Consider the following 132,706-nt stretch of genomic DNA (forward strand, 5'->3'; position numbering starts at 1 on the left):
CAAAGTTAGGAAAATTAACTTCTAGAAAGTCATTTGCTTCTAAAAACAATGAGACTACTTTAAGTAGTGAGTAACAATGAGACTATTTTAAGAAGTAAGTTAGAAGCTGTTCGTTTCTGCTTTAAAAAGGAGTTTTTGATTAGACTGCTGAATGGGAGATAAAGTTTAATGTATTTACTTTGTGGATATTCACACTTTTAAATTAAAAAAAACAGCTTTACGACATTGGCAACATTATTGAAAATAAGCGTTTGAACCCCAGCCATTAGTGATCCTTGTACCATGCAAATAAAAAGAACCAAGACAATGTATCCTGTTCCCACCCACCTGACTCCCTGCCTGCAAGCCAGTTCCCTCCTTCCCATGGCCTTCCCAGTTTGATTCTTCCTTTCCAACTTTGTCTTTCATTACTGTCTCTGGCTTGGAAACTGTAGTCTCCTCACCCAACACTGTCCCTTGTAGTTCTGTATCTGCTCCCTAAATTCTGCACCCACTCAACGCCATCTGGACCTCGTGTTTGCACCTGGCCTGCAGTTTGGCATTCTGCTCTCTGTGTGCGTTTTGATCTGGACTCTCTCATTACAAGGCCATGGCTTAGTTGTGCTAACACAAGTGGTAAAACTGCCACCTCCAGTTTGCTTGCAGAGTACTGAACTGGAATGGTGTTGCTTGGGAGAGAGATTTGAATGTAGAAGGTCATTTCAAAGAGGTGTTGCCAAGCAGATCAACGGCCAAGTTGGCTGCTCAGTGTGTCTCCAGTCTGTGGGACACAGGGCAGCTCCACATCCTGCAGCTTAGGACTCTTTCAGGCCTTCCCCTCTACGCTTTATTGACTCGCTGTTTTTCTTATTGATGTGTGGTTAGCCAGTTAAGCCCTCTGCTTGGATCTATGAGGCAGATCTCTGCAGGCGTCCTATCTCTTCTATAATGTGTTGATTTTATTATTGTAATTGGGAGTATTTCCAAGCTCTCAAAGCTTTTTTTTTTAATTAGGTATTTTCCTCATTTACATTTCCCAATGCTATCCCAAAAGTCCCTCATACCCACCCCCCCCACTCCTCTACCCCCCCCCCACTCCCCCTTTTTGGCCCTGGCGATCCCCTGTACTGGGGCATATAAAGTTTGCAAGTCCAATGGGCCTCTCTTTCCAGTGATGGCCGACTAGGCCATCTTTTGATACATATGCAGCTAGAGACAAGAGCTCCGGGGTACTGGTTAGTTCATATTGTTGTTCCACCTATAGGGTTGCAGTTCCCTTTAGCTCCTTGGGTGCTTTCTCTAGCTCCTCCATTGGGGGCCCTGTGATCCATCTCTCCAAGCTTTTGAATGTCACCCTTGTCTAGGACAGTGCCAAAGTTGGTCTAAGATGTGGATTCTATCTGAAACTGTACTCTGACTCTGTACTGCAGCTCTGCTCCTGCCAATCATGTCTTAATTAAAAAAAAAAAAACTACACAGCTATGCCTTTTTTTTATCTGTATGACAAAACACCAATGCAAGTTCTATATAAATTAGATTTTCTTGGCCCATGGTTTTGAAAGCTAAAGGTCTAGCATAGTGCTGGCATTAGCTTAGCTCTGGTGAGAACCCTTCTCAAGTATCACTCATGATGGATGGCAAAATTTGGAGAGAAGGGGTCAGCAAGATAGCTCAGTGGGTAAGGGTGCTTGCAGCCCAAACTGACAACCTGAGTTTCATTGCCAGAGCCCACACAGTGGAGGGAGAGAACCAACTCCCATGGGGTGTCCTCTGACCACACATGTGCCATGGCATGCATGCCAAAACATATAGGTGTATTCGCACATGCATGTGTGTGTGCAAGTGACACATCACCAGACTGGTAGTGACACACCTGTGTGGGGCAGGTTTGGAGTTTATAACAATTTTTGGAAAAGTATCAAGGAGTTATGAGAAACACTTTAATCCTTTTGAGGTCATGTCGCAAGCTACCCAAGAACTTCTTACTAGGCCCTACCTCCTAAAGTTTCTTTACCATCTCCCACCACCTGAGGACCTAGACCCAGAAAGGCAAACTGCATCTGAAAGTGGTGATGTTCGCTCAATTCTTTGTTTGTTTGTTTGTTTGTTTTTAAACAGGGTTTCTCTGTGAGCTCCAATTGTCCAGAAGCTCTCTCTGTAGACCAGTCTGGCCCGGAACTCACAGAGATTTGACTGCCTCTGCCTCCCAAGTGCTGGGGTTCAGCCTCAGATTCTCATGTAGCACACACCCTTGACTCTGAGGTTCAGTCAGATCACACGAATCACTAAAGAATGCCAGAACTGCCGGGCAGTGGTGGCGCACGCCTTTAACCCCAGCACTTGGGAGGCAGAGGCAGGCGGATTTCTGAGTTCGAGGCCAGCCTGGTCTACAAAGTGAGTGCCAGGACAGCCAGGGCTACACAGAGAAACCCTGTCTCGAAAAAAAGAAAAAAAAGAAAAAAAAAGAAAAAGAAAAAGAAAAGAAAAAAAGAATGCCAGAACTGACAGGAAATGCATCGACTGAAACAGCTAAAAAGGTCAAGGATTGTATGTAGGTCAGGCCTCAGCTACATTCCAGGGATCAAAATATATGATCAGGAATTGGCCAGGGCTGATAGCCCACTCAGTCAAATGCTTGCATTGTGAATATTAGGGCTCCAACTTAGTCCTCAGAGTCCATGTAAGGGTAGCAAACATGGCGCAAACATTTAATCCTTGAGCTGGGGAAGCTGAGGCAGGAAGAGCCCTGGGGTTTGTTGACAAGTCTGGCTAGCTTAATTGGCAAGCTCCAGCCAGAGGAGAGATTCTGCCTCAAAGGAGGTGGATACCATTCCAGAGGATGATATCCCTAAGATTCATGTCTGTGCATGTGCGCACACGCGCACACGGATTAAAAAAAAAAAGAAACTGGTTTCTCATCTTTCTTTCTCTTGCTTCACTGTGTTTGGCTCCATTACCCATGAAGGCTGTTTTGAATACCAGAATCCCCTGGTCCATGATTCTAACTGTCAAACACGTCTAGCAAAAAGCAAAAAAGTCCCTTTCTCTGTAAATCTAGAAAATAACCCAACATTAAGTCTTTTGCAGCCTGGCTTCGATGTCTACCTGATCTTAGGGCTAGGAATTAGGATGAAGAGCTGGATGTGAGGAATCAAATCCCGAAACAATCCAGGACCAAGAGCAGCAGAGGGACTACAGAGGATAAAGGGCTTCCTGTCAATCAGGGAATGTGAATACTGAAAAGTAAGAGGAGAGAGAGAGGAAAAGACAGAGGCACATTACACATACATAATACCAGAGGAATTTATCTAGAGAAAAAAGCTTAAGCCACTTTAAAATTACATAGTATTTAATCTAATATCCTCTCTCTCTCCCTCCCTCCCCCACTTTTTAAAAAAGATTTATTTATTTTATATATATATGAGTACACTGTAGCTGTACAGATGATTGTGATCCATTGTGCGGTTGCTGGGAATTGAAACTCAGGACCTCTGCTCGCTCTGGCCTCGCTCAATCCTGCCCAAAGATTTATTTATTGTTATATGTAAGTACACTGTAGCTGTCTTCAGACACACCAGAAGAGGGCGTCAGATCTCATTACGGATGGTTGTGAGCCACCATGTGGTTGCTGGAATTTGAACTCAGGACCTTTGGAAAAGCAGTCAGTGCTCTTAACCTCTGAGCCCTCCCTCCCTCTTTTGAGTCAGGACTCATTATGCAGCCCAGACTGGCCTTGGGCCCCCAGTTCTGTTCCCACAGCCCGTGTGCTGGAATGAACAGGTGTGTGTGTGTGTGTGTGTGTTCCGCAGTATGGCTGACCCTTGCTTTTCAGGTCACCTCTGCACAAGGCTGCTCATCTACCTGTCATTCTCCTCAAGCCCCAGCTGGCAGCATCTTTGAGAGAATGGATAATTGAAGGCGATCATTCTGACTTTGAGCCCCACCCAGAGTTCATGCCTCATTTGCTTTCTCCCCAGAGTGGAAACCGGTCCTCCGAAGCCCCTCCCTCCTTCGCAACCCCTCCCACCTCCTCAGCCCCTCCCTTCTCTCCAGTCCCTCCCTCCTCCCCAGCTCCTCTTTTCTCTCTAGCAGCCCCCCCCCACACACACACACACTTCCCCAGCTCTTCCCTCCTCCCCAGCCTTCTCAGGTCCAGCCCCGTATCCTCATGGCTCAGCGCTTTTGTTCTAATCAAATAAGGCGAATTTCTGTAACATTCCACAGAGCGGTTACCTGCTAACAGCTTATTCCATTTGCAGTAGTTTGGGAGCTTTGTTAAAATATTCTATTTTCTAAAACAGGCGGTATCAAGCCTTGGCTGAGAACAGCCTCCATCTCCACATAAAGAGAAAACTAGTTCTGTTAGAACAAGCAAGGAGTATCATGACGTAGATGATATGTATGCCTCTCTAGGTGTGTAAGAGAATCAGGAAATGGGTACTCCAGGACTGGCTTCCGGCTCTAGGGTCATCAAGAACCATGCATCTTCTTCATCTTCTTGCTTCTCTTGCCAGATGACCAATGGCTGGCCACAGGATGTGAAGTAGCAAGAAAAAAAAGACATGCCACAGACTTTCCAGAGGTCCTAGCCTGTCTTGTGTGGCTATTACCCTGGCTAAATAAGCCTAGCTTCCGGAGAGGCCAAGAACTGCGGGCTTATGAGGAGCTCCTGGGAAAAGGGAAACCTCTCCAGGGAGTCTTTGCCAAATGTTAGAGATGTGCAGGGACCAAAGCCAGCCAGTGGCTGCCCTTGAGTGTTCCCATGATACTTCAGCCTCTAAATTCCAAAGTCTAGAACATCTCTCTTTCTCCCCCTGCCTCTTCCTCCTCCTTCCTCCTTGTCCTCTCAAATTCACAATCCTCCTGCCTCAGCCTTCCAAGTGCTGAGATACATGGGCATGCGCTACTACATCCATATCTATGAGCCATTCTTAGCCACCACCCTCCTTTTTGAGTTGATTTACCTATGGTTTCTGAAACTAGACAATTTTAGGGACAGATTAAGTAGTGTGTTTGACAGTTCTGAAAGACAGATTTAGGGATGAGTGCTAATATGATAAAACCCTAGGTCATAAGCATTGGGCCTTAACGAATCAGATTTCAGTGTGTGTGTATGTGTGTGTGTGTGTGTGTGTGTGTGTGTGTGTGTTCGTGTTCTTGTGGGTACATATGTGTGTGAGAGAGAACATGAAATGAGTGTGACAGTGCTTGTGGAGGCCAGAGGACAACCTCAAGCATGAGTCCTCAGGAACCATCTATCTTGTTTGTTAAGACAGAGTCTCCATTGGCCTGGAGCTCACAGCAGGCTATGCTGATTGGCCATTGGACCACAGGGACCTACTTTCTCAGTGCTGAGCTTATGAGTGTGTGCCACCTCCCTCCCTGTCCTCCCCCCACCCCCCAGCTTTTGTCTTGCGTTCTGAGAATCAAACTCAGATCCTGACACTCGTGTTGCAAGCTCTAGATGTCCTAACTTGGTTTCTCTTGTGATATGACAGCAACCAAAATCAAATTAGAAAGTCAGGGGCTTCTCCCATCCTCCAGCTCCCAACATGCTCTATCAGGAAGATCAGGCTGGGAGCATCGTGGTGCACACCGGGCGCACACTGAGCCAGAGACCACGGAGCAATCCTGCTTACCCAGCTTGCCCCTGGCTTCTGTTCAGCTTGCTTCTTTGTACAACCTAGGGCCATCTGCCCAGGGGTAGCACTGCCCACAGTAGGGTAGGCTGTTCTCCAACAATTAGCAATCAGTAAAATGGCCCACAGGCATGCCCACAGGCCAACTCAGTGAAGTAGATTCCTCAAAGGAGAATCCTGCTTCTCAACTGTATGAAGTTAACAATTAAGATCAAACATCACACTTGATTTGAACTATGTGCCAGTCCTCTTTCTTTCCTTTCTTACTTTCTTTTCTTTTCTTTTTCCTTTTCTTTTGAATAGCCTTTGAATGTGCTTTGTAACCAAGAACAACTTGAACCACTGACCCTTCTGCTCCACATTCCAAGCACTGGAATTACAGAAGTGAATCACCACACCTGGCTCATCCATTGTTTTAATATTGTTATTTGAGATTTCGTTAGGAAAACATAGGTGATCTCTGCAGGGAATTTTGGCGTTTATAACTGTGTTGAAGTTCTCCTTCAGCAAGTAGGATGGTCTAGACTCCAGCCTGAGGGGCTCTTTCCCTCTCTTGTCCCTTCAATAGCCAATGTCTTTTTTGGGGGTAAGGGGGAGATGCCCTGTTTCATTTAAAATAAGGAAAAACCTCTGATACTATGTGATGCTGACAGAAGAGAAGTGATGGAATTGAGATGCAGCATGCTGACAGAAGAAGGCAGAAAACACACACAACTTATAATGTCAAAAGACTGAGCCAGTCAACAAGCCTTTAAGAAAACAATTAAATTCTGTGGTACAATCATACAACCATAGCATAAAACAAAAGTGGTCACTTCTGCTTAATGGGAAATCTCCAACATGTCCCTTAAACAACACAGGCAGGTCATGTAAATATAGTTGCTAGAAAAGGTGTTTATGATATGTGATGGTTATTTTTGGTTGTTGACAACATCTGGAGTTAACTAAAAAACCCAAGTCGATGGGCACAGCTGTGAGGTATTTTTAGTTAATTGGACCATTTAAAGTCCAAAGACCCACCTTAAATCGGGGCCACACCTTCTCCGGGCTGCGGCGGTCCTTGCTCTCACTTCCCTGGTATCTGATCCTACAGCTTTGGGATTCTGACATACTGTAGAGCAAATGAGACATCCAGCCTAGTCGACTGAACAACTGCTGATTCTTGGACGTTGGGAGACAGCCATTGTTGAAATAGCTGGACCACAGCCTGTAAGTCACTCTAAAATATTCCTTTATATATTATTAGATCAATTCTATTCCCAGTGTTCCCCTGGAGACCACTAATGCACGATGTATACTTTACATTTCTCCATTTTGTTCTAAAGTGTCACCTTCTCACGCCCCACCTCCTGATCACGTTACATCTCATTGCAGGGTGTTAAATTTTTAATTTACAACCTGCCAGATCATATCATGCATAAACAAAACCACATTTGGGCCTCTAGGTATGGACACGTTTTTTAAATTCACACGTGGATGTATTTAATAAGTGAATTGTGAGAACACTGAAGATTTGGAGCTGGAACTCAGTGGGTTTGGTTTTTGAGGCCGGGACTCCACATATAGACCAATGTTGTCCTCTAAATCCGGACCCTCTCGGTGTTCATTTCCTAGAGGCTCATATGACAAAATTGGATAACCATGACCATCAACGTTTTGTGTGTGTGTGTGTGTGTGCGCGCGCGCGCGCGCGAGCGCTAACTTGGTTCCTTTATTAAATCAACAATAAGACAAAAGGGAGGGCTGACACGTTTTTTGGCCACTCATGTTAATACTGCAGGTGGTGACAATTTTCTTTTTACATCCAGAAAAATGAGCTATAAATAAACCTCCAGCTGCGCAACTCTCAGGAGGTGAAGCGCGAGCCTTGGCGGTGCCCTATCTGCGCAGGCGCACACAGGGCAAGCGCAGTTGCTCCGTTAGCACTCTGAGGCACTACTGCGCAGGCGCGGGGCCGGGGCTAGGGCAGAACGGGCATAGTGGAACGGACCGTGTGGTATGCTCCGCGATGTCTGAGGCGACTTGGTGGTACCGAGGAGGTGAGGGTGGGTACGCTTAAAGGATAGGTAACCCAGGGCCCATTGGCAACTCCAGGTACCCAGGAAGGAGCTCTGACCCCATACCTGCACTCCTGTGATGGTTGCCAGCGCTGCCACCGAAGCGAAGTTCAGAGGAGGAGAGAGGCTGTCACCTCCGTGGGTGTGGGTCGCTTGAGGGAGTCGCGCCCTTGACCGCTAGCTACATCTGGAGCCAGAAGTCACTAAAACTAGTTGTTTTTCCCATCTTAGTTACTTATATACGTTATAGTTACCCAGTAATATGAAGAAAATTTCTTGTTTTACATCTCACAGGGACTTCAAAACATGACCTGCATTACAGAAGGGAAGCGGAGGTTAACACCACACTCGAGGAGTTGTTACTCTATTTTATTTTCTTAATAAATCTATGCATATGTAAGTACACAGGAGTAGGTAAAAAAAAAATGCTGGGTGAACTAGTAGTTAAAACCTCAAACTGACAAATTTTAGAGATCGTCATGACAAATTTCGGAGATCATTATCTTATGATTGACTCAATTTCCAGTTTTTAAGGGGCAAAACCACAGATGTAATGGACAGCTTCCAACGTCAGCACTGGCTGGATATGATCATCATTAGTTTAGTTGGGAGACTCTATTTAAAACATAACCCCCTGGGTTGACAGTTGGGTTAAATTTGTTTCCGAGCCATCGAGATATATTGGTTTGGTTCCAGAAATAAAAAGTACAGATGGGAGCCAACATGAAGTTTGAGATATGGCCCCAAGCGTCACGTGTTTCAGTAAACTGCTGCACAGTCAGTAATAAAGTACATTTGTGCTAAGAAAAGAAACGCAAATGTTTGAAGGCAGGGAGACCTGCTCAGTCTATGCTCCCCACCCCTCTCTGTGAGGTCCACGGCATCGACCTAGCATGTAAAAAGTGTGTTAACGTTTTCTGTCTTAACTGCCCGACGCGTGTAGCTAGAAGCTGACACACAGGATTTCTCTCCTCCCCGAAGTGCAGCTGTATAGCAATTATGGTCGATTGGTATTGCAGGGGTAGGTGTCTGAGATAAAAGACAGCTGTAGCCAGCTTGATAAGGTATCCTTGGCTGGTTATAAAAAGCTTAGTTCTAGAGATAACACTAACACGTGCTCGTTACCAACCATTTTAGGTAGGAGAAAATGTGAGCCAAAAGATTATAATTCCACTGGAGATTTCTGAATACTTAAAACAACTTATGTCTACAGTAAGGGGACTCATTAACCATTGTAAAATATGCAGGGAAGGTGCTGGAGAGATGGCTCAGCGCTTAAGAACACAAGCTGCTCTCCCACAGGACCCAGGTTCAATTCCCTTCCCCCAAAGGGCAGCTCACACCTGTTTTTGTAACTCCAGTTCCGGGGCTTCTGACACGCTCACAGGCAGACAGGCAGGCCACCAGTGCACATGAAATAATTTTTTTAAAAAAAAAATGCAGTGACATAAACACAACTGTTAAAGAATGACTCAGACATTTGCGTGTGCATGCGCCACGCAGATGGTGGCAATCAGAGGACAACTTGGTTCCCACCATCAACATGTCGCTGGTTGTCAGGCTTGACAATTTGAGTCTTTTCCCTCTGATCGACCTTGCTGGCCCCACAATAGGTTTTGGTTTTTAATGGGGAGTTCTGGGAAAAAAACAAAACACAATAGTTTATAAAAAGGAGAGAAAGGGAGCTGGTGAGATGGCTTAGTGGGTAAGAGCACCCGACTGCTCTTCCAAAGGTTCAAAGTTCAAATCCCAGCAACCACGTGGTGGCTCACAATCACCCATAATGAGATCTGACTCCCTCTTCTGAAGTGTCTAAAGACAGCTACATTGTACTGTAAATGTAATAAATAAGTAAATGTTTAAAAAAAAGGAGAGAAAGAAATACTACTGATTAATTTTTAAAAACAATTCTACTGTGTTCCAAAGCATGGGTTTAAATGTGATACATGTTTGGCTGAAAAAAAATCACTCAGTCTGTAAAGTGGGTTCTTGGGGTTTTTTTTGTTTTGGTTTTGGTTTTTTTTTTTGTTTGTTTTTTGTGTTTTGGTTTTCGAGACAGGGTTTCTATGTCTAGCCCTGGCTGTCCTGGAACTCACTTTGTAAACCAGGCTGGCCTCGAACTCAGAAATCCACCTGCCTCTGCCTCCCAAGTGCTGGGATTAAAGGTGTGCACCACCACCGCCTATATATTATGTGTGTATTTGTATGACAGAGGAAGCCACACACATGACACATGCATGGTTGGAGAACAAGCTTGTGTGCTTCTCTCCCCTTTTTCCTTGTTGCTGCTGCATGCCAAGTTAATTGCTGAGCCATCTCACCAGTCCTGATTTGACTTTAGCTTTTTAAAAAGAGAATATTATCTATGTACACATCCATACATACAACCTGGAGAATTCATGTCTAGCTTTAGTACAAGGACTGGAGGAAACTTCTACATAATTTGTATGTTTCTGGCTTTAATGATTAGATGCAACAGGGCTGCCGAGAGGGCTCAGCAGATAAAGGTGCTTGCGGCCAAGTCTGATGGTCTCGGTTTGATCCCTAGAATCCACATGTACTGGCTAGTTTTGTGTCAACTTGACACAGCTGGAGTTATCACAGAGAAAGGAGCTTCAGTTGAGGAAATGCCTCCATGAGATCCAACTGTAAGGCATTTTCTCAATTAGTGATCAAGGAGGAAAGGCCCCTTGTGGGTGGGACCATCTCTGGGCTGGTAGTCTTGGTTCTATAAGAGAGCAGGCTGAGCAAGCCAGGGGAAGCAAGCCAGTAAGTAACATCCCTCCATGGCTTCTGCATCCGCTCCTGCTTCCTGACCTGCTTGAATTCCAGTCCTGACTTCCTTGGTGATGAACAGCAGTATGGAAGTATAAGCCTCCCCAACTTGCTTCTTGGTCATGATGTTTGTGCAGGAATAGAAACCCTAAGACACCACACAAGGGGAGAACAAGCTCCCACAAATTGTCCTTTGACCTCCATATTTGTGACATGACTTGTGTGCATGCATACATGGGTGCGCGTGCGCGCGTGCAAACACCCACACACAGATAAATGTAAAAAAATATACTTTGGCAATGCTGTTTTTTTTAAGCTTGGGAAATTAATATTTTTGAACACTGCTGATGTGGGATTTTAAGTTACAGATGTTAAACTTGTTCTCCTTAGTGACTTTTGGGATGGTCAATCCACATATGTACTATTTAAACAAAGTTATGTCGTCTCTGTTTGTGGACACTTCTCTACCTGATGATGAAAGAAGCAGCTTTAGGTCCATTCGGAGCATAACTGAGTTTTGGAAGGTAAGATGTGTACCTGATGAAGTAGCCTAAGATAGCTCGTTGGGCTAGCTTGTGCTACAATGCTTGCCTAGTAAGTGAAGGCCCTGGGGTATAAAAAGAGAAATTCACAGACAGCCCATAATCCTTGCTACACACAGAAAATGCTCAGGAAAGATTTATTAAAGGAGTTAGTGAAATTGAGTGCCATTTTTACTAGAAAGTCAACTAATAGTGTCTGCCCTGGAGCTTCATGTTCACATGTGATGCTGTTTGTTATAACTTCAATTTTTTGATACTTTTCCAAATATTCCCATTTCCCTTAGAAAACACAAGACTTGTTATGTGTACTGAAGCCAACCAACCTTGATTGTGTAAATAAAGTCCACATGAGGATCAGTCTTACAAATTGTTCATTTCCCAGAACAGATATTTACAAATTATGTATGCAACCCTATACTGTGTGTTACAGTAATATGCAGTATATACTTTTTAAAAAAAGCAAAGTGTAATATAATTTAATTCCATAAGAGAGGTTTCTTCAGCACTGGAATAGACAGGCTTTCTGTTACATACAGCACAAGTCACCTGGAAGGAAGAGTAAGCGGCTGGTGGCCACTAACATTTGCATGAGGCAGTGGGAGCTGGATGAGGCAGTAGGGGAAGGCTCTCCAGAAGTGATGGCAGTGTGGATCCATTTTAAAGGGTCAATAAAGAAAATGTATCCACCAGTCAGTGATGGTGCAGACCTTCAATCCTAGCACTGGACAGGCAGAGGCAGGCAGATCCCTGAATGTGAGGCCAGCCTGGTCTACAGATCGAGTTCCAGGACAGCCAGGGCTACACAGAGAAACCTGCCTAGAAAAAAGAAAAACAAACGTATTCTAAGAATAGGGGGCAATACATGCTGTGTGCATTCATGTGGAACTAAATGGGGTGTGACGATAGAGGAGACAGAGTAGAAATGAATGGACAGAGATCTTGGCACGACTGTCACACTGCGAAGTTGAAATTTAGTAATGAGACAGTTGTCTTTGGGGTATGGGCCAAGATGGTGGCTAAATTAGGTACACAGAGAAGCAGTTAGATTGGCAGAGCAGACCTTAGCTGTGCCTGTGACCATGTTTGAGAGGGTTCACCATCAGTGAAGACCTACCCTGGATGTGGGGCACCATCTCCAGACTCTGGTGGATGGAATAAGGGAGAAAGCACCAAGCACGTTCGCCCTACTGTGAGCCACGGCTCTCCGAGCCTCCCTGTTGGGCTGCACCTTCCGAAGGCAGACTGGAACTTAACCAAAATCTCTCCTCCCTTAAGGTGTTTCTGTTGGTATTCTTCCACAGTGACTAGAAAGGTTTAGTAAGAAAGAGGTCAAATGTAAGATAAGGTCCAAGTGGTCCTAAGTCATTGACCTCATAGGAAATGAGGGATACAAGTTGTCCTTTCTCCTTTAATTGTGCTATGTGGCTGGTGGCAAAGACAAGAGATGGGGGCATGGAGTCCTGGGCTTGGGATCACGTAGAATACGACAGGGACATAGTGAGGAGCAGCAGCCACCGGGGGCTTTGTCTGGGTCAGAACTTAGACTCAGGATCACATGTGTGAATTCAGTTTCTGTTGTCAGGGAGGTTTTTCTCCCCCCCCCCCCCATGACCCTTGTCTTTTTCTGAAGTTCATGGAAGGACCCCTCATCGACGGCTTGTACTGGGACTCGTGGTATGGCAACAAACAGCTGTACAGTGTGAAGAACAGCAGCCGCATCTACTACGAGAACGTTCTTCTCGGCATCCCCAGAGTGCGGCAACTGCGAGTCCGAAACAACACTTGCAAGGTCTACCCAGCTTTCCAGTCCCTGGTCAGCGACTGCTACAGCAAGTACACAGTGGAAAACGAAGACTTCTCTGATTTTGGCCTCAAACGCAATCCAGAGTGAGCAATATGAAATTAGTAGCTTTTTCTAGCAACTACCGTTGAATCGTTACAAAATTATTTTTTTAAATAAATGTCTGTCTTCAGCTATAATAGTTGAGAACTGCAGTTGAGTGGTTCTTCCTGTAAATAGTATGGGAAGAAGCCCTGACGATGGCAGCACTTACAATGTAAGAGCGGCCCTGTTTGATGGAGGAGTGGGTGTCAATGTGGTATGCGAAATGAATAGTTATAGTGGAAGCCGGGTCGGGGGACATCAGTTGGTGTGCATGCATGCATGCATGTGTGTGTGTGTGCGTGCATGTGTGCACATGCAAGGGAAGCCAGACATCAGGCATCTTTCTAAATCATGGTCCACCTTCCCTTTCTGAGACAGGGTCTCTCATTGATTCTGCCCATCTGTTCCAGGGAGCTCCAATCCTGTCCACCCCCAGCTCTGGGATTATTGATTCATGACCCAGCAGCTGGCTTTAACGCAGGTTCTAGGGACCTGATCTCTGGGCCTTATGCTTGCTCTGCTCTAGGCATCTCCCTAGCCCCCAAAACAGCACACTTTTCTCTTTTGATAGCTTTTCTAGCTGTGGCCCAAAGCTTTGTAGGATCCTTAGGGAGCATCTGAGAACTCTTCGCCGTTCTCTTCCCTCACTGCACTCACCTTAAGTAAAGCCCCTGGCTTCAGGACCAAAAGGGGCCATTCTGCTCTTCGGCCTCATTTGATGATTGCCTACTGAAGGTGCTATCTTAGTTACTATTTATTTCTGTGCCAAGATACCCAAACAACTTACAGAAGTTTGTTGAGGGCTTACAGTTGTAGAAGGTTAGAGACCATGACTCTCATGGCTGGGTGTTGCAGACCCACCACCTTACACTGAAATGTGAAAGGCCAACACCACTGGCACCCCCACCCCCACAGACAGACAATGATGGCTGTGTCAGCACTGTTTACACTTCAGCGTCAGGTGTCCGATGAAAATCATGGCCAAGCTGGGCATGGTGGCGCACGCCTTTAATCTCAGCACTTGGGAGGCAGAGGCAGGCAGATTTCTGAGTTCGAGGCCAGCCTGGTCTACAGAGTTCCAGGACAGCCAGGGCTACACAGAGAAGCCCTGTCTCGAAAAAAAACAAACAAAAAAAACAAACAAACAAACAAAAAAGAAAGTAAATAAATCATGGCCATAGAGTAAGGTCAACCTTTTTGTATGTCCTATTTATTACAGTTATTTTTACTTTTCGTTTTCCTATTCACCGTGCTCCCTAGCCATGCTCTGCTCTTTTGGTGCCGACTTCTGTGGCCAGGTGCTTCCTGGTTCTAAGTACTCGCCTCCTAGTGCTGTGGCTCTACAATCGTGTCTATTTCCTGTTCTGGCCAGGGAACGGTTAATGTAGCTCTCTTCTGCCACCTCCTGCACGTTTAACCTTCCGTCCTTAGCCTCTCAGCTATATCTGATTGCTTTTCATCATTAGTCTAGAATTCCCTTTCTTAAACAGTCTCCCCCAACCTCCAGGATTACTGTTTTATGTGTGCTGTCTCGTTCTCTGTGTGAGTTGGGGGTTTATTTTTACTATTCAGGTTATTGCCATAGACAGCTCCAGCTGTCTGAGTTTGGGGCATTTGTGAGGCCTTACATCATTTTTATAAAGGTTATGAATTCATAAATGTAATGATATACCTTTCAGATATGTTTGGAGGAAACTGAATGGGAGACTAAAGGTATTCTTCTTTTTGCTTTCTTGTAATTATTAGAAGTTAAAAGCCAGAAAGATGGAGAAATAAAATTTTAAACATTTTTTGGCAAAAAATTAAATAAGATGTGTGTGCATGTGTGTATGTGTGTCTGTGCATGTCTACCTATCTATCTCTGTGTGTGTGTGTGTGTGTCTGTGTCTGTGTGAATGCAGACACACCTGTACTACAAGAGTACCACAAAGCCATTGGATGCGCCCATTGTCCGGGACAAGTTAAAACCTGCTGAGTGTTGGCCCTTGTAACAAATTAACTCAATGTCTAGGCTACTTTTGAACTTTCTATTTCAACTGTTTTAAATCAAAGATTCCCTTAAATTCTTGGGATGCTTTCTCACCTCCCTTTTTTCTTTGATGCTCCACAGATGGACGCACACACCTTCTTCCCGCACTGCCCCATGGCACTGGGGGTTTGTTGGCGTATACCGAGATGGAGGATATATAGTCACGTTATCAAAATCAAAATCTGAAACCAAAGCCAAATTTGTTGACCTTCGACTGAACAACTGGATTAGCAGAGGCACCAGGGCTGTTTTTATTGATTTCTCCCTGTACAATGCTAATGTCAACCTGTTTTGCATCATCAGGTGAGTGGCTCGGGAGCCTTATCTTAGGAAACGGAATTTTTAAAGGATCCAAAGCCTTTCCCAGTGTGTACAGGCCCCGCATACCTGTGCAGAGGTTAACATCATAGCTTTAAGATAAATATGATGTTCTGACAATAATGCAGAAGAGAATGAAGCAACACCAACCCCACACTCGTGTTCTTATGTCAGGGCATGTTTGGAGACATGAAGAGCTATATGATATGATATGCTGTGTTTTATGGTCTCTGGGTGTGTGTGCATGCCTATGCTTGGGTTGCACCATAGTGCCAGGTGTGCAGGTCAGAGGACAGTGTTGGGGAGTCCATTTTCCCCTCACTGTGGGTTCCAGGAATCAAATTCAGGGAGTCAAGTTTGTCTAATGAATGCTTTCACCCAACTTAAAATGTTTTAAATAGCAACAACAAAAATTATTTTGCCGTGTAGGAGCAATTTCAGAATCAGGACAAGTAATTTTCATGGTAAGTACAAAAGTCTAGCTCTTTGTGTGTGTGTGTGTGAATTCTGTTTCACTATTCCCAGAGTCATCCTTATCTTAGGCTTCCCCAGGATGCCTGTGGACCAAAAGCAGCTGTGGGAAGATGTCCTATGTTCAGAAGAGCAGCAAGCAGTTCTGTCCATTACTGATTTGCCTCTAAACCCAGGCCACGGCAATTGATAGAGCTGAAGAGGTTCTAGATCACACACTAGGAAGCAAACAGCAGAGCATGACCGTAGCTGGGAGTCAATCTGCATTCCCTGAGGGACAGATGGCTGAGTAACTGAACACAGTCAATGTCCTGTTTGGAGGGAGGCCTGGGAAATGGCTACCAGAGAGACAGACAACAGGGTCGTGGAAAGGCTGTGAGCCTCCCTTTTTCTCATAGATCTTACCTTTTTTTCCTTCTCAGAATGGAATATGGAGTTGGAGTTTACACAGGCTAGGAGATTTTGCCCTTGTGCAGTAGTGAAAAAAAAAAAACAGGCCATGCCCTTTAAAGTCTGTAAATATACTAACAGACTAATAACACAGCCAATGAGCACTTAACAGACTAATAACACAGCCAATGAGCACTTAACAGACTAATAACACAGCCAATGAGCACTTAACAGACTAGTAACACAGCCAGTGAGCACATATCGTCTACATTGTCATTCTTGCTTTTCCCTCAGGAGATGGGAACTTTGCCTAATATTCACCCCTTCCAATGTTCCTGATCATGATAAAGTAGAACAGACCATTTCTGTGTCCTAAATACGCTGGAAACACTGGGACATTCCTTAAGTCATAGGAAGAGCTCTTAATGGCATTAAGTCCAAGTTTGTCTCAAATTTTTATGCTTATGCCATTAAACATTGAGAAATCAGATTTTTCACACACACATGCACACACACACTCCCAAGCACTTACACACATTCCACATGCACACACTTCTACAATCACACACACACACATATACACACACACACTCCCTCATGTGTTTGAGGACCCACACATGCACACACACATACAAGTGTGCATACACACAAGCACATATACACACACTCCCATGTGCTCAAGCACACACACATGCACAAACACACTCACACTTGCTCTCACAGTACGCTGCTTCTGCCTTCACTAGATTCCTCCCCTTAAATTTAGACTCCAGAATCACAATCAAAACACTACTTTTAGTTATAACAAATAACAAACCCAGCAGACTGTGAACCAGTTAACTCCCATGTCGGTCGTTACTGTCTCCCACACAACTTTCTTAACACTTTTTCTTTTGGACCACTTTTTGCCCAGGATATTTTGCCTGACCCCAGGTACATACAAGTCAAACATTGCCGGTACTAAATTATAAAGTATGTTGTCCAACACTTTTAGACCTATAATTTGACGTATAATTAATGATTAATACCTTAGGATGCTGAGCGCTTACAGCGAGCTCAGAGTTGACCGATGATTGTCAGTGCCGAGAAGACCACTTCGCGTAAATAGTACCAGATGACAGAAGTACGTTCAGAGCCACAGAGCTGTAACAGAAATTGTTGAAAATTCTGTCCTAATCCCAAGCCAAAAGTCATTGTTATTTTTAAATGACTCAAGTCCATAATTCAGACAGCATTTTTTTTCATTTATTCTCCCTTTCTTCTCTTTCATTTTTCCCCATTTGAGACAGGGTCTCACTATGTAGACCAGGCTGGCCTTGAACTCACAGATACCCCCTACCTCTGCCCTTCAGGAGTTCAAATTAAGTGTGCACCACCACATCTGGCTGCAAACAGCAGTTTTTAAACCAAGTGTTCTCCCACAGTATAATTCAGAGATACCTAGTGCTTACTTACACGCTCAGAAACAACGGGAGGATAATGCTGAGTCTTTGTCCCCCATTATCAAATCATTCCATCTCTCTAGGAGCAGAAAATGCTGCGTGTATAGTAGGAACACTAATTCATACTGTAGTCAGGCCTGTGGCCCAGGGGCTTGGGGCAGTCTGCATTGGTGTTGTGGGCTGGGAAGCAGTGCCCAGTGCCTTGCTGTGTATTCAGAACACAGGCTGCAGGGAAGCTGTGCACTGCTGCTTGGCACAAGCAGAAACAGGTCTGATTCGTCGCACGTTTGATTGGAATTAAGTTTTAGTCATTCTGCACTTGGAAATGTTCACTGTTGACATGTGTGTGTGTCCTGAATTTGGTTTAAGAAGAGATGGTTAAACTGATCATGGTTAGATATGCCTTTAATCCCAGCTTTCCAGAGGCAGAGACAGGTCTATCTCCTTGAGTATGAGGCTAGCCTGGTCTACATAATAAGTTCCAGGACAGCCAGTGCTATGAAGAGAGGCCATGTCTCCAAAACAAAAAAAAAAAAAGTCATGTTGGGTATTGCTTTTTATCTGTTTCCCCCCTTCTGTGAGCATCCACTGTGCACACAAGAGGGAACAGTTCTGTTGCTGGGCTGCGTCTGTTAGGGAGCACTTCATTTCAATGACGATAGAGTTTCCTCATGTCTTTAAGTAGGAACACAGCTGCACAGACAGTTGGATTACACTGTAATACTGTGGTAGAAACGCTGCCTCCGTGAATTACTGCCTGTTCTTAATTACCAAAAAATCGTGGAGAAACTGAAACAGCAGTGAACAACCTCAAAATCTTTATATTTTTTTTTTTTAAGAAAGGGTTAGACCTCTGTCTGTACAGCTCTTTCTGTCCAATACCCAATGCCTAAACAAATATTTGTCTTACCAGATTTCGTGATCTTGACTTTTAAAGGCCAGAGAGGTCTCTGAGAAACCAGCCAAGGAGAACAACCAATTTCCTCCCTCTGACATTAAGAGCTGTGGTTTCTGAGAGAAGCCCTCGCTAGCTGCAGTCGCCATAGCACAGTGGCTTCTGGGTAGAGACATTACTACCCAGGCTTTTCAGTTTTCTCTGAGTTGTGTGACTTGTCAGTGGATAGAAAAGGGAGCACCAATAAATAAGCTAGCCTATAAATATCTTACTTATTTCAAAATGTTGTCAGCATTTGAAGAAAGAAAATTATATTATATAGCCCTGGATTAAAAGTGTCCTTTCTGATTGCACCTATTCTGTGTGTAAGATTCCAAATGAGACTCAGTCAGCCAATGACTAAAGTAAGTCACTATGTGAACCATGACTGTCAGGGGTGAGTTTGTGCATGGTTAGTAAGTCACTTTGCTGTCATGTGAATTGCATTTATTTATTTATTTATTTATTTATTTATTATTTATTTCAAGTTCATGCTCCCCCCCACAGCATGGCCTGTGTGACAGGGCAGAGGACACTGTGGGAGCTGGCTCTCTTCCCATGTGTAGGCCCGGGGTGAACTGGTTGTCAGGCTTGGAAGCAGGCCTGAGCTATCCTGCCAACTGTCCATCTCTTAACCATCTCTTCTTAAGCTGAATTTTATTTAACCTTTGTGTACACATTGATTTTATTGTAACAAAGCAACTTGTACAGTTCAACTTTTAAAATGAGCATCTTTTTCCTTCCAGTGAAAACCAAAAGGAAAAAATTAAAAATAAAATTACAACAGAGAATGCCAGCTCCAAATAGAACCCTCAGGTTCTGCTGATTCTCCCGTCGCGGGGCAGGGCTCGAGTCATCATCAGGAGAGAATTCTATTTTAAAAGTGTCCCCTAAACCTGCAAGGATGTCTGTTACACATCACAGTTAAATATGCCAAAGGATAAGCCATGTTGTCAGATGCCCACCTATCCCCCCAAAACACTCAAAACTACCCCTGTTCACCATCTATTTCCCCCTTTTTTCTTTTTCTTTTTATTAAAAGAAAATAGATACATGTTGGTAAATGCTAACCATCTCTGTTCACAGAGAGCGTAGCCTCTGAGCCCAATATCCAGAGAAAAGAGAAAAGCTAGAGTTACTGTGCACAGCTGCACCAGGGCCCGGCAGCCTCCAGCCTCCAGCAGAGCCAAGGGGACTGGAGGCTTCTCACTTCCCCCACAGAGCTCCGTGTGCTCCATGGTAGCGGTGAATGCAGTTTTTGAGACAAGGAATAAGAATGAATGTAGAGCAGCAATGTGGAGATTCTTTTCCTGTTGTATTTTATTCAAGATATTTTCCCCCAAATTAGTTGAGAACCATGATGTTGAGACCTCAAAACAGGGCAACTGAGCACAGAGGGACAGGGAGGAAAGGACTGCAACTTGCTTCCAGGGACTGGAGGAATTAAAAAAGAAAAATTTAAAAAGGGTTGGAATCCATCAATCTTCTGTGCCTTCATCCTCTCCTTCCTCCCCTTCATCATCTTTACCTTCATCCTTATCTCCTTCATCTATCTTCCAAACCTTCCTCCTCCTCCTCTTCATCATCATCATCTTCCTCTCCTTCATCCCATATTGGGAACCAAATAGTACTGCAAGGGATTTGGCCAAATACCATCTTTGATGACCTCTGCTAGCTCGTCAGCACCTGCGTCAGGATGGTCAGTAGACCAGGTAAAGAAGCTCTCTGGCTCTCCGTGCTGCATCTTCCTGCTGGCCTTATTCTGCGTTTGACTTGAGCGCTTTGTCAAATCCTTTCCAGACTACCATTTGATTTCGGTGGACTTTAAAGGCGGGTCACCACTCTCATTCAGATGAAATTCTTTGGAGAGAACTTTATTTTCAAAGTAAGGATTTCCATCAAAATAAAAATCTATTCTGTAACCTGATTTAATGTCTTCAAATTCTGTCACTTCAACTCTGGTCAAAGTGTAGAGCCTCCTCGTCCTCCATATGCACTGCAGACACTTGTGGATGCTTGACAAATGTTGTTAGCCAAAATTTGGCATTTTGGAGATCAATTCTGACCCCTTCTGGTTGGTGGAGTTTGTTATATTTTTGTTCTTTGAAAATGTCCTCACTGGCTTGTTGGTTAATTCTATTTCATTTTATAGTTCGTCAGTATGCTCAGCTGCGTCTTGTTTTCTCTGAGGTCTCGTCAGCCCGTTGTGATTGGAGTTGAGCTCCTTTTACCAGCTTTGGCCCTGGGCATAGACCTTGGTGCTCTCCGGGGTCAGGGTGGAGAGTGGGAGCGAGAGGACGGCCAAGGGAGCAGTCAGTGGCTCACTTGCTTACCCTCCTCCTGGCTGCCTGGCACTGAAGAGGCAAGCTGGGGTGCATTGTGGTGAACCCCTAGCCAGGGCTCACACTGAAGGCGGGAGGCTGCAGAGGCGGCAGAGGCTGGGCTTGGCTCCTTGACTCCTGCTGCTCTCCAGCTTACCCTGAGCTGCCTCTGCCTCCGTCCCCTCATCCTCCCACCCTCCACTCCCCCACAACCCCACCCCCATCACTCACCCAACAACAACCACCCTCCACCTCTTCTTCCTCCTCCTCTTCCTCGTTGTAGCCCCCCACCATGATTTTAAAAGCGTGGTTCATATACATTCCAGCATATATACTGTCTTAGGGTTTCTATTGCTGATTAAAAGCTGTGACTTGTGGAGGAAAGGGTTTATTTCAGTGTATATGTCCCAACCACAGCTCATCATGAAGAGAGACAGAGCGGGGCTGGTTCAGAGCTTCCTGCTGATTTGCACTTAGTGGCTTGCTCAACCCACTTTCTCATAAACCCAGGGGTGACTCGCCCACAGCGGCCTGGGCCCTTCCCCATCAATCACCAAATGCCCTACAGCCTGATCTCAGGGAGGCATTTTCTCAACTGAGCTTCCTCCTCTCTGATGACTCTAGCTTGTGTCAAGTTGACATCAAAACCAGCCAGCGTATGTACAGTTGGAGCATTAACTCAGACTAATGATGCTCATGTCACAAAACTATGGCTTCTAAGTTAAAGGAAAATTCAGCTTAGTATAAAGAAATGCAAAAAGAAATTTCAGGACTGATAAATGCTCTGTGTATGTGCTACTGTGGTGTAGACCAAGTCTCAAGTATGGCTAACAAAAGGGCTTCCTTTACCTTCCGAAGAGAAATGGAGGCTAGGAGCTCTGTTGGAAGTTGCCATCAAGATGCCCCTAGTAAGAACACCTACCTACACTAGCACTAGCCACCTTGAACAAGCCTCTGGAGGTGTTCTAACAACAGCACGGAGCCAGCAGGATCACCCACTGAGTCACCAAGGCTGACAACCGAGCTCTGTCCCTGAGGCCCACATGATGGAGAGGGGAGTCTGGCAAGTTGTCCTCCGACCTCCATTTACACCAAGATGTGCACATGCACCCACGCGCACACACACACACACACACACGTAAAACAAAAAAAAAATGTAGAGCAGTATTTATAAAAGTGAGAATGGTTGGGTTTTGCCGTCTATACATGGTCCTTGATGCACTAGAAGGGCTCTTACTGATACCCCTCTTTGGGGTGAATAGCTGTAGATGTCTATGGCATGGAAGACCCTGCTGGTGGACCGTTTTGAAGGTCTTGCCTTGGTCTCAGGACTCTGGTGTCAGTTTGCCAGGTAGATCTGGGTCTCCACACATTGGACAGCCATCACCGAAAAAGGGTCTCTTCCACATGGTGACCCACTTGGTTCCTGTTGGCTCTCAGATGCTGGATGACGTCACTGGTTCCTCAAGAGACCTGTGACTGTAAGACCGGAATCTCACAACAGCACACCATCATCCCGGGGTATTTGCCTATTTACATCTGACAAGCCCGTGTTCATGGGGCCTGAAGAGTCGCTTTTCCTTGGCAAATTGATCCAAACCAAGACAGATGGGAATCCAGTAAACTGGCAGCCACTTCACAGACCACAAGAAATCTGCTGGCTCTGCCACCCAGAGCAATGACAAAGGGTAGAGGACACTAAGCACTTACCCTTCCATTTGGCAGGGGCTCAGCTCAGCTATTTGAACATGCCCTCAGAGCAGGATACACGTCAGTACTGCTGGATCTGAGCTGAGGAACTGGCGCTAAAGGCAAGTTCTGCTTGAACAGAGCTGGAGCAACAGGCCCAAGAGCAGCAGAGACAGGCCTGGGAGATGGCACTCACCCACTGAGCCGTCCCTGTGGCTGCAGTGCACGGGAGTACCATCCCAAATGGAAGGTTTTAATGGAACTCTCAAACCCAAGGAGACACTTTAAAATGAAAAATGGCTCTCACCATATAGCCAGACTGACTGACTGTTGTCTCACTTCAGCATCTGAGTTTCTGAGGCTTCTTCCTTTTTGAAAGGAAAATTTAAAATCGTATATGTATTGGTGTTTGCCTGCATGTGTGTTCCCTGTGTAGATATATGGTGCCTGCAGAGGCCAGAGGAGGATGTCAGGTCTCCTGAAGTCAGGGTTTGCAAGGCCACATGTAAATGTGGGGAGCTGAACTCCGGTCCTCTGGAAGAGCAGGAAGTGCTCTTAACTGCTGAGCCATCTCCCCAGCCCCTCGTGGAAACACATTTGTACAAAATCAGTGATTAGCATTGAGTTACATGGCATCATTGATTTAGAAATTTTACAGCAACTTGAATACTCAAGCATAAACACTCACAACCTCCATTTTCTAGGCTGCTGGCAGAGTTCCCTGCGACGGGTGGGCTCCTCACCTCCTGGCAGTTCTACTCTGTGAAGCTCCTCAGATACGTCTCCTACTACGACTACTTCATTGCCTCCTGTGAAGTCATATTTTGTATTTTTCTCTTTGTCTTCATAATACAAGAACTGAGGAAAGTGAACGAGTTTAAGTCTGCCTATTTCAGAAGTGTCTGGAACTGGCTGGAGATGCTGCTCCTGCTGGTGAGTGTGTAGCCAGAGGCACGATTTAGGGGGATCCCTTCTGAACCTACAGCGACTTTCTATTCATCCAAGACTTACTTCGAAAGCTACAAGTACCAAATATAAAATGAGCTGTTAGAGGACAGTCTAATCCTAGGCTCCTAGAAGAGAGAAATCTGTTTTCTCTGATTTAGTTCCGAGAGGGCCAGCAAAAGCCTTGGGGATTCCACGAGTAATGATTTTTTTTTCTCTCCCCTCTCTCATCCCCACTTCCTCTCCCCTTCTTCCTCTCTTCATTCCCCCCACTCCTCTCATCACTCCTTCTGACCAAATGTACTATGTAGACTAAGGCTGGCCTTTAATCCTCCGAGATCTGCCCTGCCTCTGCCTTCTGGGTGTTGGGATTTAAAGTGTGTGCCAGTGTTATGATTTAATGCACATGAGAGGTCTTGATAGCCACACTCCCAAAATGTATTTGCATGAGGCTTAGCACAGAGCGCTTATAGCCCCGTCTACTTGGGAGCGTGAGGCTGGAGACTCCAGAAGGTCAAGGCCAACTAGGGCAACATAGTGAGACCTGAGCTAAAATTAAAAATAAGGGGGGAAGAGGCTTAGGAAGATAGCTCAGTGGGTAGAGCAAATGGGTTGAGCCTGAGTCAAACTCCCCAGCACCCATCTAAAGAAGCTGGTAACCCAGCACTGTGTGGGGCAGATGCTGTCAGCTTGGCTCCCGATTCAGGGGAAAACCCAATTTTCAGGAATAAGGAAGAGAGTGGCAGAGTGGAACACCAGATGGATGAACGTCCTCTGTTGGCCTCTGCTTGCGCTCACAGGTGTGTGCATATGCACACACATGCATACATCACACACCAAAAAGAAAAAGGGAAGCAGAACGTCCCATCTATCTCTCTAGTTTCCCCAACAGTGTCCAACAGAGAGCAGAACAGCAAATGTTACTTATTGTACGAATTCTGTCAAAGAAAAGTCAAAGGAAAATTTCAAGCAGTTCTAAATCTCCAGTACCAGCAATAACTTGGATCTGAAGTCCTCTTTCAAAAGGCTCGCTACAGCATTCTAAGGAGGTCAGCTCGTGCAGGTGGCAAGGGTCGTCGTCGTCGTCGTTGTTGTATTACACAGTAGGAAAGACTAAGCTTTTAGGGGTGGTGGCACAGAAGCCCTTAGACAATAGAGTACCAGCCGGGCGTGGTGGCGCATGCCTTTAATCCCAGCACTTGGGAGGCAGAGGCAGGCGGATTTCTGAGTTCGAGGCCAGCCTGGTCTACAGAGTGAGTTCCAGGACAGCCAGGGATATACAGAGAAACCCTGTCTCAAAAAAACAAAAGCAAACAAACAAAAGACAATAGAGTACCAGGCTGGCACTCTAGGATGGCCAGTAAACAGTGTCTCTTCATGAGACACAGTGACTCTTAAGTGTCAGTTGAGCTATTTCCCTTCTATAACATCTCTGTTGTGCCTGGGCTGTCATCCTGCCAAGCAGAGAGAGTCAGCCAAGACCACAGCTGGAAGGCAAAGCTACACAGGAGAGCGGGGAGGCCGAGGCAAGGCACTGCCTGGGCGGCAGCATCCTGGGGGCTGCATCCATGGAAGAGGTGGGCTCTCCTGTTAGCCTCTATAGCTGGAGATGGTGTGACGACCTCACACCCACAAGGCTTGTAGAAGGAAACCGGCCATGGGGCTGTTAGGCAGGCCTCCCATTTCCTTCATTGTTTTGTAGTTAGTACTGGAGACAACGGAGATGCGTGGAGTTGTGAACACAGTTCAGAGTAAAAGCAAAATCATTGCAATAGACTTAACAAAAGAGACATTTGTATGCTCTCAGCCCCAGAGCTTGACCAATCTCCTCAGAGGAGCCGAAGGCCTGTGTTCATGGCAGGCGGCTCCCTTGTGTTTGGTATGAAAACAGACTGGATAAGCTGCTTTTAACAGAGCTATTTTAAAAGCCTACATCCCATCTTTCCCCTTCCTTTTTATTCAGCATTTAATGGACTGACTTTGTGTGTTTCTTCAGAGGCTGAGAGACATTTTGAGACAGAAATGGTCTTCAGTTTAACCTTTCTTCTTCTCCCTTTCAGCTCTGTTTTCTCGCCGTGTCTTTCTATGCATACTGTAACATGCAGAGCTTTCTCTTGCTTGGACAGCTGCTGAAAAACACTGACAGCTATCCCGACTTTTACTTCCTTGCATACTGGCACATTTACTATAACAACGTAATTGCTATCACTATCTTCTTTGCATGGATAAAGGTATTTAATAATTCGCTCTACTACGTAATCCAGTAGCACGTGTGTATTAGCAAGACTACCATGGTGTATGGAGGGGAAGCATTTCCCCCACTAGGAAGTGAAAAATTTTTAAAGATTTATTTATTTATTTTATGTATATGAGTACACTGTAGCTGTACAGATGGTTGTGAGCCATCACGTGGTTGCTGGGAATTGGACTCAGGACCTCCAGAAGAGCAGTCAGTGCTCTTAACTGCTGAGCCATCTCACCAGCCCCAGGAAGTGATTTTTTTAAAAAAGCAATTTGGCACACTGGATAAGGTTTTTGCCCAAATCTGGTGACCCAGGCTTGATCCTTGAAAAAGAGAGAACCGGTTCCCCCAAGTTGTCCTCTGACATCTACATGTGCTGTGGTATCCTGTCCCACAAACCCCCATCACCTATGCAAATCCCCCAAAAAGTAATTTAAATGAACTTGACCTTTAAATGAGTGCTTATTGATCGTCAAACGCCCATGCACATCATTGTCTTCTTATTTGGCAAGTTCTTCTGAAATTAATTTACTGGACTCTAAACAGCCCCACTGGAACGCACTGACTCTTGCTCCCTGTTGCTTTCAGATATTCAAGTTCATAAGCTTCAATGAGACAATGTCGCAGCTGTCATCAACACTCTCCCGCTGCATGAAGGACATCGTGGGGTTCGCCATCATGTTCTTCATCATCTTCTCTGCTTATGCCCAGTTGGGATTTCTGGTTTTTGGGTCACAGGTTGATGATTTTTCAACTTTTCAAAATTCCATGTAAGTCCTGTAATACAAATTGCGATACAAATGTTTTCTAACTGGAAAAAAAAATCACAGAAAGTCGTATGATAAGTAGCTCACTTAAAGCTTGGTTCTATATTTCACCTAAGACTACATGCCATGCAAACGACGTCTGCCACCTGAGAACTAAACTAAGCGGTAGTATCTATTTTTTAGTCATTGGTAGGTCAAGTCAGAAAAATAATTTTTAACTTGAAGTGCGAATATTACCCAAAATAACATAAGTGGGCCCCAGGTTTGGGTAGCGTTTACTCTTGGCAGAGAGTGGATCAGCGTTTGCTACAGAGGCATCGTCTCTAGAATCTTTGCTTCCCCTGTTATCTCTGTTGCCCCTTGCTTGTGTGCCAGACTTACACTCTAAAGAAACCTCCTGAACCAAGACGTGGTGGCGCGTGTCCAAAACTCAGCAGTCAGGAGGCGAGGTGGAAGGAGCTCAGCTGAGGCCATGCTGGGCTATGTATTTTGAGACTTTGTGTCTCAAAAATAAAAAAACATCTAAAATTTTTTTAATATGTAAAAACAGCTTTATAGAAGGAAGGTGTACGACACACGTCTATATTCACAGAACTCAAGAGACTGAGGAAGGAGAATCACAAGTTCAAGACCAGCCTGACTAGGTCCACCCAGTTTAAAAGAAAAAAACAAGAAAGATTTCGGTTTACAAAGCAATCAGTAACTGCAAATGAACCTATACAAGTGAATAGTTATGTGCCTTACAAAAATGTTCAAGCTTTTCTTCAAACGTGAAATATTTCCTAGAATTTACTTATTTTTTGGCTGGGGATACAGCTCAGGTGATAGAGTCCTTGCTGCTCAAAGGAGAGTAAGGTGGCTTGTCACTGTAACATTCTGTCGGTGGTCCCCCTCACTCCCATCCCGCAGATGACAGGATGTCACTTTCCCTCATGGCTTATTAATACTCCATTGTATGTGTAGGAACAGGGAAAGGACCAGGACAGTTACCATTGCCTAAACTACTTGATCAGCTGTTGAAGTACCGCTAATCATGCCTTGGGGGACTTTTTTCCTTGTATGTGTGTATGATACATGTGTGCTGTTTGCATGTATTCGTGTGGCCTCGTGTGTGTGTGTGTGTGTGTGTGTGTGTGTGTGTGTGTGTGTGCGTGCAGGTGAATGTATAGGAGGCGGCCAGAGGTTGATAGGAGGTTTCCTTGACTTTACACTGTGTCTTTAATTGTTGGGGGGGGGGGGCGGGGGAGGAGGAGGGCTTATGCATAAGCATGTAAGGTCAGAGGACAGTGTGTGGGAGTCAATTCTTTCCTTGGTCTTAGTGGCAAGCCCTTTACCTGCTAAGTCACCTCCTTCACCCTTCAGTTTTATTTCAGGGCCTGTCACTGAACCTGGAGCTCACTGGTTGGAGGCCAGCGAGCTCCTGGACTCCATACATTTCTGTCCAGCCCCAAGACCTCCATGCTCAGCTTTGGCACAGGTGGGCGCTTGAGACCCAAACTCAGGTTCTCATGCCTGTACATCAGGCCCTTTCCCCAATGAGCCAGCTATATAGCCCCACCTTGGGGACAGCTTGCTAGTGGCTTTAGAGAAATTTTTACTTTTTTAGAGGGTGCCATGTAGCCTACAAAGCCCTTAAATTTGCAATGTTAGGGAGGCCACCACTGAATTCCTGGTCTTCTGCCTCAGCCTCTGGGGTGCTGAGATCATAGGCATGTTCTATTATGCCCAGTCCATTTTTAGGATGCTGCCACAGCATAGTAGAAGCCAGAGAGGAAGAGCTGGGTTGTGACTCAGTGGTAGAGCACTTACCTAGCACGCATGAGGTCTTGGCTTTAGTCCCCAACACTGAGGAAAGGGAAATGCATGTGTCTTATGCAGCCAGAGTCATTAGCAATGCCAAGCTGTCATGTATGTGAATGAAGAGAGGGAACATTTTCTAATGCTTTTCTTCTCACCAAAGATTTGCACAATTTCGAATTGTCCTCGGGGACTTTAATTTTGCTGGCATCCAGCAGGCCAACTGGATCTTGGGGCCCATCTACTTCATCACGTTCATCTTCTTCGTGTTCTTTGTGCTCCTGGTAAGAACGACTCCCACTCTTTTTTCTTCATTGTAGGCCATAAAGTTGTGGCATTGCATACTTAGTCCCCACCTAGTGGTGCTGTTTGGAGAGGTTTAGGTGGCGTGGCCTTGATTAAAGAAGGCTCAAGTGACTCTTGCTCAACTTCCCAAGTAGCCGAACTATAGGCACTTGAGCCACCCAGCTTTAAAAGTGTGTGTGTGTGTGTGTGTGTGTTGGGATGCTGGGGAATCAAACTCAGGACCTTTAACATTCTACATAGACACTCTAACACTGAGCTGTATGTCTACCCCATGTACATTTTATTGACATACTTATTTGAATATTTCTCCCCAGAACATGTTCTTGGCAATAATTAATGACACCTATTCTGAAGTTAAGGCTGATTATTCAATAGGCAGAAGACCAGATTTTGAACTTGGTAAAATAATTCAAAAGGTAAGTTAAAGCATTTTCCTAAATATAATTCACCTTTAGATCACTGAAATCCTCCAGTGAGATATGTGCCCTTTGGGTCTTTTCATTGTTTGAGAAAGGGTTTCAGGTCTACAAGTTGGCCTCAAACTCACTTTGCTGCTGAGAATGTTCTTAACAATCCTCCTGCCTGTGCCTCCTGGGCGCTAGTGTTATAGACAAGCTCCACCAGGTTCAGTTATGCGGTGCGTGGGCTGGAAGCCAGTGCTTCGTGTGTGCTAGGTAAGTAATGTCGACTGAGCTACATCCCAGCCCCTCGGGCTCTGACAATTTAGCCAAAATGATTTCAGAGTTTCACATACTAAATACTAACTACAGAGCACTGTCAGATGATAAATGGAAAGTGTTCCATTGCTCCTAAATCCTAGCAAACCTCCGCCATCAGACTTCACATGTGCCCACCATCAGATTCCACGTGTGCCCACCTCGTCTGCCTTGTGTGCCCTGTATGCCTTGCTCTCCTGTTATGTTTATGGCAGCAACATCCAGGTTCTCCTGGTTCAAACATCATCTGTCCTCAAGGCTTACAGCCTCTCTCTGCAGACAGAGGTCTTACACCTGTGGAATCGCAAGGACCCTCCAAGTTCTCACTGCCTTTCATTTCCCATGATAACACCGTTACTGTTCTAACCTGCCCCCAGGCCTTCCTATTTTGAATCTAGCAGATTCCCAGGGCAGTCATATTAAGCTCAATTTCTTCTCCCAACTATCCCAAGCCCCAAGCTGCTTCAATTATCGTGAGCTAGAGTTCTCCCTTTCCAGCCTTGGTCTCACTGCGCAGCTCTGGCTGGGCCTTGCTGTGTGGACCAGGTTGGTCTTGAATTAACAGCAGTCTCCAGAGTGCTGCTGAACTGAGTACTGTCTGCGTAACACACATTCTCACTCTGCCTTCTCCTCACGCCATTTTCTACCCACGAACCATTCTCATAGCTCTTCTCTCTCTTGGCAACTTTCTGTTCTTGACAGAGTGGAATCTGCTGTCTTTTTGACATCTGGCTCGTTCTGAGTGACGTACCCACCTTACCTCCTCAGTTATGCTGTGATAAAACACAGCGGCTAAAATAATCTCAGAGAGGAATGTGTTTATTTCAGTTTACAACTTGTAGTCTGTAATCAAGGGAACTTGGGGCAGGAACTTGAGGGTAGGAATGTGGAGGCAGGAACTGAAGCAGAGGCTGTGGAGGAGTGCTGCTTTTACTGGCTCACACAGCCTTTCTTATGCCAGCCAGGACAATGGGTCCAGGGTGGCACTGCACCCAGCGAGCTAGGTCCTCCCTCCTCAATCATTAATCAGGAAAAATAGCACACAGACTCCAATATGGTATGGGCATTTTCTTGGATTAGGTTCTCTCTTTTCAAACACTTCTAGTTGGTGCCAAGTTGAATAAAACCAGCCAGCATGCCTCTCTACCCTGACTTGTACTTCACAGAAGTGTCAGTAGCTATGGACCTGTGGGGCTTAGAGCTCTGTCTTGAAACTTGCCTGTAAGAGAATACTGTTAACATAAGAGTGTTAATATACTTAAATCAATCCATGTTAGCACTTAAAATCTTTTAAGATTTTTAATTGTGTATGGATATGTGTGACCCTCTGCCCTTGGGGATGGAAGGCCTGTATGGGCCCATGAGGGCAAAGGGAGCTCAGAGGATGGACTGGGGGTTGGGCAGCCCCACAGAGAAGACAACACACGTGACCACCTGCAGGGAGGCGCATTACCTTTACTTGGGGTGATTCAAGGCTTAGTTTTGGGGGATGGGGTGAGGTAAAAACATCCAGGATGTGTTGGCTTAGGTACTAGTACCGAAAGGCCTCATTAGCAAGGGGCAGCATTTCAGGAATGTCAGGGGCTAGCTGAAAGGGTTCTTGGAAAGGAAGATGAATCTGTAGTCTTAAGGCTACATGACACTCTGCAGGTAGAGTTGTGGGCGTGGGTGTGAGGGGTTGTTGAACCCTCAGACAAGGTCAGAGACGGGGAAACCCTACCAATGATGGGATTCCTCCATTATGTACTGAGCTCAGGTTATCCGGTCAATGGCAGACTTCAACCTTAATTAGCAGGGCAATAGGTGTGTCTGGGTATGTGCTTGTGAGTACAGGCGCTCATGGAGGCCAGAGGCACTGAGTCCTCCCGAGGCTGGAGTTACAGGTGGCTGGGAACTGCCTGACAGGTGGTGGCAACAGAACTTGGGTCCCTCGAAGTATACCATGTCCCTTTTACCTGCTGATCCATCTTTCCAGCTCACATGTTAAATGCTAAAGTGACCTTTGCCCACGTTCCAGTGATGCCCCTGACAAAGTTCCTGCTCCTTCATAAAGGCACAGTGAGAGGATCACAGTGCTGTGCCAGAGGCCTCATTAGGCAGGAGTCCTTACAGAAAACCTGTCATAGTTCATGCATCTTGATTGAATATGAAGAATACAGGAAACAATGTTTGATGAATTCTCAAACTCTTTTTAATCAAACCAGAGTTGCTTTAATGTTCTCGAGAAACTCAGACTCAAGAAAGCTCAAGCTAAAGAAGAAAAGAAAATGTAAGATACTAAAATTTTTTTTTTATCATTTGCAAATTCTGTAAAGAACATCTTAGTTTCTTTTATATTGTTGACTAAGGTAACTTTTAGAAGAAAGACTTTGAGGCTTTCCGTTCCAGAGGGTTCCAGATGGCCATCAAGGCAGGAAGCATGGCAACAGGCAGGCAAGGCAGGCAAGGCAGACAGGCAAGGCAGACAGGCAAGGCAGGCAAGGCAAGGCAGGCAAGGCAAGGCAGGCAAGGCAAGGCAAGGCAGGCAAGGCAAGGCAGGCAAGGCAAGGCAAGGCAAGGCAAGGCAAGGCAAGGCAAAGCAGGCAGGCAGGCAGGCAGGCAGGCAGGCAAGGCAAAGCAGGCAGGCATGGCGCTGGAGCAGCAGCCAAGAGCTGACATCTGATCCACAAACAGGAGGCAGAGACCTAACTATTGAAGGCACCGACTTTTAAAACCTTAAAGCCTACCCCTAAGTGACATCACCTCCAACAAGGCTGTACTGCCTAACTCCTAAAATAGTTCCATCGCCTGGAGATCAAGCATTCAAATGTAGGAGCCGGTGGTGACATTCACATTAAACCACCACACAGACATTCAACTTAGGACAGGGTTAGCAGACTCCTCCTTGTTATGTGATGATTATCGTGTAATTTATTGGCTTTGTATATCTAAAATCCACTAGCAACACTGCCAACTGTAGTGGTGACTAGTCTCATGACCACATACACGATGACAGGGAGGTCTGCTACCTGCTACTGTGCCGCATACTAAGAGTCTTACCACGTTTTCCCAACCTGGAAAAAGATTAAAATTCGTATTTTAAAGTATGATTTCTGTATCAGGTGGTGTACACTTTTACAGTTTTTTAATCCCAGGACTTGGGAGGCAGAGGTAGGTGGCAGATCTCTGTGAGTTGGAGGCCAGCCTGGTCTAGAGTGAGTTCCACGACAGCCAGGGAAGGCTACACAGAGAAGCCCTGTCTTTAAAAAAAAAAAAAAAAAGAAGAGTATGGTTTTTGCTTCTGTATCATTATAAAGTCAAGAAATCATAAATTAGACTGATACGAAAATGGTAACATCTACCAGTATTACGGGAGAAACGATGAAAGTTGAGGTTGACCGTGAGTCTAAGCACACCATCTTCATATAATATCTGGTAAGCTTTGAGGCCACTGTGGAACTCTCATTTAACCCTGGCATGGAGCTGATGCGTAGTCCAGTGGTAGAGAACATGACCCCAACGGGCATGCCAGAGGCAGTGGGTCTCGCAGAACCACTAAAAAGACAGCACAGCACATGTTTTGCCACTCAGGAAAGGCTCTGGCAGGAAGGTAGGAGAGCAACGTCCCGTGCACAAGTATAAGTCAAATCATCTACATGCAGTACACAACTTACTCAATTATGGAAATAAAAACACTTTACAATAATTTATGAATAGGACTTGTGTTTAACGTAATGCTTGCACTTGTTAATGACAACAAAAGTGATTTTTTTTTATGGCTAATATCCTATTAATTACATTTTCTTTTTTTTCTTTTTTCTTTCTTTTTTTTTTTTTTTTTGGTTTGGTTTTTCGAGACAGGGTTTCTTTGTATAGCCCCGGCTGTCCTGGAACTCACTCTGTAGACCAGGCTGGCCTGGAACTCAGAAATCCACCTGCCTCTGCCTCCCAAGTGCTGGGATTAAAGGCGTGCGCCACCACTGCTCGGCTAATTACATTTTCTTAATGAGCAACATTTGTCATCAGAAAGAAGACACAGCCCAGCTCACTGTGGGTATAAGTGTTCCTGGTTGGACACAGCCCAGCCCTTGCTGTAGGTCTGAGCAATCCTGGTTGGACACAGCCTACCTAGTCCCTCACTGTAGGTCTAAGTGTTCCTGAGTGGACACAGCCTAGTCCCTTAGTGTAGGTCTGAGCAATCCTGGTTGCAAGCCCTTTTTACTCACATATATTTATTTTGCATTTCTCATAGGCAAACCACTGACTTGGCCCAGAGAGCCAGAAGAGACGGCTTTGATGAAAGTGTAAGGTTTTAATTCATTTTTATAAACCAAGTGATCGCTTTATTAGAAGTTGATTAATAGAAATAATTTATAGCAAGTTATCACTTCCAATATATCTCTCATAATCTGTGGCCTTTCCCATTTGCCACAGTAAGCAGTTTAAAGAACAATGGAGAGATCTATTTATAGGACTTAATATATATAAATAGATCATTTCTATTAAAAGGACCCATGTTAATTTTCACAAATCTGGGTATTGTTTTATGCATGTATGTGTGGGTACATTGTGTATAGGTGGGTATGTACACAGACCAAAGGTATTATCTCAGGAAGACCATCCACCCCTTTAAAACGGGCTCTCTCATTGGCCTGAAGCTCACCAATTAGACTAGACTGGATTGCCAGTGAACTCCAAAGGTCCTTCTGTCTGGCTCCCCGGCCCTGAGGTTACAAGAGTAGACTACCACAGTCAGCATGTTAAAAAGATTTACTTGTGTATTTGTCTATATGAGTATATGTACACATACATGTGTATATAGGTGCACATACCTCTGTATGGACTTTGAGTCCTGGAGAAAATTTGGGCATCCTTTTGTAACATTTTCCACAGTTCAAGACTTTTAAAAATATAAGTCCATAATTCAATAACTCACTCCTGAGATAAAAGATGTGAGAATTAAGAGTGTATGTATGAGAAACTTTACCTAGCGCTATAAACATGAGGCTCATCCAAATGAAATTTGGATGTACTAAAAGGAAAAAATAATCAAGTTAGCATGAAAATATTCAACATCATAAACCAACAGGATAATAGCTAGAATATCTTCACAGAATGATGTTAGACTTCTTATAACCAACAAAACTATGCTTCAAATACAAAGGTCAAATCTACATGAACTTAACCGAATGCTATAGCTTTCTGCAGATTCTTCTAAAGGATGAGTATAAGCCAACCAAAGATGGTGGAAAAACACTAGAGAGGGGGAATGGGGCAGGAAGTTACAAAAGTTAGAGGAGGCTCACACACCTGCAGTCCCAGCATTTGGGAGATGGAGGCAGAGAGATCAGGAGTTCAAGGCTAGCTTCAGCTGCATAGTAAGTGGGAGATGGTCCAACTTGCTTCCCATGCATGAAGGCCTGAGTTCAAATCCCAGCACCCATATGAAAAGCAGGGCATATGATGCTGTAGCCTGTGCATTGGACAGATGGGCAGGCAGATCCTGAGAGCTTACGAACTGGGAAATAAGGCAGAATGTAACGAAGACACCCGAGGTCCTGGTGTGGCCTCTGCATGTGTTCATGCACTGTATGCACCAAACACATGCACAAAAACTTTTCTAAAAATGAGTTAAGCCCAGGTACTAATGTACCTACAGTATATCAGCCTGATCATTTAGTAGTAAACAGTCTTACTGCAAAGACTGAGAGCTACAGCTAGCAAGGTACCTGCCAGCAGTGGCGCTTCCCAGACCACGGGGCTGAGGGACCATCACACCAGGCAGGGATCTCCTTAGCTGTCTTGCATCCTTTGCACAATCTCTGGATCTTCATATGAAGCTGCCCTAGTCCAAAGCGTGTTTGCTTTCTAAATTAGCCTTGTGATTTGATTGTACATGTTCATGTGTGTGGATGGAGGGCAAAGTCAGCACTGGGCATCTTACTCTATTGAGACAAGGTTTCACTGAACCTGGAGCCATCCACGACTAGACTAGGTACCCGATGTCACAACTTGGCTTTTGGTCTGGCTGCGAAGATCTGAACTCAGGCTCCTATGGTTCCCTAGCAAGTGCTTTATGGAGCAACTCTAGCACCTTTTGAGACAGATTTGTGTGATGTAGCCCAGAGCGGCCTCAAATTCTCACCGTCCTTCTTTAGCCTCTTGTAATACCAGCATGCACATGCTACCAGAGCTGGCTTACTGAAACACTTGGATCATACCTGAGGACACTCCCTTCTCCTTTCCTGGGTTGTTTCTCATTTTCACAAGTCTGTTTTATCCACCCTAAATTTGAGAAAAATGAGGCAGGCAAGATGGCTGAGCAGGTAAAGGCACCTGCTATCAAGCCTGACAACCTAAGTTTGAACTCCAGAACCCACATGACCTTGCAAGTTATCCTAACACATGTACACACACACAGAGACACACACACACACACACACACACACGCACGCACGCACGCACACACGCAAAAACCACTGAAATGTAATAATGTACTTAGACACAAGACAAGTCAATGGTGGTAAGGAAGGGTCACAGGAGGACTCCACATCAGGAAGGGACAGTAATACTTGTTTTCTAGTATAAGAGACTTGGGTAAACAACACTGGTGCACGCAGACCATTAACCAAGTAGGGAGTATTTACAATGGACTGAGTCACTTCTGTGCAAGTCTGGCAGAAAACCTGCAGGGAGGGCAAAGAATGGCCACAGACACATTCTGAAGGATACTTGCTGGGGTAGGACTCATGGCAAGCAGAGAACCTACACAGCACATAGGAGACTCTGGCATCAAAACTCAGCATTGAAAAAGAGGGACAAGAGAGTATTAGTCCTGATTTATCAGGGAAGAGATGTGGTGATGCAGAAGAAAAAGGTGAGGCGTGAGGTTAGTGAACAAGATGAAGATGCACGCCCTTGCCTAACTGTGCTGCGCAGCTCCCAGCCCAGGCTGTGGGGAGCCTGGGGTCCTCAGTAGGCTACTTGGGAGTCTTTGGTATACAGACAGCAGCCTGTGCTTGTTTACTAAATTGATAGGAGATCCAAGAGGCAGAGCAGATGAAAAGATGGAAGGAAAGGCTTGAAAAAAAGTATTATTCTACAGAAATTCAAGACGATTATCAGCCTGTCACTCAGCAAGAATTCCGAGAGTAAGTATTTGTAACATATACCAACTAGGGTATGTGCAACCCAAGGATATGCAGAGGGCACAAGTTATATACCTTATTTTCTTGAGCCAGAGTCCTATGTGCTATACCTAATTCTTCATTTTCTGCAGTTTCAAAATTAAAGCACACAACTCCATTTTCTTAGAAAGTAAGACCAGGGGGCTGGAGAGATGATTCGGTGATTGACAGCACTGGCTGCCCTTCCTGAGGACCCATGTTTGAATCCCAGCATCCATAGGATAGCTCACATTCTAATTCCAGTCCCAGGAGATCAATGTCCTCTTCTGACCTCTCTAGCACCAGGCATGCCTGTGGTGCAGACATCCACGTTAGGAAGTGGAACGTGGTGTTGTCCCTCTCCATGACAGGGGGCACAGCAGACTGTCCTCACAACTTCCTGTAGACTGCCCCAACTACCCTGTGGGCTGGGCTTCAGGGGCTTGTCCCCCCATCTCCCTTACAAGACAGTGATAAGTCTACTTCTAAACTCTCCCCTAGGCTCTTTTTATACGCGGTGGAGCTTGAGAAGGAATTACACTATGTCAGTTTAAAACTGAACCAACTGATGAGAAAGCTGCACTAGCAGGCTGACAAGTGGAGGTAAGACTGCATGGGAAGGTGCACTGTAGTAAATCCTCGGGGCATTTACTATATTGTCCCCTAAACATGCCACCCTCACCAGCACACATCATTGTTGTCACACAGTGCAGGGGACTGAGTGTAGCAGCCTGCAAATGCTAAGCGCTGAGCTATGTCTGCATAGTACTGCATATGTACTGAAGCAGCTATCACTTATAATAGGATGAGTTCTGTGAATCAAGCGCTTTCTGTCATCTGTACACGGGCACACTAAGATTCTTTTTTTTTTGGGGGGGGGGGGAGGCGTTGAAGACAGGGTTTCTCTGTGTAGCCCTGGCTGTCCTGGAATTCACTCTGTAGACCAGGCCGGCCTCAAACTCAGAAATCCGCCTGCCACTGCCTCCCAAGTGCTGGGATTAAAGGCACGAGCCACCACGCCCAGCTCACACTAGGATTCTTATCACCACTATTAAATTCTGGGAGTATAAAAAGGCAAGTCCAAGTTAATGCTTCTCGCTCCGGGTGGCCGATCTCTAGGTTGGATGAGACGGAGATGGTTCTCTCTGGGTACAGAGAACAAGAACTGTGTGGAAGTTTCAACCATATCATATCCCAGGGCCTCACTTGCTTTGGACAGATGTAAGTCAAGTCATAAGATTCAAAAAAGGCATTATATCAATATAAAATAATCTCCACTCTTCAAAATCCAAAACTCCTAGAAAAAGTCAAACACAGAACAAACTGCAGCTAAAACCAGAAATCTAGAAGAGCATTTCAAGTTTCCTAAAGTGGAACAGAGGGCGGCACATTAGCAGAGGAGGTGCTCTGAGAGCCGCCCTGTTGGAAAGTGTGGGGCTGGTATTTTAGAGACTGAAGGGGAACGGTTACTTTCTACAAGTCCCTCAATAGCCAGGCTCTGTCCTGTGGGTCTGAGCTCCACCACACTCAATTACAGCACTTAATTTACACATTAATGCTCAAGGTGTATATTTAAAGCATGAATAAGGCAAACATTTAAAAAATTAAAAAAACTGAAGCAAATATATAAAGAAAAGAAAAGAAAAGAAAAGAAAAGAAAAGAAAAGAAAATGTTGCCCAGACTTGCCTTGAAGCCCTGGGCGCAGAAGATCCTTCTGCCGTGGCCAGAGTAGCTGGGACTAGAGGTGTGCATATCACACTGTGCCTAGTAAATAAAGGAACTTGAAAATTACTACCACCTCCCTCAAAGCAAGGAACTTCCAGGTGGGTTTTTTTTGTTTTGTTTTTAAAGATTTATTTATTTTATGTATACGAGCATACCATTGCTGCTTTCTTCAGACACACCATAAGAAGGCATCTGATCCCATTACAGATGGTTGTGAGCCACCATGTGGGTGCTGGGAACTGAACTCAGGACCTCTGGAAGAGCAATCGGTGCTCTTAACCTCTGAGCCATCTACCCAGCCCCTTCTGTTTTTCAAGGCAGTAATTCACTGCAACAAGAAATGACTAACTCTGGCACTGGGAGGCAGGGAGGAGCAAGAGTTCAAGAACAACATAATGAAACTGTCTGGAAAGAAAGGAAGGTAGTTTGGGTGTTTCGCTGCAGCTTCTCTAAATGGCGCTAAGAAGCGGTAGGCACGTGGACTTCTCCCCCATAACCCCGCTGGCCAAACTGCTGAGCAACCTGGCTGTGTCCCCTGACATCATCACTGGGTAACTTAAATAAGCCTAGAACAATTAATACCGCCTAGAAAAACAAACATACATTTACAATGACTTAGAACAGTAAAGTTCTTTTATTATAAAAGTCTGTACAATGAAGTGCCAAACAAACACAGCAATGTAATTATAAGGTGGACACATATATATCTATATCTATATAGTATTTATATATAGATATAATTTTTATTTGTACCAAAGTAAACCTCTTGCAAGCTGCCTAACTATCCCCACTGCTAACCATGAGTTCAGTGCAAGCCCATGGAAGCGTGCGAGCCACTTCACTACTCTATTCAGCCCAAACTAACAACTCAACGACCAAATTATGAAGCAGCTGTAACTCAACGAAACCAGTCAGGCTACAGACTTATAAAAATATTGTACTCAAATAGATTTAGCGTTATACAGAAGGAATATATTATTTAAAACATTTAAATAGTGCACATGAACATTTTTGCATGTGGTATACAAAATAAAACATTCATAAAAATATACAGTGCACATAAAATTACATGTAGCAATCCTGTCTGGGAAAAAAAACTAAAAAGTACACCACATGATGGGTTCAAATCAAATGATACAGGGTTTTTTTGGCATTCTTAATTACTTTTCTAAAAATACATTATGAATGACCTAGTATTATCAAAAGGAAACCACACAAACAAGGCTGGGTGATTCAGTACTTAACAAAAAAAAACCCTCCAACTACACACTCACTACTGCTGGATTTTCCCTCTCCCCCAGAAAGGCATTGCACACACAAGTGAAATGTGAAGTACGTAGACACACTATTCCTTATCAAACTACTTCCTGCTCTTACTGGGTAATAATAGTGGCAGCGTTCAAGGTTCATGCTTTCCTCACCTTATTAAAGATGTTGTGAAATTCCATTTATTTGTATGAAACAAACTATTAAGAAGAAAATCATGCATGAGTCATTACATGCAAAGCATGGGCAAAGTGAGACATTTATCAATTCAAATAAGCACCGGGGTGGGGGTGGGGTATGAGGGACAACCCACTTAGATGAAGCCTGACCCACATCTGTCATATTAACACAAGTTACTATCCCGTAAGAAATGATTAGCAGATTATCTGAAAAGCCATGCAAAGCCAAACGAAAAAAAGATGCTAAGAGTCTACGACAAGAAGCATACCACTACACATCCTGTGAGCGGCTGCTCTGAACAGCAAGCAACTGGGCGGGCGAGCGAGCGGTGGTCATCTGGAGATGAAGCCCCCTGAATAAACCTGGAAAGCTGCAGTGGTCTAGCCCTTGGAGAACACACTGAGGTGTGCTCATTCTTTTGAGGCCCATCTGATGACACACAGATCTGAGCACCACCCAAGTCCCTCCACACTGGCATGGCTATTTTCTCACATTATCTGGAGGTGGGTTGGGGACAGCACAGGGATTGATCCAGACAAGTCAGCATTGCCAGCTGGTGACAGTAACTGAAGTCCTGTAGGCAGCATGTGATGTGATTCAGCTCTGTGAGTGATGTGTGTAATGTTGCAATGACTAAGCAAGGTTGCTTTGTGGTCTACTCGAGCTTCTCTCCGTTCAGGAGTTGTGACCACTGAATTGCAAATCCTGGCTAAGTGCTATCTGTGCAGGTGTCACTTTGGGAACGACACAGAAAGGTGTTCCAATGTAGGATTTGAAAATCCAGTTTGGTTTTCTAGAAAAAAACAATACCGTTCCATATGTCACACTTATAGGCTATTCTTTTACATTTTCAGTCATTTTATAAGAAAAGGCAACCGAAGAATTTCATTCAGTATGAAGATTTTTTCCTCTCAATTTTCTTCAGTAATGCAAAAGAAAAAACAAAAAGTAAACAGAAGAGCTTTTTATTTCAAAGTTCTTGAAGTAAAAGAGTAAAACTCTTGTCCTTTGCTAACAGCCGTGTCTGCAGTAAAACAATGAAGGAGCCTGCGTGTTTCCTAAGTGTGGAGAGGATCTGCGGGAATGTGGAACAGCTTTCCTTGCCTACTGGAACCACAAACAAGCACACAATGGGACTCTCTGAGTGCCTGACAAAGTGAACGCAAGTACAGCCAAGCACACATGGTGAACTGTCAGGGAACACAAGCACTTTATGGCGTCAACTTTCAAGGAACATATTTTATATGGATTTTGAAGAGTCTTGTTTGCTGATAAGAACTTCAAGAAGTCTAAGCTTGGCTTTGATTCTCTTGTATTCCTTATATTCCTCAAGCACCGGAACACGATCCTCCTTCTGGGCATTCCTAGGGAAGATAAAACTCTGTAAAACACTCAAAGTGTGTTCTTCACTATGGAGTATAATGTTACAAATTTAAGCTGAAATTCAAAGCTGCTCTGTGGGCAAGAGGCTATTGGACTAAGTCACACAGGAAGAACATTAGTAGCTATGTCTACTAACTGCTTAAATAACGGTACATACTTACCAGTAAGCGGGATGACTTGTAAGTGCTAGAACATTACCATGAGTCATGCCTTTATATTTTATAGTCATATCTTCTTACACCTTTTCATGAGTACACATGCTATACACATATACATGCTTAAGAGAAAGCCAGCCAGGCAGTGGTGGCGCACGCCTTTAGTCCCAGCACTCGGGAGGCAGAGGCAGGCGGATTTCTGAGTTCGAGGCCAGCCTGGTCTAGAGAGTGAGTTCCAGGACAGCCAGGGCTACACAGAGAAACCCTGTCTCAAAACAACAACAAAAAAGACAAACAGAAAGCCAGAGGTAAACCTTGGGTGTCTTGTCCACTTTTTGAGGCAGGGTTCCCTGAAGCTTACGGAGTAGCTGCTAAGCTAGCTGGCTCTTAAGCCGAGTGATACACAACTTGGATACCACCACATCTTGCTTTGGCTCTGAGGACCGAACTTAGATCCACATCTTAGTACCCAGCAGGTACTCACTGACTAAGCCATTTCCCTGGTATTTTTTTTTTAAATCATGTAAGTGTGAAACTCTAAAAAAGCAGCAGGGGCCAGGAGATAATTTGTTATAGCCCCTGGTTTTGTAGGGTCATCTAGTTACTCAGAAAACTTTGAGACTTAAACAGAGGTAGTGGCAGAATTGAGGTAAATTAAGTGTGTGTGCACAGGTACCTGCACCTGCAGAAGCCACAGGAAGACATTTGGTATTCTCTATCATTTTTCACTGAGGAGCCTCAAGCTGCTTGTTTTTAGTTGGACTGGCTGTTCATAGGGATGTACCAATCTGTACCTCTCCCCAACTGTCAACTCTGCACACCAGTTAAAGACACATAGCACACTGGTCTATAGGAGCCACACACCTACACTTCTAAGAGTGTTTCTGTGTACTCCACTATATTAACATACATCTCATGAGTTGAAGGACAAAGATGTCAGTATCGCCAATGCTTAACAAACCTTCCATTTTGTTGATAGAACGCTTCTTCAAACTCCCGTAGCATCTTACGTAGTTTCTTTTTCTCAGCTCTGGCTTTCCAAAGTTGTTCCAGTAATTCAGGCCTAGAGTTAAAACAGTAACAAAACATTACTAAATGCTACAGGTTCTTCATTATATTAACAGTGGTTGTAGCCCTGGCTACAGCTTTTAGAAACATACAAATAAATCAAAATTACTGAGATTAAGGTTCCAGTCTCACTATGTAAACTTCTTCCTGTGCCTGGAGGATTGCTCAGTTGGTAAAGTGGTTCTTGCACAACCCTGAGGAACCTGAACTCAAAAAAAAAAAAAACCCAAAAAACTCTTGAGTACAGTGTTGTGCACCTATAATCCCAACTCTTCAAAAATCTCTGGCCAGCCAGTAATCAACAAGCCCCCATTGTCAATAAGAGGTGCTGCTTAAAAACGGGGGTGGGAGAAGGGGCTGCGCGGGGAGAGGTGGAGAGAAAACTCAGTGGTTGAAAGCACTCACTGGCTGCTCTTCCGGAGGACCCTGGTTCAGTTTCTAGCACCCACACGGTGGCTCACAGCTCTCTATAACTTCAGTCCCAGAGGCCTGACCCTCAAGGAGCACCAGGCACAGACACAGTGCAAAGACAAATACAGGCAAAGCAGCCATACGCATAAAAGTAAAAATGAATGGGTGCTGGAGAAATAGCTCAGTAGTTAGAAACACATACTACTCTTGCAGAAGACCCGAGTTTGGTTTCCAGCACCTATGTGTCAGGCAGCTCATGACTACACATCAAAGGGATCACAATGCAGTCTTCTGACCTCCAGAAGCCCTCAACACATGTAAATATCCACACAAACATACACATAATTAAATCCATCTAAAGATAAGCAGGCCAATAAAGAATAGACAAATCCTCAGTTGGTTCTTATAACTTTGTTATAAATTGAATACAACTTTTGATTGAAATACTTAATAAAGAAATAGGAACCACAACTGAGAATGTGGGCTTATTAGCAAGTCAGAGTGCTTGATATACAAGCCCAACACCTGAAACCCATATAAAATGACAAACATGTTAAATGTCTAATTCCAGCACTCTATGGCAATGCCATGTGAGGTGAAAACAACACAAAAACACAGGAGATCACGGCTTAAGCAAGGTAGAGGGTAAGAACAACACGTAAGGTTGCCCTCTGACCTCTACACACACAATTTTAAGATGGAAAATGAGAAAGTGGAGTCTGGGATGTAGTGCTTGTCTCCCCTACACAAGGCCCCGGGTTCCATCCACAGCACCAGGGGAAAAAGGAAGGAACGGAACTCAATCCATCCGCACGCATCCCTCTTGTCAGAGAAGCTAAGTACAAGCTGAGTACATACACAGAAGCTGCCCGGGTACTTGATAAGCAGAGATCCCGAGCCAGTTTTTCTTGATTTTCTTCAGCATCAGATTCTAAGTTTTCCAAGGACGACTGTGTGTGCACGCTTGTGCTCAAGATGTCACCTAACTCAGAGGAGAGGCTGACACCATCTTCTTCTTCTTCCTAAAATGACAACCAAGCAGAGCCACACAGGCCATGACTTTCCATGCCCGTTAGGAACGTAGTAAGAGAGTAACTTTTCTACATTAAGTACCTTGATTTCTTCAAAAAAGTGTGCCGTTTCTCCTTCTATGATTGGCTGTAACATCTGACCCCGGCGCTTCGTGGAAGGAGAACCCTGTAACAACAGCAACACCCAGTTTTATATCCCACACATTTACATTAGTGCAACTTCACATTCCTATCATATAATGGTACTTCCACCTAATAGGGCGCTTAGTCCCCAGCAGCTAAAAACACAAGCAAACAAAACTCAAAACAGACAAACTAAAAAGAAAATCAGTAAGATAAACACCTAAGCAAAACTAAAGGTACAACAACAACAACAACAAAAAAAAAAAACAGTTGAGTGTGTTTTGTGTTGGCCAACTACTATTTTGGGTTTTCTTTTTCTTTTTTAAAAGGTGAGAGTTTAGGAAGGTAGGGAGGTTCTGGGAAGTTTGGGGGATGGAAGAATATAATCAAAATATACTGTATGGCCAGGCAGTGGTGCGCATGCCTTTAGTCCCAGCAATTGGGAGGCAGAGGCAGGTGAATTTCTGAGATCACCAGCTTCATCTACAGAGTGAATTCCAGGACAGCCAGGGCTACACAGAGAAACCCTGCCTCAAGCAAACAATATATATATATATATAGATATATAGATATATAGATATATAGATATAGATAGATAGATATAGTATGAAAACGTTTTCAATAAAAATAAAAAAAATATCAAATTTTTCAAAACCTTAAAGCAGTCTTTTAAATTCATATTGAGTTCCTTAATAAAATCTTTTTTTTTTTTAATAACATAGCAAAGTCTTACAGGAGCTCACTCTGTGCCGCCCACCTTTCACATTCAATGGATCAGGGGTGTGATGTAGAGACAATGGGGTGAAGACCTCTGAAAAAGGGCTTGTTTCACTATGTAGCACAGGCTAGTGCATGAGATCCTCCTGCCTCGGCTCTCTCAGACTCTATGATTGTAGGCAAATGCTATCACACCCAGCCCAAGTATCTTTATTCTGAGGTCTGAGAACCCCATAAATTTCTTTAGAAACAAAACTAAACCAAACAAAAACTAGGATGTACTCTTCATCCTAGCATGCTAGGTTATCATCACACGGCATAAGTATATCCCAGGACAGGGTCATGCTAAGTTTCACTAGCTGGCCCTGTGATGTGTGTCTGAGTACTACAGATTTCAGTTTCCTTCATGTTGGCATGCTCACTGGTCTAGCTCCTCAGAAGGCTGAGGCTGGAAAATCACATGACCTCACAGGTCGAAACCACCTTGGACAAACACCGCAAGACCCCACTTTAAAATAAGTTTTTTTAAGTGTACACAAATACAGGTAAGCATTATTTAAAATATTTTATTACATTTCTTTGGTGTGTGGTTGGGGGTGGGGAGATGGTGTGTATGTGCCAAGCATGTGTGTGAAGGTCAGAGGTCATCATACTTGATGCAAGCTCCTTTACCTGCTAAGCTCTCTCTCTCTCTGGCCCTGTGAATTAACACTGTTTAATTTTACTTAGTTTATTATTTGTTTGTATGTTTGTTGAGACAGGGTTTCTCTGTGTAGTCTTGGCTGTCCTGAAACTCACTCTGTAGACCAGGCTGTCCTTGAACTCAAGAGAGCCACCTGTCTCTGCCAGGATTAAAGGTGAGACAGGGTCAGTCTCTCCTCTCTTCTCTCTGTCCTCCCTCTCCTCTCCTTCTCCTCTTCCTCTCCTCTCCCTCCCCTCCATCCCCCCTCCCTCCCCCCCACCCCAACCCCCTACCTTATGTAGACTATGCTGGCCTTGAACTCACTGAGATAATCTGTCTCTGGTGCTAGGATTAAAGGTATATACCAGACACTTCATAATCGGTGTTATCTTAATGGGTTCTTTCTTTAAAACCAATTTTTAGGGTTGCCAAGCTTGACAACCTTGAGTTCTATCCCCAAGAACCTACATAGTAGGAGAGAACTGACCCACCCCCCACTCTTCCCTCTGACCTCCAACGCTCTTACCATTGGCACACACACAGCCCTTTAAATAAATACATGTTTAAGATTCATGTATGCTATAATGCGATCGGAGGTAATGATGACAAATCTATGCAGACAAGAACTGAAATAGAGACTAGATGAGGTATCACATACAAGTGCTACGCTGCCATCTATGCAGGTAAATCTGCATCCAGCACTGCCTAGATCTCAGCATCAGTCCTAGCTCGTGTGTGGTCTGTAAAGACTTGGTGCCACGTGCATGTAAGTGCTCACAAGTTACCTAATCCACAATCTCAACTGAAAACTTCTCATACTTGGCTACTTAGGTCTCTAATGTACTAAAATGTGCCGTTGTTTCTTCTGTCTTCTTTCTTAAATATACGTTGGCAAAATGAACTGAAGAAATACTTGTTCCAGACATGGTAATGCATCCCTATAACTACAGAACGTACGAGTTTTGCTTGTTTGGGCTAGTGAGTTCCAAGCCAGTTTTAGCTACAAAGTGAGGCCCTGTCTTTAAAAACAAAATCAAGCATTTGTTTTACTTACAAGGACAGGAGTAATGCTAGCTCTTGTCAGCATCTGTTTTACAAGCCTGTATCTATCATAGAGAGGCTTAACAATGTGCCTTTCTTCCCTGGTCACCTGAAGCCAAAACAAAAAACAAAAAACAAAACAAAACAAAAAGTGAAGCAGAGTAGCCTTACTATCAGGAATCTAGTTATCAGAGACATAAGCAGTGTGACTCCCTCACCCCAAATTTAATTAAGTATGCAATCTCCCACCTACTGGAAACAACGCTTGATACAAATGGCGCTAAAGAACACAGACCACAGAAGTTATTCATGCTCTTCTGAAGAAATCAAATTGTCTTATCAAGAAAAAAATTACCGGCCTTCCGTGTTGACTTTCATAGTAAAGCAGACTTTTCTGCAGAGACGTTTTCTCTTCTATCAAATGATCTTTTGTCATTTTCTAGAATGGGGGAAAAGCACTCGTGTTAGTATTCTCCTCACGCCCGCCATGTAATCAGTTAGGTGAAAGGGTAAACGGTCAGCAATATAGACTAGGCAAATGCATTCTTTTTTCTGGATTTGCAGCAACATTTTTCAGTCTGCTATACAATCTAAACTTCCTAGAATGTCAATGTATAGCTTTTTATGGCTTAATTTATATTTTGTGTGATTTATGAATGTTAGTTTGGGCACCTTAGCCATCTTGTGCTCAATATTCCAATCTATAAGTAGTACTCCACTCTTGCTCAAAGGCCTGTACTCACTGATGTAAGAGCCCTGGTAACAGTGCTTCTGCAGCACACAGGGGCTTCCACACCTGCCCGACATTTGATAAAGTTGTGAAGTCTTTCCTTACGACAACCTCAAATATGGACAGCTAGCAGACTCAGCAGGTTTCAAAGTGCCTGACCCACAAACCTAAAGACCTTAGCACAATCCAAGTTCAATCTGCAGAGCCAATGGGAAAGGAGAGCTAACTCCTTAAACACCCATATATATCTCCATCCCCCGCCCACATACACACACACACACACACACCCCGGGGGGAGGGGGGGGGGAAGGACGACCAGAGACAGACAGACAAGTAAATACAGGCTAGGCAGAGGCCTATAATCCCAGCATTCCAGAGGCAGAAGCAGGAAGAATCTTGAATTTAAAGTCAATGTGGCCTTCATGATATGAGTCTTTCTCAAAAAATCAAAGACTGCTAATGTAATTCAGTGGTACATGTGCTTAGCTTTGGGCAAGAGCCCCTGGATTCAATTGGTTCCACAAATAAATATAAATGATAGATAGGTGGGTGGGTGGATGGATAGGCAGACACTAGAGGGGGGGGGGGTGAGGGGAGAATAATAATAATAATAATAATAATAATAATAATAATAATGTAGATGCAGACACACATTTCAGTAGACAAACAGATTTTATGAGTCCATGTCTCTACTCTACTAAGGAAACCCAAAGCAGTATAGTGTACAGATCCAAGAGAAAGCTCAAAATGTCAATTTGCAACCTTAGACCTCTATGACCACATTTCCCTTTGCATGGATGGGCATACTCTCTACAGTGTAACACACTTCTCTTTTAATACTCTGAATGGTAGAGAGGACAGAAATCCCTGGGTATATTTGTATATAAAATTTTCCTTCTCCTCCACAGGCTCAGCCATTATCTTAATGAACCAATTCCACAAGATACCCTTCAACTAGACCAAATAAATTCTACATATTTCCAAGAATGGCTAACAGTTCTTAGTCTCTCACTAGAGGAAATTAGAGATTACAAACAATTCATCTGAGAGTTGCCCTGTATAACAAAATCATTTCAGATTATATTCATGTACTAGGCAATAACAGAGTGCAGACCTTATAAAATACTGTCATTTTATTTTCAAGTTTGAACCTTAAATCTAATAAAGCTAATGCAATCAAAAAGCAAGAGGACAAAAAAAAAAAAAAGATGATGCAGAGGAAAGTGATGAGAATGAGTAACTTAGCCCTGTTCAAGGGAGACAAACAGACCAGTATTGACATCATGAGGGAGGGAGGGAGATATATTCTGAAATGTGTCTGGTTCACCACTTCCTAGACTAAGATTCAGCTGAGACCTTTCCCCAGCAACCCCATCTCTCACATGACTTGGTTACCAAGTGCTCTGCCCGGATGCCTCAGAGGGCTTTCTGGAATAGAGGGGCTTGTTTCAGGTGCAGTGAAGTCTTCAGAAAGTACGGCAGAGACCAACAGAACAGAGCACGAGACAGCTGTCTTTGGCCTCCATGCATATGGAGGTGCATGAACCCACACGTGCATACTCCATACATTAAGAGTAACAGTTCCTGAAAAATGTAACTCATGTACTCCTGATACCAATAGATCAACTGGTTTTGTTGTTTGCTTTTTTTCTTTTTGAAGAAAAGGTTTCTCCATGTAGTTCTGGTTGTCCTTGGACTCCCTAGAGATCCACCTGCCTCTGTCTTCCAAGTGCTGGAATTAATAGTGTGCACCTCTATTGCCAAGCTTGTTTTCTTATTTTAAGATTTATTTATATATATATGAGTGCTCTATTTCCATGTATGCCTGCATGGCAGAAAAAGGCATCAGATCCCATTATAGATGGTCGTGAGCTATCATGTGAGGGCAAGAAATTGAACTCAGGACCTCTGGAAGAGTAACCAGTGCTCATAACTTCTGAGCCATCTCTCCACATACATACACACACCCTTTTCTCCTTTTCTTTTTCTTTTCATCAGGGTGTCACGTGGCCCAGGCTGGATTCAACCTCATTAAGTAGCTGAACTCCCAATCTCCTGCCAATTCTCCAGTATTTGCATTACAAATATGTGTCACTATGCCAGTCTTTCAAGACAGTATTTTTTCCATTGGCTAATATCACATCTATATTGCTGGGAAAGGAGAAAAACAAAACAAAACAAAAACCAAGTGACAGATTCCTCGTGGTTTATGCCAGATACCAAGAACTCAATACACACAGCTATTGCTCAAACTTGGCCATTTTCTACTCTACACATCCGTCTCGCTGACAGTCTGCAACATGCATTAACATACAGTAAGTACTCTAGGTTTAAAAGCATATTTTGGAGTTGCAGATCTGCAGGGTAGAAGAGTCAGGATACCTAGCTCTCACCCTGCTATGCTGGCCAGTTTGTTTCCAGTGTTCTAAAGGCCGCCCCAGGCAGAGCCTACAGCTCAGAATTACCTTGATATCCTCAGGAAGGTGCCGCTCGGCACGGTTCTCCTTCAACCGTTTGGTAATCAGCTCAAGAGTTGCTTCTTTCGATGGCGTCTTCTCTTTCTGAATGACTCTGGGCTCACCTTCACTCTCGCCGTCCTCATGGTCTAGAGAAGAGCCAAAACTTTTTGGCAGAGTGTTACTCCGAGGACGTGTCTGAGGCGCAAATTCTCCATCAGAGTTTTTGTGTTTTGCATCTAAATTTCAGAAATGAGAGGCTTGATAACCCAAGGCTCACACATTTAGCATGCAGTATACTTGTCCTTTCAAACAATGCCCACAAGGAGCCCAAGGTAAAGCACAACCCTGATGGAAAAGAAGTGAACGCCGGGTTCATAAAAGAGCGGAGCATGGGCAGGGTGTGGTGGCACAAAGCTTAATCCCAGCACTAGGGAGGCAAAGGCAGGGGAATTTCTGTGAGTTCAAGACCAGTCTTGTCTACACAGCAACTTCCAGGACAGCCAGGGCTATATAGTAAGACCCTGTCTTAAAAAAAAAAAAAAAAACCTTGAATTTTATTTTTGATGATTGAGGAAGATTCACACTGAACTCTGGTCTGCCCACAAACACAACAAAAAAATAAAATAAAATAAAATAAAATAAAAATGGAGGAGTCAGAGTTGTAAAGAGAGCATGCTTTGGGGCAGGAGCAATACTAGATGAAGTTAACAAAGGCAGTCTCTCTGAACGGTGTGTTCTGGTTAACATGGAGCTAAACCTAGCATACAAGACTGAGGGGAAAAGCACTAGTGCCCAATTGAGGCAATAGCCTAGACAAATTCCTCCAAATCTGAGAACAAAAAAAAAGAGACATTAACATGATAAAAACCTACCAAGGGCAGTCTGTGCAAGCCCTTAAGAGCCAGAGTCTGGAGTCTAGATTTACAATAATTCTACGTAGAGGATTTTAAATCCCACTTAGAGGATTTTAAAAAGAGTAATTATTTTTTAAAGATATTTCTGGTGGCTGTGCAAATGACGGACTGCAAGACAGTAAGAGTGGACGAGAACTGGGACAGTACACTATCTAGGCAATTTAATGGTAACAGCAGCTACAAAGTGGTTTAAATAAGGAAATGCTTAATAGAATAAGGAGAAATAATCCTTTTAAAATAAGATTGCAAAGTCCACAAGAGAAACAGTGTCTGAACACTTAATACTTGAAAGATATCAAAATTTCTACACTGAGTAAAGCTCAAAAGAATGAATCAGAAAAATGATACAAACTGTTAATGGCTGTCTTTAAAAGTAGCTGTGATTATTAAAGGATACTCAGAATAAATAGAATTTCACAATAGCAACACTATACTAACATCCAAAAACACATAGCATACTTTATGGTTTAGAAAGAGTTCCCAGGGGCTGGAGGGACGGCTCAATGGTTAGAGCACGGGCTGCCCTTCTAGGGGACCCAGGTCCAGTTCCCAGCACCGACACGGCAGCTCACAACTGTCTGCAATTACAGTTCCAAGGGATCTGACAACATAGGGCCTCCCACATGGCAGGCAAATATTCTACCATTGAGCAATCCTCCTAGCTCCTAATTATATCATCTTAAGATAAAATTTTACTCCCTGCCCATGCATAAAGACCTTAATGAAATACCTACCAAAACCCAAATCATCTCAGTATTTGGACTATATTTCAGATAACTATATAGGATCAGTTCATCTATGAACACAATCTAGATTATCTTTCAATAACTCACACTCATGCAAATAAAGAGACACTGGGAAGAACACAGCACAGAGATTCCCATATCTCTGTCACGGGATACTTGATCACACTTTGAACCCCAAGATTGTGGTATTTACTGAAAAGCCCTGTTTCTAGTTGTGTGGCTCATCCCTTAGCCACGCAACTTTAATCCCTCTGGCTGGAATATAGACATACCCTTAGTACCTTTAATTCCAAATGATGAAGGTAAAATTAGTTGGCAGAAGAAATCACCCATCTTTGAAAATGATGTCTAATTAAGTGGCAGACAGACAAAGTGACAAATTAGAGAACGCTTTGATAGACTATGCTATGCCGAACTCTTATAAGAAGAGTTGGGAAGGGGAAAGAAGGAAAGGGCAGCTACTTAAGAGAGGGGGGGGCAGTTTTACTGGGATAGTTACAGGGAGGCAGGTTACAGAGAGAACAAGCTAGACACAGTGAAGACAGAGCAAGTCAGGGAATGAGAAGGAGCCAAAAGATGAGAACAGATTGCCAAAGTTGGGATGAGGCCACACAGAGCTATTCCGGAGAAACAAAGAGGAGCCAGATTGAATCAGTCAGCTTGGAGAGGAGTGTGAGCCAGAACAGCTGAGTTGAATCAGCCAGCTAGAGTTCAGAAAAGAACTAGAAAGGATGAGTTTATTCAGTGTCAAAGGCTGAAAACATTCTAGGCCTAGATAAGACTGTATGGAAGTTAAGAGCCTCCAGGACTAGGCCTAGGTTAGGAGATGAGGCGGTAAGCCTTAGCGACGACAATTACCTCAGGGAATAAAAGTTACATTTATATTTCTTAATATACACTACTGGTGTTAATAGAACAAAAGAAAACTTATCTTTTTCAAAAATGTTCCAAGATAGAGTTATTATTATTATTTATCTTGGTTTTTTTTTTTTAAAGACAGGATTTCTCTATGGAGACCAGACTGACCTCAAACTCAAGAGATCTGCCTGCCTCTGCCTCCTTAGTGCTGGGATTAGAAGGGTGTGCCACCATAACTCAAAAATTATAGCTATATTTTGCACAGAATTATAAATGTTTTAAAGATGCAGATTTTCCACAAAATGCACTTATACCTTTAATTTGCTTCCGCAATTTCGTAAGCTCTGTCATCCATTTTAATACCTTCGGATTGGCTGCAATGTCGCTGTAGGAGGGCTGCAAAGTTACGGAATAGGATCACTGACATTTGTAATGCCCAATAGTTATGTTAATTTATTCCTCATGGTGTTTACAGTTCCCATAGCATAAAATTTCATTCAATTCTCACTTTATTTTAATTTGATATCAAGCTCTTCTAAAGCAGGTCATACAACTGGAAGGGGCCAAGTCTGAAGGCGGGTCTTTCCTCTCTGGGATGAGACGTTACACACAGGGTCTAATCATTACAGACACACACTGTCCTCATTTCCTCCTCCCCTTTTGTTAGTGTGGTTTGTGTCAGAAAAGAACATTAATTTGTTAAAGAATTTGGTTTACAAATTCCAAAAACTTTGCAAATGGAAACACAGAAACACGTTGGTACAGTACTAAGAGCACTGTCACAGAAATCAACAACTAAGGGCCCATTGGCTCTCCGGCCTGTGTGATCACCACTTTCCCCAGCATCTCACATGTGCTCTCTTCAGGAAAGAACTGCAGCATGCTCTCTTAAGACATGAATTCAAGTTTGTTCTAGGCAGCACTACAAACTTACCTTGCTATTTCTTTCCCTTTCAAATTGCTCCTCGAATTGTCTGATTTTTTTCTGAAGTTTCTTGACCAACTGATATGGTGTTCTGTCTTCTCTTTTCTCATCTTTTGAACTGAAGGATGACCTTCGAATTCTGAGTTAAAACAACAGACCAACACAGCACATTAAGTTTTCAAGTGTCAACACAGCATTACTTATTGTCCTGCTGTGTTCCTATTTCCAGTAAGGACATTTTACAAGTGAAGGGAGAAGCCAGCATGAAGGCATGAGCAAGTAACACAATAATAATGGTAACAACCATCTTAAGTAAAATTAAAATTCTATTACTAAAGGACAGTCAATAAATAACTTGGCTACACACATGGTTTATCAGGCTGGAGAGATGACTCTGGCTGCTCTTGTCAGAGGACCCAGGTTCAGTTCTTAGTACCCACTGGCATCTGTAATTACAATCCCAAGGGATCTGACACTTCCTCCGGGCCTCTGGAGGCACGTCACTCACATACACAAACCCACACACAGAAAAACACATACAAACATAATTAAAATGGGAGGTGTACTGGTTAGTTTTGTGTACACTGGTTAGTTTTGTAGACACGAGTTGGAGTTATCACAAAGAAAGGAGCCTCCCTTGAGGAAATGCCTCCATGAGATCCAACTGTAAGACATTTTCTCAACTAATGATCAAGGGCTGGTAGTCCTGGGTTCTATAAGAGAGCAAGCTGACCAAGTAAGGAGAAGCAAGCCAGTAAGTAACATCCCTCCATGGCCTCTGCTTCAGCTCCTGTTTCTTGACCTGTTTGAATTCCAGTCCTGACTTCCTTTGGTGATCAACAGCAATGTGGAAGAGTAAGCAGAATAAATCCTTTCCTCCCCAACTTGCTTCTTGGTCATGATGTTTGTGCAGGAGTAAAAACCCTGACTAAGACAGGAGGGCAATATAAAATGTATTTAAATGACTAAGATTTCTTATTGACCCCCTGATCATCATTTAGGCAAAATAACCCAGCCTATAGGAAGGTGGTGTGCTGTGTTATTGTAACCCTGTCAGAAGTTTTGTATTGTTTATTATTTCTGTTGTTGCAGTTGCTACTATTTTATGTGTATGGGTATTTTGCCTATATTGTGTGCCCAGCATCTTCAGAGGCCAGAAAAGGGCATTACGCCTCCAGAACCGGAGTTACAGATTGTTATAAGCTACCATGTGGGTGCTGGGAACTGAGCCTGCGGGTCCTCTGCAAGAGCAGCAAGAACTCTTAACCACTGAGCCATCTTCCCAACCCCAAAGAATTATAGAAGAGAATGCTACCTGGATGTTAGGAAGTGACATTGCATACATGTTCTCCTACTGAGGTTAAAACCCTGCGTTTACATTCAATGCTGAGAATAAAAACCCAACAAAAACAGACACAACAGTAATAGAAAAAGCCACACAAATCATGCAGCTCACAGTAAAGGCTTCAAATGGTATCTTGCATTCTGAACTTTACCAATAATAGGTTCACTATCTCATTCCAGATATCTCCACACTAAAGCTGTAAATAACTTGTAAAAAATCTACACAGGAACTAGGCAAGTGAGGCATGTTGCCTAGCTCCTGTGTAGAATTTTACATTTAACATCTGTCCCAGTTCTTCAACATTCCTTAGGAAAGTATGCCTCCAGATGAGCCACCTGGGGGAGCTCCTACCTCAGAATGGAGGCAGACCCAGAAGCACTGGGGTGCCTCCAATGAGCCTTTCTATTTATGAGCTATAGATAACAGGCTCCAAAGTCTCATGACGCAACTTGTTCCCATCCCAAAGAAGTCTTTCTAAGCCTTTTAAGACAATGTTTGTGTTATGGACTGACTATGTAAGTTTCCCTTTCACTGTAAGTCTGCAGACTAGCAGGAAAAGGAGTATTAAAGCACAACCTATGGCTACTCAAATTTTCTAAAGATATAGCAGCAACCCTGAAGCTTGCCTCCCTTCATTTGGAGGCATTCTTTGGAAGAGGTTAATAGTCATTAGTGTCTGCTCTTCATGTGCACCATCAAGGGTCTATCTTCTCTGACCATCAAAAAGGTTTCCCAGAATGATAGGATGCTTGACAGACAAAGACGTTTGCTGTGCAAGCCTGATGACCTGAGTTTGATAGGCAGACCCCAGGTCATGGTGGAAGGGAAGGAGCTGACTCTACTATGTTGTCCTCTTCCTTTCACATGTCTGTCACAGCATGAGAGCTCCTGTCCCCAACACAACATCATAAAGACAGTAATAGTAACACATTTTAAACTTATCTGAATAAAAATAATCAGAGATTCCATTTTCAATAGCAAAATTAATTTGTTAAACATGAATGACAAGCTGTGGTGTTGGTTCTTAGCAAACTCTGGTTTCTTGATACTGTTCCAACTCCATAAGCTGAAAAAAGCATGCCAGTTTGAATCTAGAAGACAGACAATGCTGTCTTGGCACTGCTGAGCCAAATGAATGCCAAATGACTGAAGGCACGGGACTCTACAGGAGAGACAACAGTCCCTTTTCCACGGAAGTTCTCTTGCCTCTGCCAGCTTGGACAGTTCATCAATTTTTCTTGTTGTTTTTCTTTTTTGCATTTTCTTTTTGTATTCCCCCCCCATAACCCCCACCCCACCAAGAACGTAAAGGTCAGAGATCCATTTGGCAGTAGACACTCAGGCCCACTCAGTGGTGTGGCAGCTCCTCTAGGATGTATGTGCATTCTATGATGCTACAAGATGCCAGAACCACTATATCTCAAAATTAAGATTCAATTAGAGCAGTACAAACTAGTCAGCTTCTCACTTTCAGAGTTCTGCACTCCAATTATTAGTGAATACATGAGGACTAAACCACAGGAACCACCTACAGTCTAACAGTAAACCCCAAGTACTACGTAGCTTCAATAAATTCAAAATACAACAGCAGTCGAATAGACAGACAGATTTACAGGCCTGGAAGGATTTGTGTAGAGAATAAGAACTGCTTTTCAAATACAAGAGATCCCATACCTAGTGAAGGAAAGTGCCTTTGACGAGAAATCCAACGCTTCTGGATCATGTAGGAAACGTTGGCTTTGCCCAAAATCTAAACTACGATGAGATAATACTGGAGGGCAGTCCTCTCCCAGGGGGTGGTGAGTCATCCTGGCAGCCTGTGGAGACAGCTGAGCTTCTCCAGACTCACAGTCTTCCTGCCAAGACTTAAATGCAGGAAACGGCTCTGTGAAACAAACACAAGGATAACACTAAGGGTGACTTGAGCCTATATAATTGTATAGTGGGTTCATTTTATACATAGCAGGGGAAAACATCAGAGCAAGAAATACTAGCATATTTATACTGCCGCCTGCTGCTTCTACATTCTTCATATTCGTTCACTAAGAGATACTGCTTATACGCCTAAACCCACTAACAAAAGCAAGAAAGAGCACTTAAAGTTTTATAAATGTAATTCTAAAGATGTTATATAACATAATCCTAACTCAGTATTCTAAAGATGATATACAGAAAAACATTTTTTCAAATACAAGTCTTTCCTTAGAAAAAGTGAACAGTCTCTCACTATCAGATGGTGACAGGCTATGTTAATATATGAAAAATTTCCCCACACTACACAGAATACTAAGAAATGGAACTAATGCCATAAGAATTCTAATATTCCAAATAAGGAGGTAACTTTAGCCTGTCTACAATATGTTAAATAATAAGAAATAATGTTAACTGTTAACATTAAAGTAATGTTAGTTATTTCCTGTTATTAGGTTCCTATGAATAACACACACACACACACACACACACACACACACACACACACACACACACACACACACATTTTAGTCCCACAACAGTATTTAAGTGAAAATGAAACAGCTCTGGTGCTCCCTGAGCACACGGATCGTATTACAGTGATTCTGTGCACTCTCCACTGAATCCATGTTAATAGCTTACATCTCTTCTCAAATACACCATCTATAAATATATGCCAAATACAACATTATTTTTAAGCATCACTGGAGTATGGGGGGGAGAAAGAACTTCTAGATATATCTTAGAACTAAAAATTTAAATCTCATTGAAATAGCTATTGCAAAAGCAAAAACAAATAGAACAATGTATTAACAGTATTAAAAATTTTTAAGTTGTATTTTTCTTTAGAGAATAATCAAGATAGCCAGCCATTTCAGCAATTTAGTTTAATGCTATGTAGTAGTCACTTAAGTATTATCTTTTTGTTTTGTTTTTTCAAGACAGGGTTTCTGTGTTTAGCCCTGGCTGTCCTGGAACTCACTCTGTAGACCAGGCTGGCCTCGAACTCAGAAATCCCAAGTGCTGGGATTAAAGGCATGCGCCACCACTCCCTAGCTATGCATTATCTTTTAATAGTTTTTAGAAAATAATTTACCTTGCCTTTGAGGCCTAGACCATTTTGGTTGACTAAAACTTGGGTAACAAGTATGTAATCCCACAATAAACTCAACAATACAGTGATTTCAAAGCAACCCTTGTACCTGTGTCCCAGCAGATATACTAATAATGAACATTTTAGGAGAAATTTTAATGTTTTAAGAAAAGAATTACAAAACCCTTTTTCTGAGTTTTCAACATAGAAGTTTCATGTGGGAACAGCAGGAGAAGGGCTGAAACAAGACAAACCAGTGAGCCACAGAGGAAAGCAAAGCTGAGCTGTGCGAGCCATACTTACCCTCCCCAGCTCTCTGCAGATGCATTGTTTTGAAATCAATGAGGGGGAAAGTGATAAGGCATAACGCTAATAAAATGGAAAAAAATGGCAAAAAATACTAAAGTGAACACACAGACCAGGCAGAACAAACCATACACATAACACAACGCCAAGGGCACAATAGCATTTCCCCAGGACCAGGCAGGAATTTGGCTCAAAAACCTGCTTTAAAGAAATGACTACTAACAAACTTTAAGCAAACATATATTTCTATTTCACAAGTAAGGAAACTCAAAACTGTTATTAAATTTCAGACACAAGGCCAATGAACCAAAACATCTTAACCACATGTGTTTGAAGCCTTCTAGTATGGTTGACAGACAGAAGAGAGGCAACTCCCTTAGAAGGAAGGCTGAGGATGGTACTGCTAAATGGTGGAGAACTCCTTGGCATCCTGAAGGCTCTAGGTTCAACCCCAGGACCAAAACGAGAAAAGAAACAAAGAAAAGCCTCCCTTTTGCTCATGTCTCATAAAAATACTGCTATTGTATGTCATTCCAAAGTCGTCAGCAGAAAAACTGAGGGAAAGATGCTGTCCACCTTCATTATGGCTCTTTGAACAGTGACTACAAATTCATACTGGCTGTGGTAGGGATACACAACCTGCTTGCAGATTGTGTTCTGCTAACTACCCTTTGAGAAAAAACTAAAGCCTCACTTACTAGGGAATAGTAAAGAGGGCCAGAACTCGTGGCATCACCCCTTTCTCTACTAGAGAACAAACAAACAAAATATGTCTGCAGATTTCAAAGAACATAAAATCTAAAGAAAGCTATTATCTTGAGATTTAACAAAAATATTCTAACACATAATTGTAAAAAAAATCATTTTTTACATTTGTGGCAAAGTTAGAACAACATTAATGACATTAATGACAACCCTTCTCTCTCAGGGCTGGGAAGTTCACGCATCTGTCCTAGCACTGAGGTTCTGGTGAAGGTCACTGACCCCACCCTCTTCTGGAAAGAGACCTACATGGACTTATTGAGACTGATGAGTGGGGGGTGTGTGGTGGGGGCACTGAAGAGCAGGGTCTCTCCTTTCCTCTGACAAGGGGGATCCTGACAGGGGTGGGGAGAGTCCAGCATCAGGTTCTCCTCTGAAAGTTCAAGCTATAGAGACCAGTCTCTCCAAACCATGGAAACTGTTCATCTCTTTTGTGTTAACACAGGGTCAGAGATCCTAAGTGGTTATTTATTTGCGTCTCCCGCTAGAAGAGACAAAAGTATCCTAATCCTCATGTTCAGAGACTCCGTTCTTAACCAAGGTTCCCAGGGATGCTCTTTCAGCCACTGTGCCTTTCCAATGTTTCCTTTCCTTTCCACATCTAGGACATGCCATCTTCACTGTCACCAGTATGCTAACATCTCCTAACTCAAGGGACTTTCTGCATTCATTCTAAGAGTTCTAAATAAGTCAAACAGAACCAACTTCATTTAGCTGAAGTTAGGCTCACAGGAAAGATTGGCACAGACAAGGGTTTGCTAAAAACTTTTAAAGCAGGGCTGGACTTTAGGTTAAAAAATCAAGAACAAGAAGAAGAAGAAAACCCTACATATTAAAACTATGGTCATATAGCAAAGGAACTCAGAGCACTGGTACTCCAATTCCTCCAGTTATTGCCACTGTGTGTTTGTCATCAAATAACTCTCAAAGGCACAATCCCAGGGGTCTCTAGCCACTTGACCAGAAACTGGGCTTAGGATTCCTGCGTGGTCTCATTTTCTCTTATTAGGAAGATTGATAGCTCACGGATTCAGGGATCTAACCTGGTTGTTAGTTTTCCCTTCTACAAGGTCTTGCTTTACAGTTGATAACAATACAGCACGCAGTGCTGACAGAGGTTCTAACCACTCACACTGTACTGTCCCACATTTGTTACAGTGCTTATCCATTTCGTCAGCCATCTTCTTCTTATGGACTGCTAAGGAAATAATAGATTCTTGGGTGTTTTTCCCAAGTAAATACTTTAGCATGTAAATAATTCACTTAAATCCCACATTTGTTTATAATTTATGGTATTTTTACTGTAAAACATTTACCAAAAATTTTCAGTGTAAAGTTTTAAGAAATTTTAGCGTCTCCTCAAAATACTTTTGCAATCTATATAATACAAACTTTGCTCAGAAGTACCAGTGAAGAATTAAAAACATAAAAACCTGTTCTCGATGATTATAAGGTAGCTAAATACCCTGTTCTAAACTGGTAAAAATCATCAAAACTTTAATATGCTCAACTTTCAAAAACCAAGAGATAGCATGTGATTTAACAATAAATCTATTGTAGTTTAATCTAGGGCACTTTTTATTTTTAACAAATTTTGGTCTTTCTTTGAGGGAGGTGCATTAGGGAGGGGTGCTGAGACGGTCTGGTCTAGAAACTCAGGATCATCTTTCTCTCCCACATGCTGAGGTCACAGGCATGCATCACTGCACCCTTTGGCAGCAGCAAAGCTAATAATTCAGTTACGTTCTACCCACGAGAGAGCTGCCCTACTAGTGTACTTGGGAAAAAAAACAAACAATAAACTTCTCCCCCCCCCCCCCCCAGAACAGATCAGGATGGCAAGCACTGTCCAGAGGAGGGCAGGAGTCTTGTCATGCTTTGGGTTATTTCAGTTACAAATAACAGTATTTAGGGAATTAACATGCTTGGGTAAAATTACCTTCCCATTTATCACCATCAGAAACGTTCTTCAGATCTAACTGCGCAATCTGTATACACGCTGCTTCTCCTTGAACACCAACACTCTGACCTTCCGTTACTTCCAATTCAGTGTTGGCATTCAAATCACGTATCTTGCTACTAGAATCCTGTATTTTAAAATAAAGAATGCATTTCATAACCATGACTCTTTTCACAACTGTCTCAGAGACAATCTGCACACACATATATCCCTATGCATTTTTCATTACTGTCCCAACAAAACCAACTGTCCCAATAAAGCCAGCTGTCCCAACAAAACCAACTGTCCCATTTCTACTTATCTGTACACAGTGGAGGGGCTTTTGCGTGCACATACATTATGTGCACCACATGCCTGCCTAATTCTCAAGGAGGCCAAAGGAGGGCCTCAGATCCTCTGAGACTGGTTATAGACGGCATAAGACACCACATGGGTGCTAATAATCAAGCCCAGGTCCTCTGGAAAGGTTTATTTATGCATTTTATGTTTATGAGTGCTTTGTTTGCTTGTGCACACAGAAGATGGCATTGAATCCTATGAATAGACAGTTATAAGTCATGTAGTTGCTGGGGATTGAACTCAGGACCACTAAAAAAGCAGAGTACCCAGTGCTCTTCATGGTTAAAGCCATCTCTCTAGCCCCAAGAAAACTACATTCAATTGTAAATTTGCACTTTATAATGTCTTACTAGAAAACAAAATTTAGGTCTCAAATATAGGAAAGAACTTTCATAACCCATAATTTTGTTACATTAATTACTGCTTAACTTTTACATTTGACTCCTTTCTACTTATCCAATATAAGAACTAAAGGCCAGCTATAATAACTGGCACATTAAGCAACATTTTTAAGAACTATAATATAAAGATAGTTCTTACCAGAATCAAGTGCGGCAATTTATCACTGTCACATAATAAATATTCCTTCCTAAAAACAGAAATATAGTTATTAGCATATAAAGAATAGAAAGGTTACTTCTATTACTTCTTCTTAACCTAGATTCTTTCTTTTCTTTCCCAATGTAGTTAGCATTTAAAATTTGAAAGGGAAAAGTTATCAACAGGGCATATGCCCATTCTTTGGAGCCCTATATCTGAAAAATCACACAATACTAAAAAGATCCACAGACTCACTTCAGATTTAAAAAATTAAGTAATAGTCTCTACCACTCCCTCCCCACATAAACTACCCCCAAAAGAAAAATCTATATAAAAGGAAAATTAAAAAACAATTACAGCAGTCAGTGAGAACTGATGCATATTAGAAAAAGAATCCATAAAATAAATATTAGTTTTAACCAACAGGTTTATTCTATCTATGCAAAGACTTTTAAAGAAGTTTTGGTCTGTCCTTTAAGGCGGAGCACTATCACAAGTGTATACTGTAATCTAAGGTTACATCAAAAAAATAAAGGGGGGGATTTAATTCACCTTGTAGTTCCCCCCCAAAAAATGAACCTCTATTTAAAAATCATGTTGTACATTGTCACAAACAATCTCTACCTCTTTGGCCAGTAAACAAAGCAAATTTTACTAATGCCCACAATGGGAAATTCTCCTCTAACAGACCTGTGTTAATTTAATACATATACCCAAGTGCCTCCTTAAGTGGTCATTAATGTGGTGGGCACTTGGAAGACAAGCCTTGATTTAAACACAAGAAGTTATCTCTTTATATGGCAGTATCTTACCCTCGGTGGCCTGAGAAATAAACTAAAGTCCCTGAAAGGCTCAAGGCCTTCTTTTGGGGGGGGATGGGGTGGGAGGATCAAGGCAGGGTTTCTCTGCATAGCCCCTGGCTGTTCTGAAACGAGCTCTGTAAACCAGGCTGCTGCACTCTTCTTTCCCACCTACCCCTGCCTCACAAGTGCTAGGACTAAACGAGTACACCACCAACCGCCAGGTTTCTTCAACATCTTTTACTCAGGCTAGGAGCAAATGGTAGTAGGATAAGTTAGATTCACTCTCACAGACTTACTCTGAAAGACATAACTATCTAAATCTGAAAAACTTGATTATTAACCATGCAAAATGCAATCCACCTAGACAAAGTACTCTGGATCTACAACAAGTTTGCTAACCTACACACAAGTTGAAGAGCAAAGAGTTTTCCAAAAAAGACTGGGTCCTCACTAAATAGATACTTATTGCTCTACCATATCCCGATGTCATCTTTCTGGGGATGCCTGTTAATCTTATATCTTCAGCCCATAGCTCCAAAACTCCCTGGGCTGGAAGAGGATCAGTCCTGCCTCCTGAAAGGAAGCACAAGGAACTGCTGTAAGCAGGAAGACTGTGGATCTTCAGAGTATGAGGACACTCCAGAGACAGGGCTCCAAAGAATTTACTTACCCTCCAACAACAGGTTTCTACTCAAAAGACAACAGCATTAAAACATTACCTAACCAACAGGCTATCAGCAACCAGAAATGTAGTGGCCTCATTACTGAGTATATGAAGATATACATCTTGGCGTCTTCTGAAAGAATGATGCAAAGGGGTAACAAGACCAAAGTGACTGGAAAAAACTTCTATCCACTGAGTAAAACACCTTTTCCTCAAAGGGACTGTATCTGAGGAGACACCACATTTGGTGGGTCTCACTGTCTCAGACACGTTAACATGGATGGGGTGAACAAACACCAAATACAAAGATTATCCCTAGACACAGTGAGGAGGAGTAGCAGGAACCAAAAATATCCCACACTTACCCATCGAAGCAAGTATTAAGTTTTGAGTGGCTGGCCACAGTTCCTAGACAATCAATTAACTCACCAATGGGTCTGTTTACAGTATCAAATTCTAATTGTTCTATAAATCAAAGTTTTTGTTATCTCTAAAAAAAGCTGTGCTCTCTCTGAATATGTTCATAACTAATGTGGCTTGTAAGCTCTAAATATTTGTGGCTATTAATATATCTATATCTACCATTAAAATTTAAAAAGCCCGATTTTCTTTTTACCAAACTATGTCTTATAATGTATAGATGAACCCAAAATTTTCAACCAAAAATCTGTGAAGAGGTTGTTCCAATTCTCAAAACAATTTATCAGCAACAACAAAGAAAGGCTTACCTCTCAGGACAGCCATCTTCACTATCCCCGTGGTCACTACAAGGCTCTAACAGTATACCTACAGACTGACAAAAGAATACCACCACTGTTTATCAGCTCCCAACACTCGTGCGTCAGAGAAAGATGCCAATCTAGATTAGGGCATTAGAGCAGTTCTTCTACACAAGGTTTACCCTCCCTCAAGATCTGAAACATACTAAGTACTTGTGGGGACGCTGGTTTTCTCTCTCCTTCTAAGTAATAATCACTAGTATCCTCTTTCCTTAGAATTCTCTTTTGGCCAGGCAGTGGTAGTACACATCTTTAATCACAGCACATGGGAGGCGGAGGCAGGCAGAATTCTGTGAGTTCAAGGCCAGCCTGGTCTACAGGGTGAGTTCCAGAACAGCTAAGACTACAACAGAAAAACCTTGTCTTGGGAAAAAAAAATTCTCTTCTTTAAAATTCACAGTTCTGAACTATGGGTATGGTAGCATAGGAAAGGCTCTGGCCTGTGTACATTTAAAATAACTTCTTTCCTGGAGTGGCCTGGGGAGGGCGCGTGAGCCTCAGAAGCACAGAACAATCTACTTTTCAATGAGTTTATTAATACTACCTCTGATAAGAAAACTTATGTGGTGGCACATGCCTGTAATCTCAGCATTCAAGAGTCAGATGCAGTTAGACTCAAAGTCTGAGCTCATCCTAAGCTACAGACCAGCCTAAGCTATATGAATGAACAAAATAAAAACCTCCCAAATATAATACAAATCCCTTCAAAATTTCACAAAGTGTATAAACATTTTCACATTTTTATAACCTTTAAAATCAACAAAAACTTATATTTTTACTTTTTAATTCATTATTAGTATGTGTTTGCATGTGTATAGATCAGAGGATAAGTTTCAGGAATTGGTTCTCTCCCTCCTGTGTGGGTTCCAGGGACTACCAAGCATGTGTGGCATGCACTTCTACCCACTGATCCCTCCTGCCACCCTTCTTAGGCTCTGTCTCCATGAGGCTGAACTGTTTGCTACTCTCCATCCAATCAAACCCACAGCAGTGGACTGAATACAAAAGGCAAATATGAGACCCCTCCACCTGCTCCTCCACCTGTCCTGTCTGCTAAGCAGGCAGTAATTATATTTACAAACATAAATTGACGCGAACCCCAAATTAAAACCTTTTATGAGAACAGCTATTTTAAACAAGAAAGAAAGAAAGAGAGAAAGAAAGAGAGAAAGAAAGAGAGAGAGAGAAAGAAAGAAAGAAAGAAAGAAAGAAAGAAAGAAAGAAAGAAAGAAAGAGAAAAGGAGGTTTCTAAAAGTGCTCAGCCAACAGAGTGCATCTATGCAAGCATGAAGACCCGAGCACCTAGGTAACAAGCCAGCCCCAGTAGTGCAAGCCTGCAATCCCAGCACTGGGGAGGCTGAGACGAGAGGATCCAAGGGACTTACTGGCTTCTAAATCTACCAAAGTGCCAAGCTTCAGGTTCAGCAAGAACCTCTGTCTCAAAACCTAAGGCAGAGAGTAATGAGGAGGAGAGTTGGTATCAACCTTTGACCTCCATCCACATGCATATGCACAGATGAAACTCACACAAACTTGGATGGAAGGCTCCAGCCAAACATGATGGAACCCGTAATCACGAATAGGGGGCTAAAGAGGTGGCTCAGTGGTTAGGAGCTCTTATGCTCTTGCAAAGGAAGGGCCAGGGCTCAATGCCCATCATCCACATGGCACATCTGTAACCCCAGTCCCAGGGGATTTGACATCCTCTTCTGGCCTCCAAAAAAAGAACTTCACACATGTGGTGCATATACATTCAGGCAGGCAGGGGCACAAAACACCCATACACATAAAACAAAAATAAGTGAAAAAAATAATTACGAATGAATTTATGTAGTAAATTATTTTTAAATTAATTTTACTTCTATGATGATAAATACTGATATACCCATATAAACAAAAAAATCTAAGATTTTCAATGTTTTATTGTTAAAAGATAAAAACCTCAGTGTAAGAGAACCAACAATCTAAAAATCAAAAGTTATTAGGAATGTAGATATACATTCTCAGAGTTTCTATGTATTAGGTCAAAGCCTGAAGAACCAGGACAAACTAGGATGCTACTTAGAGCTGACAGGTTCCTGCTGAGTGAGAATCAGCAGGGTGGAAAGCAAATCCAAAAGAGCAATAGCCATGGTGAGCCTCAGAAACCTAGGTTCCACAGCACACACATGGGATGACCGCCGATAAACCCCACCCACAACCAGACAGCACATGGTAACCAGCCCGCATTGTATACCAGCATCCAGCCCAGAAGGAAAAAAGCTCCAGGCTTTCCTTTTGTTACCAGAGTGATTCCACTGCACACCCTACAGGCGTATCCATGCAAATAAAAGTCCGGTTCCTTCCACCTGAGGCCTGCCCCACACCTCTCAAGCTAGTTAGCTCCTTGCTCTCCCACAACTAGGCACATGAAAACAAAAGTCCAGTATTTCATATGCCTTAGTTTTTAAGACAGAATTTAAAAATGAGATTGGGCTGGGCATAGTGGCATATTATTTCAATACTGGTGAGGTAGAAGCAGGCAGATCTCTGTGAGTTCCAGACTAGCCTGGTCTACAGAATGAATTCCAGAACAGCCTGAGAAACCCTGACTTGCGGGGGAGAAGTATGATTATCAGAAAAATCTAGAAACCTGTATTACAAAAACAAGCTATCCTGTCACCCATTCTCATTTAATCTATACTTTTACTTTGAAATGACTGAAACAATGCCTGTCTCTTTCTTTGAAACAAAGCCTAACCTACATTAGCCTCCAGTGCTAGAATGACAGGCGTGTACCACTATGCCAAGCTCTGTGCAACTGTTTTGATTGTGTGGAGGTGAGGGGAGGAGTGCTGGAGAACCCAATCCAGGACCCTCTGAAGTTAGATAGTACTCTGCCAATACCATACCCCAGCTGTCTTAATTCCTTTTCTACTGCTATGACACAACACCATGAGCAAGGCAACTTGGAGTCCATGACCATCAGGGTGGGGAACATGACAGCAGGCAAGTAGGCATGGTGCTGTAGCAGCAGCTGAGAGCATAACATCAGATCCACAAGTAGGAAGCAGAGAGCTATGGTGTGGGCTATCTACATCTAGCTCAGTAATACATCCTCCAACAACCTCCTAATCCTTCCTAAATGGTTAGTTCTACCAATTGAGGCCCAAAGTATTCAAACATATGGGTCTATGAGGGCCATTCTCATTCAAATCACCACACAAACCCTAAGTTTGATTATATTCCCCCAAACTGTAATCAATCTTGCTTTGTAGCCTAGGCCAACCTAGTTGTGATCTTCCTGCCTCAGCACCATCTTCTATGCCCAACTTTTAAATATGCTTTTCAACTACTGAAGTAATAAATAAAAAAGCAACTGGAAGCAATATAAAAGAAAAATAAGGGCTGGAAAGAGCAGTCAGTAAAGTGCTTGCCTTGCAAGCATGAAGACCTGAGCTTTGATCTCTAAAACCCTCACTTCAACAACAACAAGCACCACCCAGCACTTGGGAAGCAGAGACAAGTGTATGCTCACTAGCCTGCTAGCCTAGTCGGTGAGATATGCTGTCTCAAAACAAATAGACCAACTCTATAGGAACACTAAAAGTTGTCCCCTGGCATGCACACATGCACATACAGAGAAAAATGACATGAAAACCATTCTCATGCTCAGAACCATCTGTAGAGGCACACACATATAATGTTAGTATTTGAGAACTATAAGATCTGTCTCAAAAAAAAAAAACAAACAAAACCCAAATAACAAAATAACAAAAATGAAGAGAAAAGAAGAAATGACACATAGACAAGAAGCGCTTGCTCCTTCTCTGTGAAGGAAGTTCCTGTCTTCCTCCCTCCCCACGTGCCTTCTCATCAGTTCTCCACAGGGAACTTACAGCACCCTGAGTCTCAAATCACCCTTAAGCTAGACAAGGGGAAATCATCAGGATAAGTGCCTTCAGCAGAAAGGCCTTCCTGTCTCTCCAATCATGAACCAACTTTCTCCTCTTTAAGAAAACATTCATAGGGATGGCAAGGTGGCCAGTAAGGCACGTGTAGCCAAGCCTGACTACCTAAGTTGGAAGAGAAAATCAAGTTCTGCCTCCCCAGTGCTGGGAAAATTTTGATTTTAATATTTGGGTTTTGGAGATCAAAACTCAGATCTCCATGCTTGTGCCATGACCTCCACAAGCACGCTGTGGCATGTACACACACACTCATAGTCTTTCCTCTCAAGCTGCTCTTGCAGTCAGTCCCCACAGATATGTACTGAACATCTTTTAGTTGGCCTAATAGCAAAATTGATTCACTTGTGTAATTATCTCCAACTCTCCATTGAGCTTCCAGAATATCTCACTGTTGATATTCCTTTCTTTAGTCAAACTATGCCAAGCCTCTTTGCTGTTCATTTTTTGGATCTTTGGAATTTGAGCAGTCCAGGGCTCTGTTACTAGATTTCTTGTTTCATTTACTTCCTTGATGGTCTCATTTTCTCTAGTACCTTTGATATCATGTGTTGTGTGTTATTGATTCCCAGATTGGAATCGTCACTCTGTTAGATTTAGACATGTGGCATAGTTTTAAAAAATTATGTATTTGGGGTAGAGAAATGGCAGAAGATGTAGGTTTGGTTCCCAGTACTTCCATGATGGCTCACAACTGTTTGTTCCAGGGCCGCCTTCTAATCCAAGGAATCTGATACCCTTTGGCCTCTACAGACCTGACATGTATGTGGGTGAACATATACACATACAGGCAAACACTCATACACATAAAGTGATTAAGACCTTTTTAAATGTTTAGTCATTTACATATATGAGTATATGCCAAAGTGTGTATTAGGAGGTCAGAAGTTGCCTCCTGACTGTGTGAGTTTTGGGGATTGAACTCAGGCTGTCGGGCTGGGTGGCGAGTGTGTCTACACACTGAGCCATCTCAGCTGGCTTGCACTCAAGTTTAATAGTGTCCAACATAGCCAGTGCTGTTAAAAGCAGAAGTGAGTACTGTCATCTTATAGGAGAGGGAAGAATTTCAGTCCAAGGGAGAAGATGGTTTTGAACTCACCTTCTGTGGGGTTAAAGTTTGCTAGGGATTTCTGAAAAATACAGAATGAATAGAGACTGAGGGCTGTAGGGAAATGGTGGTTGTTAATGAACATACCTAGCTGAGAAATTTAAGACAATTGTGAGAGAATACTTTTAGAAGGTAGGCCTAAAATACTATCTAAACAGTTCTAGGGTTGTTTTTTTTTTGTTTTGTTTTTGTTTTTTTCAGTAGAAGAAAAAATATAGAAAACTTTGAAGAAAAGGTAATGAATGGAGCCAAATCTGTATTTCAGGAAGAAAGCTGTTACAGTAGGTCCCCAGAACCTAGATGGGAAGGTAGGGAAAGGACAGTAATCAGGGATTTTTGTACCACATTTGAAAGAATAGCACTAGGGCTGGGAGGGAGAGAAAGGAGAATTTCGAACCTGAGAATGACTAAGACACAGCTTAGGTAAGTCTGGGGACTACTTACTTAGGAAAAGAAGGGAAAAAGACAAGCAACTGTGCCAACTCTAAGGTGCTTGTTATTACACCTACTTTTCTTTTTCTTTTTTTTTTTTTTTTAAAGATTTGTTTGTTTGGGGCTGGTGAGATGGCTCAGTGGTTAAGAGCACCGACTGTTCTTCCGAAGGTCCTGAGTTCAAATCCCAGCAACCACATGGTGGCTTACAACCATCTGTAACAAGATCTGACACCCTCTTCTGGAGTGTCTGAAGACAGCTACAGTGTATTCACATATAATAAAATAAATAAATCTTTAAAAAAAAAAAAGATTTGTTTGTTTATGTATTATATGTAAGTACACTGTAGCTGTCTTCAGACACTCCAGAAGAGGGCATCAGATCTTGTTACAGATGGTTGTGAGCCACCATGTGGTTGCTGGGATTTGAACTTCAGACCTTCGGAAGAGCAGTCAGGTGCTCTTACCCACTGAGCCATCTCACCAGCCCCACACCTACTTTTCAATATGGTTTACACGACTACATACTAAAGAAAAATTTCTTATTTAAAAGTGTGAAAAATGCCAGGTATGGTGTTATGCATCTTCTATTCCAGCACTCAGAAGGCAGAGACAGACTTCAATTCATCCTGGTTTAGATAGCAAGTTACAGGCCAGTTGTGGAGAGCCTTGGGGCTAATTATATTTGATGTTAATTCTGTTCTCCAGTGAGGTGTTGAGTCAGCACTCAGGTGATTTCCTGTAAACCTGCTTCCTACCTTAATTTGTAAAATAAAGGAGAGCTGATGATTGGGCAGATAAAAGGGAAGGTGGAGCAGAAGGTAGAGAGAAGGAGAAAATGGAAGAGGGAGAGGATGCAGAGGAGGAGGAAGAAGAAAAGCAGAGCAGAAGCACACGGCCTGGAGAAACCACAAGTTCTAAGGGGTCTCATAGCTGTTGAAGGTGATAGTATAGCGGTAGATCTGCCCAGTCTAGGTGCATAGCATGTATTCATATTAACTGAGTTGTGTTTTCATTGCCGGGGCATATTTGGGAGATTTACCGCAACACAGGTCAGCCAGAGCTACAGAGTAAGACCCCGTCTCAAAAAGGCTGGCTAAATAAATAAATAGATAAATGTGTTGGGAAGCATGTCTTTAGAATGTCCTCGATACTACTTTTGTATTTGTTTCTCTCTCAGTTCTAGGAATCAAACCCAGGAACTCTGCCATTCAGGCACTGACATACAATCCCAGCTTCTATGTTTGAACTTCTTTTTCTTTTTTTAAAAGCATTATGCCAAGAGCTTAAGCAGTACTACTGAGAGCTCAGCTCAGGTTTGCTGTCAGAGCAAATGAGCTGTAATGTAGCATTCTGAACATGCCATGCCAGCATACTTCTCTTGTACATTACTTTGAGCTGATTATTTCAGAAAATAGCAAACACATCACTCTTTTTGTATCAGAACATTAAATCCATAAAATCTCCTCAGTTCAAATATCTCCCCCATCAGGAAGAGAGAGATGGCTATGTCACTAGGATTTCTATCACTCTGCTCTAACAGAACTAAATATTTTATTTTGACTCAAACACTTTTCCTAATCATTTCCTACATACCTAACCTTCATTTCTGGATATTGGTGGAAGTTAAGCCACCCTTTAGAGATTTACTGTTTATCCAATTCCCACCTGTACTTGAGATATTGTTTATTAAGCTTGTTTTTCTCCTCTTTAATGTGTCTTCTGTTGCCAGGCCTGGTGGCCCACTCCTTTAACCCCAGCATTCAGAAGAGAAAGACAAGATGGTCACTATTAGTTCCAGGTCAGACAGAGTTATGTAGTGGGGTTTCTGTCTTTAAAAATAAAGACAGAAGAGGGGAGGGCTAGGAGTGGTTTAACAGTTAAGAATACTGGCTACTCTCTCAGAGGGCCAAGGCTCAGTCCCCAGATCCCATGTGGCAACTCACAATTGTTAACTCCAGTCCCAAGGGATACAATGCCTCCCCTTTTTGCCTCTGGGACTCCACTAAGCATGCATGTGGTACATGCAAAACACTCACACACATAAGAAGGTAACAAAACCATTACTTAAACCTGTCTTCTGTTACAGGGGTCTATTTCAACTAAGAACTGTAAAGGAAGAAGAGGGGGGTATTATGCTCTTCAGAAGTATGAAGAAATACAAAAAGCTTTGAAACTAATAAAAGCTCAACCTCTACCACGAACTACTTCAGCCACCATCATTAACTTCCTGCCCTAGAAATACTTTTAAAATATGTTTGATGCTGTGCATGGTGGCACACACCTTTAATCCCTGTACTTGGGAAACAGAAGAAGGCAGCCTTGTCTATATAGAGACTCCACAAAAGCCAAGGCTATACAGTAAGACCCTGTCTAAAACAGAAACAGAAAACTTGCACTTGGGTACAAGTGCTTGCCACACAAGCTAAATCCTGAACCCACATAAAGTACAGCAGTAAAACCTGCAGTCCCAGTGCCTACAGCAACATGTGGAGGGCAGGCAGGTCCTCGGAAGCTCCTGGGCCAGACAGCCTGGTGTACGCAGCAGCCAAACAATCCATCCTATCTCAGACAAGGCTGAGGGCAATGACTTCTACCAAAGGCTTTCCTCTGACCTCCACACATGTACCATGACATGCATACGCTCACACTGTCACACAAACACACATGAAGATTAAAAATAATAAAAATACTGTAAGGTGCTTTAAACTTACCTTTCTACCTAGCATGGCTCCTAAATTCTACAGAGAATGTATATTCTTAGCGATTGATAACCGAGACAAGTATGTCAGCAAAATCACTCAACTGTAACTTTAACTTCTGCACAATGAGAATGATCCTTCTAGAATTTCTTACCTCATTATTTTTCTGATCCTCAAATACAAAATCTTGCTGCATGACTTCATTATCTGCAGTAGTACCAGCCACAGGTTTTGAACACTTAATGTTACCATCACTGGCATTAGTAGTAGTAGCAGCAGCAGCATCAATCCTAATAAGATTTTTAAAAAAAAATCAGATCAGGCCTTTGAAACAACTGAATAGCAATCATGACATAGGTTTGGCGTGGCAGCACAAGTCTGTAATCCTGGCACATAGGGGATGAAAACAGAAGTTCAAGAGTTCAAGATAATCCCAAGCTATGCAAGAGTATGGGGTCAGCCTGGACTACATGAGTCCACATTTCAAAGCAAATGATTCAGCTATCTTTACTTATTTGAGGTTGGGGGTAAGGTCATTATTTGTTTGCCCTGAGATAGAAGCCTGTCATGTAGTCCAGCTGACCTCAGACTGGCAATCTGCCTGTCTGCCTCTATTTCCTGGATACTGGCAGCTCCTCTCTGCTGTCATCAGAGCCAGTGTATATCATCATGAACTCCACCTGACAGAGACAGTACAGAAGCTGACTCTGTATGAGCAGCCTGCAGTTGCTGTGACCACGCTCTCCCCTGAGTACTAGAGAACACTTCCAGTTCAGCCTATATACCTCAATGTCATCAATGACATGTTAGTTATTAAAGAAAAGACATCCTCATAAAAATGTCCTTTTTTTCCTCTTGCTAAGTTAGATTAAATCTGCAACATTTTTATTCTTCTTTGAATATTAACAGACCCTGTAAGAATTCTCATAAGATAAAACTCTTGTGTTTAAACAATTTCCTTTACAAACACACACTCCTACACTCCTAGCTAAATAGAAACTCAGTACTGGACACCATCACATATACCTTATCAGGTACAACAGCAGTAGCTTTGCATGGTAAACTTTCCAACTTACATAGTTCTACACACTATAGTCTTTGGTGATAAAGAGATCGCTAACAATGATGGGACACAATTATTTCCACTGGTGAATGAGAGCAGCATCTGAACAAGACACAGGTTTCAGGATCAAATGCTATAGAATTTGGCTGAGTTATATCTCTGTCACATTTCTCCCATACCTCCTTCCTTCCTCTTCCAATATCACTTGTTCTCTTCCTACTTGGTTTAGGGCATGGTTCTACAAGCCCTTCTCACTGCTGTTAACGGACACACATGGGACCAGTCCCCTGTGAACAGCAGGCGAGCACTCCACTACACAGCCACCCTCAGTCCCAGCCAGTTACATTCAAATCATGGCATCAAACCATACAAGCCAGGACTACCATCACACAGAGCTTCAGAGTCTGGCAATTCATACATGGTACATTTACAGTTGGATAGCATGGTACCTGAAAATAAGCATTCCTGCCACCAGTTTTCATGTCTACCAATAGTTTTCACTCCGTATTTAAGTCTTCTTCGGGGGCTAGAGATGTAGCTTGGTGGTTAAAAGCAAGAACTGCTCTTGCATAGGCCCCGAATTCAGTTCCCAGCACCCACACTGGGTGATTCACAACCTTTAACTCCAGGGGATCCAATGCCCTCTGATCCCCACATGGTGCACATAAACTCATACATACACGTAATTTTTTTAAATCTTCAAAATAAACCTATACACCAATCAATTGTCATGATTCAAATAAAATATGGGTGTATCTTTCACATGTCTCCAAAATGCAAACTTATATATGAACATGAAAACCACTTTATTGTGGTCTCTGAGAGAAATACATACATATCATAAATGCAGGGCTGTGGTAACAGGAAAGGAAGCAAGTGTTTCCTCAACTGCAGTTAAAGATAACAGATCAGAGCAATACTAGACTAACAACACTCAAGTACTAATCTAACAACATCCTGTGGAAGAGGACAGCAGTCCGTATAAAGAATAACAACTTAGAGGGAACAAAATACCCATGGAAGGAGTTACAGAGACAAAGTTTGGAGCTAAGACGAAAGGATAGACCATCCAGAGACTGCCCTACCCGGGGATCCATCCCATAATCAGCCACCAAACAGAGACACTATTGCATATGCCAGCAAGATTTTGCTGAAGGACCCTGATATAGCTGTCTCTTGTGAGGCTATGCCAGTGCCTAGCAAATACAGAAGTGGATGCTCACAGTCATCTATAGGATAGAACACAGGGCCCCCAATGGAGAAGCTAGAGAAAGCACCCAAGGAGCTAAAGGGGTCTGCAACCCTATAGGTGGAACAACAATATGAACTAACCAGACCCCCAGAGCTTGTATTGCTAGCTGCATATGTAGCAGAGGATGGCCTAGTTGGCCATCACTGGGAAGAAAGGCCCCTTGGTCTTGCAAACTTTATATGCCCCAGTACAGGGGAACACCAGGGCCAAGAAGTAGGAGTGGGTGGGTAGGGGAGCAGGGAGCGGGGAGGGTATGGGGGACTTTTGGGATAGCATTTGAAATGTAAATGAAGAAATTATCTAAAAAAAAATTTTTTTTAAAAAAAGCACTAACTTAATCAAAAAAAAAAAAAAAAAAAAAAATAACAACTTAGCCAGCAGTGGTGGCACATACCTCTAACCTACCACCATGCAGTAGTGGTTCTTACCTTATCCTATCACTCAGGGGACAGAGGCAGGTGAAGCTTTGAGTTCAAGGCCAGCCTGGTCTACAGATTGAGTTCCAGGACAGCCAGGGCTACACAGAGAAACCCTGTCTGGAAAAACACAAGAGTAACAGGTGTGTAAGTATATTGTTTCATTCAAATGACATACACTAGAGTTATGTCAATGTGCTATTAATATTCCTGTCTTAATCACGGCACTTTAGTAAATAACAGTACAAGTTTTTTGCTGGGGGCTGGAGAGATGGCTCAGAGGTTAAGAGCACTGACTGCTCTTCTGAAGGTCCTGAGTTCAAATCCCAGCAACCACATGGTGGCTCACAACCATCCGTAATGACATCTGATGCCCTCTTCTGGTGTGTCTGAAGACAGCCACAGTGTACTTAGGTATAATAATAAATAAATCTTTAAAAAAAAAGTTTCTTGCTGGCTATTATTCTGTGCTACAGCTGATCTGGCTGTTCATTCCAAAATGCTACAAACAGAACACTCACCCTAACTGGGTATCTGGACATATTAATATAAAGCCTAATTATAAGCAAATAAACTATTATAGCATGTAAACAGGTGAACCAGGATGCAAAAATAAATATATGAAAGAAAAATATATACAGTGACTTAAATTTTCAAGAGGAATCTATCAATCAATGATCTAATATAAAGTATCCATACTGCCACTATTGTTACTAGGGTGGAAAGAATTACTAAATAATTCCTCACTACATAGAAAACCATTTAAAAACATATTTTCATCATGTAATGGCACATGGCTTTAATCCTAGCACTGGAAAAGCGGAACAGACAAATCTCTGTGGATTCACAGCTAGCCTGGTAAGCATGCTAAGACCTATCTCAAAAAATAAATATTTCTCTAAGCTAAGTGTATAAAACACATCATGTCTAAATCCTCAAATAAAACAAACTATAAACACATATATATATACATATATATATATGTATATGTGTGTGTGTGTGTGTGTGTGTGTGTATATCCATCCATCCTTAGGGTTTCTATCGCTGTGATGACATGCCATGACCAAAGCAAGTTGAAGAGGAAAGGATTATACTTCCACATCACAGACCACCATTAAAGGAAGTTAGGAAAGGAACTCTAGGAGCCATTGGATGGGGGGGAATGCTGCTTACAGGCTTGCTCTTCACGGTTTTGTCTTGGAAAAATATGTAAATATATATGCTGGTTAGTTTATGTCAATTTGACACAAGGAGGAAACCTCAATTGAGAAAATGCCTCCATAAGATCTAGCTATGGGGCAGTTTCTTGATTACTGACTAATGGTGGAGGGCCTAGTCCATTGTCTGCTCTCTCCTTTCTTAAAAGGTTGCAGAGTTGGCTTTGCATCTGGAAAAAATGCAGGTGAAAGGGGAACTGCTTGAGAGGCAAGAAGTGCAGAAAAAAGGCGAACAAAGGGGCTCTCAGTCCTGGTGACTGAGCAAGAGAGCATGAGTGTCCTGCAAGAGGAAAGCGAAAAGAAACTGTGGCAGCGAGTCAGAGATAAGCTGAAAAGGCTGGAGGACAACCTAATGATACAGCCCACATCCAAAGAAGAGTTACCTTCAAACCAAGCCACCAGAGTGGGAGGAAGGGTAGCCCAGGGTTACAAGACTACCACCATCAGCCAGGGTTACAAGACTACCACCATCAGCCTTCCCAATACCCATACAGCATATGCCTGCTAATGGTGTGGAACAGGTTAAGAGATAGGATGGCATCCTATAGAAATGATAAATCTAAGGCATTTTAAAGAGGCCATGATTTCATATGGGATGTACTCACCTTATGTGAAACAGATTCTAAATAACTGAAACACTCAAAATTTTTCCTCAAGACTGGAAGAAACTGATGACAGCTGTTCTAGGCCCACTCAACAGCTGTGATGGCTAACATGATGGAGGGAAGAAGTCAGGAATATGGAACAGCGAAATAGACCAAGGGAAATGAACAGTCAAAGACCAGTTGCTGGGTGAAGGGTGGTACTATGATATATAAGAACAAATTCAACTTGATGACACTACTATAGAACAATGCCACTTAGTGGCTTTAAGAGCTTGGGGCTAAATTAAGGAGCCCAGAAAAAAGGTCCACCTTGTTTACAAAGACTATACAAGGCTCTGGAGAAAACTTCACTGATTTTTTTTTAATAAAGATTAGTCTTGGGCTGGTGAGATGGCTCAAAGGGTAAAAGCACCGACTGCTCTTCTGAAGGTCATGAGTTCAAATCCCAGCAACCACATGGTGGCTCACAACCACCCGTGACAAGATCTGACGCCCTCTTCTGGTGTGTCTGAAGACATCCACAGTGTATTTACATATAATAAATAAATAAATCTTTTAAAAAAAACTATTAAAAAAAATTAGTCTCAGTTGTGAACAAAACCATATCAGATCCTGACACAACACAGGTGCTGATAGAGACCATGGCATTCAAAAAATGTTAAAAAGTGACTAGAGTCAATTAAAGACAGAGGAAGCACCTTTGGACAAGTGAATAAGAGATACAACCGATATTGGTTCCAGCATGTACTATGATAATATTATATGTCAAGCTAAACGCCCAGTGCTTCAATTGCAGGCATCTCTAAGAGCATGTTTCCTAAAATATAGACCAGAAAGAAGGCCTGGACTTCCAGGGGTGTACAAGTGATGTGGCAAGGGTTGTCACTGGTCCAAGAGAGATATCCAACGCAATTTCATACAGTAGGGAAACGGAAAATGGAAGTCCTGACTCAAGGCTCTACAGCAAAAAGTACGAGCTGTTTGCCTCTTTTTTTTTTTTTTTTTTTTTTTTTGGTTTTTCAAGACAGGGTTTCTCTGTGCAGTCCTGGCTGTCCTGGAACTCACTCTGTAGACCAGGCTGGCCTCGAACTCAGAAATCCGCCTGCCTCTGCCTCCCAAGTGCTGGGATTAAAGGCGTGCACCACCACGCCCGGCACCTCTTTCTTTTCTTTTTTTTTTTTTTTTAAAGATTTATTTATTATTATATGTAAGTACACTGTAGCTGTCCTCAGACACACCAGAAGAGGGAGTCAGATCTTGTTATGGATGGTTGTGAGCCACCATGTGGTTGCTGGGATTCGAACTCTGGACCTTTGGAAGAGCAGTCGGGTACTTCTACCCACTGAGCCATCTCACCAGCCCCCCGGCACCTCTTTCTTGTTAGCCAAGGAGTAACATACAGATTGAAATTTTTCACGGAAGTATTGCAGATCTAATGCATGCTACTTCAAGCAGTGTGGCTCTAGGTTTGGACAGAGGTAAACATTTTATTCTATCCCCAAAGCTTGATGCTATAAAATAACTACTGGAGTTTAAGGTCCTTTACTTCCAGGGAGAGGAGAAGGGATAATCTTGGGAAGGGGTAGATTGACTTCCCAAGGATTCATCGTGCATCCAGAAATTCAAAGGGGAAATTAAATTTATGGCCTGTGTAAAAAGACAGATGCAATTTAATGCAGGTGAAAGGATTGCTCAGGTCAAAATTGAAATTGCAAGTAAATGGTATTGAAACAGATGATGTGGTAGATACAAGGGCAGATATAACTATCATTTCACAAAAATGTTGGAATTCAGAATGACCTTCTGTTACTGGGAAATGCTCTAAAGGGCTTCTCCTCCCACAGGCCCCAAAATCAATTCAATCATCATCTGTCAGCATCAGAGACACTCAGCCACAGAGCAACTACAACATTTATTGCCTGTTGTTAAAAACAACACTGCTCTGAATGTAATCAAGAACAGAATAGCTTCCACAGATAAAGTAAAAAACTCAGGAGAGACCAGAAAATAAGTATTTTGGCAAACTGCTACAAATAATCAAAGACCAAAGCTAAAAATACAGAAAAATGGCATTGAAATCAAAGGTTCAGTGACACAGGAGCAGGTGTAGCAATAATATCACCAAAACCTTTGCATCCAGATTGGCCTCTTCAGGAGGTAAATATTCAGATTCTAGGGATTAGAACATTATCTCAAGTAAAACAAAGTGCAAGGTAGGTTAAATATACAGGGACAGGAGGATAAGTAGGGAAATTCAAGCCGTATGCTGCTAATACAGCCATGAATTAATGGGGAAGTAATTGTTACAGCAATGGAAACACAGAGGTAACATTTCTCCAATCTTAGAAACAAACCATAAAGACTGCTTGTAAGAAAAATATTAAAAGGTACTAAGAACATTCACAGACTGTCCAGGTTGTCCGTAAACAGGACTCGGCAGGTGTTGGTCTTTCAAAAGGTACCAACTGCCCTACCATTAAAATTAATTTGCCAAAGTCATACTTGCCTTACTGGCATGAAAAGAGTCTTGGATTTTCTTAAACGACTTTTCTTAATTCCACGTTAGAATATTAGACTGTAGACTGCCACATGGCCCACACCATCTTGGACATCAGCTTTTAAGTTTTCTTCTTCAATAAAAAGGATATTCTTATTGTTTGGTATAAAAAAAAAGTTAAGAGATTTAAAATATCTTAAATAAATTCAAAGGGTTAACACAATTTAAACTTGTTTTCTAAATCTCTAAGAATTGGAGTGATAGCCAGGCAGTGGTGGCACACACCTTTAATGCCAGCACTTGGGAGACAGAGGCAGTCGGATTTCTGAGTTCGAGGCCAGCCTGATCTACAGAGTGAGTTCCAGGACAGCCAGGGCTATACAGAGAAACCCTGTCTTGAAAAAAACAAAACAAAACAAAACAAAACAAAAAACAAACAAACAAAAAAAAAACACAAAAGAATTGGAGTGATTTGGAGCCAAGATAAACTATTTGAGAAGGCAAGTAGTCCATGCCTTTAATCCAGCAGAGACAGACAGATCTCTATAAAATAGTTCTTTTCTACAGTTAACAATGGATGGAGTGATGATGGTTCACACCTTTAATCCCAGCACTTGGGAGGCACACATCTTTGATCTCAATACTTGGGAAGTAGAAGCAGGCATATAAGAATTACAATGATTTAAATCTAAAAGCTGCTTGCAAAAAACAAGCTGAAATTTAAAGTGAATGTCCTTTGTGATCTGAAAATAATCTTTAATTTATGCATGTTAATTATAGACAGACAGACAGACAGACAGAAGCGGGGAGGGAAGGAAGGAGGGAGAGATGGAGGGAGAGAGAGGGAAGGAGGAAATAGGTATAATTATCCACAAAGGTATATTTGATTTCAAATATTCAAGAGAATTTTTTTAGTATCAATTGAAAGATATTCTTTATTGCCAAAAAACATCTTGCCCTAGAAAATGTATAACTGGCCAAAAACAGGAACCCTACCCCCACCCCCGAATTAGGGTTGGGGCAGGGTTTTATCTTCCCAGAATAAAAGCATACAACTAAGGATTCTGGAGACCACTGGACAAATGAAACATGGTAAGAAAAAGAGCTAAAAATGTCCCACAAAAAATAATAAAAACTGCCCAATGGTTTCCAAGATGATAATGGGGTCCCATAATAATGAACCACTTGGACTGTAATCACAATACTGTTGTACAAGGGAAATGTTAGTGATCCCCAAAAACACACACAGGAGCAGATCTGATGCAACTCACAGCAGGGTCTTTATTCTTTTCAAACTAGCTTGCCTCCCTCCCCACCCCGCAATGCACCACCATCACGCATGGCAGTTTTGGTGGTGAGGGAGCCACAAATGTCTATATAGTCTTACTATAATGTCTATAATGTCTTACTATGTAGCAAGACTTATAGTAAGCAGCAAATGGGAGTATATGTGCAAGCATCTAACTGGAAAGCTGCTGTGGCCTTTAACATAATTGGCTGATGCTGGGAGTCATATCATAAACTTAACTTTTGTTTCCCTCTACATGGTAGGGGGTAGGCTTGTAACCTGGGGTGCAGGTCTGTTGGGGGAATAACCTGGAGACAATTGTCTTGTTGAGGGTGTAACCTGGAAACTCTGATCTTGTTGGGTATTAGTCTTAGAGACTGGAGCTAGGCTCAGGTTTTATTGGGGGCAACTTGGAAACTAATGCTACATACCAGCCTGTTAGTTTACCTGAGTTCAAACTTAGGTCAGGTTATCTAAAATGAAGTCTGAATTTAAAAGATTTGGCCTCTCAATACCACTGGGCAAAACTGCTCCATGCCTCTTCCACTACCAAGTTCTGTGCAAACAGTGGACACCTGTTCTAGTTCATTTGAAAGCTACCATTAGGGGCTGGAGAGATGGCTCAGCAGTTAAGAGCACTGACTGTTCTTCCGGAGGTCCTGAGTTCAATTTCCAACAACCACATGGTAGCTCACAACCATCTGTAATGGGAACGGATGCCCTCTTCTGGTGTGTCTGAAGACAACTACAGTGTACTCGTGTAAATAAAATTAAAAAAAAAAAAAAGAAAAGAAAAAAGAAAGAAAGCTACCATTACAAATTGTTTAGGATAATTAAGAAATTCAAGTTAGGGGCTGGAGAGATGGCTCAGCAGTTAAGAGAACTGATTGTTCTTCCAAAGGTCCAGAGTTCAAATCCCAACAACCACATGGTGGCTCACAACCATCTGTAATGAGATCTGATGCCCTCTTCTGGGGTGTCTGAAGACAGCTACAGTGTATTTACATATAAAGAATAAATCAAAAAAAAAAAAGAAATGCTAGTTAATAATCAACCAAATATATGGTTTTGTTAGGTTCGGTTAATCACAGATGTTTTCTATGTTAATCAGGTAGGGAGTAGCTAGAGACGAGCATCATTTGCCTATTTAAATATACTGATAGGTGATCTGCAAAAACCTCAAACATCTACCTAATAATGTGGCATTTAAAGATGTAAGACTTCTTTGACCAATGAAACCTGTCAGGCTCCTGGTAGCACCACCATACTACTTCAAAGAAGATAATGAGCACTGAAGAGCCTCCTTATAGAGTTTGCTTCAAATGTGGTTAAGTTGCTACTGGGCAAGAATCTGCCCTTGCTTTAACTGCTGACAGTTTGCTAAGTAGTGGAAAAGCAGGACACAAAGAAAGTCCAATGTTGAACTCTGCCAGGACAAGGTATGTAAGTCCTTCATATAATTCTTGTTTCACATAAAATTCTGTCAGATATTATGGGTCAGTGGGCCAAAGAGATAGGTGCTCCAACACTGAAGAGAAATCTTGGGTAACTGTCCAGATGGCCAGCAGTCTCTGTCATTTCTATACTTTTGGAAGTTGCTTGTTCTACATTTCCTATTTATTGAGATAATATTAATCCTTCTCAGGTCTCTGATGAGGCTGAAGACTAAAAGAATTAGTCTCACAGTTAAGCTTAAAGTTATTTAGGATTTAAGAAAATGTGCTAGGGTCTAAAATGATGTTTTTAGGTTGGTAAGTTCAAGTTATGATAGGGAGTGATGTAGATGCAGAACTTTGGAGTCACCATGATAGGATAGAGTAGAGTACTTTCTCCAAGGCTGCCAAATACAAATGAACTAGACATTGTATAATGAACCAGACAGTATAGAGTTTATTGATGTTAGAGAAAGAGTCTTTTATTTAAACGAAAAAGAGAAATGCTGCAGGATATTTGATCACACTGTGAACCCTGAGAGCGTGTTATTTACTGAGAAAATTTGTTTCTAGCTGTGGTGTGGCTCAGCTTTACCATATAACTTTAACCTTTCTGGCTAGAATACAGATATGCCCTTAGTACACACCTTTGATCACAAACATTGAAGGGAAAGTTAGCTTTAGAAGGAAGCACCCATGTTTGAAAGTGACTTCTAATTGAGTAGCAGACAAAGGAAAGATTTAACAGAATACACTATGCTCAACTCTCACAAGAAGAAAGAGAATAGGCAGTACAGAAAGAGGAGGCATTGTACTGGGATAGCTGTACAAAGACAGGTTGCAGAGAACAAGCTAGAAACAGATGAAGACAGGATGAGCCAGAGAATGAGAAGGAGCCAGAAGATCAGAACAGAATGATAAAGTTATGAGATCAAGCAGCACAACTCAGGAGAAGCAGAGAGAGAAGCCAACTGAATCAGTCAGTTTGGAGAGGAGTTTGAGCTGAACTGAAAGAGCCAGTCAGAGCTCAGACCAAGAACAGGTGAGCTTACTCAACAGTAAGTTTCAGAGGCTGAAAAATTCTAAGTCTAAATTAGATTGGACAGTGGCTAGAAGCGTCCAGGACTAGGCCTAGGTTACCAGTATGCCTCCAGACAACATTTACATCAGGTGAATAAAAAATATGTTTACATTGGAAAAGTAAAGTTTGTACATCATGCCACTGATACAGTCAGCATTTTGATGGGCAATTAGTGCTACAAATATCAATATAAAGTAGGATAGGGAAGATGGCTCACTGGTAAAATATTTGCTGTGCAAAAATGAAGGGCTGAGATTGCAGTACACATACAAAAGTTGGCATGGTATACATCTACAACCCTAACACTGGGGAAAAAGGAGAAAACCAGGCAGATTCTTAAGATTTTAGCCAGTTTAGCCTAAGCAGGATCTATGCTCAGTGAGCGGTTCACAGCTGAACACAACTACACAAAGGTGCGCACGCATGCATGTGACTCCTGTAAGTAAAAAGGATGTAAGTAAACAAGTGTGTCATGTTCTGTGTGCCAGTGCTGGAAGACAATAGTAATTAACACATATCACTCATCAGGCAGCTTTCTGTCTATCACTGTAACAAAGTACTGGAGATAACTTTAAAAGAGATGCTTATTTCACTTCCTTGTTTTGAAAGCTTTAATCCATGAGTGGCTGGTGATATTGTTTTCTGTCCAGTGGTAAAGTAGCATATCAGAGTGAAACTGAGCAAAGACCGTTGTCAGCCTTATGGCCAAGAAGTAAAAGAAAAAGAAGAGAAAGGGAGCCCAAAATCTCACTCAGGAGCTCTTACTGACCTAAAGAAAACCACTAGATCTTACCTCTTAAAGGTTTAATCACTTCCCAACACTCTGGAGAACACAACTTTAACAAAGGCCTCAGATGAGCATTAAAGATCCAAAATATAACGATTACATGGCCACAACCATTATAGACAATATAGAAAAGAATTTTTAAAAAAATGGGGAGTCATTACTGAAAAGTAACATTTACAAAGAATTTTAAAGAAGTAAGCAAATATCTAGGTGGACACATATCCAAATAAAAAGAAACTGCAAAGGCTCAAGGGGAGAATATAACTTAGCACATTTGAGAAATTCTGCTATAGCCAGAAGAGAATGACCAAAGGCATATTATCCAAAAGTCAAAGTAAAAAAAGGTGGGACAGAGATTAGTTACATGACTCTATAGTTCATTTGAGAATTCTGTTTATTATTACAAATAAAATAGAATGTGAAGAGAGCTAATAAAATGATCTGTGGGGTTTTGTTTTTAAGATTTATTTTCAGGGGCCAGAGAGATGGCTCAGTGGTTAAGAGCACTGACTGCTCTTCCGAAGGTCCTGAGTTAAAATCCTAGCAACCACATGGTGGCTCACAACCATCCGTAATGAGATCTGATGTCCTCTTCTGGTGCATCTGAAGTCAGCTACAGTGTGCTTAGATATAGTAATAAATAAATCTTTAAAAAAAAAAAAAGATTTTCAGGGCGTGAAAGCTGCCTTAGTAGTTAAAAGCACTGGTTGCTCTTCCAGAAGAACTGGGTTCATTCCCAGCACACACATGGTAGCTCACAACCATCTGTTCCTAGCACTCAGGTCAGGAAGTTGGCAAAAGCCTGGAATTCCTGCTAGCCTCTTCTGTCCTCCACGGACACTGCCCTCATGTATACATATCCCACACATACACACATAATTGAAAACAAAATATTTTAAAAGTCAATGTGGTAATTTGGATGAGAATAGTCCTTATAAGTTCCTATGTTTAAATACTTGATCCCCAACTGGTGAACTGTTTGAAAAGAACAGGAAAGTGCGAAAGCGAAAGGGGTATGTCAAGCTGGAGAGATGGCTCAGTGGTTAAGAGCACCGGCTGCTCTTCCAGAGGTCCTGAGTTCAATTCCCAGCAACCACATGGTGGCTCACAACAATCTGTAATGAGATCTGATGCCCTCTCTGATGTGTCTGAAGACAGTTACCATATACTCATACATTAATAAATCTTTTTTTAAAAAAAGAAAAAGAAAAAGAAAAAGGCATGTCACTGCAGCCGGCTTCAAAAGACTAGAGCCACTCCCAACTCCCAACGTGTTCATGCTGTCTTGCTTTCATCCCACCCCCCACCTCCCAAACCCCATCCCCACCCCACCTCCTGCTTCTGGATCAAGATGTGAGCTGTTCTCAGCTGTTCCTGACACGATTTGCTCCATCATCATGAACTCTACCTCCCTCAACCATAAGCCCAGTTAGAGGATTTCTTTCCAAAGCAAAGCTATCTTGGTCATGGTGTTCTGTCACAGCATAGAAATTCTATTTCAGAGGTTATAAAATCTTACCCAACCCAAAAAACTAGCTAATATGAAAACAAATTTTAAGAAAAGTATACACAAGGCTTTATTTCTGAAGAAAAGTGTGACAGCAGCAAATAAAAGATCCTTAATGGATTTTAGTTTTCTTTTTGCTCTTTTTTATACTCAAGTCTTTTGTTTTTCTGAGACAAGGTCTTAGTGTACACGGCCTGCATGACCTGGCCTCCTGCTTAAAGAAATCCTCTTACCTCTGCCTCCCAAACGCTGGGATTACAGGAACATGCCACCAGATACAGCCAAAATCATTACCTTTTCTTTCTTCTTTTCAGTACCCAGGGTCCTACACATGCTAGGCAAACTCTCCAATACTAGCTACACCCACAGCTCAGCGACACAAGCTCGTCTCTTGTGCTTGAGTCTACAGTGAAAGTTGACTCAACTGAAATGTTTACCTTGTTGATGCTGTAACACTGTCTGAGTCCAGAAGGTTTTCAGTCATCCTTAACTGCAGCACCTCTGGCATGCCAGCTGACTTTTCTACACCTTCTTCTGGAAGTTCTTCTATATGCTCCAGCTTTTCATCTTCCTCTTCTTCCTCAGAAAGTTCATTAACCTACACACAAAGGAATTTCAGGATTAAATTTAATAAAGACTATTGAAATACACTATTCTAAAAAAAAAAGTATAAAGGCAAATAACTCATTTTTAAATTTCCTAATCCAGTCTCTCCTATAAAGTGCCAAGTTTCTTATATCAAAGTAAAATTCTAGAGCAGGGAAAACATTTCCCTAACATGCTCAAGGCCCCAGATTCAATCCCAAACACTGCAAAGCTAAATAAATAACAACAAAATAAACAAGTAAAAAACAAGACAAATATAACTCTTTAATTTTAATTTTGTTTATGACAAACAGCATTTTGATGCAGGACAAATATGAATAATATTACAATCTAAACAAAAGCTTGCATGTAGCAGTAACAATGTTTCGTTTTTTGCTAGACATGGCAGCACAGGCAATTCCAACACTGGGGAAGCCAGGGCAGGAGATCACTTAAAGTTCCAACTGGCCAGGACTATACATTAAAACCTGCCTCAAAAAAATTTTTAAAGCTTCATTTTCTAACTACTTTTATAAATTTAATATGAAAGATATATAATTCCTTTCTCCATTTTCTAGGTACATTAAATAGCCATTTAATATTAAGTGTAAAAAAGAAGGCACAAAAATACTGACTTGGAACGTATCTGTAAACCCAGTAATTGGGAGACAGACAGAGGCAGAATTATTAAAAGTTCAAAGTCGCCGGGCGTGGTGGCTCACGCCTTTAATCCCAGCACTCTGGAGGCAGAGGCAGGCGGATTTCTGAGTTCGAGGCCAGCCTGGTCTACAGAGTGAGTTCCAGGACAGCCAGGGCTATACAGAGAAACCCTGTTTCGGGGGAAAAAAAAAAAAAGTTCAAAGTCATCTTACACAGCAAGTTAAGAGGTAGCTCAGGACTTATGGGGGGGGAGGTAAGTGATGATTTCAGCTGAGTTGGCACACTTGTCTTTAGTCATAGTACTCAGGAGGCAGAGGCGGGCAGATTTCTCTAAGTTCCAGGCCAGAATATTCTGGTCTGCACAGAATATTCTAGGCAAGCCAAAGACACAGTGAAACCCTACCAAGGAGAAAAAGAGGAGTGAAATGCTTTAGGTATTAGCTATGTTTCAGAAAAGGTCAGCTAACTTCTGATCACATTTTTTTCATGAAGAAATGGAACTCTAACTAGTGACGTAGCTCTGTGATAGAACACTTGTCTAGCATTTACAATGATGAGTTCAGTCTCCATCATTGTCCAAAAATAAATAAATAAATAATTAAAACAAAATAAAATTCTGAAACAAAGAACTTAGATTTTAACTATTTTTTAATTAATTTACTTTTATTTTATGTGCACTGATGTCTTGCCTGCATGTATATCTGTATTAAGGGTAGCAGATGCTGGAGTTACAGACAGTTTGTGAGCTGCCATGTGAGTTCGGGGAAGTGAACCCAGGTTCTCTGGAAAAGCAGTCAGTGCTCTTAATCACTGAGCCATTTCTCCAGCCCCACATTTTAACTAATAAGCACAAAGTTGTAATTATATTTTTCTAGTAGGATGTATAAAATGTCTCCATCATCAAACCAACTATATTAAGTAGTCACTAACAAAAACAAATAACAAAGACCATTAAAATACTAAAGAAAAGTTAATAGACCATTTTTAAGTGAAATATATTTTAAGGTTGTCTAAAAGCAGCAGTTAGGTGTGGTGGCACAAACCTACCTGGGCTCCAAGTGACTTTTAGGCCAACATGAGCCCCTCAGCAAGATCCTGTCTCAAAAATAAATTATCCCAAAGAAACTATAAATACCTAATAGCTCTTATAAGCTAATACCAGTCATTAAAATACTGAGCAGCACATCTTATGCCAGAGCCTAGTCAAACTAGCCAGACAACCACAACTGATCAGAACGCACAGAACAAGCTGATTGTGGGTGCCAGCCCCAGCTGACAGATTTAACAGGAGCTCCTGCACCTAAAGCTCAGGGACCACGGACGGAGAGGGCATGGAGGCTGTAAAAGCCAGCGGGACAAGCTGGAGAGATGGCTCAGTGGTTAGAGCACCAACTGCTCTTCCAGAGGTCCTGAGTTCAAATCCCAGCAACACGGTGGCTCACAACCATTTGTAATGTGATCTGACATCTTCTTCTGGTGTGTCTGAAGACAGCTACAGTGTACTTACATATAATAATAAATAAATCTTTAAAAAAGTAAAAAAAAAAAAAAAAAAAAGCAAGCCAGAGGGACAGAAAATTTGCTGTGAGACTGGGTCTCCTAGAAATGTCAAACACTACACCCATGAAGTCTTATCAACATGGCTCATGGCTGCCTACACAGAACTCCAGTGGGAGCTTCTCAACAATAGCTGGTATCATCTGTCAGATGAAAATTCAACAGTCAGTGGCTGGAGGACATGGCTCAGTGATTCGCTGCTTGCAAAGCATACCCAAGACTATGGGTATAACCTATGGTCCCTCAAAACAACAACAACAACAATGAAAGCCAATGGCTTCAATTTGTAAATACATGACAGACTCCATTTAATATGTTGTGCTTATAAATGTAACGCCTCATCTACTGCATGAAACAGTGATGAAAAAAACTTCAAAGGGGGCAGTGAGCTGGCGAGACAGCTCAGCAGATAAAGGCACTTGCCATCAAGCCTGACTAGATGTCCTTAAGATTGTTCCCCAGAACTTATATACCAAGGAAAAGGAAACAAATTCCCCAAGATATCCTCTAACCTCCACAAGGAACCATGACACCCACATCACCCACATACACAATAGATTTAGAACTAATTTTTACTTAAACAGAATAAATACTAATTCAGTCCACCTATTTTTGGTTAAAAGGCACTATTTTAACATGTATCACTTTTACACATCATTTTGGGGACTAAGGAGATGGCTCAGAAGGTAAAGTATATAACATGCAAGTATGAGATTAGAGCTCAGATTCCCAGAACCATATATAAAGCCAGGTAAGAATGATGGCCAGCTAGACTAGCCAAGTCAGTGAAGTCTGGGTATACGCGAGACCTACCACAATAAACAGAGTGAAAAGGAATCAAGGAACACACCAATGTTAACCTCTGGCCTCCACACACAGGTACACACATGTGCATGCATGTTTGCACAAGTGTGCCCATGTACATACAAACACATATGCATCACAAATAGATATACATATAAGCCAAGATAAGTTAGATTCCTCAGTTGGCTCAAACAACATGCCACGAAAGCATTAGGACCGCCATCTGGATCCACAGGTGCCATATAAAAGCCGGGCATGGTCACGTACATCTGTAAACTTAGTACTGGGGACACAGTCAGGAGATGCCAGCACACACTGACCAGGTGATCTAGACCAATTAGTGAGTGCCTGATTCAGTAAGACCCCCATGTCATAAGGCAGAGAGCAATAGTGGAAGACACACATATTGTCCTCTAGCATACAAATACGCATACAGCACACTCTCAAAAAAATTTTTTAAAAATGTAAAAATTATTTTTAGAAAGTGAAACTATGAAAGCCTTCTGTTACTTCATACTGAATATATCAATAAGCCTTACATAACTGGCAATATTTTCATCAGCATTATTATAAGCAACTAAAAATATAACCTGTAGGGTTTTTTCTCAATTCCAATTCCTAGTACAATCTCTGGAACTTCCTCCAGTCATAACCAATCCAATTACTTAGAACAAGAGAGGACATAAAGGATACATACAGTAAAATGTCCTCTCTCATCCCAAATTAATCCTCGAAAAGTTCTTCATCTTTCCTCTGTCCACTTGACTGTCTTGTCTGCTCAACAATTCTTCTTTATTCAGAAGTTAACTTGAACTTGCCCTGTGTAGCTGCCTCGACTTCACGTAAGGAAAGCCTTCACCCATACTTACATCTCTTCTTTCTTTGACTGCTGTAATTCCCTTCTCTAGGGCCTCGTGAAATGCCTGCTCTCCAGACTCCAGACTGTGGGGAATGCTGCTACCTGCCTTCTCAAACGTATAAAGAAACATAATTATCACTTCCATCTTCAAACCACCTCACTGGATTCTCATTATTTACAAAGCCCATTCAAAGTCCACTTGACTTTATCGAGTCATTTCTCAAACATTCCCTATTCATCATTCCAACACATACAATGAATGACAAAGACTACCTACTACCTACAGGAGAGCTTAACAACTAAATACCTGGGCTAATGGAACAAAACTCCCAAACAATACTAAACAAACTTGGCTTCCTTCAGGTACCAAAATTAAAATAAAAAGCAAAGTTCTGCCAGGTTGCCATACTTATAGGCATCTTAAAATATGTACAAAACTGCTCAGAGTTTAAGACTATCTTACTTTCACTCAAATATCTCATCAATTCTACTAACGAATCAAAACTGCTCAAACAAAAAAAAAAAAAAAAACAAAAAAAACAAGAAGTTTATTTTTTAATGTGTAAGAAAATAGACCCTGGGGACCGGAGAGATGGTTCAATGGCTAAAAGCACCAGCTGCTCTTCCAGTACCAAGGTTCAATTCCAAGCATATGTAACTCCAGTTCCAGAAGATCCAATACCTTTTTCCGGCCAATCAGGGCACCAGGCATGCACATGGTGCATAGACATATACCCATACACATAAACATGAGATCCTATTAATTAGCAACTGGTAATTAAACATACATCCCTACTTTAAAACCCACCTCACTACCTCTATGTCTTGGAGGTATTTTGCTCAATATACTGTTATCTTTTCCTTTTGTTTTTGTTTTTTTTTTTTTCAATACTGGGTGCAGTTATATGTGCAGTCTTGGCTGTCCTGGAACTTGCTCCATAGACCAGCCTGTCCTCAAACTCAAGAGAATCCTCCTGAGTACTGGGATCAAAGGCATGTACAACCACGCCAGCCTTACTAATATCTTTTCCATTCATGGGCAAACAAGAAATTTCAACATTTTTTTATCTCAGTCTTGCTTAAGTATCATCTTTTGTAAAGTAAAGCACAATATATTTTAAAATCAATTTTTCTAATGCTTGAAAAAAATATAAAAATACTGACATAATACATATAGACATATAAGGAAATTATAAGAAAAGGAAAACACAAAATTATATCACAATATAAAGCACAACCAAGGCATATACTGCAAATTTTAGGCATCTATAAAAAAGTCTTGTGCCGGGCAGTGGTGGCGCATGCCTTTAATGCCAGCACTTGGGAGGCAGAGGCAGGCGGATTTCTGAGTTCGAGGCCAGCCTGGTCTACAGGGTGAGTTCCAGGACAGCCAGGACTACACAGAGAAACCCTGTCTCGAAAACAAACAAACAAGCAAACAAACAAACATCTTGAAATCAGGGGAAATCAATGATATAAACACATATACAGCCATTTTATTTTAAACAGCTATTAATCTTAATTCTAAAAGAACTATTAGATTAAAATGTAATTTAAAAAAGAATAATTTACAGAATTTCTCAACAGATAAGATTTGTAACTATCAAGACATTAAAGTTTAAGTATCAGCCAGGCATAGTGGTACATGCCTGTAATCCCAACACTGGAAAGGAAAGGCCACAAAATTAGAAGCTCAAGGCAAGTCTTGGCTATGTAAGGAGTTCCAGGTCAGCTTAGATTCTATGAGACCCAGTCACAAAACAAAACAACCTTTATGGCAGCTACTGACCTGTCCTCTTGATATGTATTCTCAAGCAACAATCATCTGAAGCTAAGTGTGGAGGCACATGCCAGTAATCCCAGCACTAAGAAACCTGAGCTAACGGCATCAGTAATTCAAGGCCAATCTATGCTACACAACCAAGTCAAACCAGACTATGTACTACAGAAGACCCTATATCAATAAGCTATCCAGGTGTGGTGGCTCATGCCTTTAATCCCAGCACCCAGGCAGCAGCGGCAAACAGATCTGTGAGGTGGAGGCCAGTCTGTGGTCTTCGGTTAGTTCCAAGCCAGACAGAAATATACAATGAGACTCTGTCTCAAAAAAAGGAAAAAAAAAATTCTTGTGAAAAACCACTTGAATTGTAGAAGAAAAACTTTCAAACAGATCTCTAACTTATAAATTCTAAACCCGAGAAAGATCTAAATTAATAATGGCTTTACCAAAATATTACAATTATTCAGACTCTGAAATTCCTAATTCATAAAGGAAAAAGAAAAATGTAAAAATGTAGGGACTAAGGATATAACTCAGGCAGAGTGTGAATAAAACCAAGTGTGGTAGTGAATGCCTAAAATTCTACCAGGGAGGTAGAGGCAGGAGGATCAGAGGCTCAAGGTCACTCTTGCCTGCACAGCAAGTCTGAAGCCAGCCTGAGCTACAGGAGATATTCCCTCAACAAAAGTAAACAGAAAACACAATGTAGCTTAAATAATGGATTTTAAGAGCCAGGCATGGAAGCTAATCCCAGCACTGGGAAAGCTAATGCAATTTAAGATTAATTAGCCTAGGCTACCTACTAAGGTCAAGCCAGACTAGGCTAAACTAAGACCCTATCCTCACACAAACAGTAAAAGCCAAAAATAAAACAACCCAAAAATCACTACATAAATCATAGATTTGAATAATTTATTAAAGTCACAGAAGTTAAAATTATCTACTAGCCAGGAGTGTTGGTATATCTGAAATCTTAACACTCAAGAAAAAGGAGTTATCCAGATTTCAAGGGCAATCTGGGCTACACAAAATCAACAATTTCTAGGTTAATTGTGGGGCTGGAGAATGAAGCACAAAACAATTTCTACCATGTACTCTTGACTTTTTCCTAGCTGAACTTTACCTCAATGATAGAACGATTTACCTATGATGTTCAAAGCCCTGGGTCCAATCCCCAGCACTATAAATTAATATATAATAAATGCCTTTTGCTTAGTACCTAAACTGAGATCAGAAATTAGGGGTAAGGGTATGAAATCCAATCATATAATAAAACAATCAGAGAACCACCTCTAGTTTAGAAAGTAAATTCTATGTAAGTTCATGTCAAACTTATATTTTTTAAGAAATGGAATATTAAATATGCTCACCTGCTCAGTAATTGAACTCAAATCATTTGATGAAAAATCTTCCTCTTCATTCTCAAAAAACTCGTAATAATTTTCTAGAAGTCCCGCCATTATCCTGCTCACAATTTCCTGCTCTTTCATATCTTCCACATCCGTGTAAATGCTAAGAATAAAAGCTTAAATTGAGCTGAGTTCTTAAATTAATTACAGGTAAAATGAGAAAACCACCAGTGAGTCACTTTATGAAACTAAGCAATTTATGTCATCATCCTGTGCCTCAGTTTTCCCATCCGTAAAACCTAATTTGTACCCTGAACACAGCAATGCTCTGAGAATTAATCAGATAGACTATTAAAAGTAATGGTTCACCAAGCATCCTATGATCCTTGGGAAGACAGTATAATGATTCCATTCCACAAACCCAACTTTTAAAAACGTAAACAAAAGTTGTGAAATAACTTACTGGAAGACATCTGGACCAAAAACAGCAGCCAAAGAATTTGCAGACCAAATTTCTTCATGATGTGATGCTACATTGGCTAAAAACCTACACAGAAACTTTAACAAACTGTAATTAACAGGTGGAAGCTGTTGCAAGAGGAACCTCAACTTTCTTCCAAATTCATCTTCATTATTATAATCTATAAAACATAATGACAGGTTTTCTGAATGAAGTAAAAAAGTAAAGCTCAGATATTTTGCCAGGCTCACATTACTCCACCCACATCCTTTTTTTTACTATAACAATTCAAACCTCTTCACTTCCTCTGGAGAGGCCAAACCCCTTAGGGGCTTTGCATTTCCCTTATTAAGTGAAAGAAGAGTTTAAAGGGAAGGTGGAGATAAAGGACTCAGCCCCTCAATTACTGCAGGATGTCTTCCCCACTTGTTACTCATGTGCCTCAAGTCTCTAATTCTTCCTCATGCTGTCTCCTGCAGGACTATACCTGACACTCCAAACAAATGCCAACTCAAAGAAGTCAAAATACACTGACCTCCAATCATCAAAAACTATGAAGGAGCCATCAACAAGCAATTATCAATGACAATTGTCTTCATCATGGACAAATAAGAAAATAAGAAATGAACAGGGTGACAGAGGATTTTCTGCTCTCTCGGCACTCAGAAAACAATTACTAAACATAAGTGATATGGTCCAATTAAACTGAAAGGTTTTCTGTTTCTCATTTGGTTTTCTTCTCTGTATTTTTTGGGTTTGTTTTTGAGATGGTCTCACTTGGTAGCTTAGACTGACAGGCCCAGGCTAGCCTAAAACTCATAGGCAATCCTCCTGCCTCAGTGCTGGGGTTATAGGCATAAACCACCATACCTGGCTCTGGTTTCTTTTTTTACCAAGTGCATAAGATCACAGAAGCTATTAGGCCTTATGTTTGTTATAGCAATGAGTTTTTACTAATAGAAACTAGACTTTTAGAAACCCCGTTAGTGGATGATGTTCTAATTTTGGAGAATTTCTCAGAGGTACTTCAAAATAAATTACTTTTTTTTTTCTGCAGGTTTCTTAAAATTAACTCATAGGGGGACAGTGGTAAAAGGTTATTTAGGGCCATAATAATATTGGCCATTTCTGCAAGACAACAGACGTATAAACAGTTTATCTTAAGCTGGGGAGACAGCTTAAGTCAGTAAAATTCTTGCTGCACAAGCATCCCCAACATCCCATAAGAAGCCAAATACAGAGATACGTCCCTGTAATACCAGGACAGAGAGGCAGAGTCATGAGGAACCCTGGAGCTTGCTGGCCAGCCAGTCTAGGTGACTCAGAACTCTAAATTCAGGGAGAGACCTATCTCAAAAAATAAGGTAGAGAGTGACTAGACAACTGACATCAACCTCTTGTCTCCATACACACACACACACAAAGTGTATCAGGAAGAGGTATAGTCACATGATTTACTTAAGATTTTTAAACGCAATGACTTTCCTATACTTTGCGATATTAGCAACTATACATTCAAATAAATATACCAGTACTCTGATCTCACAACTGAATGAAACATGCCTAAGATTATAGACATAACTATCACATATTTAATATTTTAATAATTTAATGTTTTTAAGACATCACGCCTATAATTAGTGGAAAATTAATTGTAACTGGGTGTGGTTGTACAAGCTTTAATACCAGCATTCCAGAGGCTACACAGTGAAGTCTAGGACAGCCAAGACTACATAGAGAGACCCTGCCACACAAAAACCAAAAAAAAAAAACAAAACAAAACAAAAAAAACCCACATAGGCAGACAGGTAAATAAATATTTGTTAACTTCTGTGAAGAGCTTCCAGAGAGAGAGGGAGAGAGACAGACAGACAGACAGACAGATAGAGAGACAAACAGACAGACATGGCTTTAGCGATTCGGTATGTGCTGCTCTTGCAGAGATTTTTAGTTCAGTTCCTTAGCAAAAGAGGATCTGACAATCTCTTGGGACTCTGCAGAAACCTTCACTCACACAGACACACATATATTCATAATTTAAAAAAAAATAAGCCAGGGGGCGCACGCCTTTAATTCCAGCATTTAAGTGGCAGAGGCAGGCCGATTTCTGAGCTCGAGGCCAGCCTGGTCTACAGTGTTCCAGGACAGCCAGGGCTACACAGAGAAACCCTGTCTTGAAGAAAACAAAAAACAAAAAAAAACTTTTAAGTCACTTATATCAATTAAAAGCAACATTCGATTAACACTAATTAGACCTACCATCTCCAATTTGTCCTGTATATTTTGTATTTATCATCTATTTCTCTATAGACACCTGTAAGCTTTATTTTAGCTCAGGCCAGAGGACTAGCTCAGCATATAGAGGCACTTGCCACAAAGTCTGGAACCCTAAGTTCAATTCCCCAACTGTCTGGATCTCCGGAATCCATGGAAAAGTAGGAAGTTGAGGAACAACACTCAAGGCTGTCCCCTGATGCCCATACTCACACAGTGGGACACATGCACGCTCACATATAAACACATACATCATATACACAAAAATACATACTTAATTTTTTTAATAAGTACTACAAAGATCCAAGAATTTTGCCACTCCCTTAACTATATACCCAGAGGACAAACAAGGAAATAAAAATTAATCTCTGAAATATATATACTAAACTAACTACATATCAGATTTCTAAAAGGTAAGGACTCTAAAACTAATAATACATGACTGATAAAAATCCAACTGTTACCTTGAGAAAGCTGCAGCAAGTGAATATGCAAGCTGCCAGGTATGACGGGCTCAGGGAGCTCCTGCAGGAAAAACCTAAGGAGACTAATGGCTGAGGGGACGTCCGCTTCCTTAACCAAGTCCACCTCTTCTCCACTGTCGTATCTCTGCCGAAGCCACTCCACTGTCTCAGCATTCCCATTGACTTGAAACAGCCCTTGTTGCTCCAGACCTCCTATGTTAGTTCAAGGCAAGAATTAAGCTGCACCTTCAAGTGTCTAGCCACATATGCATATTCATATTCATTCTCAACTTAAAATGCTCACACTTTTGGAAAGCCTTTCTGGGCTCCCCAGATTTAATTAAAAAACAAACTGATCATCTAACACATAGTATCTCTGAGGGATATTCTTTCATCCCACCCTTTATATCCATTTTAAAATTTCCTATTACCCCCGCTGAAAATGTTCTCAGCTGGGTAACTGCCATTTCCAGGTAAATCAATTTAAATAAAAATATCTTTTTATTGTTTCTTAGTGTTTATATTGTTCTCCATGCTTTGCATTATTTTAAGAAAAAATTAAATCCAAAATCAAAAAGGGGTAAATTGTGTTCATTACAACAAAAGCTAGCCCTCAAAATAAGGAAATGTATACCATGTTCCTCAATATAGTCCACAACGTGGCGGACTATGAACGGAACCTCATTGTCTGGATGTCCTCCCTGCTGCAGCTCATCAAGTGGAATTCCAAATATTTTGCTAGCAAGATCGGAGTTGCAGTTACTCAAGGAAGGGGAGGAGCTCTTCCTCATAGCTTTTTTGCAGCCAGAAATCAAAGCTGTCTTTTCTGCCAAATGAAAGACAAAAAAGAAAATAGAAAAGGGGAAAAAAAAGACTATAATAATTAACAGGTGGCAATATGAGTAAATACATTAAAGAAAAAATGCTTTTACACCTGAATGTGCACTCGTCTATTTAAATATGTCCCAGTTATCAGGCCCACGATACAGCCTACAAATACATCTCAGTGCAATCATCTAAGTTTTTCTCTACTATACAAAGCTCTGTAAAGTCTGAACACTTTATCAGCGTCAAACAAGTCATTTAAAACTTTTGGGAAAGTGACATTAAGATCTCAAAACAATTAGGGTCAAATGTGGTCCCAAGACTTTCACTCGGCAAGCACAGTGATAATGAAGTTTTTAGAAGCAGCAAACCCAATCCAACTCTGAGCCCTGTAATATGAGCCCTCCCTTCACAAATGGGTAATCGGGAAGAGTCTCCTTTGATAAACTGAGAGGCTTGAGACCTGGTCTCAAGCTTGGGATTGGCCTTAGCCTCATATCCTGCTGCCTCAGCCTCCTAACTGCTAAGACTCCTAACTCCATAAGGAACATTCCTCACTAACAATCATTTTTTATAAACAGGGACCTGATAGGAACAAGAATAATCATTGGGTTTTGTTTGTTTGTTTTTTTGGTTTTGCTTGTTTGTTTGAGACAGGGTTTCTCTGTGTAGCCCTGGCAGTCCTGGAACTCACTCTGTCGACTCAGAAATCTGTCTACCTCTGCCTCCTAAGTGCTGGGATTAAGGCATGAGCCACCACTACCTGGCATGAATAATCATTTTTCTTGTTGTTTTTCAAGACTGGGTTTCTCTGAGTAACAAGCCTTGACTGTCTTGGAATCCCTTTGTAGACCAGGGTAGCCTCAAACCCAGAGATCCACTTGCCTCTGCCTCCCAAGTGCATCACCACACTTCAACTTTAGTGAGGAAAAAATTCCAGATCCTCAAGCTAGTCCAGAAGAAATGGTCTATGGTTGTCTTAATTTTGTAGGATAGAGATCAGTAAAGAAAAGAAATAACTGTCTCCAGTATCTAAAGCAAGAACTACCAAGTAGTCCAAAAAATTAACTTAACTAATTCCAGTAAAAATCCATTCTTTAAACAAAAGGAGAAAGAATTATCTTTAAAAGAAAAAAAAAAATTCCAAATACAGATACTTCAGACCAAAGGTAAACTCCCAGGATTCTAAAGTTTAAAAAATTAAGATTGAATCAATTGTATTAGCTAGATCGAAGGCACCATAGAATAACCAGGAAACAATCCAACCAACTTTCAGGAATGGTAGAAATTGAGTTAGGAACAAGAAAATATCATGAATTCAGAGACTTGGGAAAAGAACATCTATTCTTTGATATAGTTGGTATCAGCTAATTAATACAAAACCTCAAAGTTAACCAAACAGCAGCTAACTATATGAATTGTTGACAGCAAAAAAAATAAACGGAAGAAAAACTGAGTAGCAGCTATAAACAGCAAACTCTAAAAGTCTCTGTGGGTTTATAGAACATTACCAATAAGAAAGCTTACCTTTGAGTACTTAAACACCTAAGTTTAAAACACGGCTTCTGCACCAGCTTCCCTCACTGAGCAAGCATCGTTCTGTCATTTATGGCTGTTTGAGATTATGGCAGAAGATCAGCCTGTAGTTCCTCATTGAAGAAACGCAGAACTCGATCAGTACTTCAGAACTTAATCTATAAAAAGAGAGAAAACAACTGCTTCAGTTCCCATATCTTTATGTGTGTTTGTGTGTGGTCTTCTATTCTTATTTTTTTAAAGAATCTCTCACTGAATCTGAAGCTTACCAGTTCAGGTAGACTAACCAGCCAATGAACTCCCAGGAAACACCTGGGATTTCAGGATCTTGCAACTATTCCCAGATAGATGCTGAAAAAAATCTTTAAAAACAAAACAAAACAAAACAAACAAAAAAACCCAGGGTCGCCAGATGTGGTGGCGCACGCCTTTAATCCCAGCACTTGGGAGGCAGAGGCAGGCGTATTTCTGAGTTCGAGGCCAGCCTGGTCTACAAAGTGAGTTCCAGGACAGCCAGGGATATACAGAGAAACCCTGTCTCGGAAAACAAAAACAAAAACAAAAAACCCAGGGTCTCATTATGAGCCCTGCCTGGGTGGCCTCAAGCTCACAGAGATCATCCTGCTTCTGCCTCCCAGCTAAATCTAATCATTGAAATGCACAAAATTTCTCAACTGTCTTCCACTACCCAAAGCTCTGTATTTCTGGGGTGGAGGGATTAGTAGCACCTATTTGTATGTATCTTGTATTTCTAAAGCAGAGTAGAGAACGATACACTAATATACAACGTATAGAGATATAGTACATTAGGAAACTTAAAAGCCTAGAGCAGTGGTTCTCAACCTAACACTGTGATCCTCTTATATATAGTTCATCACTCTGTGGTGACCCCCAGCCATAAAATTATTTCACTGTTACTTCATAACTAATTTTGCTGTTATGAATCATAATGTAAGCATTTGATATGCAGAGTATCTGATATGCGTCTCTCAAAGGGGTCACAACCCACAGCTTAGGATGACTCAATGGGTACAAGTACTTGTTGCCAAACCTAATGACCTGAATTTGATCCTTGGTAAATTTGATCATTTGGTAAAGGGAGAGAACCAACTCCTGAAAGTTGACCTCTAACACACACCCCTCCTCCCTCTCAAACACAGACACACACACCGGGCGGGGGGGGGGGGGGGGGGGGGGGAGGGACATGGAAAGAGGGAGAGAGGGAGACACACAGAAACAGAACGGAATTAAAACTGTACTAAAGCTGAGTGTAATAAAGGTGCACCCGCTTTAGCTTCTAGCACTGGAGGCAGAAGCAGGTGGATCTGTAAGCTTGAGGCCTACAGACGGAGTTCCAGAGCAGCCAGGGCTACAGAGAAGTCCTGCCTTGGAAAAAAAATTATTATGCTTAAGATTTTGTGTGTCCGCAAACTTTATATGCCCCAGTACAGGGGAACGCCAGGGCCAAAAAGGAGGAGTGGGTGGGTAGGGGAGTGGGGGTGGGTGGGTATGGGGGACTTTTGGTATAGCATTGGAAATGTAAATGAGCTAAATACCTAATAAAAAATGGGGAAAAAAAAGATTTTGTGTGTATGTGTGTGTGTGTGAGAGAGAGAGAGAATAAATATATATTTGTGTGAGACTGCAGATGCCAGAAGACAACATTGGATCCCCTAGAGGTGGAGTTTCAAGGAGTTGTGAGCCACCCGATGTGGATTCTGAGAACCTAAACCTTATTTAGGTCCTCTACAAGAGCAGCAAGTGCTCTTAACCACTGAACCATCTCTCCAACCCATCTTTTTTGTTTCTTTCTTCCTAAAGACAGAGTCCTATGTAGTCAAGACTGGCCTAAAATTCAAGATCCCCCTGCTTCAGCCTCCTGATTACTGTGAAAATCATACATACTTGGATAATTTATTTTTTTAAATAAAAGTACAATGCACTTGTTTTCATCAGAAAAAGGTATTAGAGGAATTCAATAACTTATTCTAGACAAATTGATTTCCAGAAATGGAAATATTTCTCATTTCACACAGCTGGCAAAAAGTTCCTTTGGGGGGAGGAGGGGATAAAGATAATATGCCGACTTAGAGGAGAGGTAAGTGCTCACCCCACAAGAAAGAAGACCTGAATTTCATCCCCAGCACCCGTATAAAAAGTCGAGCATGCTGGCATGGCATGGAATCCCAGTTCTGGGGAGGCAGACAGACCCTGGGCTCCACAGCAGATAAGCTAGCCTAGCATAATCTGCAAACCCCAGCTCCCAGTGAGAGACAAGCTCAAAAAACAAAGTGGATGGCTCCTGAAAAACAATATTCCAAGTTGTCTTGGCCTTCAAATGAAAACTCAGTCACACAGGAACAATAACTAGCATCCACACCCATATGTACACGTAAGTACATACAACCATACACACGAGATAGGCACATGAACAAAAGCAGCACTGACCTAACATACATAAGGCCATGGGTTTGATCCTAAAGTCCACGAAATGAAAAAGGTAGGGACTATACTTTCTTGTTTTGTGAAATTTGAGCAAATCTCAACAACAAAGACTTCTTCATTTTTTTGTTTCCACTTCTAAACTAACCAACAGTAGAATCCAAGAATTTGAACTGATGCTATCATTTCCAGTATTTTCCAGTTCACTACCCACCAGAATCCTTCAACAATCTGGTGAGGTAAGGAGGAAAAAAAGATAAAGGCTCAGAGAGCTAACAAAACTGGTCAACTTCCAGAGCTTGTGACAAAAGCTGCAACTGACTTTGAAGTGGATGCCCTTTCTAGCTAACAAGTATAGATCCCACTGAAACTGCTGCTTCAATTTTCCTTAAAGTGTACGAAGCCACAGCATGCTTCCCATTTGTTTAATGTATCATGTGAATCGAGTTGTTGCATTAAAGTGGCATGCACTATACTCTATTCCAAATCCTTCATTGTTCCCATTTCTAGTTAAAATCAGCTACTCACAAATTAACCTTCTGTTCTCTCTTGGAGAAGTTCCAATGCACTCAAGTTTAGGGAACACAATTTGTAGGCAAGTTCATCTATACATCCCATACTTCCTTTTTCTAGACCGTTAACTCCTCCCATGTTCTTGACATGATACAAAAATACTTTATTAACAAAGATATATCTGAAAAATACTTATTCGTTGATTTGATAGGTATTGTTTTTCAGACAGTGTCTCATTATACATCCCTACCTACCTAGAAACCAATCATAAACAAGACTAACCTGGATCTCCTCGGCATGCTTGGGAGCACTCTGCCTACAAAGTACTGGGATTAAAAGTGTATGCCAACTGGGCAGTGGTGGTGCATGCCTTTAATCCCAGCACTTGGGAGGCAGAGGCAGGTGGATTTCTGAGTTCAAGGCCAGCCTGGTCTACAAAGTGAGTTCCAGGACAGCCAGGGCTACACAGAGAAACCCTGTCTCAGAAACAAAAGAAAAAAGAAAAAGAAAAAAAAATGTATGCCAGGCATGCCTTTTCCATACGGACGTGACAGAAAGATTCTTCGTATTGATATATCTAGTCTAAATTTAGGCTGAGACCCTTTTCCAAATATAAAATCAAGCTGGGGGGTGGTAGTGCACGTCTTTAATTCCAGCACTCAGGAGGCAGAGGCAGGCAGATCATTGAGTTTGAGGTTAGCCTGGTCTACAGGGCGAGTTCTAGGACAGCAAGAGCTACAGAGAGATCCATCTCAAAAAAACAAACAAACAAACAAACAAACAAAAAAAAACAAACAAAATAAATAAATATAAAAACATAAAATCAGCTTCTTTGCTGCTTATCTGTAAAACAGATGCTATAGCCGGGCGTGGTGGCGCACGCCTTTAGTCCCAGCACTCGGGAGGCAGAGGCAGGTGGATTTCTGAGTTCGAGGCCAGCCTGGTCAGAGCTATAAAGAGAAACCCTGTCTCGAAAAAAAAAAACAAACAAACCAGATGCTATATAAAACAGGATGCTATATAAAATTAATTTTCAGTAAATTTTCAGAAATGTTAGGTTTTTAAAAAAAGATTTAACCCATATAGAAAATAAAAAGACCACACCTACAACTCAACAAGGAAACAACTAAGTTTAAAATGGGTATAGATTTGAGATAAATATTTCTCCAAAAATGGTAAGTATGCTAGTTGTTTGTTCTTTTGTCAACCTGACAGAGGCCAGGGTCATCGGGGAAGGCGGAACCCAGACTGGCCTGTGACAAGTCTGTGGAGCACTTTCTTGATTAATGATTGATGTGGGAGAATCTCATCCACTAGGGTTAAGTGCCATCCCAAAAGGCGGTTCTGGGCATGCCAGGAGCAAGCCAATAAGCAGCATTCTCCCATGGCCTCTACTTCAGTTCTGCCTCAAGTTCCTGTCCTGACTTCCCTCAGCGAAAACACTTCTATCAGTAAAGCAAAATGAACCCTTTCCTGCCCAAGCTGTTGGTAATCGTGTTTTATCCCAGCAAGAGAAACCTAACTAGGGCAATAAGCATAGAAAAGCTATTCTGAGGCCAGCGAGGTAGCTCAAGTATATATACAAAGCACCTTTACTCTCTGCCCCACAAGCCTGACAATCTGAGTTCAATCCTCAGAACCAACAAAAAGGTGAAAGGAGAGCGTTAGAGAGCTCAATGGATAGAGCACTAGCAGCTCTTCCAGAGGACCCAGGTTCGAGCACCCACACAAGCTGTTTAAACCTGAAACTCCAGCTCTAGGAGTTTTGGCCTCCAGGGACACCAGGAATGCACATGGTGCAGACTTACATGCAGGCAAACATCCGTACACAGAAAAAAAAATTTTTTAAAGTGGAAGGAACAAACCAACTCCACAAAGTTGCCCTATGACCAACCTCTATACACACCATGACACAAAAACCTGCACCTACACACAGATAAAAACTTTCTGAAGTTGCCTATTACCAGTCTCTAGAGACATTAAAAAATAAAAGGCGCAGGAGAGGCTAAAAATGTGACTCAGTAAACACGGTTGCTTGCCTCAGACGCACAAAGCCCTCATCGGTCCCCAACACTGCAAGCTTGTAACCTCAACACTGAAGGAAGAGGACTCAAAGGTCAGGAAGAATACCTAGACTCAACTGTGGGTAGGCAGGGGGATTGGAACAGGTACACCCTCCGGGCAGAACCTAGTGGCGTTACAGCGGGATGTGGTGGTACCCACTGTAATGTCATCCCAGCACTCAGGCTGCTTCCATACAACTTTTTGGGTGGGGCCAGCCAGGGATAGAGAGAGAACACCTCGAAGATTAAAATTGTATGTCAACTATGAAATGGTACATTTTATGTATATAACTTGAAGATTAGAGAGAAGACACAAGGAGTAAAGGCACTTGCCACCAAGCCTGACAACAGAAGCCCTACCCCAGAAGCCACGGCATAGACAGAATCCTAAGGGTTGTCCTCTGACCTGCAGGGTTTGCCGTGGAACAAGAACACATAATAAACAAAAACATTTTTTAAAAAAAGGATTTGAATCTTAGTGCGATGGTGCTGGCTTTTGCTCCCAGCACTTGGGAGGGGGGCAGGAGGTTCAAGAGTTGGAGGTCATTCTTCCTCAGCTGGATAAGACAGACTTCCATGAGACCATGTCTCAAAATAAAACTGTCCTTTTATTGTTGGGGAAATACTGGTAAATCACTCTTTAATTCAGTCACCTTTATTTTAATCCAATAAAGATTATAATGTCACTAAGGTACACTACATACTGCAAGGACTGTAACAATGTTACAGATACCTCACTGGTAAAACTGTGAGACCATATCCTAATTTTAAAGGATAAAGAGGAGGCACTAAAAGACAAACAAATGACCGGGTCATTCAACAAGTATTTACTAAGAGCACAGTGCCTTAAAAACCCAAGCCAAACTGCACTTCAGGTTACAAAAGGGGGCGTTAAAGGTACAAATTCACACTAACCCAAGAACAGAAAGTTAATACTCAAAACTATCCTTTAATATCTTCTACAAACTTGCCTGCCACGGCTGTTTAATGTTAAATAGCCAAATACACTGCAATTGTGGTTGCCATTTTCAGTTTGGCTTCCTCCAAGCTGATTAGAAGGCCTTCCAGGGAACCGGATGAAATGATGCAACAGTTTTTCTAAGTCACTTTGGGTTTAATTGATTACAAACAAAGAAGAGTTTAACAGTTCCCACTAGGCGGGTGTGCCAACTGAGTCCACTTCCTATCATCTTAACTAGCTGGGCACCCCATCAGAAACTCGACGCCCTACATAGGGACCCCTCAGACCTGACTCTGGCTGAGTGCCTTCTAAATGAGGTCCCTGTGCACCAACAGCCCAATTTTGGCTATATTCTCCGAGCGACTTAAGGAAGTCAGCAACCACTCATCTCACGTGACCGTAAAAAAAGGGACGCAGCTGAGCCCGGAATAAACCACCTTTTTCTTTTTCTTTTTTTCTTTTTTTTTTTTTTTTGCCTGCATCAACTCCTCTTCCCAGCTTGAAGGAAGTGGGCGCAGAGGTGGCAGAGAAACGGTGGGCAGGCGAGGCTGAGAGGTGAGGCACACGCCCGTTTGCGCGCACTGCAGCAGCTGGAAACCCAAGGCTGCCACACCCCCCCGACAGCCAGGGCCACCGCCTGTGCTTCCTCTTCCCAGCAGGCAAGAAGCCCCCCTCAACCGAATGCCCACCGGGGCTGTCCCTTGCATCTCCCAGACCCCGAACAGCATCGCCCAGCGGCCCGCCGCGGGTGGGACCCCGGGCTGCCTAGCAGCCGCAGAGTCCGGGGTTGGGGGAAGGGCCGCCGCGGCGAGCCGCTGCGCATGCGCAGTGCCGGGCCCCCGCCCGTTTACCCACCGTTGGAACCGCGAAGCCCCGTTCCCCGGCCTTGGCCGCTTTTCCAGAACCCTTGGCGACGTCGACGAGGCGAGAACTGAGGCCCTAAGTGGCACGGCGGCCGGCGGGTCTCCTCCTGAAGCGGCCTCTAGCGCGAGGCTGAAGCGACTGCAGTGGCGCGGGGCCAGCCCGGTAGCGACCCCCCGGAGACCCCGGGCAGCGGCGGCGGCAGACGCGGAGAAGTGGGCGGGAGCGGCGGAGGCGGAGGCGGAGGCGGTGGCGGCTGAGGCGCAGAGCCTCCCTAACGGCGAGCGGGAGGGGAACAGGGCGGAGGACGAGCGGCCGGGCCGGAAGTGACGCGAGAGGCGGGGCGAGCGCGCGGCGCCCCGGTCAACCCGGATTCGGCGCTGGACTGCGGCGGCTCCGGCCCGCCCACTTGTGGGTGCGGAGGTCCTGTGCCGGGAGCGAGCGGAGGGACGGAGGAACGGGGGAGGATTCGGGAGGGATGAAGGGGAAGACTTGGGAGGGATGAAGGGGAAACAAGGAGCGCCTGGTCATTGTTAAGCTGTGCCCAGGCCGTCCAGGAATCTCTGAGAATTTCATAAACCTTCCGAGAAGCTGCGAAGTGTTAACCATTTTCTCACTGCCGGCGATCTGGGTCAGATGAGGGATTCCTGGGGCTCTGCCTCGCCCCTTTCTCCCTATCCCACCCCCACCCCGCTCTACCTAAGTACCTGACCTAGACTTCAGAGAGATTAACGAGCCGTGGCTCCCGGAGGGTTCGGAATATGGCCGTTAATAGACTACTTGCTCACAGAGAACTTCTGGTACTAAAACTAGAGCTATAGGGCAGGAAGAGAGGAGTTGTGAGCCTAGGATTATGACCTTGCTTGTGTGAGACTACGTAGACCAACCTTGCAGCTCCCTCACGTCCTCAATAATATGATTACATCATCTGTAGTGGCTTTAAGAAAAAAAAAAACGCAGTCTCTCAAAAATATAAACCACTAACGGGGTGTGGAGGCATCCCTCTGTAATCTCAGCACTCTGGAAGCTGAGGCAGGAGGATCACTTCCAATTAGAGGCTAACCTAGACTGTATAACAAGTCGGAAACCATCCTGAGCTGCCTCAAAAGACAACAAAAATAATAAAAACAAACCACCACAATTCCATGTCAGCCTTTGTCAGAAGTTACTAACCTGGAAAATGTAAAAACAAAACAAAAAACCTCACAGACCTTAACACAAGATTTATGAAAAGTGATCAGCCAGGTGTGATACTCAATGTCTACAATCCCAACATTTGTGGGGTAAGGGCAGGAGGATTAGAAGTTCAAGGCCAACCTAGACTAATGAGTTTAAGGTGACCTGGACTGCCTTATCTCAAAAACCCACAAAGATTTATTTTTTTTAAAAAATCATGGAAGGCTAGAGAGATGGCACAGCAGTTAAGAACATTGACTTCTCTTCCAGAGGACCCAGGTTCAATTCCCAGCACCCACACAGCAGCTCACACCTGTCTGTAACTCCAGTTCCAGGGGATCCAACACCCTCACACAGACATACTTGTGGGCAAAACACTAATGTTCATAAAATAAAAATAAATTATTTAAAAAGTCACCCTATGCAATGATCTATCTGTAAGTGTTACAGAGACCAAAGTGGCTCCCAAGAGTCATCAGAGAGACTAAAAATATCTGTAACCTCGGGGTCACATGCCCAGGTGATGCTGTCATAACTGAAGGGTGTGGTCCACAAGAAGCCTAGAACCGTAGCATCTGAGTAAGACTAGAGAATGTAGGAGCTGGAGACGCGTGCCACTGGAGCTGCTGCTCCTCTTCTCCAAAAACTGAGTGATTCACGGCACTGGCGTTCAGCAGCTCAGTCTGCCTGGAACTCTAGGTCCAAGGGAAGGATCTGACGCACTAATTAGGCATCTACACTCACATGGACAAGCACACAGATAATTGAAAATAAAATCCTTAAAGTTTCTGTGATAGATATACACACACAGATATATACATATATGTATATATATACACATATATTGTAATTCCCACTCTGTCCAGAAGAAAGATAGCTGGCTCTGATGACCAGGATCATATACCCAATATCAGAGCAAAAAAAAAAAAAAAACCCTGATTCAAAGCTCTGAGGGCTAGGTCAATGAATAAACACCTCAGCAGCTTAATTCCCCAATACCCACTCTCACCCCACCCCAGAAAACTTTGTTTTGTTTGTGAGGCAGACTGTCCATTCTGTAGCTCAGGCTGACCTGGAAGTCGTGAATCTGCCTGTCTCAGCATCCCAGTCTGGGATTACAGTCATGAGCAGTATTTGCTGCTCAAGGGGTGGGGGGAAACCCTTTAATGCTCATATAGTCATTTAATTAATACTTATTGAACAGATAACTATGCTCCAGCCTCTTTGGACACATAGCAAATAAAATCCTCCCCTCTGGGGGGGTTTATGTCCTAGCAAAATTAAATTCTGTATATCCTTGATAAACACAAAGCCCCATGCTCCAATGTCAAACTCAGCAAATAGCTTTTCCATCACTCAAAGGATCTCTCAAAATATGCAGTAAAATAGTCCAGGGCACACAAATGATAGCTGGCTAGTTTTACAGTCTTAGCCCATTCTCAGCATAATTGATAAATTAGGTTCCATCCACTGGGTTGAATTTTGAGGTTGTTCTATCCAAATTAGTTCCTCAAAGCCTAATTAAATCTGAGCAAGTGAAATTTAGGTTTCCACATCTGCCAAACTAGGCCAACAAAGATAGTTTAGCAGGTAAGGGTGCTGCTGCCAAGTCTGACCTGATTTTGATCCTGGGACCTAGATGATAGACAGACAAAAGAGACTTCTACAAATTGTTCTCTGACTTCCACATATGTGCTTCTGTGCACGCGTGCACACACACACCACAAATAAAAAAAAAAATCTGCCAAACCAATGACCAAAGCCTGTTTCATAGCAGCTCAATGGAGATGCAGTTTGCATTTAACCTTATATCTTTCTTTAAATGTTTGTTTTGCTTTGGAAATGAGGAAAACAATATTAACTGACTTGAGAGGAACACTACCTGTTGAGCTCACACATAATGACTCAGTCCTGTAGTGCCAGCACTCCAGAGGCAGAGGAAGGAGGATCAAGATCACCCTTAACTATATTATGATTTGAGGCAAGCCTGGACAACAGGGGACCCAGAATCACAAAAGGCCAACAAGTCTGTGACCCTCCTTCCCTGAAGTTGACAGATCTCATCCAATCTCAGAGTCTAAGCAGGGCCAACCTGGTGAGTGAGTGGATAGAGACTGCTTTGGAATTCAGGGCACTGTAGGCTTTTCTGGGAGGTGGCGGCAAAAGCCTTCAATCCCAGCACTTGGAAGGCAGAGGCAGGCAGATCCCTGGAGGCCAGCCTAGTCTGCAGAGTTCCAGGACAATCAAGGCTACACAGAGAAACCCCGTCTGAAAACAAAAGACCGGTGTGATGGCACAGGGCCTTTAATTCCAACACTGGGCAGGCGCATCTCTGTGAGTTGCAAGCCAGCCAGGGCTAGAGAAAGAGACCCTATCTCAAAAAAAATTTAATTTTAGAAGAAAGGTGGTAAGGTTAGGTCGGTAGGGAAGGAGTAAGGGTCTGGATGGAGTGAAGGCAAGGATAAGTATGACCAAAATACATTGTGTGGGATTCTCAAGAAACTGATTTTTTTAAAAAAAGAACCAGGTAAAGGGAATATATTTTCAGTTTTTACAACATTTTCTTCAAATAATGAATTCTGGGAACACACCCATATTAATTTCTGTCAGAAATTTCCAAATTCTTAAAGGATTTTTAAAACACTGGAAATTTTCACAAAAGTATGAAACTGTTAAAACTGAAGATCCCACCGCTGCCGAGCCAGTGAGATGGCCCAGCAGGTCAAGGCACCTGCTTCCAAGCCTGACGACCTGAGTCCCAGACACAGACCACACAGGAGAGAGAAAGCCACCACAGGTTGTCCTCTGATCTCTGTCCACGCTGTGTCACAGAGACATAGTAAGTTAGTAAATAAATAAACACATGTTAAAATGGTTTTAAGAAAAAAAAATTCCACCAAACTAAACATTTTGAATAAAGCCTTTACCTGCAAGTCCATGGCTGGAAAACAGGGCAGCTTGGTGCTTCCATAGCTTAATCAAAAGCAAGTGGAAGTCATGAGTAGTGCCTGAGGGGACACAAAGGCTGCCTGGTCCCCACCTACACGGCCCTGGTGGCCACAACTGGCTATAGTAGGTACTTTGTATGAAGCCCAAGATGCTAGCTCCCTGCTTGCCCCTAGGTAGGAACCTAATATTAAAGTACAGGTTTTCAAACACCTAGTGACTTGATTCACTGAGCATCTTCCCCCTGGGATGCTCAAGGACATGTCTTAGAAAACAAATTTTGGATCTTAGTAATTAGAGTATTCAGTATGCAGAGCCCATGGGATATAATTTCTAAAATAAAAACAGAATCTGGTCAGAAGCAGTGGCACAGACCTAAGGTCCCATTGGGAAGCAAAGACTTGAGGCTGCTGTGAGCTCAAGGCAGCCAGAACTACCCAGGGAACCTTCCTCACAAACCAACCAAACAAACAAACCAGCCATGGGGATGGCTCTCAGGTAAAAGCACAAGCTGCAAGCCTGAGAACCTGGACCCAGTCCCAGAACCCACAAAATGCTGGATCCATCTGTAATCCCAACACTCCTGTATCAAGATGAGGGATGGAGACAGAGTTGCCTAGAAGATTGTGGGTCCGCTAACCCAGTATAGCAGAGCAGCAGAAATGAGAGCCCCTGCCTCAACAAGGTGAGAGTAAAGAACTGACCCCCCGCCCCCAGTGTTGCTCTCTGACCTAATCTCATGCACACACGGGGAGTTTGCTTTCATTTAAAAGAAAAAAGAAAAAAAAAAAAAACCTTCTTGTGCTCTCCCTTTGAATTTGTACAGAGGGAATCATGACCTAATTGAGAAGCCAAGAAAGTTCCATGAGTTTTATGAGTCCCCTTAGGAATAGAAAGACCTGTGATGGCTGAGTCACAAGAAAGTGAACCTTTGCCCTCTTCTGGGGGGGGGGGGGGGGGGACACGGGACAACACAGGACACTACCTGCTCTCTCATCTCCTCCCCCACTTTGCTAACTAGAGCCACAGGGAGGAGAGAGAGGAAAGGAACAGAAAGGGTCTTTCTTCCATGTGATCAGCCTATGCCCTAGGCTTACATCTTTAACGATGACTTTTCCTGGTGGACATTTCATGACTTCAGAGGCCAGCCTGTCGTGGTTTGTCACCCCTAATTCCTGTGATCCGAGCAGAACCCTCTATTCACAAGCTTTGCTTTTTCCTTCAGTCACTTTGTGAGGACCCCTGTCAGCTAAGTTGTAAGGCCAAGGCCCTGAGCCCCTTGTCACTGTCCAAGATCAACTCTCCATAGTCTCCTCCTCAGAGATGAGTGCGCGTGTACGTGCGCGTGCGTGCGTGCGTGCGTGCGTGCGTGCGTGTGTGTGTGTGTGTGCATGAAGTATCTAGAAGAGCTTGCTAGTGTTGCATCCGTGTCAGTTCGGTGGCAGTACTGTACAGTCTTCACAGGACCACAGGAAGCTCACATCAATTTGCCCAAACTTGGGAGGACAGCCCCATCTCAGTTTGGACTCAGCATTCCTCTGCTCTGCTGCCCAAATAGCCGTCAGCCCTGGGAGTCAGGCACAAGGCCTTCTAACTGCAAGAAAAACATGGCATGTGCTGGGTGGTTCCACAGAGGGGGCCCTGTCACCGGCTTGAGTTAAGAGGCAGATAGGTGCCTGCCTCTGGTAAGATGGCAGCATACAGCTGCACTCCCCAGAGGAACCCTCAATAGTTCTCACAGAACCTTTGACAACTGACTCTGTTTAGTGTCATCGTGCCACTGTTGTCTAGAATTTCTAAAAGGATGCACCTCAAAGATCACTCTTATTACTTCCATTAAAACAGTAGTTCACCAGCAGTCAAGATAGCTCCATGCAAGCCTTGTGACCTGAGTTCAATCCCCAGAACCGGAGTAAAGGTGGCAGGTAAGAACTGACTTTAGATGTTGTCCTCTGACCTCCACATTTGTGCTGCAGCACACTGCCCAACACCCCCCCTCCAACACATGCATAATTGCTTTTAATTAAAATAATACTTCCCAACCAGGGCAAGTTTGGAGCCACTGCATAGATATGTTGTTGGTAGATAAACCTGGACAGACCCAGAAGTCAGCCCAAGGTTGCTGCTGAATCTCACACAGAGCACAGGATGCTCCACAGTGAGGCTGAGTCTCACACACAGCACAGGATGCTCCACAGTGAAGATGGAGACTTTTTTTTTTACACTGATTTACTTGTGGGGAGGGGGGACACACAGTTGTGTAGAGGTCAGAGACAACTTGCAAGAGTCAGTTCTTTCCTTCCAAAATATGGGCCCTGGGATTCATCAAGCATGGCTCCAACGGTGTTTTTGCCAGCTAAGCATCTCCCTTGGCTGAGAATATAACTGCTGGTGTAATATAGCAGTTCTAGAAACTTGTCAGTCATCTCCCAAATTACATAGATTTTCTATTTTCTTATGTTTTACCTATAGGCATAGACGTCATGTTTTGTTTTAGTTTGGGTTTTTTTTTTTTCTTTCACTTCTAAGACAGTCTCATGTAGACCAGGCTGGCCTTGAACTCCTGATATTTCTGCTTCACCACCTCCTGAGTGTTGGGATTACAGGTGTATGTCACCACGCTGAGCTAGACCTCATACCTTTATATATTTCTAGTGTTGAAACTACAGCTATTTAGCCAGGATGAGAAGTGACAAAGCCTGTGTGTTTCTAAGAACCCCTAAAGTTAATCCAGGTGAGGGAGGTTATTAGAAATGGGAGACCTTTCATCTTTTCTGTTTGAGATGACTTCTTAGCACAGTAAAACAAGTATTCCATCCTCCCCTGAAGTCAGGCTATGTATCTCAGAAGTAAGGCTGTGCATCGAGTCACTGGAGAGGGGGAGATCCCTGCCTTAGCTGAGAGCCTGCCCTAGATGCCTGGCTTGTCTGCCTTCTAAGGATCATGTCTCCCTGGGGTGAGGCTTAAGTCAGGGCATAACTCTGTGTCTCTTATCACCTTACAACCCATGTCTCCTTAGAGAATGAAAACAGACTTCCAGACTCTCCCTTTATATTCACTTGGTAGACCTGAGCTCTTCTCAGCATAAGGCTTCTAAGCCATCTCTTCTGCCTGATGAGGGGAAACCCAGGGCTCCCCGTCCTTACTCATCTCATCCACCCCCAAGTTATCTGAGTGCTGCAGTTTTGCTCAATCAAGATTGCCATTATATCTTTGATGCAATGTTAATGAGTAATGAGCCACAGAAGTAAACAATCACAAAAAGACATCTCTATCCCCAATTCTATCTTACAAAGTTAAATACACAGCCATTTAGTACATATACAGACTGAACTTAGAATAAGAAAATGTCCATTTGAGTTGTAGACTCTGTTGCTAGCCTTGTGGCTCTGGTAAAATACCTGGGAGTTCCCAATGATAAAATAAAAAAACTAATGTGAGCCAGGTGGTGGTGGCACACAGCTTTAATCCCAGTGCTCAGGAGGCAGGGGCAGGCAGAGTTCTGAGAGTATGAGGCTAGCCTGATCTACAGAGCTAGTTCCAGGACAGCCAGAGCTACACAGAGAAACCCTGTCACAAAAAAAGAAGGAAGAAGAAGAAGAGGAGGGGGAGGAGAGGAAGAAGAGGAGGAGGAAAGAGGGAGAAAAGAAGGAAAACCTAGCGTGAGTTTATATATTAAATGGTGTTTTATAAACAGTATGCTTCAATATTTTCTCACTCTTCTCCTACTCTGAGGCCAAAATGATATCTCTGGAAATATTTTGCTTCTAGAGATCTTTAGGGATGATCTCTGTGTGGAGACTTTTCACAGAAGTTACCAAATGCTTGTTCATCTGTCTGGCTATGTGCTTTTTTGTTTTGTTTTATGTAACAGGGTCTCTCTATGTAGTCCTGGCTGTCCTGGAGCTTGCTCTGTAGACCAGGCTAGCCTTGAACTCAGTGGGGATCAAACCCAGAACCTTATGCTAGACACCCTGTCACTGGTCAATATGCTTTCAGATGAAAACCAAAAACATTAAAAAAAGAAGAAGAGGGCTGGTGAGATGGCTCAGTGGGTTAGAGCACCCGACTGCTCTTCCGAAGGTCCAGAGTTCAAATCCCAGCAACCACATGGTGGCTCACAACCATCTGTAACGAGATCTGACTCCCTCTTCTGGAGTGTCTGAAGACAGCTACAATGTACTTACATATAATAAATAAATAAATCTTTAAAAAAAAAAAAAAAAGAAGAAGAAGAAGGAGCGGGGGAGGGAGAGGGGGAAGAAGAAGGAGGGGGGAAGGGGAGGGGGAGGACGATGACAACAATGACGACGATGACCTGGTTTCTTGGTGCTATTTTTAAGATCTACTGACCTTGTCTTCTACAGGACATTTTTTCCTGCTAAGTATGGTGATATATGCCTGCAAGCCTGGGCCATATAGTGAGTTCAAACCTAGCCTTGCTATCTAGAAAGAGCTGGAGAAGGAGAATGGGAAGGGAGGGGAAGAGAAGGGAAGGGAGGAGAAGACAAGAGAAGGGAAAAAGAAAAGAAACGCTCTTCCCTAATTAGAAGAATGTTGTTGTTACTTGTTATGTTGTCTACTTGTAAGATAAGCCATGCCTCTAGATATGGATGAGAAAACAAGCTGTTTGGGGAAAAGATGAGGCGTTGCCAAATAGAGACAGAGATTGTCAACTCTGATTCTCAAAGAACCATGCACTGTGCAGTGCTATCCCAGTCAGTCAAACTTAGCTCATTAATTTCCCTTTCTCAAAGTTCTTACCTCTCTTGTCTTGTGATAAGAGGAAGGACTCAGAATCCACCAAAACTACAGTCTTCCAAAAAAGGAGGAGCAACTCACCATTCGAGCGTGGCACTGCTGCCTCTTCTGAGGGATGCACAAGACGTCTGTCTGAGCCATTTGCTCAGGACCATTGTACCCGTGCAAGAATGTATGTTCTTCATGAACAACAACAAAAAATTCCTAGCTACAAAGAGAAGAGACTGTTCCAGAGAGTACAAATCCCACGCCAGCATCCAAAATAATGGCAGATACTGTTCTGCCCTTAGCAACCCAAAGTAATGTTTGTGTCATTTATTTTCTTAAATACATACTTCCTGAGCAACTATTATGATGTGCGGGAGAATTAATGATCTCTGCCCTGGAAAGGCTTCATCATACATCCCTCTGAAATAGAATGGCTTTGGAAGAGGACCAAAGTCAACACAATGCAGATTTCCGTTGCTATATTCACTCCCAGAGACCCTAGTGCCAGCCACATCGAGTTTGAGGAGCTGGGACAATTGACAGTAGTGCTCGTTTTTGCCAAGTCCACATTTTTTGGCCTAATAATTTGGAATTCTTTGTATGACAATAATGTGAACATTTGCTGTAGACAAATTTGTTTTGGCTTCTTGATGAAGTGTCTACAATCATCTATTTTCTACAATTGAACAATATTTTTAGAAATAAAGAAGTTAAATAAACATCAATGAGTAGATGTTGCTTTCTTTTTCTCCCTCTCCTTGTATTCATATTGGAAACAAAGTTTACAGAGCCTCCAATGGTGACCTTCACAGAACAATAAACCCTTGTCTGCTTCTCAGCCTGAAATGGTCTTACCATTCTGCAGTGCCCATCTCTACCTCAAGAGGCCCTGAGGGTCTGGCTTATCTGGCCATCCAGACTCCATTTCATCCATCTCTCATTGGAGCCTGTCTGTGGCAAACTGATAGTTCAAATGCTTAGTCTACTAAGTCTTACCATGAGGGTGTAACAGAAGATAACTAGTGTGAAAGTACTAGGAGCATTAACCTGGAACATGATTTTAATCTCAGCCCTCTGGAGACAGAGCAAGTGGATGTCTATGAGTTCAAGGCTAACCTGATCAACATAGTGAATTCTAAGCCAGCCAAATCTATATGGTGAGACCTGTCTCAGAGAAAGAGTCTAGTGTAGTGTCCCAAGCCTGTAATAGCAGCATTTGAGAGTAGAGCAAAAAGGATCAGGAGTTCAAGGACAGACTTTTTAATACATAGCAAGTTCAAAGCCAACCTAGGCTACATTAGACTCCACCACAAGCAAAACAACAGCAACAACAAAATAAAACATAAAGGAAGAGAGTGTACCCATAGTTTAACCAAATGTGTTACTTCACAGTAAGGAGGTATTGATATTTTTATATTTATTTAGGGTGTGCGTGTGTGTGTGTGTGTGTGTGTGTGTGTGTGTGTGTGTTTGAGATAGGATCTCAGTATATAGCCCTGGCTGGCCCAGAACTCCACTTGCCTCTGCTCTCTACTACCAGAGTTCTGGGATGAAATGGGTAGGTGTGCTACCCGCTGGGCCTTTATAGTAAGGTTTTGCTGTTTGTGTCTTATTTTCTGTGTTTCTTTCTCCTGGAATATCTACCCCTTCAGTAAATAGTATTCACTGAGGTCAGGCCTGGTGCTCGGTGCTGGAGACCTCTGAGTGAACTCTGCGTTTGTACTTTAGCCTTCAGGACGTGGTTCTTGCCCGTCGGAAATGCACTGTGATCATGCCTAAGACTTTCACTTCTCCCTCAGAACCTACACTCACCTGGAAGCTTCCAAAGCTGGCTTTATGTCCCTACACGATCACCTCTATAACCTTGCCTGCTCATCTGTACTGAAGATCAGAATATATTTCCCTATACTTATTACACACTTTCCCAGGAGCTTCCAACCACGGGAATCGGGAAAAGTGTTTTCTTTGTTCCGACTTGAAAGATGTATCACCCAGAATCCCACTCCAGTGGTTTCACAGAGGAGCTGCTCACAAACAAGAAACTAGCACTTCTTCACTCTGTGCCACCATCCTGTTTGCTAAGAGATGCTGAGATGCTGAAGTACAACCTACAGTAAAAGATGACCTCACCAAGGGGCAGAATGTCCTGGTGCCTTATAGTTGTGTGAACTTGTAGCAGGCCTTCAGACCTCAGCAAAACTGACACCAGGTTGGAGGCGCCATGCTGACCTTAAAACCCAGCACAGAGGCTCCAACGTGTACCAAAATAGGACTAGAGACCTAGTCAATCAAAGACCTAGTCTTTGATTATAGTTCCAGGATCCAGGAAAACCTCCAAATGTACTAACCTTGGTTTTTGGCTTCTGTAGTTCTACTTCTTGCTAATCATTCTTGCTAACTGAAGTATGTCAGCCAGGATATGATTTTTGTACATAAAAGACTTTTGTGAGGGCCAGGGCTTCATGATTTGGGCAAGTTCCCCTGGGCAGTAATAAAGACTTTTATTTAGCATTAAGAGTTTCTCTGCATCCTCTAATGGAATGACCTTAACATTTTTGAGGCATTGGCAAAATCTCTAAAGGCTGAGACACCAAGACACTGGGAGTCTTGGACTACCTCTGGGGCAGCAGCACAGAGAAAGGACAGCTTCTAGAAGTGCACACCCCGAGGCACTCCAGGGCCCCAAGACCTTCACCTGTCTCTACTCCTGGTACCCTACAGGCTCCTGAGCCTCCACCCTTGATGAGAAGTTACAGAACATTTCCTGGATCTGTCTCCAGCACAAGTGAGTCTGTCTCTGGCCCCTTCTGGGAAGTGCACTTAGGAACGGCTGGATCTGAGTAAGATGTCACTGGAACTCCTAGTTTAAGTCTGTGTAGTGGCCACTCCTGGTTGTCTTTACTGCCGCCTGTCTATGTCCCTCTGGTTTTCCGGTCAATTCTGTTGGCTACAAGGATTAAAGCTGTGATAGGAGGTGGGGTGAGCAGTCCCAAGACAACATTAGGGTATCTGTATCTCACCTGGGAAATTCCAGACCTTCTGTGAAACAGAGTAGCTCTCTGTTGCAGCTGGATGGCCCAGTGACAGATCTCTGGGCCCCTAAGCAGTCCAGGCTGTCTGGAACATAGTGACTGGAAACTCAGGCCACCCGACCAATTTCCCTACATTGACCAATGGCTTTCTCTGGTGCAAGGTCCATTTCCTTGACTTAAGACCTGTGTCCTCTCCTTGGGAACCTGAGTCCTTTTGGTTTGGCCAGATTAATCAGAAAAACCCAAACTTCTGCCTCTTCTCTCAGCCCCACAGGAGGAAGCTGACTTTTCCCTTCTGTATGCCCAGTACAATTCCATCCCACCCCAAGAAGGAAATTCCCTGGCAGTGTTGGGGGTGGGTTATATAGTCTATCTTGGTTCCCCTCTCCCCTCCACACACACAAGAGTGACTTTGGCTATGAAGGCTCTGGGAGAAATTTCCCTGGGGCAGGAGTACCCTCCCCATTCTCCCTCTAAGGGAGATGAGCCCCCTCCCCTGTGGGCCCAACCCCTGGATGTTCTATGTCTCCCTTTTCATAGTTTATATCCCCTTTTCAATCAGTGATCTATACAACTGGAAAACTTAGAATCCACCATTCTAAAAAAAACCTCAGGATCGCATTAGCCTCCTTGAGACAGTCTGTTACTTGCCTGCCTGGACAGGTTGGGCAGGGAATTACTCCTGGACAGTACATCCAGATAAGAGGGGGTTTTCTCCTCTGCCCAACCTGACCAGGACCCCAGCACTGACCAAGGTAAGGAGGCAGGGCTGGGAAACTTTCAACAGGCCCTTTGAGGAGAATTAAAGGCAGTTAGTTGCTAGAAAACCTACCAATCTGTCTAAGGTAGGTGAAGTGGTACAGAGCCTCTGGAATTGTCTGTGGGTTCCCGGAGAGCATCTAGGAGACTTAAAGGATGTTTACCCCCATAGACCCAGATGTGCCCCAAACTGAAAGCAACCAATTATTTCTTTTGTTATGCAGTCTTCTAAGATACTGGAAAGAAACTTCAGAAGAATGGTTTGAGGGTATCAATAGGTCCCAGTTATTGAAGATTGCTCAAAAGCTGTATAATAACCATGACCCTGCGGAGGAAAGTCAGAATAAGTCATCCTGAGCAGTAGTGACTGTGCTCGGGGACTGACAAGAGACACCCCAGGGCTCAGGGACTGATAAGAGACACCCCAGGGCTCAGGGACTGACAAGAGACACCCCAGGGCTCAGGGACTGATAAGAGACACCCCAGGGCTCAGGGACTGATAAGAGACACCCCAGGGCTCAGGGACTGACAAGAGACACCCCAGGGCTCAGGCAGCTGTAATCTTCTGGAAAAGAAGAGCCTAGGGAAGGACCAACATGCTTCTTACAGGCAAACAGATGCTGGAAAAATTAATGCCCAAACCAGAAGAGGGAAGGAAAGATGCCTTGTCCTTCGTATGGTGGGGAGTTGATGGGGTCACGGCTTTCCTCTGATTCCATGGGAGCCCAGAGGCAAATCAGCCAGCTTCAGAACATCGCTCCTGAATTCAGTGGCCCTGGACAGGCAATTCCAACAACCATAAAATTGAAGTTCTCCTTTCCTTTTTATTGGCAGGTTTCTATTTACCTCAAGCCAGCCTTGGACAAGTTTGAACCCTGACCCTTCTGTCTCTACCTTCCAAGAGCCAGGAAGCCGATGCGCTGTGCCCACCCCTCCCCCTCTTCTCCTTCCTCCTTCTAGTTATTTTCTAATCAGGTTCTTTCCTGTTAATGTTTTCCTGTTAATGTTTTCTTCCTTAAATTCGAGTTCTTCTCATGCTCCTTGAATGAATCACCAAACTTCACCCAACTGGAAGCTAGATATGGCAAGAACTTAAAGTGGGTCTTAGAGAGACAGTATGGGGCATGCCATTACTTTTTTTTTCTCCTCCTCCTCCTCTTCCTCCTCTTTTTTTTTCTCTGACTTTTTTTTAACGACAAGGTTTCTCTGTGTAAGCCAGGTTGTCATGGAACTCACTCTGTAAACCAGGCTGGCCTTGATCTTAGAGATCTGTCTGCCTTTGCCTCCCTAGTGACGACACAACTGGCTTCATCACTTTAACAAGTTGGAAAGGAATATATGGGCCCAGAAAGATGGCCCAGCAGGTAAAAATACCTGCCACCAAGCCTGACAACCCATCCCAGGACCCACACGGTAGGAGAAAAATGGTTCTCTGTTCTCTATACAAACACAGTGGCAGAGTCTCCCATACATGCACAAAATAGGTGAATGGATGAATGAATGAATGAACAAACAAAATGGTTTTAAGTAACACATATTCCTGGGTATAGGCATAAACAATGACCATACTATAGACATTGAGAATTCAGAACAATAAAAAATAGGCAATGAAGGATGGGATGTAGCTCAGTATAGTAGAATACTTGCCTAGCTTATGTAAGGCCCTCAGTTCACAATACTTTGCTTGCCCATGGGTGCAGTTGTGTGCATGAATGTACACACACACACACACAGAGTAACAACATATGAAAAAATTCTCATGGCAGAGAATATTGGCATACACCTATACTCTCAACACGCAGAAGTAGGAGGCAAGTTTGAGGCCTGCCTGGTCTGCATAGTAATTTCCAGACTAGCCTGGGCTACATAAGAATGCCCTGTATTACAATTCATGTCTGGAATACTGCATTTGGAAGACTGAGGCGGGAGAATTGCCATGGGTTTGAGGTCAGTCTAAACTACATGCTACATAGTGAGCTCCAGTTCAGCCTGACTTACAGAATGAAACCCTGTCTCAAAAAACAAAACAAAATGAAACAAAAAAACAAATAAGACAGTGGAAGAGATGGCTCAGCAGTTAAGAGTGCTTACTGACTGCCCATACAGAACCCAGGCTCAGTCCCCAGCATTCACAAGACTGCTTACAGCCACCTGTAACTTCCATAGACTCCTGTACACATGTGATACACATACATGCGTACACTTTTTTTTTTTTGAGCCAGGGTTCTCTGTGTAGCCTTGGCTGTCCTGGAACTCACTTTGTAGACCAGGCTGGCCTCGAACTCAGAAATCTGCCTGCCTCTGCCTCCCAAGTGCTGGGATTAAAAGCCACCATGCCCGGCTACATGCATACACTTATGCATATACACAAAAGTAAATATTTTTACAAACCAAAAAAGTGTCTTTTTCATCTCTAAATTTTACTCCCTTTCCTACAAAAGTAAACCTTGTGTAGTGTATACTTTTACATGCCTATATCATGCCTATATCAATTTTTTTTAAAAAGTGTCCCCTAATATTCTATCTACTTTGTGGGGGGATTTTTTGTTCTCTGCAACAGAACAATGTATATGTATATGTATATGATGTGTATATTTGTGTGTATGTATGTATGTTTGTGTATATGTGTATGTATGTATGTGTATGTGTGTATGTATGTATGTATGCATGCATGCATGCATGTATGTACATAGCCCTGGCTGATCTGGAACCAGACTGTACTTAAGCCTACGGAGATCCCCCTGCCTTTGCCTCTGCAGTGCTGGGATTAAACGTGTGTGCCATCACCAGAGCGTCTATCTACTTTTTACATGTAATATTCCACAGAAATATGCCCAGTCAGTACATGAGTTTCCGTTTCTCCATGAGAAGGGACTGGGGTATGCTTGTGTGTTCACACACACATTTGTAGAGAACATGTTCCTAGCAACCAAGTAAAACCAGGTAGGAGAGTAAGACACTTAGCTGGGGCGTGGTGGCCCACACCTATAATTCCAACACTCAGGAGGTGGAGGCAGGAGAATCAGGAATTCAAGGTCATCCTTAACTACATAGCAAGTTTAAAGCCATCCAGAGCTACAGGAGACTTTGTTTCAAAATAAAATAAATGTTAAAAAGGAAAAAAAATCAAGACAGTAAAAATGAACACTTGAGCTTTGACCAACAATGAATGCTGTATATAATTTCCTTTCTTTTCTATTTTTTGAGACAGGCTCTCACCCTGTCAGGCTGACCTGGAACTTACTGTGTACCCAAGGCTGGCATCAAACTGAAAGCAATTCTCCTGCCCCAGTCTCCCAAGTGCTGGGATTGCTAGCCTAGGCCACCACACCTGACATCTACTGAGGCTGAGGAGCAGCAGTGGCTTCTTCCTGTGTTGTCCTGAGTTTCTGTAACAACAGGTGACAGCACATTGGCCCTCAGGACACAAGTGTCACTTCTGAGTTTCCCATCCATCCCTACTGCCTATTTTTCTGCATTCAATTTCTTCACATTGATCATAAACATAGAGCACTTGGCTGTGAGCCAGTTACCACATTAGATGGGGCTTTAGTTTTTAAAACAGGGTCTTGCAATGCAGCACAGCCTGTGCTCAAATTCGGCAATCCTCCTGCCTCAGCCTTCTAAGACCACAGGCATGCACCACCACCTCTAACCTAATCAAGCCCTAGCCAATTTTACTCTAAAAGTGCCACTTCCTTTGCCATTCCCAACATTTCCTTTCACTCACAGGGAGGCCTCAGAGGGAAGGGACTCACCCGGCTCAGCCCAAGGTACTCATTTCAGTCATTGGAGAGCTTTTCACCATCCGGTCCTCTCCCTAGAAACAAGGAGGAATGCTGCCCAAAGGGCCATTCAGGCCGACTTGGCTGGCTGTTATCTCTGTCCTTAGGAGATAAAGGACCAGCCCACAGGACAAGGGTCAAAGATAAATAAAATGGGAACACCAAGAAACATAGAGAGAGACCTTGGCCCCATTCAGTCCACACCACAGTGAAGCAGGAACCCAGAGCTTGACAAATAAGCTGCTAGATGTCTACTCTCCTCCCACAAGTGTGGTATACATTCTTAAGATGGAGTCCTGGATAACTGAGTTTTTTTTTTTTTTCAGGGAGTTGAGGCTTTTTGGGCTTTCTACTCTTTTATCCTAGGTCCCCTTTTATTTTTATATTTGAGACAGGATCTCACTATGTTGCCTTAGTTGGCCTTGAACTTCCAATCCTCCTACTTCAACCTCTAGAGAGGTTGAAATTACAATTCAATGCCATGCTGAGCTTTGGAGACATGGCTTGTTTTTGGAGTCAGGGTTTCTGTGTGTAGCCCTGTCTGTCCTGGAACTCACTCTGTAGATCAGAGATCCACCTCCCTCTGCTTCCTGAGTGCTGGGAATAAAGGTAGGCATAGCTGCCTCTAGATGAACTTTTAATCACAAGTCTAAATAACGAATAGACAGTCTCAGCCTCTTTTTATGTAATCAAAATAATTATTTTATAATCCTCTCAATTAAATAGCTCACAATGAAAGGATCTTCCTAAAATTATCTTCTCTGGGCTTAGTGGCTCACACCTGTAACACTAACAGTCAGGATGCTGGGGCAGGGTTGATGTGAGTTCAAGGTCAGCCTGGGCTACATAGTTCCAGACCAGCCAGAAATACATAGCAAAACTGTCTCTAAGAGCAGAAAACAAAACAAAGCAAAAATTAACGTTTTGTTTTCTTATTTGGGTCTTTTGTTTCTTTGTTGTTTCCACCCCACCCCCACCCCCATAGTTTCTTAAAATCTAAATAACCTATTAAATATAAGAAATTATTCTCTCATTACCTGTCTTAGGGTTTTACTGCTGTGAACAGACACCATGACCAAGGCAAGTCTTATAAAAAAACAACATTTAATTGGGCTGGCTTACAGGTTCAGAGGTTCAGTCCATTACATTCAAGGTGGGAGCATGGCAGTATCCTGGCAGACATGGCTCAGGCAGAGCTGAGAGTTCTACATCTTTATCCAAAGGCTGCTAGTGGAAGACTGACTTCCAGGCAACTAGGGTGAGGATCTTAAGCCCACACCTCCAGTGACACACTCCAACCAGGCCACACCTCCAAATGGTGCCACTCCCTGGCCCAAGAATATACAAACCATCACATTACCTATGCTCATATTAATTATTGTCTTTCAGAGAGAAGGCTCAGGTGACTCACATTTGAGAAACTGCTAAATTCTCTTCCTCCAGCAACATTTAAGCAATACTTGTGCAATAAATTGCAAATAGCTTGAAACTATGAATGGATACATTAAGCTTCCATCTTAGGACTTTACTGCTGTGAACAGACACCATGACCAAGGCAACTCTTATAAGGACAACATTTAATTGGGGCTGGCTTACAGGTTCACAGAGTCAGTCCATTATCATCAAGGCAGAGCATGGCAGCATCCAGGCAGGTTGAGAGTTCTACATCTTCATGGAAGGCCACTAGGAGAAGCCTAGCTTCCAGGCAGCTAGGACAAGGGTCTTAAAGCTCACACCCACAGTGAGACACCTACTCTAACAAGGCCACACCTCCAAATAGTGCCACTTCCTGGGCCAAACATATTCAAACCATGACAGTTACTCTTTCCACTTCTACCTGATTAAAGACCTCCAATAATTATAAAATAAAAGTGAGCCAGACCCCGGGCTGGATGGTGGCAAGCCATGTATCTGACAACTGTCATTGACCACGTTCCAGCTTCCAGGCACATTCACAAGCATGTTATCTGACTCTTCCAGGAAATGGGTCTATTACTGTGAATCAGCCTGGAGCCCCTGGGAAAATGCTCCTGGAATGACTTTTTTCATTCCTTCCTTCCTGGTCTTTTGTTTTCTAGTGTTAATCTAATCTGAGAAGGGTGAGATCTCTGTCAGCTGGTGGAGTGGGGTGGGGTGAATTGAAAAGAGACCACCAGGGTGGCAGAGACAGTGTGTGTGTGTGTGTGTGTGTGTGTGTGTGTGTGTATTTGTGTGTGTGTGTTTGTGTGTGTGTATTTGTGTGGGCGTGTACAGTGTGAATATGTGTGTATCTGGTGTGTATGTGTGTGGTATGCATATAGGGTGTGAATATGTGTATAGTGTATATATGCATGGTATGTGTATGTGATGTGTATAATGTGTATGTGCACAGTATGTGTATGTGATGTATATGTCTGTGTGTAGGGGGTGAATATGTATGTGAGTAGTGTGTGTATATGGTATGTGCTACATGTGTGGGTGAATATGTGTGTGGCATGTGTATGTGTTATGTGTGTAGTGGGTGAATATCTGTATGTGTGTATATGTGTGATATGTATATTGTGGTGTGTGTGGTATATGCACACACATTAATTTCAGGATGCTATGTTGTTGTTCAAACATGGCTATATATTACTATCTTGTTGTTGTTTTTGTCTTGCTTTTGTTTTTTGGTTTTTTGGGTTTTTTTTTTTTTTTTTTTTTTTTTTGAGACAGGATTTCTCTGTATAGCCCTGACTTTCCTGGAACTCACCAGGCTGGCCTCAAACTCAGAAATCTGCCTGCTTCTGCCTCCCAAGTGCTGGGATTAAAGGCATGTGCCACCACCATGTTGTTTATACATGACCATGTTGTTGTTGAGATGTGGGTGTATGTCTGTGTAATAGTACCATGTTGTTATTTAGATGTGGCTATGTAGCATGCTGTTTAGCCTTGGCTGTGTAGCACTGGTTGGCCTGGAACTCTACATCCTTTTCCTCAACCTCCTGAACTGGGTTTACAAACATGTGTCACCACACTTAGCAGAGTTCAACCTTTTGAAACTTAGGATGAGGGGTGAGGAGATGGCTTAGCCAGTAAAACATTCACTGCCCAAATGGGAAGACCAGAGTCATATTCTCAGCAGCTACATCAGTGCCAAGCAGATACAGTGCCACTCCTGTAAATCCAGCACACAGGAAGTGGAGACAGGGTCTCTCCGGAGTGAGCAAGCTATACTAGCCATCAACAAGCTTTGGGTACAAGTCTGTGCTCTGTGTCATCATATAAGGTGGAGAACAATCAAGGAAGACACCCAACATAAACCTCTGGTCTCCTCACATATGTCCATCTGTGCACATGTCCCTGCACACACATGTATGCCCCATCATACAGAGAGAAAGAGAGAGGGAGGGAGAGAGAGAGAGAGAGAGAGAGAGAGAGAGAGAGAGAGAGAGAGAGAGAGAACAGATATATGCTCAGGGTAAGTTGTAAGTTCCCAAGGCAATAAGAGCAGGGCCCATGATGATGTAGTCATAAGGCACATAGGATCCTCTCTTGAATGAGGGAGTAATTCTCCCACTGGGGTTAGAAAGCATGTCTAAAGTATGTGGGCTCCTTACTGCCTCAGTGCCTCAGCCTGAGATACAATCAACACTAAGCAATCTCAACAAAGATGGCCATCTCCTAGCAGCCTTCCATGAAGATGTAGAACCCTCAGTTCCTCCTGCACCATGTCTGCCTGGATGCTGCCATGTTTCCACCTTGATTCTAATGGACTGACCCTCTGAACTGTAAGCCAGCCCCAATTAAATGTTGTTTTTATAATAGTTGCCTTGGTCATGGTGTCTGTTTACAGCAGTAAACCCCTAATGAAGAAAGAAGTTGGTACCAGGAACTGGGGTATTTGCTGTGATAGGCTTGGCCATGCTTTTGTTTAGAAGAATGTGGATTTTGGAACTTTGGATCTGGAAAGTAGTGGAATGCTTTAGATGGGGCCAAATATGCCGTCCTAGTAGGAAAATGAAAAACTTTGTTGCTGAGAGTAATTTGAATTGTGCAGACCTGGCCAAAGAGGTTTCAGTGGAGATTTTCAGTATGTGATGTAGGGACTGTTTGTGTGTTATGTTGGTGAAAAATATGGCTGCTTTTTTGCCATTGTCTGAATAGTCTGCCTGAGGTTAAGGTGAAGAGACTTAAATTGATTGCTTTGAAAAAGGAAGTCTCAAAACAGCCTGCTATAAATTCTGTTGTGTGGTTACTAAAGTTCACTCTTAGTTTTTTTAATATTTATTTTATTTATTATATGTAAGTACACTGTAGCTGTCTTCAGACACCCCAGAAGAGGGCATCAGATCTCATTACATATGATTGTGACCAGCCTGGTCTACAGAGTGAGTTCCAGGACAGCCAGGGCTACATGGAGAAACCCTGTCTCAAAAAAAAAAAAAAAAAACAAACAAACAACAAAAACAAAAACAGATGGTTGTGAGCCACCATGTGGTTGCTGTGATTTGAACTTGGGACCTTCAAAAAGCAGTCAGTGCTCTTAACCACTTAGCCATCTCTCCAGCCCTAAAGTTCACTCTTATGAAGAGCATTTTAATGAAAAAAAGCAAGCTGAGAAAGAAAAAATACAAAATATATGGTTCAAGTATTAAAGGGGCACCAGGAAGTAGAATGGAGATGAATCCTATTTTCTAGGATTTACCAGATTAAGGGAGTGGGACTTTGGGGCAAGATCCCAGCCAGCTAAATTTAGGTCCAGACATGGTGGTACACACCTTTAATCCCAAGAGACAGCCATGCAGATCTCAGGGCTCAAGGTCAATCTACAGAGCAAGTTCCAGGACAGCCAAGCTTAGGCAGTGAAGGAGTTGGAAGACAGAAAGCTATGATACTGTAACAGAACAAGAGGGGCCACGTTCCAGCCCTAGCAAGCAGCAGGACCCAGCATGGCCATTCAGCTCTGGCTTTATAGTCAAGAATAGAAGGGACTACTGGGACAATTGATGCTGGTTAGCTGGAGCTGAAAATTAGTGGTAATTAAGAAGAGGCCAGCATCAATGAGGTGAAATCTGGGAAGTGTTTTCTGAGAGCACAAAAAAGTCAAGGCTTAGCCCCATGATGAGAGACTATTGGTGAAGCCTAGTTGTAGTGGAAGATCCCAGGGTTTTGAAGATGCCAGTACCATGGGATGATCACCAAGAACAGCAGCAGCTGTGGATTGGAGTCAACCAGAGCTTAGAGTTCTGTAGAGGGCAGAGCTGGAGATGTGACCCAAGCCCTGTGGAGGAGACCAAAAGATCACGTGTGGACCCCAGGCATTTGAACAAGAAGTTGTAACACTAAAGTTGCCTTGGAGACCCCCAAGATGTTCAAGATGCCAGAGGTGCTGGCTATCTGCTGAGGAAAGATGCTAATGGAGTGGAACCAGCCCAGAAGAATGTTGTTGCAATCAACAAAGATGAAAAAGGAATTGGAAATCTGAAGACTGCTTTGACATCAGCCATGGAGATGCAGAGTTTGGTTCCCTGTCTTGCTTTGGGGATTACAGTTAAGTGTTTGGATGAATCTCAGAAGAGACTTTGAACTTTGGACTTTTAACATTGTTGAGACTGCTATAGACTATGGGGGCTTTGGAAATTGAACTCAATGTATTTTTGCATCATGCTATGTTTAAGTATGGCTACTATAGACTCATGTGTTTGAACAGCCTATCGGAGCCAGGTAGTGGAATATGATGCTTTGTATATTCTTGGCCCAGGAAGTGGCACTGTTAGAAGGTGTGATCCTGTTGGAGTGGATGTGGCCTTGTTGGAGTAGGTGTGTCACGTGGGCTTTAAGACTCTTGTCCTAGCTGCCTGGAAGCTAGGCTTCTCCTAGCAGCCTTCCATGAAGATATAGAACTCTCAGCTCCTCCTGCACCATGCCTGCTTGGATGCTGCCATGCTCCCCGCTTGATGATACTGAACCCCTACACCTGTAAGCTAGCACCACTTAAATGTTGCTTTTTATAAGAATTGCCTTGGTCATGGTGTCTGTTTGCAGCAGCAAACCCTAACTAAGACAGTCTCCATCCAGTTCCCACCAAGAGACCCTAAAAAAACCCAGCAGGAAGGCAATGTGTAGACTTACTCCCTCAGCCCTTCTCCCTTAGGGAGTTCTCACTTTTCCTTAATAAGTCTATATTTACTTTGCTCACTCTGTGTTTTCACTTATTATTATTGGGTATGAGGCTGGGAACTCAGAAGCCATCCATTGGCTCCGGGTGACTGCATGTTGGGTATCCTGGACCCTAGCACTCTGGCTGGAGCTCACCAAAAGCCGAGGAAGGTTTCATCTCTCTGAAAGAACCCACATCAGAAGGCCTCTTTGGACTCAGGATGATTCTCCTACCTCAAAGAAGTCAAACCAAGACACAGGAAAAAAAAAAAAAAGAAGAAGAAGAAGAAGAAGAAGAAGAAGAGAAGAACTATTTTCCCAGGAGTAAACCCTCATTCTCTTCAACTCCCAGCTTCTGTGAAGCTTAAAGTGAGAGTCAGAGCAGATGTTAGCAGAAACTTTGTTTTACTTCCATCCATGTACACACATGCCTACATATTCACTCACAATAATAATAATAACAACAATAAAAATAATAACAACAACAATAACAAGGATTTGCCAGCATGAGAACCCTGGTTGCTACCTAAAGGGACGCAATGACAAGCACTACTGAAAGGTCAACAGCTTCCAGCAACTTCCACCAAAGGTGGCAGCAAAGAGCCAGCAAGAGGCTGCAAGAGAAGCTGCAAGCTCCTGAAAACATCCCTTCCCAGAATTCCATAGAACACCAAGTAGTGAGAAGCCAATAAACCTTGGGCTGAAAACATTACCTCATCAGGATGAGCCCCAATTAGCTGAATACTACGGGCAAAGCGTGCCTTTAACCCTCTCTAACACTACGTATGAGACTCCTTATTCCCACACTGCCTCTTGTTTTCAAATCAGGAAAATGGGTAAGTGGGGGATCAACAGACCTTACTCTCACACTTTACAATAAGCATACCACAATACTAAAAGGCAGTTTGTGAGGTCTGTATTCCCATCCCCCCAAATTATTTGGTAACCATCTGCAACAGATTGTTAAATATGGGATAGGTAGGAAGGGATGATGTGAGCAAACTCTTAGATCCTTTTCTAAATTTGCAGTGGAATTGCCAGGAGGACCAAAACCAAGAAGAATTAACAAAGATCAAACCATTCTGAGAAAGAATGCAGGCCTTGAGGCTCCAGCTCTTGGGAGGCAGAGGCAGGCAGATCTCTGTCTATTGCTGGGTTTTGTTTTTATTGTTTTATTTGTGTGTGTATGAGTGTTTGGCCTGCATGAATGTCTGTGCACCAAATACATGCGGTACCTGCACAGGCTAGAGGAAGCATGGGATGCCCTGGGACTGCAGTTACAGACGTGACACATGAGTCACCATGGGGGTGCTGGGAACAGAACCTGGGGTTTCTGCAAGAGCAACAAGTGATCTTAACCACGAAGCCATCTCTCCAGTCCCATTCTTTGTTTGTTTGTTTTGAGTTTGTTTGTTTTTGACACAGGGTATCTCTATGTAGCCCTAGCTATCCTGGAGCTCACTGTGTAGACCAGGCTGGCCTACAGCTCAGAGATCCTCCTGCTTCTGCTGGGTCATTGCACCCAGCCCAGTTTCTCACTTCTTTGAGGCAGGGTCCTCACCACTAATTTGACCAGCTGAACTTGAGCTCACAGAAATTTACCTACCTCTGGGTCCTGGGTGTTGGGATTAAGGTGTGTTCCATCCAGCCCTTGGAGATCCTGTCTAAACCCCTCTGGCTTTAAAAAAAAAAGAAAGATCTTTATACACACACACACACACACACACACATATATATATATTAAAAAAAGATCTTTATACACACACACACATGATGAGTATACTGTAGCTGTCTTCAGACACACCAGAAGAGGGCATCAGATGGGAGGGCATCAGATGGTTGTGAGCCACCATGTGGTTTCTGGGAATTAAACTCAGGACCTTTGGAAGAACAGTCAGTGCTCTTAACTGTTGAGCCATCTCTCTAGCTCTGTTTTTTTTGTTTGTTTGTTTTGTTTTGTTTTGTTTTGTTTTAACTACAAATTTTCTAAAAGTTATCCTCATAAACTGCATCTTCCATTTTTTTTTCATGAAACCTGCCAAAAAGCATCCCTATTTGTAAAAGGCAAGGAACCAGGATCAGACAAAGCCCAAGGCTATGGCTGACATTCCACAGTGAGGCAAGTACTCAGTACACCAGTCTCTCTGTCATCTCTCTGTCATTAAAGCTTGCATTTGATGGGACCAGGAACAGAGGAATGCCTGCTCCAAAAGCTTTGCTTGGTGATTAAAGCCACTAAGGATGGGAGACACAGTTGAGGAGATTAATATTTTCCACCACGTTAAAGCTGTTAACCCAGGGACTGGCAAGATGGCTCACCTGGGTAAATGCCCTTGCCACCAAGCCTGACAAACCTGAGTGTGAGCCCCAAGGGCTTCATGGTAGAGGAAGAGACCTCGCTCCCACAGACTGTTCTCTTGCCCTCCACTTGCACACACTGACCTGTACAAGCACACATGTATACACATACACAAATTAATAAAATGTAATACTTCTTAATAGTTATTACCTCTTACCTAACAGCTAGTCTACAGACAAGAAACAAAACTGACAGTCACTGAAAATGCTGAGCTGACTAAGGAAGGTAGGCCTGGCTACCATAAGGAACATAATTATATCCTTTCTTCTAAGTTAATTTATTACTTAGTCATTTTATCCCAGGCTGATCTCAAACTCACCACATACCCAAGCATGAAAGTTTGATCCTCCTTCCTTTTCTCGCCCAGTGCCGGGCTTACAGGAATGCACCTCCGTGCCTTGTTTATAAAGTGGCATGCATCAAACTGGCTCGGCCTACATTCGACCAACTGAGCCACATCCCCAGCGCCTCTGTAATCTTTAAATGCCAAGATATTAGAAGATTGTCATTTGTCGTTGGTTCTACAACAAGTTATAAAGCAGCAACACTTAGTGAACTAGGTTAAACAACAGCTGATTGGCTTTTTCTATAATGCAACTCCCACCTTCCATAACATAGCCAGGCCTGTTTTCAACTCATTCCAGACTGTAGCCAACCATTTCCAAACCTGTTGGTGTTCTGTGGAACATTATTAATAGGAAATCCTACAACAGAATGATTTAATAATATAAAACAGAAAATCCTCCAGAGACAACACATTCTACTTTGAATTGTGCCTGGTATGTGCTATAAGAATATTACTTACCTTGGGGGTCTTGTTTTGGTGTCTTGAAGACCCTTTGTCTTCAGCACTTCGCTCAGTCGGCTGACATGTCCATGTGTCTGTGTTCATGGTGTTTATGTCAGATTGTTGTTTATTCAGACATGGCCTCCACTAGAACCACAAACACAATGGAAGGAGCTTACACCCTTTTATGAAGCTCCTTAGTAGTTTGTAGCATTTGTTGAACACCTTTGCGATGTGCCAGGGACTTTTTCCTACACTGGAAGTTCCCAAACTTTCTCTATTCAAAGAACTCATAGTGTCTCGGGAATTTTCCGCTGTGTTTTGAGGCCAAAAGAAATACCTCAACGGGGTCGGGAAGATGGCTCAGAGGGCAAAGGCAGTTTTTGGGTGGCTTTTGTTGTTTATTGGCTAACTTGGGGGTTTTAGTTTCTTTTTTCAGCTTATGAACTGAGTGTACCCTGGACACCACATGCCTGCTGGTATCGGAGGCCAGAAGGTGGCATTGACTTCCCCTGGAACTGGAATTGTAGACAGTTGTGAGGCACCATGTGGGTTTTTTTTTCTTTTGAACTGTAATAAATTCCTTTTATAAACAAAATCTTAACTGAAAAGCCACAGTAGATAGAAAAGGAGAAAGGCTATTACTTTGAAAAATCCAGTGAACATCTACAATAGTTTTACAGCACATTTAGGTATTCTAGGGTTTTATATCTTTACCTGCCTTCCATTTCTTAGTTGTTCCTTACAAATTTGCCAATTATGAACACAGATTTGACCTCAAACCCAGTCTTGAGTTTGAGTGCCAGGAAAAGCAAAAATCCAAATGTTTATCTTGATATTACAGTTTTAATTTTTAAAAACAGTTGTTTAGGACAAAATACTCAAAAATGGGGGGGGCACACAAAAGAACAAGCAGCACTATTTACTTATGTGTTATAGTCAGTCATTGTATGGAAGGTGTGTTTCAGGATTGTATCTAGGATGCGCCTGCTCTGGGGGTGGGGGAGTTCTCAATAATTAAATTGACTTAAGACAAACACTACCAAAAATAAGAATGCTATGTAAGGGGCACACATTTACAGTTGATATTCATAAAGGCAGTAAGGCAAAAGAAAACATTATCAAAGAGTCCATGCACGTCCTACATAACTCCCACGAAACTCCCAATGGCATCAGTGTAATGTGCCGTCGTCCTCCGTAACTGTACTACCACCTACTAACCAAGGAACCATGAGATTTCTCTTAGGAAAATGTGGGCCAAAAATTTTGTTGCATCTTTTCATATATACATTTCCCCTTAAAATTGTCATATCTTTATAACAGCATAGGCCCTGAAGGTAGAATTTTTCTTTAACTTATTTTGAAATTTGAAATTTAAATTTTATATATTGTTTACAATTGGAGTGAATCACTGGGTTAATTTGATTTGCTCTGTTTTAGTCAGTCAGAGTTTATATTCTGTTAAAGAATTTGCATCAGTTTAAATATTAAAAGTTACTTTGTTGAAACAGCTGACAAACAGAAAATATACATTTAGACATCAGAATTTCCATTAGTTTTATTTCTCCAGTGAACTGTAGAGCAAATATCTGAAGTGAATCTTTGGGGCAGGGGTACTGAAACCTTTCCTAGAATAAGTATGTTTCACTGTGTGGGAGCAGAAATCTGTGGTCAAAGGTTTTTCTTTTCTTTTCTTTTTATCCCCATTTCTGAAAGTTGCAGATCCACAAAAAATTTAACAGAAATTTGGCAAGGAAATAAATAACACATAAACACACATTCTATATATGTATATACAATGCTATATAGATATGTATATATTATATCATAAACTACAATAGGTAACTTTAAAGACCTCTCCCTTCACTTGTACATTGAGATGAATGTCTCTCTAAAGACTGCAGTATATGTGCGTTTCAAGGTTAGGTAACAGTGTACTATGGTTTTATATCTTGGCTTGCCTTGTCTATCTGTCTGTTCGGGGGTATCTGTGTCTAAGCACAATATCTTCACACTGTGCTGTATTGCTGCTGAACTAAGTGCACTTTCCCCATTCCTGGGGCACTGGCTTCAGACAATTCAGTTCAATACTGTTACTCTCAGTCTCACCATGTGGTTTCTATGAATCAAACTCAGTCCTCTTAACCACTGAGCCATCTCTCCAGCTCCTGGTTTGGAGTTGCTTTTTGCTGTGCTTTGGGGACAGGGCCACACTGTATAGCCCTAGCTGGCCTCATGTTTGAAGTGATCCTCCTGCCTCTGCCCACCCCAAGTTCCATGCCCTCCTCTAGTGCTTGCT

General features: G+C 42.7%; 2 protein-coding genes and 1 pseudogene across 29 annotated transcripts; 1 reads left to right on the plus strand and 2 right to left on the minus strand.

Moving 5' to 3' along the window:
- Positions 1 to 6,660: 6,660 nt before the first annotated feature.
- Pkd2l2 (polycystic kidney disease 2-like 2) lies at positions 6,661 to 40,958 on the plus strand. Of its 12 annotated transcripts, none has more exons than NM_016927.3 (15): positions 7,583 to 7,657; positions 7,970 to 8,071; positions 10,841 to 10,974; positions 12,623 to 12,879; positions 14,988 to 15,209; positions 23,176 to 23,404; positions 25,477 to 25,647; positions 26,247 to 26,428; positions 28,386 to 28,506; positions 28,843 to 28,944; positions 31,449 to 31,513; positions 33,476 to 33,527; positions 36,262 to 36,374; positions 36,891 to 36,992; positions 40,416 to 40,949. In NM_016927.3, the coding sequence occupies exons 1-14, from the start codon at positions 7,627 to 7,629 to the stop codon at positions 36,973 to 36,975; spliced, it is 1,866 nt and encodes a 621-aa protein (NP_058623.2). In that variant the 5' UTR covers positions 7,583 to 7,626; the 3' UTR covers positions 36,976 to 36,992; positions 40,416 to 40,949. The 12 variants fall into 12 exon arrangements, with proteins under 12 accessions (XP_017173435.1, XP_017173438.1, XP_017173439.1 ...); NM_001163004.1 differs by lacking the exon at positions 40,416 to 40,949 and adding an exon at positions 39,750 to 39,954; XM_017317946.2 differs by lacking the exon at positions 7,583 to 7,657 and adding an exon at positions 6,661 to 6,827 and having other exon boundaries at positions 36,891 to 40,958.
- Positions 19,943 to 20,714, minus strand: Gm17942 (predicted gene, 17942; annotated as a pseudogene).
- On the minus strand, positions 38,731 to 121,207 carry Fam13b (family with sequence similarity 13, member B). 17 transcript variants are annotated; one of them, XM_006525849.3, is made up of 23 exons: positions 121,115 to 121,207; positions 97,846 to 98,012; positions 96,128 to 96,319; positions 95,494 to 95,706; positions 92,759 to 92,936; positions 92,317 to 92,458; positions 89,177 to 89,272; positions 85,139 to 85,299; positions 71,710 to 71,845; positions 63,316 to 63,380; positions 61,121 to 61,169; positions 60,221 to 60,368; positions 57,517 to 57,582; positions 55,824 to 56,034; positions 52,814 to 52,943; positions 52,194 to 52,275; positions 49,368 to 49,597; positions 46,528 to 46,611; positions 46,186 to 46,281; positions 43,692 to 43,775; positions 43,437 to 43,600; positions 42,061 to 42,162; positions 38,731 to 40,925 (listed from the first exon to the last, which is right to left on the minus strand). In XM_006525849.3, exons 3-23 carry the CDS (start codon positions 96,282 to 96,284, stop codon positions 40,802 to 40,804), a joined length of 2,718 nt encoding a protein of 905 aa, XP_006525912.1. In that variant the 5' UTR covers positions 96,285 to 96,319; positions 97,846 to 98,012; positions 121,115 to 121,207; the 3' UTR covers positions 38,731 to 40,801. The 17 variants fall into 17 exon arrangements, with proteins under 17 accessions (XP_006525912.1, XP_006525911.1, XP_006525913.1 ...); XM_006525848.2 differs by lacking the exon at positions 121,115 to 121,207 and adding an exon at positions 104,689 to 104,780; XM_006525850.3 differs by lacking the exons at positions 57,517 to 57,582; positions 121,115 to 121,207 and adding an exon at positions 104,689 to 105,110.
- Positions 121,208 to 132,706: the final 11,499 nt, after the last annotated feature.

This window comes from Mus musculus, chromosome 18 (assembly GCF_000001635.26).
Source record: "Mus musculus strain C57BL/6J chromosome 18, GRCm38.p6 C57BL/6J".
Taxonomy (NCBI): domain Eukaryota; kingdom Metazoa; phylum Chordata; class Mammalia; order Rodentia; family Muridae; genus Mus; species Mus musculus.

Excerpts from the sequence above, each read along its gene's own strand:
- Pkd2l2 (XM_017317944.2), top strand. The coding sequence starts at position 7,627 with ATGTCTGAGGCGACTTGGTGGTACCGAGGAGGTGAGG. Across the intron at positions 8,072-10,840 it reads CTTAATAAATCTATGCATAT|TGACTTTTGGGATGGTCAAT; the intron begins GTAAGTACACAG and ends TGTTCTCCTTAG. Across the intron at positions 25,648-26,246 it reads TCTTCTTTGCATGGATAAAG|ATATTCAAGTTCATAAGCTT; the intron begins GTATTTAATAAT and ends TGTTGCTTTCAG.
- Fam13b (XM_006525849.3), bottom strand. The coding sequence starts at position 96,284 with ATGAGGAAGAGCTCCTCCCCTTCCTTGAGTAACTGCAACTCCGATCTT. Across the intron at positions 92,937-95,493 it reads CTTGCTGCAGCTTTCTCAAG|ATTATAATAATGAAGATGAA; the intron begins GTAACAGTTGGA and ends TATGTTTTATAG. Across the intron at positions 49,598-52,193 it reads ATTGCGGAAGCAAATTAAAG|ATGCAAAACACAAAAACTCT; the intron begins GTATAAGTGCAT and ends TCTGAAATTTAG.